Genomic DNA, 144,179 nt, shown 5'->3' with positions numbered 1-144,179 from the left:
ATAAATTCATAAGAATATTCTTTGAAAATAAATCACGGTTCACCGGTCTCTTCTATGTGATGAATTATGTCCTCTTCAAAGTCAGTAGTGTGGTATTACTGTGGAGCACCACAGTCAATACTCCTAGTTGTGGACATTCTAGTTTCTCAAATTCATTGTTACTCAGGAAAAGAAGGGTATGTGATGTCATAATTACAACAGGAACTGATGATGGCAGCCTCTTCTCAATTTGTGTGCAAACAGTGAAGATTTGAAAGTGATCTAATCTTCAAACATGCTCAAAATAGTACCTTTGCAGGCATGGGACCTTTATCAAAACTTTAACTATTACATCCCCTCCACAGCCCCAACAAGCCTGTAACAGGAACTGTGGAACACCTTGTATAATCTATCTGAAACCTTTTGGTTTCCCAGATCTATCCCATAAATACAACTCTCTTTCATATTCCTTAAACCATATGTTTGCACTGTGTAATTTGTGTTGCATAAAAGAATTCTGCTAGGTAGCTTCCCCTTGTAATACTTTCCACTAGTTCATGGTCTCCTAATTTTACTTGACACCTTGTTTCTATGAGCTCCCTTAACAAACTGAACAATTCATTTTATTTCGCTATACATTCTTTCAATTTCTTCAACTTTTATCATAACTACTGGATTTTTTTTTATTTAACAGGTTTTGTGGTGGGCATTACGTCCTCTTGTGTATTGACAATCATATTCGTGATACTGAAGTTACTGGGAATGATGTATTCTGTGGCAGCATTTATTGAACCAGACAATGCCATGTTTTCAGTAACAGATATCAAAAAGCTTGTTAAAATGTTTTGCAACAGTGCATGCACTGGTTACCAATGTATATTTTTACTCTTAAAGCTTTCTGCTATGCCTGACTTCTTGTTCTGTCAGTCTACTCTGTCACTATATGCACATTGTCTTTACTTTGTTTCCATATGTGGCTATCTTCTCCTCATAAGGCAACTGCTTTGATCCCCAGATTTTTTCTTCAATATTTTACTGTAGGTTATGCCTTGTAATGAGGTACAGCTTCAACATCAGAGGTGTTTGTCTGACAGTTTCCTTTTTGTTCTACAAAAAACCTTTACTCCGTTCATGGTTTATGGTATACTTTAGTCTCATATGACATGTTTAGAGGCAAACACATTCCAAATATGTATAATATTTTATTAATATATTTGTCATACTTCTCATTAATACCATGCCTGCTGTAAGCTTCACTCCAGTTGTTGTCTTTGAGTAACATCCTAAAACAATCAGTTTTCGGCTTATTGATTGTTTTCCTGAACTCAGATTTCATAGATTTTGTATCCTTATTAGTATTTACACTTTATACGAGGGTGAGACAAATAAAACATTGAATTTGTAATAACAGGTCGAAATTTCGCACCATTATCCTGTAAGTTGGTAAGCGTGCTACAAACATTGTGCAGAATGGTCTGTAGGTGGCAGCATAGTGCACATGCACACATACCGTCACAATATCAGTATGAAGATGGCTGGCCCACTTGCGACTTGCACCAGGGAAGACAGTGTTCTGTTAGTCGGTTTTTGAGTAGTGAAGGTGTGAAACTTATTGAAATTCATCAATGAATGAAGTTTCAGTACAGTGATGCATGTTTGTCACAGTAGCAAGTCTATAAATGGAGTAGGAAGTTCACAAATGGTGTGACTTCAGTGGAAGATGCTCCTCGTCCAGGTCAGGCACAATGAGTTGTGACTCCACAGAACATTGCAGCAGTTGAAGCCATAGTGAAGGAAAACCACCGAGTGACAGTGAATGACATTGCAGCATGTTTACAGATTAGTCATGGGTCAGCACACCACATTGTGTATGATGTGCTCCAGTTTCACAAAGCGTCTGCAAAATGGGTGCCATGGCAGCTGACTCCTGAAATGAGAGAATGATGTGTTGATGCTTGTGAAGAACTTCTTCGGCACTTTTAACGAAAAGATGATGGCTTCCTTGCAAGAATCGTTACTGGGGACGAAACCTGGGTTCACTTCCACCAACCGGAAACGAAAAGAGTGAGCAAGGAATGGCGCCATTCCTCATCACCAAAACCAAAGAAGTTTTGAACAGAACCATCAGCAGGGAAGGTTATGCTGACTCTCCTTTGGAACGAAAAAGGCGTAATTTTGGAGCATTACATGCCTAGATGGACCACTGTCACTAGTGCATCATACACAGACCTCTTAAAAAATCATCTGTGGCCTCCAATCAAATCAAAGCTACGTGGATTTCTGTCAGCAGGTGTCCTTTTGCAACATGACAATGCAAGGCCCCGCACTGCCCATACAACAGTTGCAACAATCACAGACCTGCATTTTGAGTGTCTTCCTCATCCACCACTCACCAAACCTTGCCTCACATGATTTCCGTATGTTTGGACCACTCAAAGACGCAATGGGAGGAAAGAAGTTCCGTTCTGATGAAGAGGTACACCACGCGGTGCATGGGTAGTTGCGCGGACTACCAAAAGAATTTTTTTCTAAAGGAATTTATGCACTTGTAAACGCTGGAGGACTTAAATTGAGCGTGGGAGAGATTATGTTGAAAAGTGATACAGCTTTGTACCCCTTATGCACAATAAATAATATTTAAAAAAATATTTATGGCTTTCATTTGACTCACCCTCATATAATGAGCTATGTTCCACAGTCTGAGAGGTTAGTGACTACTGGTTTTATAATAAATTTTTTTATAAGACCTATCTATAAAGATATCATAAATGGCTGTTTTTGACTCGTTAGCTGCCCTAGTTGAAAAGTTCATGGTAAGGATAAAGTTTAATGATGACAGTACTGACTGTAATGAGTTATTAGAGAAAGAATTTTTGTTATTTTATCTTTGCATCTCATAGTGTATGGATGTGTAACATAGGGTGAGCATAAAATCTTTTATGATTACAAAAACTTACTTCTAAGGAACTATGTTAGGTAGTTACATGGTCTGTTGCAAATGGTGACTTAACTCTGAAACTTTTTACCTATAAAAGTTGAGACTTCACAATGTTCCTCACTTATAGGAATTTTGACCAAGGACAGTGTTTCAACAAGGTGGTGCACTGCTATGCCAGAGGTTATTTGTTCCCAGGTTCTTGGATGAAACCTTTCCAAACAGATGGATTGATAGAGATGGTCCAACATCATGGCCACACATTCACCAGATGCAACCTCTCTTGATTTTTTGTGGGGTTACATTACGTATAAAGTTCCAGTTCCTGTTATCCAAACTCTCATATCATGCATACAAGACACTTTAGAGATGATGATGGAAAAGACGTTGGCAAAATCATACAGAGAAATCAGTATTACGTAGACATTCTATGGGCTATTAATGGAGACATGTGGAAATATATTCATAAAAAACTTCATAGTTAACCCACCATTTGCAACGAACTGCACAGTTCTTTAGAAACAAATTTTTGTAATCAGGGAAAGATTTTATGCTGACCCTGTATACAGGACAGTTAGAAAATTTATGGTTAAAACAATATACAAAAATGTAAAGAAATTATATGTGTAGTTGACTACTGTGTACTTATTACTTCCAGAACATACATATTTTAGGAATTAAAATTTTGTTCGGTATAAGGTGAGCTCATATAGTGAATGCACCGTTGCCTTCAGCTGCATGTTCACTGGCATTTCCTTTGCATTATTCCTACAAGTACTGGTTGTATTTCTGATGGGTAGGAGTAATTTGCAGAACACCATCACAACATCTTTTCAGTCTTTGCCTCCATGGATGAATGTTTTCCTTGGTTTGTGTGTCATTATCAAGCATTTCTTCATTTGTTGCAAACAAGTTTATTTTTTCTTTCTTTTTTTGCAAGAGAGATTGTTTCTAGAATGCTAATGCAGGGGACTAACAATATATTAAGTTCTCTGAATATTGGTTGGTGGCTGACCACACTGGTACTCCCCGTTTATTATTTTCATTAGCCTTTCTGGTATAACCAAAATTTTTCTGTGAGTTACATCTTAGAATGGAGTGTTGTAGTGCAACACATCTACCAGTGTTGTGTGGTATTGGAGAGTATGATACAAATGATAAAATAAAGACCATGACACACATGGGTGTTTTAAATCCATAATTTAACTTTCGATCTTTATTTCGCTTTTTGGTTTTTCATTGGTAATTTTCAATTTTGATATTTTCTTGGCAATTTTTCTTTCATTTATACTAATTGTTCAATAAATTTAGAAATTAATTATGTAAATCAATAACAAGTATGTTTCACACAATGTATCATTAAGTTCATATAGTTTTCATAAAAAGACAAGAGTTTTGTAAAAGTTGTATTTATTGTAAGGAGGAATAACTATTAACTATTCTCACTCTTGTGGATAAATGTTACAGCCTTTAGTAAGAAAAAAATTATTAATTGGAAAGAAATGAGAGATTAGAGTAGGATATTTTGTAATTTGATGAGAATAAATCAATGGTACCCAAAAACTTTTATTGTAATTATGTACTCCTAAAAATGTACAGCAACTTGTAATAATAAATCTTTTGCAAAATTAATGCAGACTGAGCTCAGTCATTATGGAAAATTATGAATTTGTTTGTCACACCTGGAAAGAATAAATGGAAAGTTTTGTGAACTATGAGTCTGACTATTTCTTTGGGTCGAGGATCCTTGATCTCTTTACTCAACATATTCTTTACAGTTGTTCTAAAGACCTTCATTTCATCACTAGCATGGGATGATATGTAGTGGAATCTTTTGTCAGTAAAATTACCCTCCAAATGAAATTTGTCATTATATTTTATAGTCCAGTAATTAGACAGTGAAACAATTGGATATTTACATCATAATGTCATATGCTATTATTGAATGTACAAGTTCATGATACCCCATTTTCAGAATATTTATATATTTAAATCATTAGCAACAACTAATTCTTCATTTATGGACTAATAAAGCTTCAAGACGATTTATGAACAGATTGAAATTTCCTACAGGTGTTCAGTACAAATTTACTATCATAAAGGGTTGCACATGCTTCCAATGCTGCTCTAAGCAAATTGTGTTAATATCTATGTTTTTCAGTGGTAGTAATTCCTAATAAATATGACATTTCCTCCTTCCTCTATAGCAAAAGTGAGGTAGAATTTGCAGTTTCTTAAATAGTGGCTTGCATGACAATCTTAATGCTGAATTTGTATGGTCTTTTAATTTCTTTTTCGACTATAAAGCAACTTTTGCTGGCAGGTTAATTTCCAAAAAAAAGATCTCAACAGTGAGTCAACCATTTCACAGTATATATATTTTTGTAACTGTCATGCATCCAATAATAATTGTCATGCATTATAGTTTGGTGATTAATGTTTTGTTTGCCAGTGAAGCTCATATGTTTGTCCAACTATAGATTCTTCTCTTTCCACAATCCAAGAAATTTAGTGCTATATTCAGTTTCTAATTGTTTACGAGATAGAATTATGGCAAGAGTTAAAGGGTGATTCTATGTGCAGATACATAGCAGCTGTCTTTTCTGCATTTATGATAACACTGTTTCTGGAGAACCATTCTGTGATGTAGGATATGCATAGTTTAATTTCAAATAATAATAACAATAACAATAATAATAATAATAATAGAGAACCATACATTTTATAATTGATCAACAGCCTTTTGTCTACTAACATAAATATGACAAGAAATGTATTTCATACAATTTACCTTGAAGTTTTGTTGCCCTTATATAAAATACATGAAGATTTGCAAACACCCTTGCCATTTCTGAAGCGTATGTCTGTTCGATTAAATCCATCTACTGGGCATTATTATCCTGCCACAGTGTTGGAAGCCAAAAAAACTGTTTTTGTGTCATCTGAAACACTGGAGCAGTGTATTTTACATTACACTTTGTGAATTTTTAGCAATTGTATGCAACTACTTCAGCTCTTTTAGTGGACAAGTTGCATATTGCAGCAAGAGTGAACTTCCTTCTTGAAAGTGTGTTTCTTGAAAATTCATATGGATTGTTCTAGTAAATACAGACAGCCTTATAGCTCCAGCAACATTTCTCTAGATTATTGGTCTCTGCACTGGTAGTTAAAACACTGTTTCACTGCTGAGAAATGTGTCATACTCTTACATCTGTCTTCTTGAATACATACGGAGTGGAGGTTCTTTTAAGCATAAAAAACTGAAGCACAAGTTTGAAACAAACAATGGAAAGTCCAGGACGGAATAACAAAAATATAGACAGAAGAGATAGTTACTCACCTTGAAGAGGTGGCCCTGAGGTAAAGGCAGGCACAATGAAGAAGTATGGTAGAAATATTTCAGCTTTCGTGCAAAGTCCTTCTCCCAAGTACCTTACACACACACACACACACACACACACACACACACACACACACACACCATTCAAATTCCTCCTACAAACACCAAGGTTTCCTGATTTTCAAAGTTGATGGCTCTCCCTACAACATATCCTTGTTCCCGCAACGCCACTGGACTCAACCTTCATTAGTCCCTGTCCCCCACCTGTCTGTTGCCTTCTCTACTCTCACTCTAGCCCTGCACACACCTTCTATCCCGCAAGCAAATTTGTGTATTCCTCTCCCCTTCTCTACTTCTCTCCTCCCACCTTTGCCCCCTTCCCTTTCCCAGTATAACCTACAGACGCTGCAACTGTCAGCCCTATCCAGTCCCTATCTTGTCTCTGCATGCTCCCACTGGCAGCACTATTGTCTTCTCCCATCATTACCCAACTATCTCTCCCCTTCCCCACCCTATGCCTCCTCTTTCCCCACATTATCCAACCCAGTTAGATTGCAGTTCACATCAGACACAGTGGGTCCAGACACAGTGGGGCCTTAGCTCCCAGAGACAGTGGCTGTGTATGTGTGTGTGTGTGTGTGTGTGTGTGTGTGTGTGTGTGTGTAGGGGGACTTAGTATCCAGAGACAGTGGCTGCATGTGGGTGGGGAGGGGAGGGGGAATTGGTGGGGGGGGGGTTGAACAAGGAGAGTTTTTTACTTCTGAAGAAGGACTTTGTCCAAAGGTTAAAATATTTCGAGAATTCCTCCTCATTGTGCCTGTCTCTTATTCAACGTCTCCCCTATGTGGTAGATATGTTTGTATACTAACAATTGTGTCAATTTATTCTGAGCAGTAATTTACTTTGAATTTAAAAGTTTTATAGTTGATAGATTCTCAGTACACCAACCCTTCATTCAAGTCATGGGCAGTGGGCAACACTGCAAAGTAGGGGACAGCCTACACGGGTGAAGTATAGTGGGGACTTCAAGTGCCCCAGGACCAATGGCCTAGCTATGGAGGCTCTGTAGAAACTCTGACACGTGGCAGCTAATGAGGCTCTGGTGAAGTTTTGATTGGCCTAGCTAGCCAACAGTGGCTCAACAACCCGTTTTCAACAAGTGAACTAGCCTTGGAAAAGATATACACAAAAGACAACAAACCAACAAGGCAAACAGACTACAAATTGGAACTTTGAACACTGGAACACTGACAGGAAAGTAGAGAAAATAGAGGATATAATGGAAAGCAGAAAGCTAGATTTTTAGGCATGGGAGAAACAAGATGGAAGTGAGAAGAAAGTACGGAACTGGAGGAAGGTTACAGATTGTATTGGAGTGGAAATGCAGAAGGAAGATGGTCTAAAAGAAGAAGTGTGGAGGATAAGCAACAGGATAATCCCTCAAGTGAGCTGCACATCTCAAGAGGAGGAGGATTTTGAGGAAGAACCACAAAAGCAGTTGAATGGAAAAAGGATAGTAGGCATGGGAGACATTAATGCACATGTAGGGAGTGAAAGACAAAGGCATGAAAATGTACTGAGAGTAGAAGACGAGGCAGTAGAAATGAAGAAGGCAAGAGATTGCTGAAATTCTGCGAGAGAAATTGTTTAGTGATAAGTAACTCCTTGTTTCAGAAAAAAGAGAGCCACAAAGTAATAAGGTACAGTAGGAATCTAGCAAAGAAATCTTTGATGAATTACATGCTCTATGATTGGGGAATGAAGAGGACTGTAATGGATATACAGGTACTACCATCTGAGGCATTCGATACTGACCGCTGGCTACTGATGACGAACAGGAGAACCATGAGGAATGGAAGAAGACAGAAATCCAGCAAAGAAGAATTAGAGTATGGAAACTGAAGGAAAAGTAAGTCAAGGAAGAATATGAGGAGACTATAAGGGAAAGGTTACCAAAGGAGAACCAAAAACAGGAGAAGAGGAGTGGGGACACTTTAAAAGTGCTATTGTAGAAGCTGTAGTCGTTGTAAGCATAAGGACAAGCAGCAGAAAACGGTGGAAAGAGACACCACAGTGAAATGAAAATGTCAAGGACATAGTGGGAAGGAAAAACAAGGCAACCAGACTGTGGTTATAAGAAAGGACTGAATTACCAAAAAGGGAGTATAAGAAAATGAATAAATAAATAAATAAGACAGGTTGACAAGAGAAGAGAGTTGATTGAAGAATGGAAAAAAGATGATGGAGGAAGATAGCAGATGAAGTAAGAAGGTACAGTGTAGTAGCAATAAAGGGCAGCCTGGGTGGCTGAGTAGTGCAAATAACGGTATCAAGTAGAACAAAGTGGGAACCATATCAAAATGTTACAAGTAGTCACAAACAAGTTACAGTAGCCCATTACAAACAATATTGTCAGGTGCTTAAAAATGTTATTAGGAAGGCGAAGAGTATGAGGTATGCAAATAGAACAGCTAAGTCACAAGACAAAATTAAAACCTTAAGGTCAGTTGTGAAGGAAGTGTCTGGTCAGTAGCACAAGGTCGATGATATAAAGTCAGTTCGTAGTAAAGATACTTCTGTTACAGATAAGTCAGATATATGTACAATATTTAACATTCATTTCCTGAGCACTGCTGGTGAATTAAATAAAAACTAGCAGAATATTGAAGTACTGTGCTGTGTGTTTTAGCCCTGTACTTAGCCATATTTGTAATTTTTCCTTTAAGAGTCATCAGTTTATTGAATGATTTAAGTACTCAGTATTAAAGTTGCTGTATAAAAAGGGATAACATACACAAATAGACAATTTTAGACCTATTTCTACACCATCAGTGTTTAGTAAAGTTACTGAAAAGGCTGTGTATGTAAGGATAATTGATAATTTTATTTCACATTATTTGCTATCAAATGTACAGTTCAGCTTCAGAAGTGGTTTAACAACTGAAAATGCTACATTCTTTTCTCTGTGAGATACTGCATGGATTAAACAAAAGGTGTTTAATGCTAGGCATCTTTTTCGATTTTGCTAAGGTATTTGATTTGTTGATAAAATATTGTTCCAGAAGTTGGATCATTATGGAACACAGGGAGTAGTTCACAATTGGTTCACCTCTTACTTTAACAAAAGACAGAATTGCTGTGATATGGGGTCTGAGTGGGACATGGTCAAATGGGGGGGGGGGGGGGGGGGTGCCCCAGGGATCCGTGCAGGGGCCACTACTGTTCTGTATTTATAGTAATGGTATGCCCTATAGTAAAACAGGAAATTGTAAAATATTTATGTTTGCTGGTGACACTACTTTTGTAGTAAAGGATGTTGTGTGGAACATTGGCTCTGTTTTAACAGTGCAGTTCATGACATAAATTCATGGCTTGTAGAAAATAAACTAACACTAAATGACACAAAGACTCAGTTTTTACAGTTTCTAACACACATTTCAACAAAACCCAACATTTTGATTTCACAGAATGGGCATACAATTAACCTGAACAAATCAAATTTCTAGGTGTTCAGATGGCTAGTAAACTGTCGCGGAAAGCCCATGTTCAGGATCTTGTTCAAAGGCTTAATGTTGCCATTTTTACTATTCAAATTGTAGCTGAAGTAAGTGATACTTTGATATGAAAAGTAGTGTACTTACACTATGTGATCAAAAGTATCCAGACACTGCCAGAAACATGTTTTTCATATTAGATGCATTGTGCTCCCACCTACTGCCAGGTACTCCATATCAGCGACCTCAGTAGTCATCAGACATGATGAGAGAGCAGAATGGGGTGCCCTGCAGAACTCGTGGACTTTGAACATGGTCAGGTGATAGGGTGTCACTTGTGTCATACATCTGTACGTAAGATTTCCACACTCCTAAACATCCCTAGCCCCACTATTTCTACAGTGACAGTGATGTGGAAACATGAAGGGACACGTACAGCACAAAAGTGTACAGGCCGACCTCAAGTGTTGACTGACAGAGACCGCCAACTGCTGAAGAGGGTCATAATGCGTAACAGGCAGACATCTATCCAGACCATCACACAGGAATTCCAAACTGCATCAGGATCCACTGCAAGTATTATGACAGTTAGGCAGGAGGTGAGAAAACTTGGATTTCATGGTCCAGCACCTTCTCCTAAGGCACACATCACACTGGCAAATGCCAAACGATGCCTCATATGGTGTAAGGAGCATAAACGTTGGAAGATTGAACAGTGGAAAAATGTTGTATGGAGTGACGAATCACAGTACACAATGTGGCGATCTGACAGCAAGGTGTGGGTATGGCAAATGCCCGGTGAATGTCACCTGCCAGTTTGTGTAGTGCCAATAGTAAAATTCGGAGGCAGTGGTGTTATGGTGTGGTTGTGTTTTTCATAGAGCGGGCTTGACCCCTTGTTCTGTGTGGCACTATCACAGCACAGGCCTACATCAATGTTTTAAGCACCTTCTTGCTTCCCACTGTTGAAGAGCAATTTGGGGATGGCGACTGCATCTCTCAAGATGATCAAGCACCTGTTCATAATGCATGGCCTGTGGCAGAGTGATTACATGACAACAACATCCCTGTAATGAACTGGCCTGCACAGAGTCCAGACCTGAATCCTACAGAACACCTTTGGGATGTTTTGGAATGCTGACTTCGTGCCAGGCCTCACTGACCAACATCGATACCTCTCCTCAGTGCAGCACTCTGTTAAGAATGGGCTGCCATTCTCCAAGAAACCTTCCAGAACCTGACTGAATGCGTGCCTGCAAAAGTGGAAGCTGTCATCAAGGCTGAGGGTGGGCCCATACCATACTGAATTCCAGCATTACCAACTGAGGGTGCCACGAACTTGTAAGTCTTTTCAGCCAGGTATCCAGGTAGTTTTGGTCACATAGTGTATGTAATGTGGTATTATATTTGGGGGTAACTCCTCCAATTCTCAACAGATACTTTTGGCTCAGAAATGGGCAGTTCAACCTCTTGTCGACCTCTGTTCAGTAGTCTGGGTATTCTGACATTGGCCTCTCAATATGCATACTCTTTACTGTTGTTTCTTGTTGACAGTTATCAGATTATCCCCAAGAATTAGCAGCTTTCACTCAGTTAATACAAGGCAGAAATCCAATCTGCATTTGGATCGCACTTCCTTGACTCCTGTGCAGAAACATGTGTGGCATACTACTGCATCAACGAGAATTCAAAAATATTAGCAGTAATCCACACGCTTTCAAATTGAAACTGAAGAGTTTCCTCCTATTCTGTCAAGGAGTTCCTTGAAAAATTAAGCTGATTCCTGTGTTATATTGTTGATTGTGTTTATATTAACTTAAGGCTTGTCTTTTTTTGGGTTCATAAACATTTTATTTTATCTGTTATTACTTTTATGTTGTAATTTCATGCATTGACATGTTCCATGACCCTTGAGATTTGCTCCTCAATTTGGTCCTGTGGAACGATATGTGTAAAATAAAAAAAAGATCAAAAGTAAGAGGAGAGGAGTGAGAGAGGATGCAACAATGTTAGATAGAAATGGGAAAGAGCTTAATAACAGAGAGACACTGAAGATAGTGTGGAAAAGTACTCTGAGCTTGTGCTATATCCAAATGGACTTTGAGATGAGGATAACAGAGTAAAGGTGGTAGAAGTTAACTCTGCAGGGGAGGGGGGGGGGGGGGTGAAAAGACACTGATCAAGATGAAAGGAGGAAAAGCACCAGGTATGGACAAAGTAATTGTTGAAATGGTGAAGGCAGCAGTGGAAGTTGAGAACTGGCTGTATCGTATGATGAGATGGTGTGGAATGAGGAGAAGACCCCAGAAGATTGGAGGAGAGCAATTATTGTCCCTATAATCGAGAAAGGGAGTAGAAAGGACTGTAGAATCTACAGGGGAGTCACATTGGTACCACAATGTGAAAAGTTATATGAAAAGATCCTGGAGAATAGAATCTGAACAATGGTCAGGAACAAATTGAGGGAGGAACAGCGTGACTTCAGACATGGGAGGTCAACTGTTGACCTCATATTTGCAGTGAGGCAGCTCCAAGAGCACCACTATAAATTTGGAGAAGACCTTGTGATGGCCTTTCTTGATACGGAAAAGGCATTTGATAGCTTATGTAGAAGAAAGGTCTGGGAAGCAATAGAAAACAAGGGAGTGGAAAAAGAGACAAGCAGAGTGGGGAATACGTTCTGTGGAAGTCTGAGTTGTGTTAAAGTGGGAAATGAAAGGACATATTGGTCCAGCAAACATGTGGCATGGAACAGGGCAGTGCATTGTCATCTCTCCTCTTCATTATGGTCTTGGATGATATTATGACTAAGGTGGCAGAAAAACCTGGAGAAGACAAGATGAAAGCAATGGTGTTCGTGGATGACTTGATAATCTGAGGAAACAGGGAGGAAGAGATTCAGGAACAGCTGGATGATTGTGAAGAAATTGTAATACATTACAGAATGAAATTTAATGTAAACAAATGTCTGATCCTTGTTTTAACTAGAAAGAAAGATAGACCAACTAGTGGAATAAGGGCTGGAGGTGACCAACTGAAGAAGGTGACACTCATTCCTGTTAAAGTTTTAAGGTGTATACTGTAATATGATTGACCAAAAAACGCTAAGTCAAGCGATCGATGCCAAAACTGATATGTATATTCTGATCCAAAGGCAATGATGGGATAAAAGTTTTGAAATTACTGTTAACTTTGCCATTCTCAGTTTTAATAAGACAAGTCTACAAATATCATCATGCTTAAGAACGTATGCTGTCAGATGTCAAGTTATCATTATCTTATATAAAATTGCTTATGCAGAATGTTCTGGTAAATCAACGTAATATTGGTTCTGGTTTTCATACTGTATATTTTGAAAATAAGTGTTGTAAATTATTAACCACCTGAACAAGAATCTTTGAGAATGTTAGCAATAGAAGTTTTATCATGATTAAAATGTAAGTTAGAATCATTCTGGCTTGACTGATTCATTAATTTTTGTACAAAAAGGATTTTGCTTGCATAAAACACATTTAGAAAAGCTGAAATTTGTATATGAAATATTACAGAGTTGTAAGGCTAACTGTAAGTCTATTTCCTTAAACCATGGCATAAAAAAAATGGAATTTTTGTGTATCATATAACAGAGCACCAAAGCCTATGGAGTCTATGTTAATCAGCATTAGAGTAAGCATGTAGGCAATCACAGTTTAGTATTTAGTTTTATTTTTTTATGTCAGTTGATTGTGTACTGTGAAAACTTTGTTCCAGTACTGTGTCAAAATGTAACACATAAATACCCAGTCAACATCATCTGCAGCAAAGTAATTATCACCATCACTTTATGAGAAAGGAGTCAAAAGTTAATTATGAATGTCACAACATTCCACAACTGTTATTAGTAACTGTAAAAAGTTTCATGTTTCATTTTAAGAAAAATTAAAAGTTAATTTTAACATCATTTTTATACTGTTTGTAGCACATTGTTACCATAGCGTAGAGGTTAGTGGGATTTCTGAAAATGTAGAATCAGCACTCTAATCATTTCATTTTAAATTACAGGTAGTAGTTAACTGCACTCTTTGGCTATTTGATTTACAGATAGAAATAAAACCAAGAATGAACAAAATTATGCCAAAATATCAAATAATACATTGCATGTCATAAAGACAAGAGGACAAATAATCAAACTGGAACAAAGTGGTTCATTGCAGACTGGATTGGGACTTTAACAATGTATAAAATAAAAGTACTATACTTATTACTTCATAGCGTTCCTTGTGTAGTGATTGTGGGACTTTGTGTGTGAAATTACTTTTTGTATTACTAAACTGAAAAATAAGGGAGATGCAAAAATTACTGGCATAATCAAACACTGAAGTAAAGAATGAACTGAGTAATAAAATTGATGTTTCAAAGTAATCAGTTAGGCACCTGAGTGACTGAAACAAATAATAAAATCAAAAACTCAAATAGTGAAATGAAATGTGAGTTAAATAAGAAAATCAAATATTCAAAAAATGAGCTGGGCAGTCAAGTTGATGAAAACAATGTCTAAAATGATGAGAGGCTTTCACAAGTGGTGAGTTAAAAACTGAACTGTTAAATAACAGAGTTCAGGTTGCAGAATTAAAAGATGAACTTTACAAATTACAACTTCCTGTAGAATTCGGACAAAAACAGCTTAATGCTCGAGGAGATCTAGTTGAATCTAAAATTGTAAATGCAGAGTCATATACTGAAAATGACATTGAAAATAACTGCCAAGAGTTTTGAAATATTCATGCAGTGGAAAAATCAAATTTCAAAATCAGGAATAACTCAGACTAAACAAAACCTTGAAGAGAAAATTGAAACTTTGAACTACAAAACAAATAATCATATTTCTGCAATTACATTCTAAGAGAAAAAAATGCACTATGAAGGAATTATCCAAATGGGACAGCAATAGGTAGATGTGATGTGCAAGTACAGGCAAATGATCACAATTTCAGAAAAATTGGATGATTTACTCAACAGAAAAAGCTTCACAAATTTAGAAAGTCAATAACATGATGGTTCACCTCTGACCATTATGCAAGCAGGTATCCAGCTTGGTGCTGACAGAGTTATTGGGTGTCTTCCTGAGGAATATTGTGCCAAATTCTGTCCAATTGGCATGCTAGATCACCAAAATCATGAGAGGTTGGAGGCCCTGCACATAATACTCGACACATTCGCAACAGGAGAGCGATCTGGAACTCTTGCTGGTGAAGCAAGTGCTGGTGTAGCAAACCTGAAGACAAGCAGTAGAAACTCTCGCTGTATGTGAGCGGGCATTATCTTGCTGAAATGTAAGTCAGGATGCCGTTCCATGAAGGGCAACAATATGAGGTATAGAATATCATTGATGCACTGCTGTGTGTAACGGTGCCACATATGACAACCAAAGGGGTCTTGCTACGAAAAGAAGTGCACCCCAGACCATCACTCCTGAGTGTTGAGCTGTATTAGAATTGAAATGAATTTTATTTGATCCTGTAGGCTCACATGGTGTACAGTGACACATTAAAAATAGAAAGCATTCATTATCACATACTTCCTAACCATTTTTCTTACATTCTAACATCACTGATTACAAATTTAATGTGATTAGTACTCTTCAACACTGTAAAATTCCTTTTCCACCAGATAGTATTCAAAGTTCTTTGAAAACTTAGTGTCAAGTACATTGCCACACAGTTTTTTAAGCAGACTTCTTAGTAATTTGATACCTGAGTATTGGAGTCCTTTTCCAAGCACTGTCAGTCAGTTGGGTATGCTTATGCCAATCTTCCTCCATGTGTTGTGGGTGTGTACACTAGAATTTTTAGTCCATGCTGCACTATCTTTTGTGGCACATATTATAGTATTATATGTGTACAAGAATGTAGAAGTTAAGATAGCTAGTTTTTTGAAGCAGTTTCTGCTTGTTTCAGAAATCTTTCTTCTTAATATGATCATGATTGATTTTTAACTCCCTTTCTACTTTTCAAATGTTTGAGTTTCCCCACACTATCACTCCATCCTGCAGGTACGCATCAAAGACTCCATGGTATAATACGTTGTTTCCATTTCAGCTTATTATCCACAGTAATCCCCAAGAATCTAGTGGATTCTACTTCTTCCAGCTGTACAGCAGGTGGCAAGTTAAGTTGGTATCCCACTGCTGTCCATAGTGTCTCTAGACGCATCTTCGGCCTGGAATCTCATTTGTTGCAGCAGAACCGTCTTTTGTGATGAGTCGTGCTCTGAACTGAACCCCAGTGACCAGCAATCAAAAGTTAATTTTTGAACAGGCCAAAAAAAGAAGAAAATGTGGACATTGAAAGAATTTTGTGAGATTTCAGTCAGGGAGGATTTTGTAGCTATCATGTCATCTGCATTTAGGGGTGGGGATCAAAAATTGTGGAGATCATGTGAGAATATATGCAGGTTATTACAATGAATATCAGGGAGATAGAATCAGAAGAGATTCTCATTGGAATGAAAAGGATAGTAGCAGGAACAGATAATTTCAAAACAGAGATACTCGATGGAAGGGAAATAAATAATAGTTGATCACGAGATAACAGAAGGCCAGATAACAGGGGAAATGCGTAGCAAACATGATGATGGTTATCTCATTTGGAACCTATCAGTTTGGGTAACCAGGTGAGGGGTTCAGATTCATTGATGAGATCTTTTCAATATGGATCAAGGGTGAGGACACCCTATCCATATTTCTCCAGAACCTCAACAACTTCTTCCCCATTTGCTTCACCTGGTCCTACTCAACCCAACAAGCCTCCATCCTAGATGTTGACCCCCACTTCAAAGATGGCTACATCAGTACCCCCATCCATATCAAACCTACTAAACACCAGCAATACCTACACTTCAGCAGCTGCCACCTTTTCCATACCAAGAAGTCCTTCCGTACAGCCTAGCCACCTGTAGTCATCGCACTTGCAGTGATGAGTGGTTCCTCTCGAAATATACTGAAGGTCTCACTGACACCTCCACAGACCTTAATTATCCTCCCAACCTTGTACAAAAACAAATCTCCTATGCCTTATCTTTCCAGTCTTCCACCACCTCCCAAACTCCCACCGTCCGGCCATAGAGGAGCATTCCCTTTGCAGCTTAGTACCACCCAGGACCGGAGCAACTGAATTACATTTTCCGTGACGGTTTTGGCTATCTTTCATCATGCCCTGAAATAAGAAATGCCCTGCCCACTATCCTTCCCACAGCAGTATTCCGCTGTCCACCGAACCTACACAATATCTTGTCCGGCTTCGTACAACTCCTGCTCCCAACCCCTTACCTCATGGTTCATACCATTGTAATAGACCTAGGTGCAAGACCTGTCCCATACATCCTCCCACCACCACCTACCCCAGTCCGGTCACAAATGTCACCTATCCCACATCACCCTACATGTGAAACCAGTCATGTGACCTACAAGCTAAACTGCAACCACTGTGCTGTATTCTGTGTGGGTCACAACCAACAAGCTGTCTCTCTGGGCGAATGGCCATTGACAAACTGTGGCCAAGAAACAAGTGCTGAACACCCCACCAAACATGACATCCTTCGTTTCATTGACTGCTTCACAGCCTGTGGCATATGGATCCTTCTCACCAACACCAGCTTTTCTGATTTGCACAGGTGGTAACTTTTCCTGCGATACATTCCCGTAACCTCAGCCCCTTCCCTGTTCCCATTGCAGCACTACACAGCCATCATACCACCATCACACTCAGTCTTTTCACTTATCTACTTTTCTGCTACTTCCCCCCCCCCCCCCTCCTCCCTACCTCTCCGCTGCCCACCATCTAACCTGCAGCACTTCACTGTCCACCACCCCCACCATACTGTCTATCCCCCTCCCCACCCCAGCCTCCTCCTTACCCCCACCCAGTCACCACTCTCATCATGCACTAGTGCTGCCGCTTGCAGTGTGGTTTCAGTTGCCTGACACGACACTGCAGTTATGTGTATAAGTTGCACTTGTGTGTGTGTGTGTGTGTGTGTGTGTGTGTGTGTGTGTGTGTGCTGTTGACTAAGGCCTTAATGGCCAACAGCTTTATTTGTGAGTGTCTTTTTGTTGTGCCTATCTGTGACTCAGCATCTCTGCTATATGGTGAGCAGCAACTTTCCTTTTCATGATATTATTACATTCCATGCTGGATTTTCCATTGTTTGAAATTCCAGCATAGCCATTTTTCAAAGTATTATGTTGGTTTCAAAACAACAGTGTGTTTTTAGGCTCTTTTACAAGTAGTTGGAGGTCACCCAAAATTGCCTTTCTGCAGTTTGATATCTAAGGAGTTACATCATTGTTGAGTGTGCTCTCCTTATTTGACTCATGCCACAGTTATGTATATTCTGTACATGAAAATAGGAGAATCTGAAACTGCAAAACTCCTGAACTTCAATGTTTAATTACTTTTGAATGAATTTAGTACGTAAAATAAATGAATATTCTCCTACAACTATGATGTGATTATCACCAATGTATAAGGTTATTGCCATCATTGTGATTGATTGTTTGACCCAGAGATGTTAATTATGGACCGACTTAAATGAACTATTGCAGTGTAATTATATTTTATGAATCTACTGTAGGGCACTATTAATTGTAATCTGTGACGATTTTATGCAAAAATGGACCAATTATTTTGTTGCCACTATTGAACCTTAAGCTCGCCACTGTGATTGTGCATCATGGTCTGCTTGTTTGTAGTGTAAAAACTGGTCACCATATTTAGTAACTGATCTTTGAAGGGAATAAAATTGTGTGTTCATATCACCTTAAAATAAAGTATCATGTAAATCGTTGAGCAAATATCTTCCCACATTCATTTAAACTTTCAGCTTTGAGGTTTGGTGTTACTGAGGAAGAGACTACAAAAATCAAGTCAGTTACATTGCAACCCCCATACAGTTTACAACGGAGGTGGAACAGGATGACACCCTCCATTTTCCTTGACATCCTAATGAAACAGGAACAAGATGGTAAACTAGGACACAGTATGTACATAAAACCTACAAATTGTGATCTGTATCTGCTTGTCTCCAGTAGGCATTACAACTCCCAGGATGAAGGCATTTTACACACGCTTGTTCACAGGGCACAATTCATCTTCAACCAAGTAGCCTTTCAACTGATCTGAAGCACCTGAAGACAACATTCTGAAGAAATGGCTACAGCAGCTAACAGATAAAGCATACACTTAAGACAGGCTGTACCTAGACGACAGCAAGAAGAAAAAGAAGAGCACAAATAATTAATGTGCGTCCCGTCTCTATAGAAAAATCAGTAGGATCTTGGAACACAGTAATGTTAAATTGACATTATTAGGCTCAGTGAATGATGATCTAAGCCTAGTAATCCAAGAGACTACTGCCATTGTGGCAATGCATACATTGGAGACACTGTACGCATGGTAGAAAAGAGAGATGCCATAAACATAGCCTGACACAATGAATTACGCCAGACTATCTTATCAGTCTTGGTTGACAGTAGTATAAAAACTGACCATACTACGGATTACAACAATGCCAAAATACTTAAGACAATCTCCCTTCTCCTGGGATTGTGTGATTAAAGAGGTCACTGAATTTAGGGTCTAAGATGGTCTAATTAATAGAGGTAATGGCCTACAAGTGAGTCAGGCATGAAATCCTGCACTGAGTGTAGAAAAAGAAAAGTGTTCCCGTCAGTGACGTCCACACCTAACAGCGACACTGGAGTTCAGTGCCAGGCACCACAACTGCCACCATCCACCATAGCACCTAATGTGAAGTAATGGAGAAGGTAACAGCCAACATATACAGGGTGTGATTCAAAAGTTTCAAGACTTAACTCAGTACTATAAATTTACTGGACATTTAAGTACAGCAAACTAAAATTCTTCAAAATATGATCCTTCAGCATCATCACAACGCTACCAGCGCATCTTCCACCATTCGAAGCCCTTCTGGAATGCCACGGGCGTCATGCTGTCAAGGGCTCTCGTCAAAACATGCTGGATGGCGTCAATGGAGCCAAATCAGTTCCCTTTTAGGCCTGTCTTGAGTCGGGGGAAGAGGAAAAAGTCACTTGAAGCCAAATCGGGGCTGTAAGGTGGATGCGGCAGTGCTGTCACGTTGAACGTGACCAAAACTTCGGTGGCGGCGTGCGATGTGTGAATGGGTGCGTTGCCATGGTGGAGAATCCAATAGCCCTCGATCACCATGTGGACGCGGCAAACTCGATGCCTCAAGCGGCGGAGCACTCCAGGGTAAAAGTCACCTGTGACAGTCTGTCCACGAGCAACAAACGCCTTGTGAATCACTCTTTACCATAATAAAAAACAATCAGCATACACAACTTGCTCATGCGAGCTTTCTTGGGCTTCAGTGAGGAAGCAGTGTGCCATTCTGAGCTTTGACGTTTCGACTCAGGATCGTACTTGTAGACCCAGGTCTCATCACCTGTAACCACTTTCTCCAGAAGGTTCGGATCAACATTCAACCGTTGGAGCATTTCCTGGCAAACAGTCACGCGCCATTTCTTCAGATCCACCGACAAAACTTTTGGCACCAGTGTGGCACACACATTTGCATCATCAAATTCTCCGTCACAATCCTCCACACCTTACTCTGACTGAGTCCCAGTTCATCGGCAGTTAATCTAGTACTAAGACGATGGTCATTGTTTAAAAGTTCCCACGCTCTTTCCACATTTTGATCCGTTCGGCTTGATGATGGCCTCCCAGAGCGGTTGTTGTCTTCAACATTCCCGTGGTCATCTTTGAAACATTTGTGCCACATGAAAACCATTGCATGAGCCATGGCCTCTTGAATCACACAGAGTGTCTCCATGGCGGTTTTGTTCAATCGCATGCAAAACTTAATTGCATAACACTGCTCCAAGTGCTGCTCCATTTTCACCTATCCCACTTTTCAACTGAGGTCAATGACACGCACTCACGCTGCAAGCAATACACACTCTCCAGTGTTTCGGAGGCAACTGCCAGAGCGTCAGTTCGTTCCCTGAGACACCCCACTACTCCTCCCACCAGGTGGAACTGGTCTGCATGCTATCCGCTACCCAGAAATGAATCAGTCTTGAAACTTCTAAATAACATATTGTATATATAACGCTGACAGAAGTGGAGCAGTTGTCATTGGGGGCCACCTGAATATTACAAGAAGTCTGTTTGCACCTTTAGAAACATATGAGAAACTGGTGGAATCAGGACAAAAACATAGCATTGTTAGGTGCAACAGCCACAAGACATGCTTTGTTGGTGCTGCACATTTTTCTAAATTTTCACGGAGAAAATCTCATGCTGGAGTATTTCTCTTCGACTTGTCAATGTAGAAGTTGGCAGAGAAAATGCTAAGCAAAAAATTGATGTGATTCACACGTTTATTTATATGTAAAAGCCAACTTTGGAATTTTTCTTTCTGCAGGACTGCTTGTGCAAAATTCATAAGTGAATTGAAATTCTAGATTCATATAGGCCTATTTTACTGTTCGTGTCACTTCTGCATAATTTTTCACTGACTGTATCAATACACATTTGTGTTGGGATACACATTGTGAAATTTCAAACATCTGTGAGTGCCATGATATTGTCAATTGTACGCTTAAACTTACTTGTGCTCTTTTAAAATTTTTAGAATGGTAGGCCTATCCTCATTCAAAACAATCATTCCCTACTTTCATTGCATAATTGTTTGAGAAATACGTTATTTAACACTGTCACATACATGGGACATATTTGTCCCGCTTATAAATCATCTTAACCCTTTGTCACTATTTTTTCTCTGCCAATGAAAGAATTCATTTTTGCATTTTTCTTGATCAAATGATTTATCTCAACATGTTTCCTGACAAAAAGAGATTTCAAAAGTGGTTTTTGAAAAATATAATGTTGTCATTTAACACCATTGGATCACTACAGGTACATATAACTAAAGATGTGGTCAACAACTTCTTGGTACAGAAATAATTAACACACCATTCAAGTGACAAAATTTATTGCAAAAAATTATTTAATATGAAATTTAATACAAGTTATTATTTTTGTTCAAGCAAAGTGTTACATGGCATTTGGAACATTGAACTTGGCTTCTGCCAGTGCATTTTTCTAATTTGCATCTTTGCTCCCTCCCTTCAATGTAATGTGGTCAATAAGAAAACCCATCGTATCTGACATCTGAAACTGACCTCAGCTCTCTCTGCAATGTTTTTACCGTATCTGATCTGGGTTCCTCATCTTCAAACTCATCCTCAGTCGATCACCGACGTCCTCCTCCTTGAATTGGAGCTGTTTTCCTTCTCCATTAGAATTAAAGCTTCAGCTACCTGATTTCTGAACTTCAGCAGATCATTTTCTCTTTACGTCCTTTTCCTTTGGCATCCAGGTCTCTCACGTATTGTAGCCATTAGTTGCATATGGAGAGATCAACCATGTGAAAAGTAACTTTTACAGGCCACTTTTTAGTTTCCACGCATATTCTGTACAGAGAGATCAAAAAATCAATTTTGTCAATGCCACCCATAAATGCACAGTAATCCTTTATGATGGCTGGTCTTGTGACCTCCAGATGTTGCATCTGTGCTGCACTCCACTTCTTTACTTTATCAATAATTTCTGCACCCAGGTATGAGGAAGTGAGTGTGACAGCACTATTACCGAGCCAATGAACGACACAGAGATCTTCTTCTGTGGTCACACAGACATTGACAGATCCTCTTCCTTCCTTCTTCAGTTCAAACTCAGATTTTAGTGGGCACTTTTGTAACCAGTTAGCTATGGTGGTCTCTATGGAAAAGCTCTTCTTTTTCAACCATTCAAGCACCAGTGACATAGATGTAAAATAATTATAGAAATATAGTTTATACCTACAGACTTGTGGAATGTGTTCACTCAGTCGCATCACAATGGAACCACCTGAGCCCCGGTGCCCGTGCTCACTTCAAATTCCCGTACTTTTGCCCTGATATATTTCAAAATCATATATAATTCTGGAAACTCCACAACAAACAAGGTTTGGTTTACCCAAACAAATTGCTTCATTACAGTGCTTCCATTGAAGGCATCATTTGCTTGTCAATACTCTGCCTTTCTCCTTTTTTCAGACTGAGAAGTTTCCCTGATTCTATTTAGCAGTGGTCTCATCTGCCAAATTTTTTCTGGAGAGCCATCATCCATATTGTTGACTAAATGAAGATGATTCCTCAGTTTGAATATTATATTTACAGAAAATGTGTCTGCAATCAAAGTTATTCCTGTGTGAGGCTCCCAATACATAAACAAATCTGGGAAATCCTAATGCACCCATCAAAATATGTACTCCAATCAGTTTTCATATTTCAGAGCTAGTACATTTCACTGGCCACCGTTTTTCTGCACTAAATACAAATTTGTTTGTTCTGAAAGTAATTCCAGAAAACCACTGGTGAAGTATTCTGAAAAATATTCAGCAAGACTTCTTATTTCTCCATCAGCTGTAATATCTGGAGCACTGAAAGTACTGTCAAGGCATTTGAAATGTATTTTTTTCTATCTGAAGTTACCTTGTGGCTATTCATTTTCTACTTGTAGAACTTCTTTTTCAGGTACTAGAGTGTCTCTTTCATGCTGTGACGTCTGGGACTCCCATTGTGCTTCTTCACTCCTCATATCTGCTGTATCTCCAACATTTTCAGGTCCAGACTCTTCACTGTCTAAGAGTTCTGAAAGCTCACTGTCATTGAGCTCTAGCAGAACCTTCTCAATTTCATTGCCAAAAAGTTAAAATATTTACTGAAGTCAGATATGTGATGTATGAACATAATCAAAATATCCATCAAATATATTATGAATGATTAGCTTTCAAAATTATTTCAACTGAACATCAAAAATATTAGCCACAAAAACGAGAATGTCCATGCAACACGAATGCATGTCATCACAAAGGTGGCAAGTGACAACAACCAGATTTGAAAAAAATGTAGCTAATAATTTAACAAAAGAACATTCACCAAAATAACACATACACAATAACCTTACCTTTAAGAAACTTGTAACACCTTTGTCTTCTACAAATCTTCGACAGGCTTGAAGCAGAAAAGAAAAAATTTGAAGCATGTTTCACACACTACAGCATGCATAACACAGCATGATAAACATTCGACTGTTGATTTCCCTATTCAAAGGAGACGAAAGTCCTACATGTGGCACAAACCTGTACTAGATTGATATCTGCCACCAGCGTGACAAAATGCAGACATTATGTGTTTCCACTCTGCAGATGGTGAAACAAATGGTCCAAAGTAAGAGAGAAACTTACATGAATATAGTTTCCAGCTTTGACAGTAAGGTAGAGGTCATAAAACAAACAATAATTGAATAAATATGTACATAACTTCCTGGCAGATTAAAACTGTGTGCCGGACCGAGACTCGAACTTGGGACCTTTGCCTTTCGCGGGCAAGTGCTCTACCGACTGAGCTACCCAAGCACGACTCACGCCCCGTCCTCACAGCTTTAATTCCATCAGTACCTTGTCTCCTACCTTCCAAACTTCACAGAAGCTCTCCTGCGAACCTTGCAGAACTAGTACTCCTGGAAGAAAGGATATTGCGGAGACATGGCTTAGCCACAGCCTGGGGGATGTTTCTAGAATGAAATTTTCATTTTGGAAGGTAGGAGATGAGGTACTGGCGGAATTCAAACTGTGAGGACGGGGCGTGAGTCGTGCTTGGGTAGCGCAGTCGGTAGAGCACTTGCCTGCGAAAGGCAAAGGTCCCGAGTTTGAGTCTCGGTCAGGCACACAGTTTTAATCTGCCAGGAAGTTTCATATCAGCGCACACTCCGCTGTAGAGTGAAAATTTCATTCTAGAAACATCCCCCAGGCTGTGGTTAAGCCATGTCTCTGCAATATCCTTTCTTCCAGGAGTACTAGTTCTGAAAGGTTCGCAGGAGAGCTTCTGTGAAGTTTGGAAGGTAGGAGACGAGGTACTGGCAGAATTAAAGCTGTGAGGACTGGGCCTGAGTCGTGCTTTCGTAGCTCAGTCGGTAGAGCACTTGCCCGCGAAAGGCAAAGGTCCCGAGTTCGAGTCTCGGTCCGGCGCACAGTTTTAATCTGCCAGGAAGTTACGTACATATTTATTCAATTATTGTTTGTTTTATGACCTCTGCCTTACTGTCAAAGCTGGAAACTATATTCATGTAAGTTTCTCTCTTACTTTGGACCATTTGTTTAGAAAATAACAGCAACTCATCAGTGGAAATATTTCTTTCCATTCTGTGGGACATAGTTGTCCCAGTGTACCACAATGGTGTACTTGCATTTGAATATTCATGTTATGTTATGAAATCATTACTATTACATAAAAACAGGTGGAATTATATTTTAACTCAGTTGTAAATGTATTATCTTTCTTTTTACTAAATAAGTGAAAAAAATACTTGTACTACTACAGTTTCAAATCTGCATTTAGGTCTTGTGCTCCAGAAAAAGAGAATTTTTCATCATTGACGAAACTGTTATGCAGGTTTTTGGAGGCTTTCAATAGTGACGACAAAGATGTCTGTTACTAGATGAAGAGGATAAAATGTATCTACAAGGAGATTGGGAAAATTAAAGAGAACATGTTATTATAAAAGATACTGTAAAAGAAATACATAGTCCACTTAGAAAAAGAAGGCAGATAGAAGAAATCACATCAGAGCCAAATGCTAAGCCACCTGAATGCCTTACAGATTTACCAGAATTTTAATGGACCAGAACTTACCAACAAAGACATTTCAATGATAAATGAATCACGAATTGGGAAAGTGCTGTTGTTTAGTGTCAGTGACATTTGACAGTTTTTCTTCCACTATGGGCCTAAGAGTTTTGTTGCATGCTATATTAATTCCTGAAAGTACTCAGTATGCAGAACTATTTGGCAATACTTTCAGCACAAATGAAGACGTAATTGAGGCATTTCTTAGTATGAATCTGGCAATGGGGCACCACATTTTACCTACATTTAGAAGCTACTAGGCAACTGAACCTGATTTAGGTGTTCCTTATATAGCTCAGATTATGAAACTACACCAATTTGAAGAGATTCAAAAGTACTTACAGTTTTCCAACAATGGAGACCAGTCAGTAAAGAAAGATCATGCATACAAAGTAAGACATGTGACTGTACATTTGAACAAAACCATTCAGGAATCTCTTAGTGCAACTAGCACTCAATTTGTAGATGAGTATACGATCAGGTTCAAAGGACATATTATATGACAGCATGTCAAAAATAAGACAAACAAGTGGTATTTCAAAATGTGGTGCAGGTGTGATTCAGAAACTGGTTATCTATTTGAGTTTGATCTATACACTGACAGAAAAAACTCAGGTCCTGAAATAGGACTCGGTGAGTCAGTAGTTCTGCAACTGACAAAATCTGTATCTGGAGTGGGATGTGAAATTTACATAAATAACTTTTTTAACTCTCCAGCTTTGCAGTATTACTTTGGTTTAGAAAACATCAGATCCTGTGGAACAGTATGCACCAACCGTAAAAATATCCCAAAGACATTCCCTCCAGGCAAAGAAATAAAAAAAGGTGATTCGTAAGCCTTAATAGCAATGGACTGACAATTCTCAAATGGATGGATAACAAGCCAGTTTATCTACTGACTAATTTTATTTCTCCAACACCATGTACAGCCACGAAGAAGCATCAGTCTGATTCTTCTGAGATGATGATAGGAAAATACAACAAGTGGATAGCAGGGGTGGACCTTATGTACAAAAAAAGAAAGTGACTTATGAGATTGACAGAAAGGCAAAGATTAAGTATTACCTGAGAATTTTCTTTCATCTTCTTGACATTGGTGTGAATAATGCACATATAATATATTCAAAATCTGCAGCAGAAGAAGGATTGAAATCAATATTATCATCTCTAGAATTCAGACAGTGCATTGCAAGAAATGCAATTGGCAATTATTACAGTCGACAAAGGAATTTATCGACAGCTGTAAAAACCTCAAGAAGGTTGCAGACATGTTGTAATAAAAAGAGTCCAGAGCACAAAATGATAAAGCTGACGTGAGACAAAGATGAGGCCATTGTGTTTCAAACATGTTGAAAATCACACTTACACTATCTGTGAGCAGTGTGGTGTTAATTTGTGCTTTACTTCAAGCAGAAACTGTTTTGCAGAATTTCACATCAAATAGACAACAGATATACAGCCTTTGTGGTTCTTCGACATACAAAGTGTAATGTGTTCTATAAATGTCCTTCAGGGTACATAGGGAAAATATGTCCCAGCATTTTTTAGGAGTACAAATGAAATGAAATGATCGTGTGGCATTGTTGGTTGGGAGGCCCCATCCAGCAAATTTCTGCCACAAAGTTGCAAGTCTTATTACTGGTGACGCCACACTGGGTGACCTGTGTGTCAGTGACGATGGAATAATGATGACAACACAACATCCAGTTCACAAGAGGAGAAAATCTCCAACCCGGCCGGGCATCACACCCAGGCCCTTTGCATGGTAGGTAAGCACATTACACTCAGCTAAGCAGGCTGACTTTAGCAGCACAAATAAAAATGCTTGAAATAACAACATATTTTGTATAATACTTCCAATTACCACATAGATACATAAATTTCAGTCATTAGCCCTTTACTTTTCTTATGTACCTGAAAGGGTTAAAAGGATTTTTGGTCACTTATAAAACTATTTTTTTGTAAGTTAGCAGTACGAGTGCTTTTGGATAACTTATTTCATAGCAAATCAGAGTTTGTGATTCAGATTTACTGACAAAGAACAGATTACTCCAAATTTCATTGTATGAGGGTAGTCCCAAAAGTAAGATCTCCTATTTTTATAAGTACATAGACCTGTTTATTTCTACAATGGTTTACATCAGTTTACAGCTTTAACATTTAGCTATTTTTCAACATAATCACCATTTCTATCGATGCATTTTTGTAGACGCTGTGGCAGTTTTTGTATGCCCATGTCATACCCGCTTGCTGCCATGCTGTCCAGAAAGTTATGAACCTCCTCTTTCACCTCATCGTCAGAGCTGAATCACTTTCCGGCCAAATGTTCTTTTAACCTACGGAACAGGTGATAGTCACTGGGCACCAGGTCAGGACTATAGGGTGGGTTCCACTGAAACTATTGCAGGAGAGCAACGGTTTGCCAAGCGATCTGTAGGTGAGCGTTGTCATGGAGAATGTGTACACCCTTGCTCAACATTCCTCTTCTCTGGTTCTGAATTGCCCGTTTGAGTTTTCTCAGAGTCTCACAGTACCTGTCAGTGTTAACTGTGGTCCCAGTGATTCAGCTCCGACGACGAGGTGAAAGAAGAGGTTCATAAATTTCTGAACAGCATGGCGACGAGCTGGTATGACATGGGCATACAAAAACTGCCACAGCGTCTACAAAAATGCATCAATAGAAATGGTGATTATGTCGAAAAATAGCGAAATGTTCAAGCTGTAAACTGATGTAAACCATTGTAGAAATAAACAGGTCTATGTACTTATAAAAAAATAGGAGACCTTACTTTTGGGATTCCCCTCGTATATTAATGCAAACAGATGCGCATTTTTGAGAATTACCATTGTTCTGTGAATAAACTAATTTGTAGTACATCCGGCGTTTATGACTTAGTTACTGAATCAGATATTCTAACATATTGTGTTACTTCTAGTTTACCTTTAAAGAAGTATATATTATCTACACTTATTGCAAATTAACTTTGTTTTCGAGTTTGCCAATAACTATAATTAACCTAAACATGATGTAAAAAATTATTAATTTTTTCCCCAGGTTTTTCTGTTGCTATAATAGAAATCTCATTTTGTATAGTGGCTTCAATTCTTGTATGGAATTAGTAATTTTTTAGTTCAACAGATATACAAGGTAATCAGCAGCCTTAGTTTAATGTTATTTGTTCACTGTTGTGTAATACATTGCACTAGCCAAAATACAGCTCCACTGTGAATGCTGTTTTTGAACACGGAATGAGTTGGTTGACGTTTGTAAGCAGCTGAAAATCATCCCGACTACTGTCAAATTATTGGCACCTACTGTGAATCAGTGTGTTGGAAGACCTCTAGAGAGTCATGTACCTGTGGTACCAGTATCAAAGGTACCTTACATACTATCCTTTCCTGTGGTTCCTGTCCGCTCTGCAGGAAGTACAGGATCTGTCATTATTCGTCCACTTCACAGCAAGTGGTGTTTCAGTGGTAGACTACGGAGGATTCAGGATGTTATACCCAGTGGGATTTACTTCTGTTTTGGGGAATCTAGTTTTGTTTGGTATCAAGAGAAGTCAAACACAAAAGGGTAGGAGTCTATTAATCATTGGCAGTTTAAACATACAGCGTCTGATGGCACCCCAAGGGAAATGGCAGCAAGGGACAGGGAAAAGGTTCATGTTGGAACAGATGACACCTGCTGTCTGCCATATTTCAATAATGGATTCGCGGAACAAATATCTAGTTATGATCATGTTAGTTAGTTACTTTTTTTTATCAAAATGATGCAGAAAGTACCAGTTTACAAGCTACATATACATGATTAGTGTTAACATTAATGAACACATTAGTTATTAGTTCTACTCAAGCAGCTACACTAAATAATTAATTTAAAAAAATAGTTGACCAAGCACTTGATAGCTACGCATCCAATAGTGGGAAGGACCCTCAATGGTACACAGTCACTGTAAAGAATGTTCCAAACAAACATAGTAGGTGCAAAATAAAGCATAGTCCTACAGACAGAAGCTGAATGAAACACATTTGTCTGTGAGGAGGGGAATGCTTGCAGCTTTCAATGACTACTGTAGCAGAATATTACTGATAGTTCTCTGACAAAGCCCAAAAAATTCTGGCCACATGTAAAGGCTGTTAGTAGTAGCAAAGATAGTGCCCAGACACTAAGAACTAGAGCAGAGCTGAAACTGAGGGTAGCAAAGCAAAAGCACAAATACTGAACTCCTTTATAAAGGAAAATCCCGAAGCACTGCACAAATTTAGTTCTCACACCACTGCAAAGATGAGTAATGTAGATATTACTACTAGTGGTGTTGAGAAACAGTTGAAACTGAACACCTCTAGTGCCTAATGGAATCCCCATCAGGTTTTATACCGACTTTGCACTTGTGTTAGCACCCCGTTTAACCATAAATTAATATAAATTCCTCAAACAAAAAAAAACCATGTCCAGTAGTTGGATTACAGCAGAGTCACACACATCAGAAAGGGTGGCAGTAGTGATGCCTACAACTACTGTCCAACCTCCATGACATCCATCTGTTGTAGAAGGTTAGGATTTATTCCGAGCTCAAACTTAATGAAGTATCTCGAACAGAATGACTTTTTCGATGCCAGCCAGCATCAATTCCGGAAACATCAATCATGAGAAACCCAACTTGCATGTTTCTCATAAGACATCCTGAAAGCCATGGATCAAAAGGCAGTCAGGTAAGTGCAGTATTTGGTGAGTTCCAAAAAGCATTCGACTCAGCAGCACATCTACATTTATTATTGAAAGTGCAACTTTAGGATATCCAGCAAAATTTGTGACTGGATTGAGGATTTCTTGGTAGTTACCTTTGATGGGAAGTCATGAATAGATGTAGAAGTAACTTCACGTGTGTCCGAAAGAACTGTGTTGGCACCCTTCCTGTTCATCTTGTATATGTACTAATGAGCAGGCAGACAATACAAATAGTATCCTCAGACTTCTTGCAGATGATGCAGTTATGTAAAATAAAGTACTATCTGAAAAAAGCTGGGCTAGAATGTGACATTCAGCCTTCCTGAACTCTTGCTTGTGGTGTCAGATTGCTCTGCAGCATAGCTGGAGGTCTAGACTACATCAAAATATGATAAGTTGTTTATGAGTAGAAGCCAAGGTTGTGGCAACATATTGCCCTGTAGTGCGGTCTAATGTTTACTGTCGTGCCATATTTAAATGCACTTTGATATATTTAATACACTTTTTATCATAAAAACCAAAAGTGCAATGTAAATTCAGAAAACTCATTTCAGACAACAAACAAGTCTCTGCCAATATTTTAATGCATATTATGCACATATATCTTATATAAACTACGAAAAATGCAAGAGAGATTGACTACATAACTTTTACAAAAGCTGCACAAACATTCAGTCAAATCTTGACAAGATATAGCCAAGGGGGGGGGGGGGGGGGGGGGGGGTCCAGGGGGTCCGGACAACACGACCCCCCCCCCCCCCCAAAAAATCACCTAATTAAAATTATGCAAGATTATTTATTTTTATTTATTTACACGTCAAGTTCCATAGGACCAAATTGAGGAGCAAATCTCCAAGGTCATGGAATGTGTCAGTACATGAAATTACAACATAAAAGTTGTTCATGAACCTGAAGTCAGTCCATAAGTTTAAGTAAACACTATCAGCAATACAATAAGAATCAGCTTAATTTTTCAAGGAACTTACCGACAGAATAGAAGGAGTGACCCATGAGGAAACTCTTCAGTTTCGATTTGAAAGTGCGTGGATTACTGCTAAGATTTTTGAATTCGAGTGGTAGCTTATTGAAAATGGATGCAGCAGTATACTGCACACCTTTTTGCACAAGAGTTACGGAAGTCCAATCCAAATGCAGGTTTGATTTCTGCGGAGTATTAACCGAGTGAAAGCTGCTTATTCTTCGGAATAAACTAAAATTGGTAACAAGAAATGACAATAAGGAATATACATATTGAGAGGCCAATGTCAAAATACCCAGACTCATGAACAGAGGTCGACAAGAGGTTCGTGAACTCACACCACTTGTTGCCCGAACCACCCGTTTCTGAGCCAAAAATATCCTTGTAGAATGGGAGGAGTTACCACACAATATAATACCACATGACACAAGTCAATGAAAATAAGCAAAGTAGACTAATTTTTGTGTTGAAGTATCACTCACTTTTGATACCGTTTGAATAGTAAAAATGGCAGTATTAAGTCTTTGAACAAGATCCTGAACGTGGGCTTTCCATGACAGCTTACTATCTATCTGAACACCTAGAAATTTGAACTGTTCAGTTTCACTAATCATACGCTCATTCTGTGAAAATAAAATGTCAGGTTTTGTTGAATTGTGTGTTAGAAACTGTAAAAAATGAGTCTTGCTGCAATTTAATGTTAGTTTATTTTTTACAAGCCATGAACTGAGGTCATGTACTGCACTATTTGAAGCCGAGTCAATGTGGCACACAACATCCTTTACCACCAAGCGAGTGTCATCAGCAAACAGAAATATTTTAGAGTTACCCGTAATACTATAGGGCGTATCATTTATATAAATAAGGAACAGGAGTGGCCCCAACACTGATCCCTGGGGCACCCTCCACTTGACAGTACCCCCCTCAGATCACACATCACAGCCGTTATCAACATTGTGAATAATGACCTTTCTGTATTGGTAAAGTAAGAGATGAACCAGTTGTGAGCTGTTCCCGTACTCCGTAATGGGTCCAGCTTCTGGAGCAATATTTTGTGATCAACACAATCAAATGCCTTAGTTAAATCAAAAAATACGCCAAGCGTTCGAAACTTTTTGTTTAGCCCATCCAGTACCTCACAGAGAAAACAGAATATAGCATTTTCAGTTGTTAAACAACTTCTAAAGCTGAACTGTACATTTGATAGCAAATCCTATGACATAAAATGATCAATTATCCTTACATGCACAGCCTTTCCAATAATTTTTGCAAACACTGATGGCATAGAAATAGGTCTAAAATTATCTACATTATCCCTTTCTCCCTTTTTATAAAGCAGCTTTACTACTGAGTACTTTAATCGCTCAGGAAACTGACCATTCCTAAAGGAAAAATTACAAATATGGCTAAATACAGGGCTAACATGTGCAGCACAGTACTTTAATATTCTGCTAGATACCCCATCATAACCATGAGAGTCCTTAGTCTTCAGTGATTTAATTATTGACTCAATCTCCCTCTTGTCTGTATCACAGAGGAGTATTTCAGACATGAATCTCAGAAAGGCATTTGCCAAGAAAGTTATATGATTTCCTACAGAAACTAAATTTTTATTTAATTCACCAGAAATGCTCAGAAAATGATTGTTAAATACTGTACATATACCTGATTTATCAGTAACAGAAATATTTTTACTGCGAACTTGTGCTGCTGACCAGACACTTCCTTCACAACTGACCATATGGTTTTAATTTTATCCCGTAAATTAGCTATTCTATTTGCATACCACATACTCTTTGCCTTCCTAATAACATTTTTAAGCACCTCACAATACTGTTTGTAATGGGCTACTGTAGCTTGATTGTGACTACGTCTAACATTTTGATATTGTAGTAACCACAACCCACAGCGGGAACGCCTTGGGCCGCGAATCGGAGTCGCCAGGTGGGGAAGCCGCCGGCAGTGGAGCACGCACCACCAGGTAAACACAGGACGAGTCGGACGACAGACCAACGACAACTGACAACAACCGACCACGACCAACTATGAGCGACACAACAAGGAAGAGATAAACAACGAAGGCTTGTGGAAACCACAACACCAAACGTAAATCCACTCGGAACCAGAGCCAGGCAAATGTCAGCAACGAGCCACGACCAGAACACAGTACCGCCGAGATAGAAACGAAATCCAGAGCGAGTACCAGACTGGCTGGACTAGGGCAGAGCGCGTCCCTATATACGAAACCAGAGGGAGCGGCTATTGGCTGCTGTCTGCACTTGGCTTAGCAGTGGCGCCCTCGCTGCGCGAGAGCCGCTGCGCGAGAGCCACTGCGCGGAATAGCCACCGTGGAGGCGGAACCCTCTATGGGCTGACCACGTCCATTTGTTCTGCCGCGTGTTCGACTTCCGCGGCGGAAAGTACTAGATTTCCCCCCCCCCCCCCCCCCCACAAAATTGGTGCATAGAGGCGGAAATGCCCCGGACGATGCCGAGGGGGGCGGAACGAGGGCACGGGTTGTGTGACGTCCGGAGGGACCACTGGGGGAGGGGAGGGCAGACTGTCTGCGGCATCCATCAAGGTGTCACCAGAGGGCAGGGGGTCAGTGGGCGTCTCTAGACCCCGTCGAGGCGGAAGCGGTGCCTGCAGAGTCGGCGAGGAGATGGAGGTTGAAGGGAAGGGCTCCACTTCGAGGGACATGTCCACACCAGGAAGCAGGGAAGGCGGTGGGGGAGGAATCAAGGCAGGGGCCCGAGGTCGGAGTTGGTTATGGTGGCGACGCTCGAGCCCTCTGTGTGTCTGTACGGTCGTCACTCACCGCCCATGAGCCACTGTCACTGTAGCGGGCGTCCATGCAGGTGTGCTGCCATAGGAGTGGGCCCACACAGCCATGCCCGGGGCGTAGCGCCGGGAGGGGCGAGAGCGGGGCCCAGAAGGGGATGGTGTCAGCAGGTGGAGGACGGTCTGCGGTTGTCGCCCGTGTACGAGTTCAGCAGGACTATGACCGGCCACCGGTGTAGTGCGGTAGGTGCTTAGAAACAAGGTGAGGGCCAAGGTAGTGGCCGACGGCACCATTGATTTCATCAGCTGCTGTTTGAAAGTGCAGACCAGGCGTTCTGCCACGCCATTGGATGAAAGATGGAAGGGGGGAGAGCGAATGTGTTTGATACCGTTAGCAGAGCAGAAGGCCTGGAACGAGGACTACGTGAATTGGGGCCTGTTATCTGTGACCAACGTCTGAGGAAGGCCTTCAATGGCCAACACCTGGGCCAAGGCGGTGAGGGTGGCGTCAGTGGTGGTGGACGCCATGCGAACCACATATGGGTATTTGGAATAGGCATCAATGATGAGGAGCCACATGGAGCCTAAGAAGGGGCCTGAAAAATCGAGATGGATCCTGTCCCAGGGTTGGCTGGGTGTTGGCCAGGGCGCGAAAGATTGTGGAGGACTAGCCTGATGATGCACGCACACTGTGCAACCACAGACCAGGTGCTCAATGTCTCCATCGATCCCTGGCCAATAGACATGTCGTCGAGCCAACACCTTCATGCGAGACGTCCCCCAGTGTCCGCGGTGTAATAAGCGCAGGACGCAGTGGCATAAGTCCGGAGGGATGATCACCCGATGGGCGTCCGAGTCCATGGACAACAGGAGGACGTCCTCCATCACCGAAAGTCTGTGTGAGACGTGACGACACGGGCTGAAGTCAGTTTTCAAATGTCGGGTAAGGTAGGGAGGCCAACCATGGGTCACATAGTGGAGGACTTGCCGCAGAATGGGGTCCCTGCGCGTGGAAGCGACGATTTGTGTGGCTGTCAGAGGAAATCCATCGAGAGTCTCGCGGCGGGCAGAGTCGATGTGGAAGCACAGGACTTCCTGCTGGTCGAACGCCGGATCGGGTCCTGCTGGGAGACGTGACAAGGCATCTGCATTAGTGTGTTGACTGGTGGGCTTATAGCAGATGGTGTAAGTGTAATTACGCAAAAACAACGCCCAGCACTCAGCCGTCCGTTCTGGGAGGTGCGAATGTGCCCGAAAAGCGACACTAAGGGCTTGTGATCCGTGAGGATGGTGAACCGCACCCCAAACAGGTAAATGTGAAATTTCTGAACTGGAAAAATAATGGCAAGAGCCTCCTTTTCGATCTGAGAGTAATTCCTTTGCACAGGGGTTAACGTCTTGGATGCATATGCCACAGGTTGTTCCGACCCATCCTCATTCCTGTGTGCCAGGACTGCCCCAATCCCGTATGCTGAGGCATCGGCCACCGATCCGGAGAGAAAGGTGTCAGGCAAGGGGCAGATTTCAGCATCGTCTTCAGGCGGGTGAAAGCCTGATCGCAGGCAGAAGTCTATGTGTAAGGTACCCCTTTGCGACGTTGGCGATTTAGGGGATGGGCAACGTGAGCGGCTTGGGGTAAGAACTTTAAGTAATAATTGACTTTCCCCAAAAATATCTGGAGTTCGGATAAGTTTTGTGGATGGGGAAGGGCATCGATGGCTGCGACATTGCGGTCCGAAGGGCGAATGCCATCTTTACTGAGCCAATGTCCTAAGTACTCCACTTCCGGTTGAAAAAAACTGCACTTCTCAAGTCGACAACGTAAACCCGCAGCCTGCAGGGCGTGAAATAAGGTACTGAGGTTGCCGAGATGTTCCTGGCGCGTGCGCCCCGCGACTAAGATATCATCGAGGTAATTGACACAAGCCGGTATTGGTTGCGTAAGTTGCTCAAGACACTGCTGGAAAATCGCAGGGGCAGAGGAAATGCCAAACGGAAGACGCTTGTATTTATAGAGGCCAAAAGGCGTGTTGATGACGACGATGGCCTGTGATTCCTCATCCAACGGCAATTGGTGATAGGCTTCTGCCAGATCAATCTTAGAAAAGTACTCGCCACCTGTCAGTTTAGCGAGAAGGTCTTCCTGTTGAGGAATGGGATAAGTTTTCACCAAAGACTAAGCGTTGACCGTAGCCCCAAAATCCCCACAAAGATGAAGCGATCCATTGGGTTTCTTGATGACCACTAAGGGCGTTGCCCAGGCACTCAATTGTACTGGCTCAATAACCCCCCCGCAGCCTGGAGCTGATCGAGTTCCTGCTTGACGGCCGCACGCAAAGCTACCGAAAGAGGCCGAGCCCAACAAAAGCGAGGCCGTGCGTTCGGCAGTAAAGTGATGTGTGCCTGGAAATCGGAAGCGCAGCCCCGGACTGCCGAAAACAGGGAGGAAAAGGACGCCCACAGATTGTCTAGGTCCTGAAATGGAACTGTAGTTGAAATAAACTGCACTTCGTCTTGAATGGAAAAGCCAAACCGTGTAAACGCATCTAGTCCAAAAATGCCCGAAGCCGACGGGCGGTCCACCACAAATAGGGTAAGGGGCCGGGGAACGTTTTTGTAGATGGCCATAACAGAAAACTGCCCACGGAGAGGGATGGAACCGTCGCCGTAGGCGACCAACCTCCGAGAGGGTGGGTACAATTCTGGAGACCTGAGACGTGCATACATCATCAGATTGACCAAAGAAACTGTGGCCCATGTATTGACCTGGAAACGGACGTCCTTGTTAAAGATGCGTAGGGTGAGGAATAACTTTTGAGCCAATGTGTCGGTCTGAGGGGCGACTGCGTGTAAAGCATGGACGACCTCCTGTTGGCCTGCAGGGGCGGGACGGGGTGGGTCGAGCGGCTACGACAGACAGATCGAAGGTGGCCCTCTTTCTCACAGAGCGAACAGGTCTTCCTGCGATGGGGACAGTTAGCTCGAGTGTGGGCCGAGAAGCATTGGGGGCATGATGGGAGGGGGCCACGCGGCCAATGTTGAGGGGCGACCGGCGGTTCGGACGCCATAGAGACGTCAGACAGCGAGGGATCTCGATGGTGGGCCCTCTGGAGACTGCGCCCCAGAACGCAGTACCACCGAGATAGAAACGAAATCCAGAGCGAGTACCAGACTGGCTGGACTAGGGCAGAGCAGATCCCTATATACGAAACCGGAGGGAGCGGCTATTGGCTGCTGTCTGCACGTGGCTTAGCGGTGGCGCCCTCACTGCACGAGAGCCGTGGAATAGCCGCCGCGGAGGCAGAGCCCTCTATGGGCTGACCACGTCCATTTGTTCTGCCGCGTGTTCGACTTCCAAGGCGGAAGGTACTAGAGATATAATTCCCACTTTGTTCTTTGTCTTTTAGTGAAATTGAAAGGTATAAGGGGTGATCAAAAAGTTTCAATTTGAGGGCATTGCTGCAGTGCATATGCAATGAAGCATGAGTATGATGGAAGAGTATCAGCACCAACATATGGACAAGGGATTAATATGACACTTGTCTCTTTCCGATGACCATATGTTAAATGTAGAAATGTGAATTATGGCGACATTATTACCAAATGCATCTAAACAGGATTAATGTGCTGTTATTCTTTTCTTGGCTGCTGAAGGACAAATACCAGTAGACATCCATCGGAGAATGGAGAATGTGTTTGGAGCAGCATATTCGTTGAAAAGCACCTTTGGGGAATTATACAACAAGGGGTGCTGCTGCTTCATGATAAAGCAGCCACCATAGTTCAAATGTTGTAATTCCCAAGTTACAGCAATAAAAGTTCGAGAACCTCAACCAACTGCCCCATAATCCTGATATCTTTCCATGCGATTATCGCACTTTTGTCGCTTAAAAAAAAGGCCTTGAAGGGTTGATGATTCCTGTCGGACAAGGATGTGCGGCAAACAGTTACAGACTTCTCTGCGCAGCAGGACACACTGTTTTATCAAGTGGCTATTTTCAACCTTGTGCAGCAATGGGATGATTGCCTCAATGGCCTCGACAATTTCGCACCGGGGGGCAATTGGGCATCAGAATAATTTGATGGTGAAAGTTGAAAATTTTTCAGGACTGAGACGCTAACCCAGATCTCCTGCATAATGCAAGCGCTTGCCTTAACATCCTCAGCCATTCAGACACACTTCCTGCCCAACTCAAATTCTCAACATGTCAAAAGCTAGTAGCATCCACTGTCTATTCACGTACTTGCTCGACAGACAGAACAGACACCATACATATACATGCACTGATCAGCCAGAACATTATGACCACCTACTTAATAGCCGGTATGTCCACCTTTGGCATGAATAACAGTGAAGACACATCATCACATGGAAACAATGAGGCCTTGGTAGAGCACTGGAGGGAGTTGGCACCTCATCTGTACACACAAGTCAGCTAATTCCCATAAATTCTGGGCGGGAGGCGATGAGCTCTTGAAGCCACTTTCAGTCATATTCCAGATATGTTGGATGGAGTTCAAATCTGGCAAGTTAGGGAGCGAGCACATCAACTGGAACTCGCCACTGTGTTCCTTGAACCACTCCATCATATCTCTGGCCTTGTGACATGGCGCATTACCCGGCAGGAAATGTGATCATCATGAAGGGGGTGTATGTGGTCTGCAATCAGTGTATGATACTCCCTGGCCATCATGGCGTCTTTCATGAGCTCCTCTGAACCTATGAATGCCCACGTGAATGTTCCCCAAAGCATAATGGAGCTGCTATCAGCTTGTCTCCATCCCTTAGTACAGGTGTCAAGGAGCTGTTCACATTGAAGACAAGAGATTTGTGATGTGATTCATCTTGACAATGCTTGGAGACCGCTTATTTCACACCTTCGTTCGGAAAGAATTACTGCATCTTCACTTTCGACAGATGTTACCACTTTTAAAGATTAATTATTTATTTACAAGCACGGTGGATTCGCAGCAGCACTATTTTGTTTGCACTCTGCGCTTATATGTTTATCTTTGCTATACACATCTTACTTATGACTAGCGCAGTAGTGGCGACTTTGATATCTTTGATGCATGCGCTTTCAATCCTCAGCAGCTTTGTATCATGTGATTCTCCGTATAAATAGGCACACGCAAACGCTATGAACTCAGTCTCTGACTCGCCTTGAAGTTGGCTGGGAGGTTTCTAGCCAAAATATCGCAAGAAGAATTGTCGCTGTCCCGAGTGCACGCCCAAAAGATGATGGAACAACAACGAGATTTGTGGCCTTCTATCGGCATGATGAAGAAGGTACTGGGATTCATCAGACCTTGCAATGTTCTGCCACTGTGCCAACATCTAGTGCTGATGGCCACATGCCCATTTCAGTCATAATTGCCAATGTCGTGGTCTTAACAGCTGCAGACACCCAGTATTATGAATGTTCAGCGCACTATGTATTCAGACACACTTGTACTCTGTCCAACATTAAATTCTGATGTTAGTTCCGCCAGTTTACCACCTGTTCTATTTTACCAGACTATGATTGACCTCTGTAATGAGAGATGGCTGCTCAACCCCATGACATCAGGACATTTTCACCTTAGTTTAGCCACATGTTGAAGACACCACAGCAATATGCAAACACCCGACCAATCGCGCAGTTTCCAAAATGCTCATATCAAGCCTCCAGGCCATCACAATCTGGTCTCGGTCAAAGTCAGACAGATTTTGCACCTTCCCCATTCTACACGCAGACACCATGCTCACAGATACTATATGCATCATGTATCTGTCTGGTCCAGTATTGATTTAAGTGTCAGGAAGTCATTTCTGAAAGTATTCGTATGGAGTGTAGCCATGTATGGAAGTGAAACATGGACGATAAATAGTTTGGACAAGAAGAGAATAGAAGCTTTTGAAATGTGGTGCTACAGAAGAATGCTGAAGATTAGATGGGTAGATCACATAACTAATGAGGAAGTATTGAATAGGATTGGGGAGAAGAGAAGTTTGTGGCACAACTTGACCAGAAGAAGGGATCGGTTGGTAGGACATGTTCTGAGGCATCAAGGGATCACCAATTTAGTATTGGAGGGCAGCGTGGAGGGTAAAAATCGTAGAGGGAGACCAAGAGGTGAATACACTAAGCAGATTCAGAAGGATGTAGGTTGCAGTACGTACTGGGAGATGAAGAAGCTTGCACAGGATAGAGTAGCATGGAGAGCTGCATCAAACCAGTCTCAGGACTGAAGACCACAACAACAACAACATCTGTCTGACTTGCAGTCATTCGTCACCAGGTGACACTGCTATCACCTGGACGGGTATATATCGACAGTAGGTCGGTTGCCGTAATGTTCTGGCTGATCAGTGTATAGCATATCTGCAGGTGTGACTGCCTACAGCATCCGATCCTCTTGCAGGAATACAGAGCTCAGCGCAAACAAGTAGGTGAATGAACAGTGTAGCTACTAGCGTGTGACAAGTTGAGAATATGGGTCAGCCAGTAAGCATGTCTGGATGGCGAAGTTGGTTAAGTCAACCGCTTGCATTAAGTGCGAAATCTGAGCTTGCATCCTGATCTGACAGAAAAAATAAACTTTTGCCATCAAATTATTTTGATGCTCGACAGCGGCTAGCACCATTTCTTCCTTCAAAATTATTGTAGATATCATTAAACAGTGTGTAAAAGTAGACTTTGATTAGCCTGTCACCCAAAAATTGTGTTGATCAATAAAATTATCACCCAAAACGTGATGGTTGCTTCTCTTTTAAGAAATTTGCTCACAATTCTTTAATTGTCATCTTAAAATATGCATTTGCTCATGCACTATCGAACAATGAAACACATACAATTAAAGGAAAAACATGCATTATTTGAATTCCATCTTTTGTTGTGACGCATTTTATTTTATTTTAAAACGATGTAGAATAGGTTTTTCCAATTCTTTGCTGACCGGTGTAGCTCTGCTCATTGAGGCACTGAGCTAGCAATCCCTGACTTTGGGAGGCAAGAGGTTTGAATCCATCTGCTGGCAACCTTGGAAATGATTTTCCCATTTATGATTTAGGCAGATGTCATGTCTGGTCCCTTACTACAGGTCACAGTAAATTTATTTATTTTCTGACAGATTCCAGTTCTCTTACAGGTACAGCCTCTCTGCTTAAATGAAAAGAGCTGCATTGAAGGTGAGCAAAAAAAAGCTTCAAAGACTCCCAGACCCTAGCACTAAAGGCCATACATTGAAATGCGCCTACCAGTCATCATTTTGTATTATGTCTCATATCTGTACACAAAGATGGCTCATTCATGGAACAGAAATAATCATGTCTTCAAGTTTTACTGCAAAAATGATGTTCTATTGTGAAATGCCTCATTTGTAATATACTTGGGAAGTGACTCAAACCGTATAACTCTTAAAGTATTTGGAAATAAACGTAACGTAAATGACAACATATGTTGTACATTCCTGAGGAGTTTATTAGCAACAAAGCCTGTATAACCAAGTACGTTTTACATTGCTGAGGAGTTTATTAGCTTCAAAGCCCGTATAACCATATCACCATGGATAAGTCAAAACTTATTTATGAGGTTGCATGCTTCAGAAGTCTAGTTGAAACTAATACTTTAATTAATTTTAAGGCCCCAAAATTGCATCGAACAGTATTTGTATACTCAGCTTTACTATAGGCCTATAATTTATTCAATCGAACATTAAGATTCTTGTGCTTTGTGATAGTTGACCTTATATTAGAAGACTGAGGTGTATTTTGTTAGCAAACACACAATACAGCATATTCAAATTTTAATTTGATACTGTTGAGAATATACATTGTATTTTTTTAAGAAAAGCTTTTCTTGCTTAATTCTATAAGCGAGATACTATATGAAAGCAGATTGTGTACATACAGTTAGTATACAAAGAAATGTGGTTTCAGAATAAAATAAAAAATGAGCCCCCCCCCCCCCTTTTTTTTTTTTAAGGACGTCCTCTTAACAAATCAGACCTCCCCTCCCCCCTTCTTGACAAAATGTTCCGAAAGAAATGGACACTTCACAAACCGGAAAAACCTAGTATCCTATTACTACAATATTACATCTACATGGGTAATTTGCAATATAAAATATGCTGCTCTTCTTTGAACTTTCTCGAGGTACTCTGTTCATCCTATCTGGAAAGCGTCCCAGACCATGCAGCAGTACTTCATAAATGGACAGACAGCGCAGTGTACACAGTCTCTCTAGTTGATCTGTTTTATTTTCCAAGTGTTCTGCAAATAAAACACAGTCTTTGGTTTGCTTTGCTACAAAATTTTCTATTTATTCTTTCCAATTTCAGTTGTCCGTAATAGTAATTCCTAAGTACTTAGCTGAATATACAGCCTTTAGGTTTGACTGATTTACCATGTAACTTAAGTTTAACGGATTCATTTCAGCACTCGTGTGGATGACATCACACTTTTCATTATTGAGGGACAAATACCAATTTTTGCACCACACAGATATCTTTTTAAATCACTTTGCAATTTGTTTTGATCTTCTGATGACTCTTGAAGTCATTCTTGGGATAGTTTGCATATATTTTCAAGTGTCTGCCAGTTCAACAGTCTTAGTAACAACTGGAGCTGGTCATACATGATACAAATACGCACCTGGGAGTAAAAATTAGTACAGATTTAAAATGTGGTGATCATATAGCCGCAGTCATGGGTAATTCAAGTGATAGAATTTGACTCATTGGTCTATGATTGAGACTACTTCCAAAAACACTCTTGCAAACCCATCCTAGAATTTTGCTCAACTGTATGGGAGCTGTATCAAATAGGAGTAATACTATACTGAGTATATACAGAGAACATAAGCAAGAATGGTTATGGTTTGCTCACCCACAGGAGAGTGTCACAGAGATGTTGAAGAAAATGAACTGGCAGAAACTTTAAAATTTATGCAAATTGTCCCAAAAATGCCTTGAAGGGACAGCTTTAAAAGATGAATCTAGGAACATACAACAACCCGATGCATATACTTCCCAAAGGTATCACAAGTACATGATTATGTCAATTACACTGTGCAAAGAGGCATTTTGTTTTCTTACCGCCATCCATACAAGACAGGAATGGGAAGAAGCACTGAAACCTGTTACAATGGACAGTACACGTTGCCATGCACTTTCCAGTGGTTTGCAGTATGTATGTGTAGACTGTAAAATAAAATTACATAGTCCAGAAAAAAATGAGCAGAAAATACGGGAAAAAACTAATAACTGCAACATCTACAAATATCAAGCAGTAATGAATGGGGAATCAAAAATGCATGCTGCAGTTAGACTGCAGTTTATTGACACTTTCATTGCATTGCATGTCACAGAAAAAGAAGTGAAGAGACAATTTCAGAATGCTAGCAAAATTAAGCTTACAAGGGAAATAGAAATGAATGCTATGGTTCAGAGTTATTGTCTGAAATTAAAAAACAAGCATCTGATTGGAATTTACTTCACATGGAATTTGTATTAAAGTACATAGCAAAGAAAAATGTCATTCAAAGTAGTAATCATCTAGGCAGTAAGATCCTGCTTAAACTAAGAGGCACATCGGGACCAAATTGCTGGAAACAAAGAAAACTTTCTCCAATAAAATATCCTTAGTAGTTTCAAACCAAGGAAAAAGAGTGTGACATCTACATCTGTAGAACAGAACCGTATGGATGTAAAACACAGCGAAACTGGAGAAGAGGAAATAGGTAGCATTTCACATGTGGTGCTGCGGGTAATGTTAAGCTAAAAGTATAAAATGAAAAATACTAAAGAGCACAATTAAAACGTTGCATATATGGGAAACAATATACAAGCACTTTTTTGGTGGAGATTCGAAACGAATAATCCACAATAAAGGTAGCAGCAGCAGAAACAAGGCAGAACAGGCAAATATTAGAATATGTATGATTGTGGGCATTGCATGCAGCAGGCATTAACGTCTGGTTCCATGCAGAAGACAATTCTGAGTAGTATTTGATCATCTGGTTCTTCCACTCGCAAAATCTTTGATTTCATCTACACCTATGTTGACCTATCTGATATATTCTCTCAGTACCTGACTTCAATTTTACCCCGACAACCCATATTTTCTTTCCCTTATTTTAGTGTTCAATGATAGCTGACTTACGGGTCCCTGGATTAATGCATCCGTAGCTAGTGTTCAGTAATCTGCTACGTATGTTCACGTGTCCAACAATACTGACTATAGTTCCCACTTCCATGTCAACGTTAAAATAAGTTCTAGAACACAAGTCTGAGAATATGAAGGCCAGAATACTACTGAAGCAATCTTTGATGTATGATGGTTAAGAGCTGCTTTATGTATTTTAAAAAAGTGGTTGTCATTTTCAGGTTCGGCTACTAGAGCTAACAATAGGCTGCTACTCATCAGCTACAGCACGGAATAATTTATTGGTGAACACGACTGCTTCATTTCCATTAGATAATAAATAGTGTGTGTATGTGCGTTGTTGGTTTGTGAACTTCGAAATTTACTGGCCTACATGTTCACTTTTCCTAAAATGACTGTACTGGCTGCCAATGGAAGAGCTGAAAACTTATTTGCGGGCTCACCACTGAAAATTTCGCACATTTCGTACGATGTCATTATTTAAGACATATCAAGAAATAACTGTAACTCATACAGTAATTGTGACATTATACATTACTCTCGTCCTAGATTTCTCATAGGCAGATAAGTATTTTTGTGCGGAATATATCATCACAAACAATGCGAATTACACACTCCTTCGTACTGTCTTAATTTCGAATTGCCCCAACTTCTTCGTGTACAGATCGATCATCACGCGCTTGCGCTCAACTATCGAACAGAGTCAAGGAGGCTATTCGATATATCAATCAGCTGTTCCTTATACGGGAGGGAACAGTTCAAAAGACATCTTTACGCTCCATTTCCGAAGACAATTCACCTGTTGCCATGGTAACAAGACGCAACTGGTCATCGTAACACACTGGCTTGAATCACCTTCCAAATATTAAGATTGGGTTCGGGTAAGTAAACGAAATAATTTTCTAATCGAAGAGTGCGGAAGAGACATCGAAGTTTGTCTGTAGTCAACCCAAGCCTTGCTTTTTTTTTAATCAGGAGAAAAAAAGTAACATTTGCGTATGGTGTTTGGCAGTGTTTTACGTGAAGTAAATATGTGAGATAGCACAATTAACAGAAAAAAATGCAGTTTTCAAACGATATTCGATAGCAAATGAGTATTTTACATTCGCCAGTGGAAAAAACTGCTGGACTTCCTCATCCCCACTACTTTTGATGAGCGTGATTGACTTTTGGTCAAACCTGAATAAGATGTATGACATTAAAATTTAAGTTGTTATTTTATTAAAGTGTATAAAGTTTTCGGTGGTCAAAACGATTTAAAAATGCCATGTAAATGGTATTTTGCATAGTTTTCGCCATAAGGCAACAAATAGACATAAATTACTGTGGTAATGTGATTGTTACTTTTATATTCCATTATAGGTTACTGAGTTTCAATATCTTATTTATTCCGACTTACGCCTTTTTTGAACAAATTGCTAAAGATATCTTAGTTCTTAATTAATTTTTGTTGCTTTGAAACAGCTGCCAGAATTAATAAATGTTTTTTTGTTATGCAGACTTCCAGGGGAAATTCCCAAAAGTCCGATGGATCTTGCTGAAACTATGAAGAATATAGTTGCAAAGGGAATACAAACTGAGATGGGCCCTCCATTTGCTGGTGCTGGTTATGTGACAGAAAAGTTGTACATGCTGCTTCAATTATATTTGCAAAATAAAGGATGGAATCCATCAGTGGAATTGTTACAGTGCTTCAGCGAATTAAAGGAAGCATCAATGCTACCAAGTGCTGCCTACTTACAGTAAGAACTGCCTTATTTATAATAAATATTTTCCTGAGTTTGTTTTACATTTCAGAATTGAATTTTCATAAATCTTTCATCACAAATTTGATTTCTTAAAATATTCTTTTTTTAATGGATGATGATGTAAGGAGAAGAGGACGATTGCTCCACCTCACACTGACTGCTGGGGGAGGGGAGCAGTATTGCGGAGCACCATCTATCTTTGTCAAGCAGTCCAGCAAAATAAATGCATACTTGTGTATTATGCTTATTATTGAGCATCTACCAAAGTAATGACATACAACATGAATTTTCAGACTAGTTTATACCAACAGGGTGAGATGAACATTTACAAGGAAGGGCAACATGAGTAATCATGGGAGAGCATCATGGAAATGCTGAAAAATGGGAATTGACATGTACAAAAATACATGCTGACTATCACATTCCATATGCAGCTGAAATGAGAATAGAGGATATCTGCTATGCGCAGGACAATGGTTTGCAGATTGTGAATGGATATGTAGAGGTTATCTTGTAATACTGTTCCACTAATACCCTGTGGAAAGTATATTATGAAGGAATATGGACTAGTCAGTGTCTGTTTGATGACCTCAGCCAGCAGTTGAGAAAACACTGATCATGAAACGAACATGTGTAGATCTGGGTCCTGGACTTGCACTCAGTCTCTTTTATTGTGCAATACTGTTGATGTGTCAGTTTAATTCTAGTTTAAAGTACAGCATATTTTGTGTTCACATAGTTTGCAATTTATGTGGCTCATTAGTATACTGATGAAAAATGATATAAATGTGTTGCTATTTCTTGCCATGCTGGCTTGTCCACTCCTTGTTTCTTTTAAATTGTGAAACCCAGCATCTGGATCATTCCGTGTCAAATACACACACGCAGTGTACCTTACCATTCTAGATTTTCTTAAATGTAATACGCTCATTGTGGGTACTGAGATTAAGAAAATGCCAAATTTCAATTTTTTTATTTCAAACCATTTCTTAAATATGGCTATGTAAAATTTCCAAAAACTGTCCAAAAAAATTACTCTAGAAGATGTCCTAATTGAGCCATAGACCTGGGAAAGGCGTTATTTTGCATCATTTTTTATGCTCTTTCCAGTGGTATACAACACAAAAAAGGCTATAATTAATAATTTTTTTTTTCAAAATACAGATTGAAATTTTGATTTTTATTTTTATTTTTTTTTTTTTTTTTTTTTTTCCCAGAAAGTACATAATCTGAAATTTTGATAATATTTCCATAAATACTTAGTTCCGTTGTAAATCACGTGACAAAATATGAATATGGGATGGTGACGGATTCATTGTTAAATAAATGTTTCTGACTTGGTTTTCACTAAAAAAGTTGAACCTTGACTATCCATTACATCTGGGACCATGAGATGGTTGGAAAGCTTTAAAGGTCAGATAATCAGAGGGGAATGAAATGAGTCATTTACAGAGCTCAAAACAATGTCATAAATCAAAATTAAGTAAGAAAATTACATACTTATGGAGGAGGTGGGAGGGGGGGGGGGGCAAAAACATAGCTTTCATGTTGCCTTGTTCAAGTTAACACACAGGGGAGTGGCATGGGGCTTTATCTAGCACTACAGTTGCACGGGGTGGTAGTAGGTTCTTGGAATTTGAGTATTTTTTGACAGCCAGGACAAATGCACCAAAAACAATTCTTTAACAAAATTGCTTGTAATTGTTTAAGTTGCCATTTGTTACTGTTTTTAGTTTTTCATTTTCAGTTATTTATTTTTTTGTGTTGTTGAGTTGTGCGTACGTGGATGTAGTGTGCGCCACTCCGTCCAACTAATATGCAGTGTTTTGGTCTCAACCCAGCAGTTTTAGAAAAACCTGTTGTTATGGTAGGAAACTTGTCTTTAAAATGCCTGTGAGCTTCTTTAAGGTTTCACAGAATTTTTTTTTTTAATTTCCATTTGGTTCTGTAACCATCAAACAGTGTTTAATACCTGGCTATCTTCATATTTTTCATAAAATGAATGTACAGGTTTGACAGTTTCTATTGGTAAACATTTCCTTGCTTTTGGGTTTGGACATGCCATAAACTTAACTTTTTTTGCTGAACCATGTAAAATTCGCACAGTATCCTCCTGATACTCCACTTTTCAGTTAAAATTGTGTGACTCATTGGTTTTTTCCTAAACATTTAGAATTAAAAAGGTTAGTTGTGAGATTTTGGAGAGCAAATTTGTCAATTTCAGTATCATTATCTGATAAAGAAGCTTCAGCAGCAACAAAAAGTTTTTTTTTCCGTTTAACAGGATGTGGTTTTTTTCCCTCCTATTTTTCCACTTTTGATTTGACAGAGTGCTTTGATGTTTTCTTTTTTTTTTTCAGTTGGGATCTAGTGTAGTTCTTGAAGTGATGTGTTAAGTGTTCAAACAACCATTGAAATTTTGCTGAAGTCTGGGTCTTCGTCTGGAATGATTATCTTATATCCAGAAGAAACTTCATCTTCAACATCTTTATCACTGATTGGCTCTGTATTTTTCAATATTGTTTCTTCTTCCCTACATTTATCACAGATTTTCAATTAATAGGATATTAATTTATATTGTATAACCGAGCGAGGTGGCGCAGTGGTTAGACACTGGACTCGCATTCGGGAGGACGACGGTTCAATCCCGCGTCCGGCCATCCTGATTTAGGTTTTCCGTGATTTCCCTAAAGCACTCCAGGCAAATGCCGGGATGGTTCCTCTGAAAGGGCACGGCCGACTTCCTTCCCCATCCTTCCCTAATCCGATGAGACCGATGACCACGCTGTCTGGTCTCCTTCCCCAAAACCAACCAACCAACCAACCTATATTGTATAAAATTAAAGTAAGCAATCGACTGAATCTAATTATACAGTATGCTGATTGGTTTTGTTTTGAGATGATGATATTTTGATATTTCTCTCTCTCTCTCTCTCTCTCTCTCTCTCTCTCTCTCTCTCTCTCTTCTTCTTGTCTGTATATTTTAATTAAATTCATAGTGATTGAAGATAAGATAGGTTTGGCCAGAAGGAACTACTAGTGAAAAACAAGTCAGGATAATTTTTTTGTTGATAATGTACCCATCATCATCCCATATTTATATTTTGCCATGTGATTTTTTATTGACGTATTTTGAAAATTTTGAATTATGGACTTTTTTGGAAAGAAATACAATTTTAAAATTATATTTTGAAAATTTTTTTAAATTAGAACCTACACCATGTTGCATGTCACGGGAAAGAGCATGAAAATGCTGCAAAATGACGCCTTTCCCAGCTTTATAGTGCAATTAGGGCAGCTCGTAGAATGATTTAAAAAAGTCTGTTCCTGCTGTTTTGGTCAGTTTTTGTAAAATTTTACATAGCCATATTTCAGAAACAGCCTGAAATAAAAAAACTGAGATCTGTTATTTTTCTTAGCCTCAGCACCCACTATGAATATACAAAATTTTGCAAAATCTGAAATGGCGAGGTAATAATTTTATTTAAAGTGTGTTGATCTGACATGGATTGGCTCATCCCCTTAGCTACATCCGATAGTTGTACAACCGCACCCACACAGAATTCCTAGCCTGATAATATGAGGAAAAATCAGAAAGTCTTTGCCCTTTTCCCAGCACTGGGCCTTTCCTGGTTTGTGCTAGCCTTATATACTGGTAGGTCCGCCACATGACACTGCTGTCAGTTGTTAAAGATGGCGGTTGTGCTTCACTCGTCCACAGCATTAGAGCAACGAAATGTGATTTGTTTTCTATGGAGCCAGGGATAAACCCCCATCAACATCTACATGGAAGTGCAGCCCAAATATGAGGAAAACTGTCTCATTTTGACAACTTTAAGGTGGTGGTGTGAATCCGACAAAGGCTGTGAAGCCATGCATGACAGTGATCGATCAGGGAGGATGTGTTCTTCATTGACTGATAACATTTCCCACATGGATGCAATGGTGAAAGCAGATTGGATTGTTCTCATCACAGCAATTTTCCAGGAGCTTGGCATATTGCATGGGAGTGCTTACAACTTCGTTCATGGGTCATTGAGGTGGGTGCCTAAGCAGTTGGATGACAAGATGAAAGCCAAGTGCATGATGTCTTCACTGAAACATGTGGAACGGTAATCCAAGGAGGGTATGGGTTTCCTGGACCCCATTGTTACTGGTGATGAAACATGGATAGCTATGGAAATGTCCTGGTTTGCCTATGACCAAAAGTTCCATTCAGCACCATCTGTTGGGAAAGTGATGTTAATGGCATTCTGGGATAGCCATGGGCCACTCCTGCTGGATTTCATGCCACAAGGAGCAACCATCAGTGCCGACAATTGTTGTTCCACACTGTCTAATCTGAGAGCTGCCATCAGACAAAGGTCTATGTCTACATCTACATTTATACTCCGCAAGCCACCCAACGGTGTGTGGCGGAGGGCACTTTACGTGCCTCTGTCATTACCTCCCTTTCCTGTTCCAGTCGCGTGTGGTTCGCGGGAAGAACGACTGTCTGAAAGCCTCCGTGCGCGCTCTAATCTCTCTAATTTTACATTCGTGATCTCCTCGGGAGGTATAAGTAGGGGGAAGCAATATATTCGATACCTCATCCAGAAACGCACCCTCTCGAAACCTGGCGAGCAATCTACACCGCGATGCAGAGCGCCTCTCTTGCAGAGTCTGCCACTTGAGTTTATTAAACATCTCCGTAACGCTATCACGGTTACCAAAAAACCCTGTGACGAAATGCACCGCTCTTCTTTGGATCTTCTCTATCTCCTCCGTCAAACCGATTTGGTACGGATCCCACACTGATGAGCAATACTCAAGTATAGGTCGAACAAGTGTTTTGTAAGCCACCTCCTTTGTTGATGGACTACATTTTCTAAGCACTCTCCCAACGAATCTCAACCTGGTACCCGCCTTACCAACAATTAATTTTATATGATCATTCCACTTCAAATCGTTCCGCAAGCATACTCCCAGATATTTTACAGAAGTAACTGCTACCAGTGTTTGTTCCGCTATCATATAATCATACAATAAAGGATCCTTCTTTCTATGTATTCGCAATACATTACATTTGTCTATGTTAAGGGACAGTTGCCACTCCCTGCACCAAGTGCCTATCCGCTGCAGATCTTCCTGCATTTCGCTACAATTTTCTAATGCTGCAACTTCTCTGTATACTACAGCATCATCCGCGAAAAGCCGCATGGAACTTCCGACACTATCTACTAGGTCATTTATATATATTGTGAAAAGCAATGGTCCCATAACACTCCCCTGTGACACGCCAGAGGTTACTTTAACGTCTGTAGACATCTCTCCATTGATAACCAAGGGATACTCGACGTGGCCAGAGTGATTCTGCTCCACAACAATGTGACACCACATATGGCAACCAGAACTGCCGAGAAGCTCTCGGTATTTCACTGGGAGATTCTGGACCACCCACCATACAGTCCAGACCTCGCCTGCAGTGATGTCCACGTTTTCAGATCGCTGAAGAAGTTCCTGGCATGATTCACAAGTAACGATGAAGCTAAGACAGCCATCCGCCAGTGGTTCCATAGTCAGTCGGATGAATTCTGCCACAGAGGCATCTCAAATTTAGTGCTGTGGTGGGGCAAAAGTGTGAACCGGTGTGGAGACTATGTTGAAAAATAATGTAAAGCACATAAAATGGGATGCATATTTGTCATTACCTGTATGTATTTTTTTTATTATCCAGAGTGTCTGAGGCCAAAGTTAGAAGAGGTCTCTTGTAAGATCCTAAGCTTGTATTTCCTTTGGTTTATTTGAATTTTCTAGAAGTTTCATTAATTTGCCATAGTATGTATGTGCTATATATACTGCTGGTGAATACTGTCATGGCTGCTGCAGTAACTGCAAGAATGTGCTGTTCCAAAACCCAGTACACCTACTTGTCACTCCTTGAAGGCCAATAAAATGTTTCCTGGGCCATTTGAGTACATAAAGCTTATTAAAGCATCCTTCTGCTTATTAGAAGCCTCTCAGACATTTCCAATCAATCACTCTGTTTTTTCATAAATTTGATTTCATTTAAAAAAAGAAGAAATTGAATGAAATTAAGCATTACAAGAAGAGAGATTTTTAACATGGGTGTACTGTAACAGGAACTACAGAAAATAATCTTGTATTTTTTGCCAACTGATGAAACAATAATTCAGGTCGGCACTATTTCAAATGCTGCATCACCTTTCCTGACCAAAATGAGAGACGAGTGAAGGAGATATATTAGCATTCGACCTCCAGCCAGGACAATATGCTGCATGCATTTATGAAAAAGAGTGATGAATTGGAAATGACTGTGGGACTTTTTCTGAGCAGAAGGATGCTTTAATATGCTTTATACACTCACAGGGCCCAACAAATTCATGTTACTAGCCATCAAGGAATAACAAGTACTGGGTTCTGAAACAGCACATTATTACAGTTATTCCAGCATCCTCAGTGACATTGTTGGCCGACAGTGTATATAGTATTTATATTCTATAACAAATTAATGAAATGTGTAAAAAAATTCAAGTGGCTTGAAGGAAACATAAGCCTAGGATCTTGAAAGAGACCCCTTCTAGCTTTGGTCTCTGACACTTAATGAAATGTACCATAAGTATTGGGATCTTGCATAAAGGAACCCTTATCAGGTTTGAGAACATATGGTAAACAAACCAAGCCATGGATGCTACTGCACAGCTGTCAGGTGTGGCCTCGATGGCTATGGGAAAGTTGCACAAGTCACACCAACTCCCAAGAAAGGAAATAATCTGCTTAACCCATATCACCAGTTCTGATTTGCAGTAGGATTTTGGAACATATACTGTGTTTGAATGTATTGACAAATAGCCGACACGGATTCCGAAAATATCATTCTTGTGAAACACACCTAGCTCTGTATTCTCTTGAAGTAGTGAGTGCTATTGACAGAGGAAGTCAAATTGATTTTTAGATTTCCAGGAGGTTTTAACACTGCTCCTTGTAAGTGACTTCTAATCAAAATGCATGTCTGTGGAGTGTAACTGGATTCATGAGTTCCTGTCAGAAAGTTCACAGTTCATAGTAACGGGCTGAAAGTCATAGAGTAAAACAGAAGTAATAACTATAATTCCCCAAGGAAGTGTTTTAGACCCTCTTCTGTTCCTGATCTACATAAACAGTTCAGGTTACAATCTGAGCATCCCTATTACAAGGGGCATTCAGTAGGTAGTGCAACACCTTATTTTTCATTTTTTCCTGGCCAATTTCAACTGGAAAAAATGCAGATTTTTTTTGCAGATTTTGTTGTAGGACTTTGTAGAATATTCCCACTTCGCCCCTATATTTTCATGGCATTCCAGTAGATGGTGGCGCTATACATAGCCTTCAGGATGGCGTTTTTAAATTGAGATGCATTCCAAGTATAGAGCTATCATTGAGTTTCTTTTGACAGAAAACCTGAACATTGCAGATATTCATAGATACCTGCAGAATGTTTACGAGACCTAGCTGTGAACAGAAGCACGGTGAGTCATTGGGCAAGGCATCTGTCATCATCACAACAAGGTCGTGCAAACCGGTCTGATCTCCTGCATGCCAACCGGCTGCACACAACTGTAACTCATGCAATGGTGCACCACGTGGACACTTCATTCGAGGTGATTGACACATCATAAAGAAACACCTCGCTGCTCACTTGGATGTCTCTGTTCATAGTGGTGACACACATGTCCACTTGTTGGAATACTCAAAGATGTGTGCCTGCTGGGTTCCTCGCCACGGTAAAGTGGCATAAGACCATCACATTGAACTGAGATTATGTTGAAAAGCAGGGTTTTGTAGACAAAAAAATGGAGAATGATATTGTACATTGGAATCTTGAATAATACCGACCTGCTTTCAGGGGAAAAAATGTGTTTTATTGCTATTTGAATGCCCCTCATAGATTATTTGCAGATGATGGTGTCACTTACCATCTTGTAAAGTCATTACATGATAAAGACCAGTTGCAGAATGATTTGAGCTTTTAGCCTACAAGGCCCTCGTCGAAAAAATGGGTACACACACACACACACACACACACACACACACACGCCAAATTATCTCTCACACACATGACCACATTGGCTGTGTGTGTGTGTGTGTGTGTGGGGGGGGGGGGGGGGGGGGGAGATCTACTTTCAACAAAAGCCTTGTTGGCCGAAAGGTCACTTTCTGACAGTCTTTTTGTTATGCTTATCTGTGACTCAGCATCTCCACTCTATGGAGAGTAGCAACTTTCCTTTTCATAATATTGTTACAGTTCATTCTTGATTTTCCATTGTTTAGTCTCGATTTTCCATTGGTTAATCCTTAAAACAAAGGCATTATTCATTATGGAAGCATCTCCTCATGAAATTTCAATTACCAACGTGATCATTAAGGTGTCAAAATATTTGGTTGGTGCCCACCTGTTTAGGGAGAAATGATCATCAAAATAAAAAGAGAAATCAGAGCTGACACGGAAAGATTTAAGAGTTCATTTTTCCCACGCGCTATTAGAGAATGGAATGGAAGAGAAATAGCTTGAAGGAGGTTTGATTTACCCTCTTCCAGACACTTAACTGTGAATTGCAAAATACTCATGTAGATGTATGAGGATACTGGTTTTCTGACTTTACAAGAAACGAGAAGTGGACAAGCCACCAAGGACAATAGCAACACATTTATACAATCGGTCATCTTTACACTCTTGTTCCACATGTGGGTAGGTTATTATGTGAAAAGTTTCAAGTTTACCCCCACATAGTCCCAGAGTCATTAAAGATAAAATTTACCTTTTATTTTTTTTAAACATCAATTCTTTTGGCTGACTTGGCTTCAAATTATCAATATGAAAATTGCTCAAGAAATCTTTTATTCATTTTTACTCTTAAGAGAGTGCAAAAAATTGTACAAGAAGGCTTAGTTTTCTCTTTTAAGAAAAAATTGCGGAAATATTATACATCAAAGTTGGTGAAACTTCGGGGGTTCACTTTGGATAGCTGCGCTGTGGTATCAACCAAATGACTGTACCTCTGCAAATATTATATTGGCAAAAGTAAAACTTTACCAGTGTTCATAGGGAATGTGCAGATGTTTGCACAAAATTTTATGAAAATCCTTTTTGGTCATGCAGGAACTTTTTTTCAAAATTAAACCACTTGGCATGGAATGGCCCAGTGGTGGATTCTTGATTGGTAGTAATGTCTAAGCAGAAAACTGCGCAGTAGTTTCAACAGAGCTTATATATAAAATAGGTGCTTTCACAGGTGATTCTACCTCAGTTGTGGTGTGATACATCAGTGACAAAATTGGAATAGAATGAACTGGATGGATGCGTGGGTCTCTCAAACAAGTATGACCCATATGACAAAGGGTTGGGAGCAGAAAAGCACGAGGTGAACCTCCTTTACCAAGGCTTTAATTGCCTTTTATTGTTCCCTTCCTCAAAATTCTTCCCACTTCTACCACACTTTGTATTAAACCACTCACTGACCTTACAACATGCTTTTGTTGAACTCTTACTCTCAACTCCCTATTATATACATCATATCCATATGAAAAAGTGCAAAACATTTTGCACATTGTATTCTGTGCTGTGTTCCTATACAAAGGGTTTGTACTTCCAAATGTTAATTACAGCGATGTTATCCTCCAAGCTTTTTCTCAGGAAAACTCAAGGGACTAGTAGCTGGTATTGAAAGCGTACATATGATGTGCGTGACACATTTGACTATTAGATGTTATTTCGCCATTTTATACACAAATATTCTGGCTGTGTGCAAATAAATTCATCTGAAAGATTTCCCACAGGTTGTGTTCTTTCCCTCCTAGCTCTTTTCAACCTTTGTGCTTTTGTCTGAATAACGCAGACGTAGTACTCCTACCCATCAAAACGAGATCCTTCCTTTCCCATTCAATCACATGTCTGCTTTTTTTAGGTTGTTGCGTAGTAGACAGCATTACCAAGGCATTTACACTTTACACTGTGCTGTTTTTATTAGTCATGATTTCGTACATGAAATGGGTAGTACTATGTCCTACTCTTAATTTTATTTGCATAATCTGTTACATATGCTATGATGTACTATTCGTGCGTGTGCTGGAAGAGAGAGCTGTGATAAAAAGATGTACAGTTTGAAAGATGTTAAGAATGTTTGTATTAGAGAGAATGCGTGACACTGTAAAACAGACTACTCAAGTGTGTGTAGTTTTGATTGTTGCTGAAAATGATCTGTATTTTTGAAAATGGTTCAAAGTGTGTGTTATTCAGAGGATTATGGAACATGTACTGTGTTCAATCATTATGCAATGCCTCGAAGCAAACAATTTGTTGACATACAACCAGCACGTACTCAAAAAATATCATTTTTGTGAAACACAAGTGGCTCTTTGTTCACCTGAAGTAATAAGTGCAACCAGTATGGGATTTCAAGTTGGTTACATATATCTAGATTTCCAGAGTGCTTTTGACACAGTTCCTCACAAGCAATCCTATGGTGTTTCATTTCAGTTGGGCAACTGGATTCTCAATTTCCTGTCAGATAGGTCACTGTTCATAGTAATTGACACCAAACCATAAAGTGAAACAGGACTGATATCTGGGGTTCCTCAAGGAAGTGTTATAAGCCACCAGCTTTTCCTAATTTATATAAATGATTAGAAGACAATCTGAGCAGCTCTCAGATTGTTTGCAGATGACACTGTCATTTTCTGCCTAGTAAAGTTATTAGAAGATCAAAACAAATTGCAAAATGTTTCAGACAAGAAATCTTTATTGTGAAAAAATGGCAGTTGACCCTAAACAATAAATAGTGTGAGGACCTCCATATGAGTACTTAAAAAGTCCTTTAATTTTCAGTCACACGATAAATCACAAACAATTTAAAAGATGTTGATTCAATGAGGTACCTAGGGATTACAATTGTGAACAACTTGTTTGTCCTCTTCTGGAATATTGCTGTGCAGTGTGGGGTCCTTAACATATAGGATAGATAGCACATGAAGAACAAGATCAAAGGTCAGCTCATTTTGTATTATCATGAAATAGTGGAGAGAGTATCACAAATATAATATGTGAGTTTTAGTGGCACTCATTAAAACCAAAGCATATTCTGTTTTGGTGAGATCTTTTCATAAAATTTCAAGCACCAGCTTTCTCCTCTGAAAGCCAAATTATTTTGTTGATTCCTCCCAAACAGGGAGAACGGCAGTTCCAATAAAATAATACAAATCCGAGCATGTGCAGAAATATTTCTGTTTTCATATTTCCCACATGTTGTTTGAGAGTGGAATGGTCTAGAATAGTCTGAAAGTGGTTCTCTGAACCCTCTCCCAAACACTTAAACGACATAGTAGTAATTTAGATGTAAAGGAAATAATTATGTGCAGTATTTTGCTTGGGGGGACATTGTCTAGATGCCTGCCAGTTTTATGTAAATGTCACATATCCAATATTCAGTCCATAAGTCCTTCCATCATTTTTCATGCTCTAACTTTATTTCCCTTATACAGCTTTGTTGTGAGTGGTTCCTATTTTGACAGCTGGTTGTAAGCTGTGGCATTTTAAAACATGAAACAAACTTTTTGTTAGATCGTAAACATTGTGATTTAAATATAATAAAGTGTTTTTGATGTTACCAGTATGTTATTCAATTTTAGGATGATGGCATCTCGTGTGGCACTAGATGCTCAAGGTCGTTTGATATTGAGAGAGAATGGCAAGATAATCCTGCCTTATGAACATTTCGCTAATGCTGTAATGTTGAAGCATATGAATGGGCCACACGGGCTTCATCTTGGATTGGAAGGAACCATCAGAGCTGTAAGTGTTTTAAATAATTTTCAGTGATACACAGTATCATTGCTTTTGGTTTATATTGGACTTTAATGTCCTGTTTATGGCTTATTGTCTACCTACCTAATCATGTGAAGAATATTTATGTTCCATGATTGAATAAAAATATAAAAAATTATTCGCAAAAATTGAACTTCAGTTGTGTCAAGTTTTATTCTTAGCCCATTTTAATAGCCAGTTAATACAAATGGAAAAAATCATAAAATAATGATCAAACCTGGATGTTCAGATTGCATTACAGAACTGCTGGAAAATCTTCGCTGCAATACAGTCAGTTGAGTGAATAAAGATAATAGAAATGACTTCATTCAGTTTGCAGCGCACTTTTACTAATTATCTTTGTGGTTGCTGTGAAGAAGAATGAAAGTCTCGTAAGTGGAGCTATAATGTTCTATTTACTGTCAATGCCACCTCCCTCTACACTTCCATCCTCAATGCCTATGACCTTGCCACTATGGAACACTACCTTTTTGAACATCCAACTGACTTCAAACCTACAACCTACTTCCAGGTCACTATGACCAGCTGTATCCTCACCTGCAATTGTTTCTCATTTGAAGGCTTCACCTACAAACAAATCTATGGTACAGAACCCCCAAACCCCTCACTTGGTTCAGATTCACTGGTGACACCTTTGTGATGTGGATCGAAGGTGAGGACACCCTATCCACATTCCTCCAGAGCCTCAACACCTTCTCCTCGATTCATTTTACCTGATAATCCTCAACCTAACAAGCCCCTTCCTCAATTTTGACCTCCACATCAAACATACCAACCACCAACAATAACTCCACTTCCGAAAGTAGCTGCCCATTGCATACCAAGGTGTCTCTTCCATGCAGCCTAGCTACCCATGGTTGTGACATCTGTAGCGACAAGCAGTCTCTCTCCAAATATCTGAATGGTGACACTTAGGCCTTCACAGACCAAAGCTACCCTCCCAATCTTGTCCAGAAATAGATGTCTCATGTCTTATCATTCCACTCATCTCCCACGTCCCACATACACACTGTCTGGTCACAAAGGAGCACTCCTCTCATGACTCAGTACCACCCAGGACTGGAGCAACTGAATCACATTTCCCGCCAAAGTTTCAGTTACCTCTCACTATGTCCTGAAATGAGGAATATCCTCTCCAGTATCCTCCCCACCCCTCCCACAGTGGTATTCCACTGGCCCCTGCTCAACCCCTGCTCACAACCACTTGACTCATGTCTCACATCCCTGCAACAGACTTAGATGCAAATCCTTCCTACACATCATCCCACTTCCACCTACCCAACTGCAGTACTCCACGGACCTGTCTCATTGAGCGGCGTCCTCAGTGATGTATCAATCATCTTTACTTATGAAGCATTGACAGTGGCTTTCGTTTTTCCTCTGACAAACCGTTTGTATGAATTTCTGGTGGCACAATAGGTTTCTCCCCCACATCTTGGACCTGTTGCTCTTCCATTCATTTGAACTATGAAATTTCTGGGGATCATCCTCAATAGGAAACTTCCTTGGTCCTCTCATGCGTCATACCTGGCAGACCGCTGTATGCGATCCCTCAGTGTTCTATGTGTCCTCATTGGTACGTTGTGGGGTGCAGATTGGCCCTCCTCCATTTGTACTGGTCCCTTGTCCATTCGAAACTTAAGATTATGGGTGCTTCTTTTATTCATCTGCATGTCTGTCCGTCTTACACCGTCTCAAGACTATCCATCATCATGGCATCCCCTTGGTACCTTTCACGCTAGCCCAATTGAGAGTCTGTATGCAGAAGTTGCCGAATTACTGGTGTCCTACCACCATGACTTTCTCCTCAGTAGAAATGCATGCCGTTTGTCTGCCATGCTTGGCCACCCATCCTATGCCTCCTTCTTCGATTGCTTGTTTGATCACCAGTGTGGGACATATTCCTCTTCTCTATTACTGCCTGGAGTTCGCTCTCGGCTCTCGCTCCTGCAGCTTAACTTCAAGGTACCTGCAATTTTCCCAGTGGGTGTGAACTTTTCACCACCTTGCTTCATGTGGCAGCTTGTGTTCACCTTGGCCTTCATTCGGTTTCTAAGGACACTACTCCAGCCTTGCTCTATCGCCTTCATGCTTCGCATGGAATTTCACAATAGTACTGTTGTGCACACTGATGGCTCTCGGACTGACCGTGGTGTTGGGTGTGTCTTTGTTATTGGCACCAACGTTTTTTGGTATTCGCTTCTGGAACACTGATCTCAGTATTTATAGCATAGCTCTTCACCCTGTATTAGGCCACACAGTCCATCTGGCAACACCGGCTTTTCAATTGCATCATCTCTCAATGCCCTCCAAGGCCTCTTTGTGCTGCACACCGTCCATCCCGTAGTGCAAAGGTCCAAGAAAGCTATCACTGCTCACTCTTGATGGAACCACTATGGTGTTCATGTGGGTTCCTGGTCACTTTGGTTTGACAAGAAACGAGGCCACTGACACTGCTGCCAAGGCTGCAGTTCTTGTACCTCAGCCTGCTAGTTCTTACATTCCCTCCGATGATCTCCGTGTTGCTGTCTGTTAGCAGGTGGTGTCACTTTGGCATCACCACTGGTCCCCCCTTCATAGGAATAAGCTCCGAGCTATTAAGCCTCTCCCAGCGGTTTGGACAACCTCCTCTCAGCCCTCTCACTGCAAGATCATTTTAATTAGGTTGCGTATTGGGCACTGTCTTTTTAGCCATTACCATGTGTTAAGTGGTGCTCCCCACCACTTTGTGATCATTGCACCCAGTTTTTTTGAGTGTCAGCCATTTCCTTACGGAATGCTCTTTTTTTAACCACTTATGTTCCCTTTTGTGTTTGCCATTTGAGTTGTTGGACGTTTTAGTGAACGACACATGGTTTGCCGACTGTGTTTTACTTTTTATAAATCATAGCAATATGGCAAAGGTCATTTAATTTTTAGTTCTTGACATCCGTTTCTCTATGACGTATTTTATAAACCTTTCTCCGTGTCCCTGTTTTTAGCTGTCTTGTCTTTCGTTGTTTGGGATTGATGTGTAGTCATTTTGAACTCATCTCTTTGTCTTCGTGTTCTACAGTTTTTCCTTGGGCATGTATGACCCTAGTTGTTTTTGTGCCCTAAAACAAAACAAACGAACCTACTCCAGTCCTGTCGCAGGCATCTCCTACTCCAGTAAAGGCAGGGGTACTTGTGAAAGCAGCCGTGTGATCTACAAATTAAGTTGCAATCACTTTGCCGCATTCTGTGCAGGCATGGCAACTAACAAGCTGTCTGTCCACATGAATGGCCTCCACAAACTATAGCCAACAAACAGCTGAACCACCCAATTGCTGAACATGCTGCCCAATATGGCATACTTCACTTTGGGAACTCTCCCTACAACATATCCTTCATTTCTGTAACCTCCTCGGCCTGAACGTTCTCCACTTCTCTCCTCTTCCTCTTCCCCTTCACCAGCCTCTCTCCACAGCACAAGTCTCCTGACACTGCACCTAGCAGCCCTATCCTGTCCCTACCACATCCCTGCACACTCCCACAGGCAGCACAGTATCTTCTCATACCCGTACGGTGCTGTCCCTCCCCCTTCCAACACAATGCCTCCCCCTAATGCCCACCACCCACCCTAGTAGATTGCTGCTCATGTCAGACGGAGTCACAGTCAGGCTCCAGCACCCAGAGACAGTGGTTACATATGTGTGAGTTGTGCTTTGTGTGTGTGTGTGTGTGTGTGTGTGTGTGTGTGTGTGTTTTCTATTTTGGAAGAAGAACTTTGTCTGAAAGCTAAATATTTTAGCAGTCTTTTTATTGTGTCTTTCTGTTACTCAACACCACCTCTATGTGGTGAGCAGCAGTCTGTCCTTCCCATTTTGTTGTTAATGTTCTATTTCTTTTTGATAAGCCAGTTCATTTCTCAATATCTCCAGTATATGATGATTGATTATCTTAACTCCTGTTATTTCTAAACCACATCAGATCCAGCTAAAAGAACACTGCTTGTCAAAAATCACATAGCCCTTTGGCATGTCTAACTGTATACCCTACTGTATGCAGGTAATCAAAGAACACAGTGTTCTGAGGTTGTAGAATTGTCCTGGAGCTGTGCAAACCCAGGATGTAAGAGAAAGGTATAAATAAGTAGATAACAACAACACATACAAGAAAAACTCACCGATACTTCAAAGTCATGGTAAAGATTTTACAGCCTGAAACAGAAATTGGATATTGCAGATCTGTGCATGAAATTCAGCTTTTCAGAAGTTAATATAGAGAGATGGTGGTTGGAGGTCTAGAGAAAGAGATATGTTAGAAGATAGTGTACTGACTGGAGTGGGTTGCAATAGAATAAAAAATATAGGTAGATTTGATGGAAAAACTGTAGTGATTTATGTTACAGAAATCAAGTGAAGAAAGTGGCAAGAATAATGAAGAGGAAAAGCCAAATAACAGTAAAGACCAGAAAAGAAAAGTTGTAGCACCAAAGAATGGTATCAAATTAGTTGATATGATTGAAAGAAAATCAGTATAGACATAATGTGTACTTAAATGAACCATCATATCATACCAAAATTGTCTACAGCTCAGAAATCTTTTTTCACCAACATTGTTTTACCACCCCAGATATCTGAGCATACTTCACGAACAGTCTTTTACTTATCAGAATTCAGGAGTGACTTTCTTGCGCGTCTCTGTTGGACCAAAACCCAGTTAGAAAGGACAAGGGCCGTTTAGCCTTAGCATAACATTATATTCTGCTAACATATCACTCTGGATCAAGTTATGCAGTGAAATGAAATTTTATGACAAATTAAAATTTTCTGCCAGTTCTAAACTTGAACTTGGAACGTTTTTCTTTAGTGGTCATTGCTGTGTAAGCAGGGCTGTCAAGGAACATCTCTGGAGCAATTCAAAGCTTCAGTCAGCCACTACAACCCCCTTCTCCCACCCACCCCCTTCCATCTTAACTCTTCAGATGTCTCAGATATCATCCAACTAATTAATTTCAATGAGCCATTTGACATTTCTCCCCTTTTTAAAGAATGGCCTAACCATAGGGTTAAGTTTGTTTTCCAGTAAAACCAACACAAGAAGTAAATGTGGACATAGTGAAATACACAAGTGACAGAATGATGAAGATTTGGCTGAGGACGAGTAGTGTGTTGTTGTTGTGGTCTTCAGTCCTGAGACTGGTTTGATGCAGCTCTCCATGCTACTCTATCCTGTGCAAGCCTCTTCATCTCCCAGTACCTACTGCAACCTACATCCTTCTGAATCTGCTTAGTGTGTTCATCTCTTGGTCTCCCTCTACGATTTTTACCCTCCACGCTGCCCTCCAATACTAAATTGGTGATCCCTTGATGCCTCAGAATATGCCCTACCAACCGATCCCTTCTTCTGGTCAAGTTGTGCCACAAACTTCTCTTCTCCCCAATCCTATTCAATACTTCCTCATTAGTTAAGTGATCTACCCATCTAATCTTCAGCATTCTTCTGTAGCACCACATTTCGAAAGCTTCTATTCTCTTCTTGTCCAAACTATTTATCGTCCATGTTTCACTTCCATACATGGCTACACTCCATACAAATACTTTCAGAAATGACTTCCTGACACTTAAATCTATACTCGATGTTAACAAATTTCTCTTCTTCAGAAACGCTTTCCTTGCCATTGCCAGTCTACATTTTATATCCTCTCTACTTCGACCATCATCAGTTATTTTGCTCCCCAAATAGCAAAACTCCTTTACTACTTTAAGTGTCTCATTTCCTAATCTAATTCCCTCAGCATCACCCGACTTAATTCGCCTACATTCCATTATCCTCGTTTTGCTTTTGTTGATGTTCATCTTATATCCTCCTTTCAAGACACTGTCCATTCCATTCAACTGCTCTTCCAAGTCCTTTGCTGTCTCTGACAGAATTACAATGTCATCGGCGAACCTCAAAGTTTTTATCTCTTCTCCATGAATTTTAATACCTACTCCGAATTTTTCTTTTGTTTCCTTTACTGCTTGCTCAATATACAGATTGAATAACATCGGGGAGAGGCTACAACCCTGTCTTACTCCCTTCTCAACCACTGCTTCCCTTTCATGTCCTTCGACTCTTATAACTGCCATCTGGTTTCTGTACAAATTGTAAATAGCCTTTCGCTGCCTGTATTTTACCCCTGCCACCTTTAGAATTTGAAAGAGAGTATTCCAGTCAACATTGTCAAAAGCTTTCTCTGAGTCTACAAATGCTAGAAACGTAGGTTTGCCTTTCCTTAATCTTTCTTCTAAGATAAGTCGTAAGGTCAGTATTGCCTCACGTGTTCCAGTGTTTGTACGGAATCCAAACTGATCTTCCCCAAGGTCGGCTTCTACTAGTTTTTCCATTCGTCTGTAAAAATTTCGCGTTAGTATTTTGCAGCTGTGGCTTATTAAACTGATTGTTCGGTAATTTTCACATCTGTCAACACCTGCTTTCTTTGGGATTGGAATTATTATATTCTTCTTGAAGTCTGAGGGTATTTCGGCTGTTTCATACATGTTGCTCACCAGATGGTAGAGTTTTGTCAGGACTGGCTCTCCCAAGGCCGTCAGTAGTTCCAATGGAATGTTGTCTACTCCCGGCGCCTTGTTTCGACTGAGGTCTTTCAGTGCTCTGTCAAACTCTTCACGCAGTATCGTATCTCCCATTTCATCTTCATCTACATCCTCTTCCATTTCCATAATATTGTCCTCAAGTACATCGCCCTTGTATAAACCCTCTATATACTCCTTCCACCTTTCTGCCTTCCCTTCTTTGCTTAGAACTGGGTTTCCATCTGAGCTCTTGATATTCATACAAGTGGTTCTCTTCTCTCCAAAGGTCTCTTTAATTTTCCTGTAGGCAGTATCTATCTTACCCCTAGTGAGATAAGCCTCTACATCCTTACATTTGTCCTCTAGCCATCCCTGCTTAGCCATTTTGCACTTCCTGTCGATATCATTTTTGAGACGTTTGTATTCCTTTTTGCCTGCTTCATTTACTGCATTTTTATATTTTCTCCTTTCATCAATTAAATTCAATATTTCTTCTGTTACCCAAGGATTTCTACTAGCCCTCGTCCTTTTACCTACTTGATCCTCTGCTGCCTTCACTACTTCATCCCTGAAAGCTACCCATTCTTCTTCTACTGTATTTCTTTCCCCCATTCCTGTCAATTGTTCCCTTATGCTCTCCCTGAAACTCTCTACACCCTCTGATTCTTTCAGTTTATCCAGGTCCCATCTCCTTAAATTCCCACCTATTTGCAGTTTCTTCAGTTTTAATCTACAGGTCATAACCAATAGATTGTGGTCAGAGTCCACGTCTGCCCCTGGAAATGTCTTACAATTTAAAACCTGGTTCCTAAATCTCTGTCTTACCATTATATAATCTATCTGAAACCTTTTGGTATCTCCAGGGTTCTTCCATGTATACAACCTTCTTTTATGATTCTTAAACCAAGTGTTAGTTATGATTATGTTGTGCTCTGTGCAAAATTCGACCAGGCGGCTTCCTCTTTCATTTCTGTCCCCCAATCCATATTCACCTACTATGTTTCCTTCTCTCCCTTTTCCTACACTCGAATTCCAGTCACCCATGACTATTAAATTTTCGTCTCCCTTCACTATCTGAATAATTTCTTTTATTTCATCATACATTTCTTCAATTTCTTCGTCATCTGCAGAGCCAGTTGGCATATAAACTTGTACTACTGTAGTAGGCGTGGGCTTCGTATCTATCTTGGCCACAAAAATGCGTTCACTATGCTGTTTGTAGTAGCTTACCCGCATTCCTATTTTCCTATTCATTATTAAACCTACTCCTGCATTACCCCTATTTGATTTGGTGTTTATAACCCTGTAGTCACCTGACCAGAAGTCTTGTTCCTCCTGCCACCGAACTTCACTAATTCCCACTATATCTAACTTTAACCTCTCCATTTCCCTTTTTAAATTTTCTAACCTACCTGCTCGATTAAGGGATCTGACATTCCACTCTCCGATCCGTAGAACGTCAGTTTTTTTTTCTCCGGATAACGACATCCTCTTGAGTAGTCCCCGCCCGGAGATCCGAATGGGGGACTATTTTACCTCCGGAATATTTTACCCAAGAGGACGCCATCATCATTTAATCATACAGTAAAGCTGCATGTCCTCGGAAAAAATTACAGCTGTAGTTTCCCCTTGCTTTCAGCCGTTCGCAGTACCAGCACAGGAAGGCTGTTTTGGTTATTGTTACAAGGCCAGATCAGTCAATCATCGAGACTGTTGCCCTTGCAACTACTGAAAAGGCTGCTGCCCCTCTTCAGGAACCACACATTTGTCTGGCCTCTCAACAGATACCCCTCCGTTGTGGTTGCACCTACGGTACGGCTATCTGTATCGCTGAGGCACGCAAGCCTCCCCACCAACGGCAAGGTCCATGTCTCATGGGGGGGGACGAGTAGTGGATTGAAGGATTTCATCTAAATATGTGCATCACAGACAGGAAATAAAGAGGAGTACATAGAAGACTGCTGAGAGAAATTTGAGAATGAAATTATGGATGTGGGTGTTGATAGTGATGGATGATTTAATGTCTAGGTGGGAAATGAACAGCTAGGGAATGAAGAGATAATTGGTTGTATGAAAATGGGAGAAACAATATAGTGGAGATGCTGAGTAGCAGATAGGTGCAACAAAAAGACTCACAGCTTTCGGTCATTAAGGCCTTTGTCGACAATAGACACACATACGCACCCAAACAACATCGCAGTGTGTGGTTTCAGTTATCTGAGACTGCAGTCATGTGGGCGAGTTCCATTTGCATGAGTGTGTGTGTGTGTGTGTGTGTGTGTGTGTGTGTGTGTGTGTGTCTATTGTTGATGAAGGCCTTAATGGCCGAAAGCTATAAGTGTAAGTGTGTTTTGTTGTGCCTGTCTGTGACTCAACATCTCCGCTATATGGTGAGTAGCAACTTTCCTTCTCATAATATTGTTACATTCCTGGATTTGAAAATGGGAGAAAGAATGATGAAAAACTGTAGTGAATTATGTTACAGAAATTATGTGAGTTTTGTAAAATAAATGTATGAATTATTGGCTTATGTGAGTCAGTAAGAAAAATAGCCAAATGGTTGGGGAGAAAGAAGGACAAGGACTACTTCCTGGTGCAAAAGCAAAATCTTTGGCAGTCGATGGGTGTAACTGCATTTCCAGGAGAAGCTTTTCGTGGAGACCATGGAGCAAAGGTGGCAAAGATGAGGATGGGTAAAATGGAAAGAATACAGGCAATAAAGTAGAAGAAAATAAAAGTGTAAAAGCAAGAAGATAGAAAGGTACAGAAAAAGTTTGGTGAGTTGCTTAAGCTTTAAGTCCCAAGTGCTGACTATTGAAATGTGGAAGAGGAATGGGGTAAGTTTGAAGAGACATTTGTAAACAATGTGGAGAACACCTGTGGCAGGATGTCTGGAAGGATGAAGGATAAGGAGACACCATCAGAGAAATAGCAGGTGAAGGAAGCAGTTAAGGAAAAGAATAACTCATGACAAGAATAGAACAGAGACAAAATTGAAGAAAGCAAATGGAAATACCAGGAAAGCAGAAAGAATTTTAAGGAAATGGTAGCAGAAGAAATGAGGAAAAGTTGGTGGAATTCATACAAGAGATGGAAAAGGGTGTTAATTAGGATAAGAATAAGTCGTGGAATTAAAAGAAGTAAGAGGAATGAAAGAATTTACACAAAGCTGATGAAAGGGGCTGGTGGTGAACTAATACCACAACCAAAGGAGATAAGACAAAGGTGGAAAGAGTACTTTGACAAACTACTAATTGTAAAAATAATTATGAAAAGAGAAGTACAGCGGGAGGATCTGGGTGTGAAAAAAAAGAGGAAGATGATACAGTACTAGATGCTTAACTAGCAGTCAGAAGAATGAAAACAGGAAAGACAGCTTGAATAGATGAAATAAATGTGAAGATGATAAAGGCAACTCTAGGTACTGGGTTGCAATGTTATGTAGATTGCTAAGGTGCATATGCAACAGAACTGTGTGCTCACAGAATGGGAAAAGTGAACAGTAATTCCAATCTTCAGGAAAGGATACAGAAATGTGTGTGGTAACTGTCGAGGGATTACACTTGTATCAAAAGCAGTAAAATAATGAAGAGGATACTGGAAAGAGGATTGAGGGAAAAAGTGGAAGATCAGTTAGAAGAGGAGCAGTGTGGTTTTTGACATGGTAAATCGGTGGTGGATCCAGTCTTTAGCAAGAGATAGTTGATTGAAAGCGACTGGGAGTATGTGAGAGACATGGAGATGTCTGAACTTAGTAAAGCCATATGTTAGTGTCCCAGAGGAAAGCTTCAGCTGTGTTCAGACCCTAGTTGGAAGAAGTAATTGGTTTTGGAAGCAAATGTGCTTTCACAATTACCCATACTAATGTAAGGAGTCCATAAAAGAAGGTCCTAGTTGTAAATTTTAGTAGTGTCAGCTTTAAGCATCGTACAGTGTTGGGAATTCAGGGTCACAATTAAAGAGTTACTCACAATTTTCAATAAGCTTATATGCTGGTACTGCTTTGTTGGTTTCCACTTGCAGTGCCACATACACAAAGTGTCATCTCCTGAACATGGCATTTTGTGTTGCGCAGCTTGCTAAGAGTGACTCTTTAATTTCAGTTCAGTGTGTGTTCCATCTAAAGTTTGTCACCCCCCATGTGATGTAGACATCTTCTCATGGTGTAGTCAATTGAAAATGACTGGATGTATGTGTGCAGGGAAAAGCACGTGATGACCAAAACTGTTTGAAGATGATGGTGATGACTGTGTCATGGCATCTTAACTGCATAGTCGTAAGATATCTGTTCAGAAACCAAGTCTTGAGCTTCAGTTGCCAAAGACGACCATGTGGGAGGTTTTAAGAGATGTTTACACATGTGTCTATACTAGTTACAGTTGGTACTTGCTTTAGAGATGACTTTCTTGATCATGTGTTGTTCAGTGACAAGGCAACTTCTCATCGAAGTGGGAAGGTAAATACCCATAATGTTCTAATCAGGGGTTCAGAACATCTTCATGAACTTGTATGATATCAAAGCGATTCCCCAAAATTAAACATTTCCTGTGTTGTGTCCCATTGTCAAGTATACAACCTCCCCCTCTCTGTGATTTTGCACTTAAGCTACCGTAACACAGGTGGCTTATTTGAATATGTTGCAAGAATGGCTCTTTCCCCAAGTAGAAGATGACTTAAACTTTGACAGCAAGATGGAGCCCCTCCCCATTGGCATCTTCTTTTGTGGGAGTGGTTGAATGTCGGAAGTCCCTGGCTGTTGGATTGCTTGTAATGGTCAGTACGATGGAGCTCTTTGCTGCTGACCTAATTCACCTGACCTCAAGCCATGCAATTTTTTCCATTTGGGCTTTATAAAAGACAGTGTCTACATTCTGCCACTACCTAATAATTTGCCAAGGTTGAGACACAGAATTGAAAAGACTGTTGCTTCCTTTGCTCCAGACTTGTTAACCAAATTGTGGGGACAGTTGGATTTTATGTTGGATGTGTACAGTATGACTAAAGGTGCACATACTGAATATTTGTAGGAAAACTGGGCTAGTTTACTTTCACTTTGATGTGCAATTTGTTGTAAATAGTCTAAATTAAACTGTTTTAATATACCATTGAAACTGGGACATTCTGTTGTAGACATCCCATATTATAAATGCAAAAGTAACTCAGCCCATTACTTTTGCACAACTAAACTGCAAAATCAGTTTAGATGAAATTTTGTATGGAGATAGCTTGAACCCTGAAAAAGAACATAGGCTACTTTAGAAAATTAAAAAAAAAAGTCACTGAACTTAAAAATTGTTAAAAAAATTTAAATTTATTTGATACTTATTGTATAATGTACAAGGTAAGTCCATAAAATAAGATCTCCAAGGCACTGGAGCTGTGAGGAATGCTTTCATGCAAGATCTGGAAACACTGACATGTAGCTTGGTTCTCTCCCTTCAAATCCCCTCCAACCCGAGTCTACTGCGACACTCAGTCTTGACTGGGCAGCCGTTCGCGATGGAGCTACCCCTCACTTCTCCTAGCTGCCCTGCGGTGGATTCTTAATCTCCCTGATTTGCTACCCCCGGTGTTAAGAGACAATGCCTCAGTGGCTGACTTAGTATTAAGTTTTATTCATGACTGGGACTTTTACCACTTTCTATAAGGGAGGGCCACTTAACTGTATCGGGCCATTGAGGTGTTCGAAGAACACTGTGTTGCCTCCTCTGCTCAGACCAGGCTGTGACTATCTGGGCTTTGTGATCCATCCCAGCCCTTTTATTCTTCCTCCCCCATCTTGTGTGATGTGTTTGACTTCTTCATATTTTGTCTGTCTGTGCTTCTCTTGCCCTGTCAGTGTTGCTAGTCTTTTGTTGGCAGTTTCTGAGTGGGGTACCTCTGGTAAGTGGTGAGGGATGTATGTCCCCCTCATTGCTCGCTGCTTTTGGGGGCTCCCAGCTGCCCCCTGGATGGGGCACATCGCCTGCCTTTATTCCTATATCTCCCTTCCTTCTGTTTTGTCCCTTATCTGGCCTTTGTTGACCTTTGATAGACCTCCGGATTTTCTTCCTCTGGATTTTGTGCGGTAGGTTGTCTCTGATGTACAGTCATGTAGAGCTATCTGTTCAAGGAAAAGGATGATGATGTGCTACCTTGGTCCCTTTAATCATCCACACTTACTTCTCCTGCCAGGTGTGAGTTGCATGCAGTGATTTGTGATTGGAATTTGAAATGTAATTTCAGAGGTTTTCTGCTTTTGCTTATGACTTGTCACCTTCTGCCAGTTCCCATTTTCTATTTTGCGCTTCAACCTGTCTAATTCAAGATATACTATTTCTAATTCTGCCTGAAGGGTACAAATCTTTTTTCCCTGTTCTGTGAGTCTCTTGTCTCGACTGCAGAATCTACAGGTCCATGGGAGAGCCCTCATTCACTGGCTTCCCTGCTTTAGTCAACACAATGAAACACCAACCCGCAACCCTGACATGTTTCTCCCATACTAACGAACCTATGGCAACATCCACATTTATCACATGGCATTACTTTTCTGTTTAACAGTAATGGAAATTCCTGGATGGAAGAAACTTAAAATAAAGGAAAGGCAACCACTCACCTAGAGAAGATCAATGCAGGGAGCACAGTAATACATAACAGAAAACAAGCTTTCAAGCACTGCTCTTTTTGCCAGCAATAGCACATACATTCACATACACAACACAGACACCAAAATGCACACTCCCATAGCCACTGCAACCAGCTTGGTTGAGTTGGTTGGTTAGTTAGTTACCTTCCGATGAGTTGCACAGCTAACTTCTAGGCAGCAGGCAGACGTGAAACATAAGTTTGTAGATGCCACACAGATATTCGCTGAGTGTAAGTTTTGTGTACCAGAAGACACGAAATGAATGAAAACTAGAAGCCCGATATTTTTTAAGAACAATCTTAAACAGACACTGTCAGGAAGTCATGAAAAGCAGTGCAATTTATCCAAACCGGCACATTGTGTTCATCAACTGCTGTTGATAATGTCAGAGTACTTGGCGTGTGCGACCGTCAGCCATGACTGCAAACTGCCAACATAACATATGTAAATGATATTACACTTTCAGTTTCACATTAGGCATGTTTTTACTTTTTGTGGATGATACAAATATGGGAATAAAAAATAACACAAGTCCTCTTACTGAAAAGGCAACTAATGAGAGATTTGAAAACATCAACAGATGGTAGAAAGCAGATGGGTTATCATTTAATTTTGACAAGACTTAGGAAATAGATTTCAATACTTCTCACAAAACTCCACAGGCTGCTAAAATAAGTTTCTCAAACAATGAAATATAAGAAGTAGAACATTGACAGATCATAACCTTCATAGGAAACCCACTGCCTAGAATTAATGAAGCACCTGGGTCAACTATGTGTGCAACAAACATTATTACTCATATAGGAGATGATGCATATTTCCATTCACTAATGAGTTATGGAATCATTTTTTGGGGAAATTCGAATTTCAGGGATGGCATTCCATTATACAGAAGTGTGGTACAGGAATCATTTCTGTGTTTGTTTAAGAGCATCCTGCACAGACCTCTTCCAAAAACTGGGTATTTTGACAAATAGGATGCTTCACAATACACACATTCATTAATGTCCTTTGTCATCACAAATATTTCATTTTTCATAAGAAATAGTGAAAGGCTTGAATATAATGAAAGAGCCAAAAATAACCCTTGCAAGGTTTCAGTGGGTTTCTTTAGTACAGAAAGGGGTCAGATACACATGTACACACATTTTTCAACAACCTACCAGAGCATATCAAATGTCTTGTAAACAAAGTAGTGAAGTTTAAGACTGAATTCAGGAAATTACTGTCGGGAAAGTCCCTCAATTCCATTGAAGAGTATTTTCAAGAAACTCTAAAATTTAATGTAATATGTTAACATAGAATTAGCACCACAATACAGTAATTCAATGTTATTTCATTGTTTTACATTTGAATTAAATGTGCATCCTTGACTTCTTTCTGCATCGGAGAGACAACTGTCTGTAGGGTCCATGGAATATGACTATTGTCATGTAGCGTTTAAGATATTATACGAAAATTACAATATATACCAGTTATGTGGTAACCTTGATGCTTACAAAGCAAAGAAGAAAGAATGCAATAGACTGATAAAATAATCATCTCTAGCTTTTATTTAGATGAAGTCACTACTTTGAATAATATGTCTTAATACTGCTTGATAATGTGTCTTAATACTGTGTGGTCCCCCATAAACAAAAATAGGAAAGGTTCAAATAGGGCAGCCCAGAGATAAAATAACACTGTAGAAGGATGCAAAGCAATACACAGATCCATATCATCACATGAAATCAATAACACTTGTAACTAGTGTTATGGTGAGGTAGTAGACAAACTCAAGAATTGCTGAAATCCTGTAGCAAAAAGCTCAGATAAGATCCCCAGACCTAGATGGTATATTTACTATGATAATCAAGCATTGCAGTCATTGGTTGATGCAACAGTTGACTCTTCTTGTAAATTCAGTCTTAGAAAAAGAATATTTTGTTGTTGCCTTGGGGGTGGGGGATGTAGTGCCTGTATATAAAAAGGGAGATGGAAAGATCCCTGGAATTATCACCCTAGTATTATTTACTATACCATGTCTGAAATAGTAGAGACTGCCTTCAGAAGAAGAATAGTAAATTTCATAAAGAAAAATATCATATTATATGAGATACATCATGATTTTAAGAATGCAGATCTATGGAAACAACAGTAGCAAACAATTTAGCTTGTGTAGCTGAAGCATTAAATGAACAGAAGAATATGTCTGTTGTAGTCATTGATCTTTGTGAGGCATTGATTGTGTAAGCAAAACAAAAGTAATTAAAACAAAAACTTAGTAATTACGGCATAACTATTATTCATAATATGGGTAAACAATGTAATCGTATGCAGATGACACAGCTCTCATTGAAAGGCACTTAGGATTAAGGGTTTAGTTTTTGATCAAGTGAAACCAACCCTAGAAGAATATGCTGAAGCAGTAATTTCATTCTCTAATTTCTCTAGGAATTTCTCAGTGCTCTCTTCTTTCTTTCCTGTCTGTGGTGCTTATACTTGGATATAATCATTCGCTACATTACTTGTCCTCAGCTAAATCGTCATCATCCTGTCATTTGTGTATTCCATTGTGTCCACATATTCTTGTAGAGTTGGTTTTAGTATTGCAGCCCCTCCATTTTTGGCTTCTTGTCTACAGCTTCCATAAAGTGTGCATTCTTTCCTCAGTCTCCTCCTTCTTCTTCCCTTCCACTTGATTTTACTAAGCCCCACCAGTCATGGTCATCACATTAATAATAACCACCAATGTCTAGCCATCCACTTCCCATGGTTCACCCAGAACCCCAAGAACTGTGGGTCACTGCAGGGTATGCCATAACCTTTCATGAGGCTCGGTTTGAAGTATTCCATATGTAGGCTATTATTGCAATGAGCTCACTACTCCCAAAGGCATAGTAGAGCTATTGCCAGCATATATTTAGGCTACCCTACCCCTAACATGGAGAGCAAACACCTTTTATAGCTGCTCCTGTGGAGTGCATGCACTGTAGGTAATGTGATACAGAGATAGTTGTTCTGCTTTTTACAAATTGAGACTGCTGTATTCTCTTCAGTGTCTAAAAATTCTGACTATGTTCACCTGTATCCTTGGCAAAGGGCCCTTACAGGCCCAGTCTTTTTTTTTTTACATGGGTGGTACTCCTCCTCCTCCTCCTCCTCCTCCTCCTCCTCCTCCTCCTGCCTCATTACTTGTAAGGTGAGACCCTAGGCTTGGGAGGGCGGAGGTAATTCCTCATTAGATTAAAATCAGATGACATACATCTTGAAACTGATTGTAGTTTTGGATTCATACACTTCATCTGCGCATTGTATCAGAGCAGCTGACCATACATTAATTTTACTACTCCACATTACACTTCCTCCTTTGGCTGAAAGTTGTTCCCCCTTTACATTTTTCTGATTAAATCTCCCAAAGCAGATTGAGTAGTCTAATTCCAAGATAATAGTGAAGCAGTTTCTTATCTTGTAGTTTTCCTTTAACAAATATGTTCACGCACCTGATTCTTTGATGCACATAAGGGAGAAAAGGCTTATTATTTTAGTTACGTTGGAATAAAACTTCTAAGACTGTAGAGACCTTTTTCTGCTCGCATATTATATTATTATTATTATTATTACTATTGTTGTTATATCACAAATTTGAGGCAGTAGGATTTTCTGGTTTCGTTGCATAGGTGTGTAGAATCACAGGTATTGAAAACTAAAATTTGTTGTTGATAAAGTGCACTCTGGTTACAGGTAATGGAGTCCTATACAATTGGAAGAGAATGTTTTGGAATGGAGAAAGAATTTATCGTGGATGTGGTCCAGAATTGCCCAAATGCTGCTTGTCGTTATTACAAGAACCAACTTGAACTAACACAGAAGGGCATGCACCTTAGTGCGCCTACATACATCCCTGATTCAGCAGGAGGTTTGTATTAGCAGGCTGATATGTGTGCCATTGTCTGCAATGTGTGACAAATGGAACAATTTAGTTGGCTACACCAATATCTGTGGTGTATACTGCAGCTGTAACACATCTCTTCTCATCCTATACTAATCATAAATAATGTATCTTCATTATCCATTTTCCATGAGTAGCTGACAATAGTGTTCTTAACTTTTGATTTAACTGATTGATATACCACCTTTTGTTCACTTTACTTCAAAGATATGTAGAATACTTCCTGACAGATTAAAAATATTGAGGACTGTGACTCATAACTGGACCCTTTGCCTTTCATGGGCAAGTGCTGTATGACTGACTATCCAAGCACGATTCATGAATCTCTTCCACAGCTTTACTTTCGTCAGTACCTCTCTCCTACCTTCCAAACTTCACAGAAGTTATCCTGCATGCCATGGGATGAGCACTCCTGGAAGAAGGATATTGCGTAGACATGGCTTAGTCACAGCCTGTGGGAGTGTTTCCAAAATGAATTTTTACCCAGCAGGAGATGAGGTATTGGTGGAAGTAAAGCTGTGAGAGTGGCAACTCAGTTGGTAGAGTGCTTGTCCGCAAAAGGCAAAGGTCCCATTTTCAAGTATTCCAGCACACAGCTTTAATCTGCCAGGAAGTTTGAATAGCACAGTCTCTACTGCATAGTGAACATTCATCCCAATATGTATAATAGTTTGTCAGTTTTTAATATTGTCTTAACATAAATAGCCTCTTGGATATAAGACATATGTTATGTGGCTGCAGTACAGTATTTGGGAATTAAATCTTCAATCTTGAGGAGGTAGTCAACATTGAACTTTCATCTTTGGGATTGCAAATTATGAGTAGAAATGGATCAAGTTCAGTAGTATTATGCACAAGCCGTAGACAGGTATGTGCAGAGCAAAGTTGTGAGGATGGGAAAGAGCCACTTTGGTTTGACAGCCATGTTTGATAAACTACTCCAAAAGCAAAGGAAACCTCACAAATCGTCATTGGTTTCATTCTTTACTGAGTGTCTTTAGCTCCATCATAGTTCAAGAGCAACCAGTTGGTTTCACGTGTTGTACATATTCCTCATAAGTCAGCATGTTGTACCCAACATTTGAAATTGACTGGTTGCTCTGCAATTGCATTGAATCTGAAGATGTTCAGTAAGGAATGAAACTAGAGATTGATAAGTCTGAGAATAGACTGCATTAAAAAAGTTATAAAAATTGATCTATTTCTGTTCCATATCATTGATCTTTGAATTGTCATTTATTTTCATAAGTAAAACATTGACTTTAGGTAATACCATGCGTATCACTTCAGAGTCTTGTTGCTGCCTTCTCTCTCCTTCCTTGGAGTGCAGCCTTGTATGGAAGTCAAACATGGGCAATGAGCAGTTCAGACAAAAAGAGAATTGAAGCTTTTGAAATGTGGTGCTACAGAAGAATGTTGAAGATTACATGGCTAGGTTGTGTAGCTAATGAGAAAGCACTGGAAGGAATTGGGCAGAAAAGAAATTTGTGGCATAATGTGACTAAAAGAAATGAGACATCAAGGAATTTTCAATTTATTGTTGGAAGGTCATGTGGGGGATTAAAATTGCAGGAGGAGACCAAGAGCTGGGTATACTGAGCAGGCTCAAATGGGTGCAGTAGTTATTTGGAGATGAAAAGATTTGCAGAGGATGGAGTAGTGTAGAGAGCTGCATCAAACTGTCTTTGGACTGGGTTTACACAGGTTAGAATGCTACAACAATGGCCCCAATCATGAGAGAAACAATGAGCTGCCACAATCCTTTAAAAACCCAAGTTTTTTTGTATTAGAGAAAATTCTTAGTCAGATTGTTGGGATGCCAACTCCTTGTCGCTCATCACCAGCCTTGGGTAACCTCTTGCAAGTCTGTATTTCTCACTTGGAGTGCATTTCTCAAAGTTAAAACTTCGCAGTGGTGCCAGTGATTGTTATTTCTGTTAGCTCTCACCCCACAGACTCGGACAATGTCAGTTGTGTACTTCGCTTTTTTCTAAAGTTCAGACTTAGCTTTCAGTGCATTAGTTAGTCAGATTGCAAATAAACAGTGTCAATCAGACATTTGAGTATCCTTTAGCCTTCTGCTGCAAGCATCCTGTGGAACCTCAAAATCCGCACCTCCCATAGATGCCATGTGACTCTGTGTGGTGCCGATCCAAGCAATCAGCCTGCCTTGGCAGGAAGTTTGTCTTCTGGAATTTGCTCCTAACGACTCTGAAACTGCAGACTGACCTGTAACCACCCGTTTTCCCACAACATATTTACTGTAGTAAAGATTTTTATTGGACAGTACTCACATTTTTGTAAGTTACAGTCGTTTTTGAACATAGGGAAAATGCATGACTGTAGATTATATTCATTATTTAAACATGTGCTGTTTACAAAGTGTCTAAAGCTAAGGTACAGATGACTTTTATTTTATATTAATTGGAATTGAAATTACACTCAGCAGGTTTATTCTTAAGATTTATTTTCTGTATCCCTTCAGGTACAAGCCAGTTAAATCCTTCAGTTCAAGAGGCTGCTGCAAATTTATTGAGAAGTGCTGCATATCCAAGTTCAGCAGCAGGAGCAGAATTTGGTGTACCATTACCACTGCATCACCCAGTGGAAATGGGAGCAGATGCTGCAAATAAAAAGGCTCACCACAAGCAGCAAAAAACCTATGAGCAAGTTGATTCAAAATTAGCAGACTTTTTAAGGGCTAATCTTGAAAATCTTGAAGGTTTCTCCAGTGCTAATAAGGTAGGGAAATATCTCTTTCACACACATACTGGTCATTTGATAAATTTCAAAATGTCAGTCAGTTACCATCCAAAAGTGTAAGTATAGAAGGATGAAGTGTGCCATGCTGTTATGTAACACAAGTTTTCTCAAGAACTTACCGTGCAGCAATGCTTTTAGGATATATTTTCATTGCTTTAAAAATAACATCCACTCCATTTTACTGTAGTCAGAGAATTTCAGCATCAAAGAAATCCCTCTCTGATAGCATATTTTCACAGGTTCCATGGTACCATCAGGCTCAAAACTATTCTGTCTCAGAATGAGTCTCTTCGTAAACAGTTCACAGAATGCCAGTTTAAAACAAATATGAGAAATGAGAGATTTATGATAGAATATACAGTGGTGGGTTAATACATCTAGTGTATACCTATTAAACTTTAGAAAGCTGGGTTAAGCAACAGAACTGTGTATGGACATAATTCTTAATGGTCTGCCCCCTCCCCCCAAACAGTTGCAATGTTGAGTAGTTCCTTGGAAGCAGTTGTACGTGACTGATGTCACCTACAAATGAATAAATTTTTATTATTTAAAAGAAAAACATTTGGAAAACTTCACAGAGACTTTAGAATGATTATTGTTGATAAATAAATTTACATGTACTGGTGTGAGCCCTGAAAATTTTAAGTTTTTCAGATGTAAATAATAGATTTCAGCTATCAGTTGTCCTTTTTAAATTTTATTGGCAGATCTAGATTTCAGCTAGAAAAACTAGCCATTCTCAATACACTGTCATTTTTTATCAATGCGTGTAATGCCTGTTGGTCGGGCTTCATCCACTGTTCATTGAATAGTATTGAGTAGTATTCAATGAACTGTAGATGAAGCCCGACCAACAGGCATTACATGCATTGATCAAAAAAGATAGTGCATTGAGAATGGCTAGTTTCTAGCTGAAATCTAGATATGCCAATAAAATTTAAATAGGACGACAGATAGGTGAAATCTATTATTTACAAGTCAATATAACAGTTGCTGCATGCAACAGCCTTCTGAATGGAAGGTAGCCTGATTTTTCAGATGGATACTACAGGTTTCACCCAAAATTAAGGTTGACAAAATTCATAGTATCGTGATGAAAGATTGAGATTATTGAGTTAGTTGAAAGTTCAATAGAAAAGGTCGAGCAGTTCTTAATATCCTGTGAGGTGGGTGCCATGTTTGTTGACTCAAGATCATATACAGGGTGGTCCACTGATAGTGACCGGGCCAAATATCTCACGAAATTAGCACCAAATGAAAAAATAAGAAGAATAAATCTGTTTGAGCGTGATGGGGAAAACAGATGGTGCTATGGATGGCCCACTAGATGGTGCTGCCATAGGTCAAATTGATAGAAACTGCATTTTTTTTTAAGAGGTACCCCCATTTTTTATTACATATTCGCATAGTATGTAAATAAATTTGAAATTTTGATTTGGAACATTTGTTTTGCTTTGTGATGGGTGGTGCTGTAATTTTCCAACAACTATAATATGCCTCATCCATCTAGATGAGCAGTTGGTAACAATGTGGTTTTTTAAATTAAAACACAAAAAGTAGTTACATTTGGACTTTATTTGTGTTGTTCCAATGTGATACATTTACTTTAGTAATCTTATTATAAATCATGGGAACACATGCTGTTACTGCGTGAGTGACTGTAATAACCTCATTAATGTAATAAATGCTCAAAGTGATTTCCTTCAACTTCATTGCATTTGACAATACGCATAACGAAATTCCTCTCAACAGCAAGTAGATCTCCTTCAGTAATTGTCTCATGTGCATTGACAATGCACTGACCCATACTTACAATGCACTGACCCATACTTTTTAAGTGTTGCCGGTGGATCATCATAACAAATATCTTTCAATTTTCCCCAAAGAAATAAGTCCAGAGATGTAAAGTCCGGTGAACGTGCAGGCCATTGTATGGTGCTTCTACGAGCAATCGACCTGTTTTTAAATATTCTATTTAATACCACTTCAGCTGCATGCATGCTATGTGCCGGACATCCGTCATGTTGAAAGTACATTGCCATTGTGTCATGAAGTGAAACATATTGTATTAGAATTGGTAAAACACTAATTAATAAATTGGCATACATTGCACCATTTAGATTGCCATCAATAAAATAAGGGCCTATTAGATGTCCTCCCATAATTCCACACCATACATTAACACACCAGGGTCACTGATGTTCCACTTGTCACAGCCATCGTGGGTTTTTCATTGCCCAGTAGTGCGTATTATGCCGGTTTATGTTAACTCTGTTTGTGAATGACACTTCATCGCTAAATAGAACTCTTGAAAAAACCTGTTACTGTCTTTTAATTTATTTTGTGCCCAGTGGCAAAAACTTACACGATATTCAAAATCGCCACCATGCAATTCCTGGTGCATAGAAATATGGTAAGGGTGAAATGTATGATGATGTAGAGTTTTCAAAACCAACGTTTTTGAAATTCCCAATTCCCGCTCAGTTTGTCTGCTACAGATGTGCGGATTAGCTCAAACTGTGGCTAAAACACTTATTTAGGTATCTTCATTTGTTGTAGTTCTTGGTTGCGCCTTCTTCCTTGGCTGAACACTTCTGGTTTCTTTAAATACATTAACTATCTGATGAAAGGTCCAGGCACTTGGATGCTGTCAGTCAGGGGATAACGATCAACATACATAACACAAGTGTGTTGGGCAGTTTGATCACAATAGCTATAAACAAACACCATCTACCTTTTCTGTGACTGTTAAACATTCCATTTTAAAAAGATTATGTATACGCTTAATTATTATGACTAGACAAGCGTATTATCGTACCTAATGTAAGTAATGGATTGCGCACAGTGCTATCAGATGTGTTGCTATATTTGTGAGAAGCGCCACACATCGCAAAGCGAAACAAATGTTCCAACTCAAACATTTCTATTTATTTACATACTAGAGAAGGAAAGTTGCTACTCACCATATAGCGGAGATGCTGAGCCGCGACAGGCACAATAAAAAGATTCACACAGTCATAGCTTTCGGCCATTAAGGCCTTTGTCAGCAGTAGACACACACATACACTCATTCAAGTGCAACTTGCACACACATTTGCAGTCTCAGAGAGCTGAAACTACACTGCAAGCAGCAGCACCAGTGCATGATGGGAGTGGTGACTGAGTGGGGGTAAGGAGGAGGAGGCTGGGGCGGGGAGGGGTAGGGATAGTATGGTGGGAGTGGCGGACAGTGAAGTGTTGCAGTTTAGTACCTCCATCCATATCAAACCTACTAACCACCAGCAATACCTCCACTTCGACAGCTGCCACCCATTTCATACCAAGAAGTCCCTTCCGTACAGCCTAGCCACCCACCTATGGTCGTCGCATCTGCAGTGACGAGCAGTCCCTCTCTAAATATACCGAGGGTCTCACTGAAGCCTTCACTGACTATAATTATCCTCCCATCCTTGTACAAAAACATATCTCCTGTGCCTTATCTTTCCAGTCTCTCACCACCTCCCAAAGTCCCACAGTCTGGCCACAGAGGAGCATCCCCCTCGTAAGTCAGTACCATCCGGGACTGGAGCAACTGAATTACATTCTCCGCCAGGGTTTCGATTACCTCTCGTCGTGCCCTGCAATGAGAAATGTCCTACCCACCCCTCCTACTGTGGTATTCCGCCTTCCACCAAACCTACACTGTATACTCGTCCATCCTTACACAACCCCTGCTTCCAATCCCTTACCTCATGGCTCATACCCTTGTAATAGACCTAGATGCAAGACCTGTCCCATACATCCTCCTACCACCAACTACTCCAGTCTGATCACTAACATTACCTATCACATCAGAGGCAGGGCTACCTGTGAAACCAGTCATGTGATCTACAAGCTAAGCTGCAACCACTGTGGTGCATTCTGTGTAGGCATGACAACCAACAAGCTGTTTGTCCGCATGAACAGCCACAGACAAACTGTGGCCAAAAAACAAGAGGACCACCCTGTAGCTGAACACACTGCCAAACATGATACCCCTCTTCTCAATGACTGCTTCACAGCCTGTGCCATATGGATCCTTCCCACCAACACCAGCTTTTCTGAATTGCGCAGGTGGGAACTTTCCCTACAATACATGCTACGTTCCCATAACCCTCTTGGCCTCAACCTTCATTAGTCACTATCCTCACCCATCCAGCCCCCTCCCTGTTCCCATTCCAGCACTACACAGCCGTCATTTCACCGCCACACCCAGTCTTTTAATTTCTTTTATTTTTATTTCTCTCCTTTCCGCTACTTACCCTCTCCCCCCTCAACACCTTCTCTCCTACCCTCCATCTAAACTGCAACACTTCACTGTCCGCCACTCCCACCATACTATCCCTCCCCCTCCCCACCCCAGCCCCCTCCTCCTTACCCCCACTCAGTTGCCACTCCCATCATGCACTGGTGCTGCTGCTTGCAGTGTAGTTTCAGCTCTCTGAGACTGCAGATGTGTGTGCAATTTGCGCTTGCGTGCGTGCGTGTGTGTGTGTGTGTGTGTGTGTGTGTGTGTGTGTGTGTACTGCTGACAAAGGCCTTAATGGCCGAAAGCTATGATTGCGTGAATCTTTTTATTGTGCCTATCACGGCTCAGCATCTCCGCTATATGGTAAGTAGCAACTTTGCTTCTCTCATATTATTTACATACTACATGAATATGTAATAAAAATGGGGGTACCTATTTTAAAAAAATGTAGTTTCTATCAGTTTGACCTATGACAGCACCATCTAGTGTTCCATCCATAGCCCTATCACGCTCAGAACAGATTTGTTCTTCTTATTTTTTCATTTGATGCTAATTTCGTGAGATATTTGGCCTGGCCACTGCCATTGGACCACCCTGTATATTCCAGGAAAAACATTTGAAAATTATTTTGGAGGAAGTTGAAGCATAATCTGAAAACTTTCTGGTGTTTTTATATGGCTGTAGCTGATACATGAATTCTTGATTACATCCCTCAGATGGAACTCCAGTAAAAAATTGGGGTGGGGAAGATGGAAGGACATTGAAAAAACTGAAATCCATTTTTAACTGGGAAAAGACTAAGGTATTGTAGTGATTGACTGTTTGGGAAAGAGTAAAACATTGAGAGTATTTTATTATGCAGCATTATTAGATCATTGCATAGTGTGTTGGAGCCAAAACAAAGCAGAAGAGAGGTACTTGTGGAAGTAAAGCTGTAATGGTGGGTTGTTAATTGTGCCACGATAGTTTAGTCAGTAAGATCATTACTCATGAAAGTTGAGATTCCAGGTTGGAGTCTCAGTCTGGCACACCGTTTTAATCTGCTTGAAAGTTTCAAAGCGCTCACTCTCCAGTGCAGAGTAATAGATTCAATCTGCAAACAGCCCCCCTGGGCTGTGGCTAAGCCGTTTCTGGGCAGTATCGTTTCATCCAGGAGTGCAAGGTATGCTGAAGAACTTTGAAGTTTTGAAAGTAGGAAGTGGTACTAGTGGTGTAAAGCTGTGAGGGTCACCTACATAGTAAGAGCATTGACAGTAAAATGCGTGGTTCTGGATCTGAGTCCCAGTCTGCACACAGTTTTAATTGCCCAGAAAGTTTCAAAAGTGACGAGATTAGCTTGTAAAAACATTGCTGTTTCACCCAATCAGCGAACGTGCCTACATGCTGGCCATTACGAAACCAAAAGTGCCGAGCTGACTCCAAACTGTTTTCCATAAGCCATATTACACTGATTTGGTGCCATATGTTTGCCTGTTTCCTTGGTGTCCAGCTTTGATCCATACATAGTAGATGGTTATGTCATTCTTTTCTATATTACTGGGTCTATTTTACTGTTTGTAGATCATGGAGCGCCTCTTTTATCTTACTGTTCTTGTGATCTTCTAATTTGTGTGCTACCAAAAGTCTCATTTCCCCACTGTAATTCTCAGTAGTTGTTTCATCATTTAAGTTCATACTTCAGATCCATTGACGGTAAAGGTATGGTTATAATATTATAAAATTATTATTGTCTTTTTCCAGGGTTTATTCAGGAGCATTCTCTTAATTGTGCCTGACATGACTTTTATAGTTTCTTTCCAGGATCATTATCATAAGTATATGAGATATCACAGCCAAATATGTCTTTTATTTTCCATGTTCTACTGTTATCAAGTTTTCTAGGATGCCCAAAAGTGGCAGCTCCACCACTTAGCCACGCTGGCTACAGGTCAGTTACTTGTAACTGGGGAAATAAATCATTTACCATTCACAGTCAAGGAAATAAAAGCCAGACAGACTTATTAGGCTTCAAGTATATGGTTAGTGAATATGCCCAACATTCTTTTTGCAGGTGTATCCTCTTTTCAGTATTTTTTTATTTAATAGGTTTCCTTAAACTTGTAACAGTGGATTCATTAATCAGCACGCGTGTATGTAAACAAGAGAATGAACACAGTGTCACAGCTTAAAAACACACAAACACACACACATCCTGACAGAGGCATGTTGTCTGACAATATTGCTCTGTGGGTATCCTTGTCAAGGGAAAAAAATGTGTGTGTGTGTGTGTGTGTGTGTGTGTGTGTGTTCTGTTTTATGTTTCTATCCTTTACCCGTTACTTAAATAATTAATGTAAGTGATGTTTGTATTCCATCCAAGAGTTTCCATGCAGCTTTCATCATCTTTGTTGACATTACTCTACCATATGTTTAGCTAATTGTATATGAACTAAAACTACATAATTAACACTTTGAATACAGGCCACTAAAAAGCATGTTGGGTCTAGAAAACTGGCCATTTATGCCATTGTTTAAAGTATCACTGCCATATATGTAATTGATATATCTTCAGTAGTAATACATACTAAAAACAGACCAGGCATCAAGATTTATTTTTCATTTTTACTTTAGTTCTTTGATAGATAACTAATTTTGAAATAATGATGACAGAAAATATAATTATCCTTCCAAAAACAGTGTTTGAGATGAGTTATTGAGCAATTTCTTCCTCTTGAGTTTCTGTAATTTCTTGCTCACTCAACATATTGCACGGTAAATGTGACATCATAGGAAGGGGAGGGGGGGGGGGAATAATGCAAGACCTATTGAGTCAATGCACGAAACTGCAACACAAATTGGCTCAGTCATTCGTAACAGCAGCTGTTATTTGCATCTAATGTTCTTTTCAAAATAATTCTAGAAATTGACAGCAGAAGGCAGCACCCATCAAGGGGCAGGTGGTGAGACAACTGTACTTTGTTCCCATATGGGTCTCAAATGAGTCCAGTTTTTGAAAGATAGGTGGTTCATGCATCAAGAAAATCGCTATACTCAGGTGCAGACTTTTGAACAAAGTGTTTGTGGCCTGAGCCATCCTCAGGCTTAGTATCCAAAGTGTAAAATGTGACAAATCATATGGTGCTTTTGCCTCCTTCTTTTTTCACCAGGCATCATAGTGATTTTACACAAGTCAGCTTCAAGCTCCAGTGTTGTATATGTAAATAGTATTCTCAAAATAAAGTTTTGGATGTTCCTAAATGATATGGTCGCACGCATTAATCCATATGTCTATAAGCTGATACATTATTGTTGCACCAAATGTTATCTTTTCAGCAAACCTGTGAGTATGATTTTAAATTCTTTGAACGGTGTGTTCCATGATTAAATTTTAAATGACTGTTTAGTTATGCTCATATTCCGTAAACTGTCAGCAATATTTTAGCAAACTGTGGATACTGAAATTACTCAATTGTGGCTAACCACTGTTAAAACATCACAATGTTTGCTTGTTTCACTCGGCAGTGCCATATCCTTACTACCATCAACTTTCTCCTAGAGATGTTGTGCAGGGTGATTTGTTCAGTGCTGACTTCATTCGTATTACTGTATCACTCTGGCTTTAGTTCTTATGTGCCAACAGCCTTGCCACGGTGGTTAGCATCAGATCGCTGAAGTTGAACACTGTCGGGTTGTGCTAGTACTTAGATGGGTAATTGTTCGTTCTACTGAGCGCTGTTGGCAAGCGGGATGCACTCAGCTCTTGTGAGGCCAATTGAGGAGCTACTTATCTTAGAAGTAGCAGTTCCAGTCATGAAAACTGAAAAAGGCCAGGAGAGCGATGTGCTGACCACATGTCTATCCGCATCCACTGACGCCTCTTGGCAGAGGATGACAGGGTGGTTGGCAGTACTGTTGGACCTGTTCAGGCAGAGATTTAGTTTTTACATGTTTGTAGTTCTTCTGTATTATATTGTCGTCATTTGCAGCCAAGCTGTTGTTCCTTAACCATCTTTCTGCTTACTCTGTTGTTGCATAAATTTTCTGTTGCATCTCAGTCCATTGTAACATTTAAAAAAAAAAAGAGTCTGTTATTTACCTGCAACATAGGCTCTTCTTCAGTTAAATGGTTTTGTAAATCATTTGTAAATATGAAGAATAGCATATGAGACAGTGGAAATGCCAGGTAGGATTATCAACAATGTTGGACCCAGCCCGAGATGCTGGTGTTGGCAGTCGTGTATGCATGAGGTGTGCTTGCTTGTGTGTATTATCAATGGTGTGTGTTTCTCTTTTGCTGATGAAGGCTGTGGCTGAAACTTTTATGTACATGTCTTTTAATTATGCCTGTCTGCAACTTAATGTGTCTTCTTACCCACATTGAAGAATAGCTTATGCCTTAATACAGAACTTTGATGTACTCTGTACCTTGCAAAGCATTCTGTGTTTTCATAGCTCATTTCTGCTTTACACCAACCAATGTAGTGGCACAGTGATAAGATACTAGACTTGTAATCAGTAAGAGAGTGGTTGAAACCCCAAGCCATCCAGATTTAGATTTTCTGCAGCTTGCCTAAATCATTTAAGAGTGTGGTAAATGTTGGCATGATTCGTTTGAAAGGACCCAGCCTTTTCCAATCTAGGTTTGTGCTCCATATTTTATGACCATTCTTTGATGTTACATTAATCTTCCTTCTTTTTACCTTACAGTGCAACCTAAAAGAGACATACTTAAAATAGTTGTAAGTGTCTCCCTGAAAACATACAAACACAATTTTTTAAATCAGTAAACCATTGTTCGTAACACCAAAAACTTAAAATGATGTTATGACTAATCTTCAAAAACAGCAAACAGCTGTTCCACTTCACCTGTTGGTTCTGAAATGATTTTGTACATAATAAATAATTTAGTCTGATTCAGAAAACTTTGAGATCAGAGAGATTTTTCTGCCAGCAATATTAACCAGCTGGTAACTGTAGTAACAATGTTCATGTTTACGTCGCACTTCACTTGGCGTAGACTGGGACTGTGTCCTAGGCATGCCCGATGTTAACTGACTGGGCACGGCCCGTGCTGCCGGAGTTGTTGCTGTTGTTATGCCGGCAGAGGTCGCGTCCGAATTCTCGCGTGCCCTCTGGTGGACGGGACTCTACTTGCGGCAACTACCGTCCGGGACGTGCCGTGCCAATGTGCGCCTCCTGCGATCTTTCTGGTGGCTACTGCACTCATCCTCCTTCGGGGAGTGAAGCCACTGTGATCCACTGCGTCGGAAGGTGGAGCGTCGGGCAGGAGCGATGACCTCCACATCCATTGGATGGCCTGAGTCGAGGGGATCTGCCAACCCTCGAGGCGGAACCTTCGAATACGGCTGGAAGTGACCCACACGAAGAGGCCCCCGTTGCCCCACAACCGGAGCCCGGGACAGAACGGGCGACAAGCTGTCGAACTCCGGATCCTGTTCCACCCCGGGAGGGGCAAGACCCCATGGTGGGGACGAAGGGGAAGGGACGACCACAGGGGAACCAGCCTCCTGAGAAACCGGGCCTGCTAGGGGGGCCGGCTCTCGCTGGGGCATCTCGAACGATGGCGATGCCGGTGCTGGAGCTACTGGAGGCTGCCACGGCTGCTGAGAACCATCGCAATGCGGCAGAGGCACAGCGGGGAGAGGAGGTAACGTCCTCTGTGAAACCAACACAGGTGCCGGCAATGGGGAAGCCGGTGTCCGAGAGGTCGGAGGGTGGGTGCCCGAACGTGGACGTAGCTGATTTTGGTGACGACGTACCACCCGGTCCCCCGCCTGCAAGGTATAGAGCCGGCGGCCATTTCGGCGCAGGACCACCACTGGTATCCAACGTGGATTGCGACCAAACCCACGGACCCAGACCGACATACCCAGCGGAAAGCCAGGTACTCCGTTTTGTGAAGACTGGCGAGGACCAGGCCGGAGGAGGTGCAGCAGAGTCCTAGGTTGACGCCCATGGAGGAGCTCTGCGGGGCTGCGTTCTCCCATTGGTGTGGTCCGGTATGCCGTCAAGAAAAACGTCAATGCTTCCTCCGCAGGAAATTCGTGCACATACTTTTTCATCTGCGTCTTAAATGTGCGCACCATGCGCTCGGCTTCCCCATTAGATTGTGGATGGAAGGGGGGAGAGCAAACATGCCGAATACCGAAGCGCCTACAAAAATCCTGGAAGGTCTGCGAAATAAACTGCGGTCCATTGTCCGAGACCAGGGTGATTGGCAGACCTTCCACAGAAAAGATTTTTGCTAGTGCCTGGATTGCAACTGCTGAAGTGGTTGAGGAGCAGCGAACCACATATGGGAATCGGGAGTAAGCATCAATGACAATGAGCCAAAAACCATTGAGAAACGGGCCCACAAAAATCAATGTGAACACGTTCCCATGCTTGGGTTGCCGGCGGCCATGAAGAGAACGCTGCCCTGGGAGATGCTTGTTGGCTCGCACACTGGGAACAGGCGGCCACCAAGTGCTCAATTTCTCTGTCAATACCGGGCCAGTACACATGTCTGCGAGCCAAGGTTTTAGTACGGGAAACACCCCAGTGCCCCTCATGTAATAACGTGAGGACTTCCCTACGTAAACTTGCAGGAACAACCACGCGTGGAGCTGTATCATCGGTAGCCAGAAGGAGAACTCCTTCCAAGACCGAGAGGCGGTCTCGTAGAAGAAAATAATTATGAAGAGGGTCCGAGACCCGGCCCGGAGGGCGCTACGACCACCCCTGCTGAATGAGGTGAACTACTTGCCGGAGAACCGGGTCAGCTGCCGTTTCCCTGGCGACTCGAGAACTAGTGATCGGGAAGCCATCAACCGCTTGGCGGGATGCCACATCCAAATGAAAACACATAATCTCCTCTCGGTCGAACGTAGGATCCAGGCCCACTGGAAGACGGGAAAGAGCGTCGCCGTTGGCATGCTGTCCTGTAGGGCGAAAATGAATGGCATAATGGTACTTAGAGAGGAACAAGGCCCAGCGCTGTAGTCTGTGGGCCGCCCTATCCGGAATCTGAGAGGCGGGGCCAAATAACGATATTAACGGCTTATGGTCAGTGATTAACTGAAACTTCGTGCCATACAAGAAAGGGTGAAACTTGGTAACAGCGTAGACAATGGCCAAAGCCTCTTTTTCCACCTGGGTGTAATGAGCCTGCGCGGGACTAAGCGTTTTAGACGCAAACGCCAGTGGTTGCTCGGAACCATCTGCGTTGTGATGGGCCAGGACCGCCCCCACCCCATACTGCGAAGCATCTGTAGCCAGGACCAACGGCTTATGGGGATCAAAAGTTGCCAAACAAGGGGCTGACGTGAGGAGGCCCTTCAACGAGGTGAACGCTCGCTCGCATGCAGGCGACCAATCAAAAGGAACACCCTTGTGCAAAAGGCAGTACAGGGGGTGGGCTATAGTGGAAGCCCTGGGAATGAACCGGTGGTAATAGGCTATCTTGCCTAAAAAGGCTTGTAACTCTTTCAGCGAAGCGGGCCGAGGAAGGTTGACGATACCTTGGACCAAACTTCCTAGTGGCTGGATACCATGCCGAGAGATGGTGTAGCCCACATACTCAATGGATGGTTGGATGAAGGTTGACTTATGCAGGTTGCAACGCAAGCCCACAGACCTGAATTTGAGAAAGAGGGTGCGAAGGTTGTGCAAGTGTTCCTTCGTGCTGCGGCCTGTGACAATTATGTCATCCAGGTAATTAATACAATGAGGGATTGTCGACGTGACATGCTCAAGATAACGCTGGAATATCGCCGGGGCACTGGATATTCCAAAGGCCAACCGCTGGTATTGGTAAAGGCCAAACGGGGTGTTGACGACCGCCAACCGTTTGGAGTCCTCATCAAGTGGTATCTGATGATAAGCCTCCAACAGATCGATTTTCGAAAAATATTGGCCTCCCGCCACGGCAGAGAACAATTCATTAGCACGAGGCAAAGGATAGGTGTCCACCACCAATTGGGAATTAATGGTGGCCTTGAAATCGCCACAAAGACGTAATTTTCCCGAGGGCTTCCTTACAATAACGAGGGGCGAAGCCCACTCACTGGAAGAAATGGGAAGAACGACCCCTAGGGCTGTCAGCCGGTCTAGCTCTTCCTTTACCTGAGGGTGGGGAGCCAAGGGGATCTGCCTCGCGTGTAGAAAACGCGGGCGAGTCGACGCCTTCAACGTTAAGTGAGCTGCAAAATCTGAAACACGCCCCAGGCCCTCCTCAAAAATATCTGGAAAGTCTGAGATCAAAGATTCCAATGATTGATAGGGAACGTCTTTGGAGACCAACTGTATGGTGTCAGCGATAGAAAAACTGAAAGCTTGAAAGGCATCCAGGCCAAAAAGGTTAGCGGAGCTCGCATCACTGACAACAATAAAAGTAATAGGCCGAGTGACTGATTTGTAAGTCATGTCGGTAGTGAATTGACCCAGTAGGGGAATGAACTGTTTACCATAACCGCGTAGACGCCAGTAAACTGGCGCCAACGGGGGCGATCCAAGGTCGGGATAAGTTTGTGCATTCAACAACGAAACTGCCGCGCCCATATCTACTTGCAGTTGTAACCGGCGCGACCGAACCGACACCTCGATAAAGAGTTTGCGTGCCGATGCGTCGGAAGCCTGGCCCGATGAAACTTCCTGAATGTCAACGTCCATGTCCTCTGTACCTGCTTCCTTCGATTCTTTTGAGGCTGAGCGGCAAACTTTAGCAACGTGACCTTTTTTATTACATTTGCGACAAACGGCCCAACGCTGGGGGCACTCTGACCGATCATGATGTATATAGCACGACGCACAGGACGGCAACAGGGGCCGGCGGCCGGAATTCTGTTTACGCGCCGTGCGGGAGCGGCCATAACGGCCGGATTGTACCGCTCGCACGTCGTCCACCCCGGACACAGTGGACGCAGCCGCGCTGCCTGAACCTCCGCGACGTCGCACCACGCTTCCAGCTGTTGACCTGCTGCATGAGAGACTTCATACGATTGAGCAATGGACAGGACTTCCTCGAGGGAAGGGTCTTCTAACTGCAGGGCCCGTTGCCGGACCTCCCTTTCAGGGGCCGAACGAACAATGACGTCGCGTACCATAACGTGGGCATACGACTCTCGCGACTGCTCCGTGACAAAACGACACTTGCGACTAAGACCGTGCAGGGTAGCGGCCCACGCCCGGTAAGACTGATGGGGCTGTTTCTTGCATTGATAGAACTCGACCCTAGCCGCCACAACATGCGTGCGGCGGCGATAATACGAAGACAGCAATGAACACAATGCGTCAAAAGACAAGGACGAGGGTTCCTGCAACGGCGCTAGCTGCCGCAAAACTTGATACAGTGAGGGAGATACCCAAGACAAGAAGAGAGCACGACATACCTCCGCATCGGCAACATGAAACGCCTGGAAATGCTGCCAAAGGCAATGTTCATATGCGTCCCAATCCTCCGCCGTCTCATCATACGGGGGAAAGGGAGGAGGGAACTGCGCCGGAGCAGACGGCGTGGAGAGCAACGCCGGAAGCACTCGTTTCATGGTGGCCATGAGCTCCGTCTGCTGCGCAACCAAAACCCGCACCAAATCCTCCATGCCGTGGAGAAGCTGCGAAACCGGAACGACGTCGCAACACGCGAATGAACGACCCTACTCGTTGCCAATTGTGTAGTAACACTGTTCACGTTTACGTCGCACTTCACTTGGCGTAGACTGGGACTGTGTCCTAGGCATGCCCGATGTTAACTGACTGGGCACGGCCCGTGCTGCCGGAGTTGTTGTTGTTGTTATGCCGGCAGAGGTCGCGTCCGAATTCTCGCGTGCCCTCTGGTGGACAGGACTCTACTTGCGGTAACTACCATCCGTGACGCGCCGTGCCAATGTGCGCCTCCCACGATCTTTCTGGTGGCTACTGCAGTAACCTTTTTCCCCCCACTCAGTTTTGTCATGGAAGTATCCATGAAGAAGGAATGTTTGATATGTTCAGAGGTAAAATTCACAAGCTTAAGAGGTTTGAGGAAATTAATTTCTGTTGTGTCCTTGCATATGCAACTAATGTTGCTGTGTATCTGAACATCATTGGCAAGCATATCCAACACCAGGAAAAAAAATGTAGCACCTTTAAGGACCATGTTCAGTGGCACAAGGGTATAAGATGTGCACCCTGAGAGGTTATAGTGCTGGTGATTTCTTTGTTACTGTCATTGGTGATGAGATGGTGCCCTGGAGGTCTGCCTGTGCACCCTTTTTTTGAATCTGCAAGGAATAACAGTGCTGAATTTACGGTTAAAAGAGTGTGCAACATTCATTCTAGGGTACAACCACACTTCGCCAACTAGTTTGTACTCCGGTTGAATAATTTCAGGCATTTTAACAGGGCTGCATTATGGGCCTGCTGGAAGCTGGATGGACGTATCAGTGGGTTGCTGCACATGTTGGGCACACCGTATCGGTGGTGTGTTGCTGCTTTCTGCAGTGGTCTGTTGCACATTCTCACATTTGTAGACCAGATTCTGGACATCCAGACAGAACAGACGCTTCCTAAGATTCTCACATTGTGAGTTCAGCAGTGACTGCCCAAACATCATCCATGGAAAAAATTAGGGCACATGTTGCACATGATTTGTCACCAAGGACCATTGGGAACTGTGTGCTTGTAGCAAGACTAAGATCGCATGTGCCACTGGCCGGCCACCACTGACACCACGACACTACCGAGCATGGCTACTCTGGTGTCATGAAAGCATTGACTGGAGAGAGGAATCTTGCTTGGTTGTCTTCAGTGATGAGAATAGGTTCAGTCTATTTGTGATAGATGTTCACGTGTACGATGTAGACCAGGCTTCTTGGAGTGTGTAGGGGGGAGGGGGCATCAGGCGCAACTTGCAGTCACAATGTGTCTGCCGGCTAAAATAGCCAGTGCCTGCTACTTTGCACAGGTTGTGCAGTTGTTATCCCTGTGCTACTGCCATTTCTTCAAGTGGAAAGTGATCTGCTTTTTCAACAGGACAGTGCCCCTCTACATTTGGCTGCTGAATGCAATGTGCCTTTCACAGTGTACAACAGCTGCCCTGACTGGAAAGATCACCACGTCTGTTGCCAATTGAACGTGTATGGATCATATGGATGTGGGAACTTACTTGTTCTCCAGAGTCTACTGGAACCATTGCCAAATTGCAGCAGAAGATGTAAGGTGCTTGGGACAGTCTATCACATGATGCCATTAGACACATTTATGATTGTTTGCATGCAAGAATACACATGCCTGCATTGCCATCACAGGAGCGGGTGATGAGGGGGGCGGGAGGTGGGTTACTCTGTATATGGATGCAACTGTTTGGTTTGGGCACCGTTTGCTGTGATGTGTGTTTCATTTGGTCTGTATTTGTTACGATATATTACTACAATGATGAATTTACTTTCACATCACTTCAATAAAATGGCCTTTCCTTGACAGTGTAGCCTTTTTTTGTCTATCAGTGTCCTATGATTTATTGCTGATTACACAAGCAATTATTACATCTCCCCTGCAATATGTCTTGCGTGCTCCTAAACACTTCACATGATCTTTCATTGAACAGAGTTTTCTCAGATTTGTTTTTAAAATTCTTCTTGTTAAGCTTTTAAATAAAGTCCTGAGCTACCTCTTTATTATTATTTTAACAGAAACTTAGAATCCATAATTTACTTGGGCAACTTAAGAACAAATATATGAAAAATAAAAATCTTGATTATATCACTTTAGTGCTGGCAATTGAGTGTAAAGTCACTAGAGAAAATTGAGTCCAGTATTTATATCCTGACAGTTTTAGTTTTGGTTCAGATGTTTTCTACTAGATATTGTTTTGAGTTTTTGCACATTTAGATATTCAAAAACAAAATTTATGCCTCTGTCTTGTATTGTTGTTTATGCAGTACATTCAAAAATGGATAGCAATAGCTATCCTGAGTCTGACATTGAGTTTAGCAGCCCCAAAAATGATGAAAAATGTTTTATTGGAGACTGTAAGTTTGCCTGTTTGGTGAGTGATACATAATAAATACATCTTCTATGCTCCAACTAACTCCTCCAAGATTTCCAAGTGCAAGAAGCCCTGCTATTCCATTAATGAAAAACTGTACAGAGGATGTCATACCATATGTGATCAATTCATTGACAATGATTGATCAACATCATTGTCACAAGAGACAAGCAGGCACAGTAAAGAGCAACATATTTTCGGTGGAAGGACATATCAGCAATGAAATGTGAGTGTTAATGCTTTTGTAGTACCTCAAAGTACTGTGATAAATCCCAACAATCGAGTGTATTTGACAAATTGGACAAAACACCCAATACTTGCTACACTGATGTTCTGACAAGTGCTGGGTTTTTCTCATTTATGGATGCTGAAAAAAATGCCTCATTCTTTTTCACAGCTCTGCATATGATCCTGTGAACCATCCACCAGCAATGCTAAATAAAATTTGACCTTTACTGGAATACCTCAATAACAAATTCAAAAGTTTGTGCCTGCCAGATAGATATGTAGAGATTAATGTGAGTTTGATGTTGTACAAGACAGATTTCAATCTTCCACTGAAAAGGGTAAGGTTTGTAATTGAGACATTCTTGGCATGAGAGTCCCATAGCGAGTATGTGTGGTCTTGCATTATATGTACAAGAAAAGGTATAAAATGTTATGTAATGTATAAAGCCATAACAGATTGTTGTGATATTGATAAAACCTCTTCTGAATAAAGGTCATTGCCTTGCATAACTACTTCACATCTCCTAAATTCATCGACTTGTTTGTTCAGAGAACTGATATGTATGGATTTGGACTGCAATCCAGAAGAGACATGTCTCCATCATTTTGCTGTTAGAAAATTAAGGAGGAGGAAATTATGGGTTTTCAGGAGGTAAAAGTGACAGCAGTTTGTCGGAAGGACAAGAAAAAAGTGTCTATCTTGACCAGTATTCACAATGCTGAAGTAAAAGCTGTAAACAAAAGACACAAAGAGGGGCTGAAGCCAGCAGGAGCCATGGCATTTGACAACACAATAGATGGAGTAGACAAAGTAGATCAGCTCTTAGTTATCAACCCACCAATGTGTAAAAGAGGAAAGAGATGTTACAAGAAAAAATTTTACATCATATCGAACCAACTTTGTGGAACACACAAGTGCCGTTAAGAAAATGAGGTGGCAAGAAAAATTCTCTCGAGTTCCATGTTCTTATTGAGAATATTATCTCAAAACACCAGAAAGAGTTCACTTCACAAGCAGCAGGTCACCTGTCTTCAATCAACAGTGCCAGGCAACTGATTCTCCAACCTTGGCCATCATTAATTCCACCCACTGTGAACAAAAAACCTGTGACATGGATTTGAGTGATAAAAAGCTGAGTTTGCGATGGTGATTTGAAGAAGGCAAGAAGGGAATCAAGATACTTTTGTGAAGTATGTGATGTCACACTATACATTGTTTCCTTCTTTCGTACTCACCAGACAGCTACAAATATTTAGAGCCATTGACAAAACTAATGATTAGACTTCATATCTGTACAGAAAGTAAAAAAAGAGCTTTTAAATTCTAGAAAACTCTGCTCAGTGTATAGTGCATTAGTGTAACTGGGATCTTACTTATGGTGTCCTTAAAAAATTTGCAACTTGTTATTTTAGGCTGTGAAGGGTACCTGTACATTCTATATGCGAGATCATTCATTAAATTATGTTTTTTATTAATAAAAAAATACAGTTCCTTGGAACACACTTTGTAAGCAAAATCTGTATGTTAACAGACTGATAGTATTAAATCAAGAAGTCCATTGCAACTTTCTGACATTTCATCTTCTAATTAGCATTTGTTGAAGGCATAGTGTCAAACTTCAGCCTGACAAATGAATGTAGAATTGCCTTTTAAATTTTTTGAATATGAAATGTAATTATGTTATTCATGATTAAGCACTGCATCAACACATACCACCTATTCTTCAGTCTCTCTCGATGGTAACCAGTTTGGTCCTTCTTTGTAAAGATTCACACATCCTAAACCAAACATTTATTTCCTTATCTCTGTAAGTTGCTTGGATTTGATGATGAACAGTCAGTCGCTGTCATACCTCACAATACTAAAACCAAATCGCTGCTCAAATGCAATGTTTGAGCACACTTTCAATTATGTTCAACTTTATAAACATCTGCCACCATTTTATTCACATATTTAAAGCTTTATTTAGTACAGTTATGTGTTTTGTTCAGAGCACAGGTATAGTGGTAAACACTGCAAAGTTTGCACCTTCTGTGCTGCCTTAGACCATTTATTTTTTATCTTTTCCTTCCATGGTTAATTGCCTAAACAGCTCTGTTTTCATAGAATGCCTTCCCTTGGGTTGTCAAAAAAACTTTTGTATCTTAATCTGATTGATAATATAGCTTGAAGGTACGTATTTTCCTAGGAATACTTGCAACCATTAAAACACACACAACCAAATTCCCTACAGTGGGAGGTGAATAAATAACGCACTTTCATCTGACATCGTGTAAAAGAGCATTTATTCATCAATAAAACTCTGTTTATGGATAATCTATCTTTGTATTCCCTTAACCTCAAGGTAGGTAGGCCCCTCTCAATCTGGGCTCCTAGTGACCTCTCTCTCTCTCTCTCTCTCTCTCTCTCTCTCTCTATCTATCTCTATCTCTCTCTATCTATCTCTATCTCCCCCTCTCTCTCCCTTTTCCATTCTTCCCAATTTCTATTTCCATCCTGAGGAACGAACTTGAAGTTTCAAAAGTTGGGTATAGTTTTTCGTACTTTCGAATGTGTCTTCTGAAGCCATTCTGTCTCCTTGAAATTTTACAGCTTTCTTATTTGAATTTTTCTTTTGGTATAATTAGAGAAAATGCACTTTATTTACCTCCATGCATAAGAAAGAAACTCTTAACTCCAGTAGTTCATATTGGTGTTAATTTTTTCATCTTCACTTTGTCATTTAACATGAAAAGCCATTTTATCTCATCCTTGTCAATGTGAGACAGGTGTTTATATTTTACTTTTACAGAAATAAAGATTTAGTAACTACCTGTGCTGTTAAGAAATGTATACCAGTTAAATACCATATTTTAAAGACTATAAGACACATCTTAATTTTTATCAGTTTGTAAATAAATTTTGCAATTTTTTTATTAGATTGCAAAGCTAGACTAAAAAAAAAAAAAAAAAAAAAAAAAAAACAACTCTTAGTTTATAAAACCTAACTGACACTTAAAATCTCTGAACATCGTCACCTGAACTTTCTTCTCCCTCTTCGTCGTCATCATTCTCCTCTTCATATATAAGATGGTCTCCACTGCCATTGAGAGCATTACTTATGTTGAACTTCTTGAAAGATTTAAAAGTAATACCTTCTCTCATTCTAGACCACAACTGTTTCATCCACTGACACATTTGTTTGATTGTAGCTCGTTTTAAAGCTCCCTTCAACATGAATTCATGTTGAGTTTCATCCATCATCCATTTGGTTCATTCCTCTCTCATATACACTTTTAATAGTTTGTTTATCGAGATATCAAGATGTTGCAATTGTGAAGTAAGTCCTCCCAGAATGACAGCAAGCCTTGTATTTCCTTTTCTCAATTTCTCTTTCACAAAATTATTCAAATGACTACGAAACTGATTTAGCACAAGAAGAGAACTCTTCTTCAATAAAGCACCTTTCCTTCCACTCTCTGCTCATCTCTAATTTCATAGCAGCCTTCTCCATCCCACTCTTGTCAAGTACATGAACACCACCACCTGGCAGTATTTCAGAAGATTTTGGCATTGTTTCACACTTGAAAATGATCATTGGATTAAGATGAGCATCATCAGCTTAACATGAAAGGGCAACACTGTAGTGCATTTTTTCATGTTCACTTGTTTTTGTAGTTACAGTTTTAGTACCTTTCATGGCAACAGTTCTGTTACTTGATACATCAAATGTCAGAGGAGTGTCGATCATAATCGCTACATGGTTTAGTTCCACACTGGTTTTCTTTCAGTGTTGAATAATAAAGCGATAGAAAGATATATTCTCTTTTCATACTCTTGTAGCATTTTCTGAGATATTTTGGTTTTGATTCACATGCTAAGTCAATGGCGCTTCAAATCTGTAACACCAACCAAGAACACCCTTAAAGTCTGTTAAGTTCCACTGTAGTGCTAGCTTATGAGCGTGTATCTGAATCATTTTTGTATGAATTACAGTGCCATTTTGACAGTGTCCTTGAGTCTATTTCAGTATGTCATCTTCTAGTTTTGGCCATTTTGCACTCAGTCCTCTATTTGCACATCTCAGTCCTCTATTTGCACATAGTCTTCCTCATTCTTTTCAGTTCTTACTAGCCTGCGAATCACGAATGGTGTTTTTCTTTCTGTTGGTGGAGGGCCGAAATGCCGCTCTGCGGCACGTTTCCATGTTCTTTTACATATGCTATTACTTTTCAATTTATAGCCCACATCATATGAATACCTTTTATTTTTTTCCATTACAAAATTTGCTATTAACAAAAATATTGAACTGTTACTGATAACGTAAAGCACTTTCAGTTCAAGTTCACTGGCACCGTAGATTGCAATAGCCGTGCGAATATATGGCCATTTTTAAGACTGGTGGGAATTTTAAATCAGACACTGGATATTTGTATTAATTTTGAGTACAAGATGCACCTGAATTTTGGAGGCAATTTTTCGAAGAAAAAAGTGCGCCTTATAGTCCATAGAATATGGTAATGTCTCAGTGCTTCTTCATTTGGTCATTTGTGCTTCAATACTTCTCTGAATTTTTACATTGTGAGAGAAATTTTTGCATTTAGTATGTTGTCTAATTTTCATAAGTAAATTTGGAAGTGGTTTATTAAAATGACATTAAGCTTCATTCTTCCTGCAGAGCGGAATACATGAATTATACAGTGTCAGATACTTTAGAAGAAATAATTTTGCTTTGTTTTCAGGATCTTCTAGCCCTTCATAATGGAGCTTGGCCCAACAGTGATATGGATAAAAGAACATCCTCTGGTTCTGAAGGTAAAATTAAGTATTTCGAATTTTTGTTTACAATTGTGGTAAAGTTAAATGAAATTTAGTACCCATCAAATGTAACAAAATGTAGCCAAAATTTGAAAAGATTGCTATATTATATATCTGGATGGTAAATAGTATATTATCATGGAAGTGTTGTCAGCAAAGATAGCCCAACTAATTTTAAAATGGCTAAAGAAAGAATATTACTTGTAATTTTAAATGAAATCAGGTACAATTGACAAAAAACATCACCAACTTAACCTCATATTTTAAGAAGAAAAAAGTACATATGCAAGATATCATCCCCAGCATTGGATCCTGAGTGAAAATTTAGGCCATGATTTTGAAAATATGCAGTTATGGCCTGAAAGTACAGCTTTTAATCATTTGCAGGCACTGATTGTTTGTCACTCACTCTGCCCCACTACAGCTGCATAATGCCTGAGTGCAAAGTGCTGTTTAGTGGAGTGAGTAAGAAGTTTGTGTTCATAATGTGGGTGAACCAACAAGCGACAGTGCTTTGTTCATTGTGCCCAAGTGCACAGTTCCTAATCTGTGGCTGATGCAAGAGATCTTTTGGATTTGAACACTTTGTCATGATACTCAAATGCACTGTAAATTAACAAAATGAATGAATGCATCATTAAAGAATTAGCTTAGTGCTACTTAATTTTTAACATCACTGTTGTGCATTATTTTCTTTGTATTCAAAAGCTGACGCTGCATTTGTGGGATTTGTGCTACTCTTCAACAAGAATGGCATGATTAAATTGTAAATCGAAAATCAGTACATGGAAAAGATAGATCGCTACTTACCTTAAAGACGACACATTGAGATGCAGACAGGCACTACGAAAAGCTTTTGACCAAAAAAATGCATTCTGGCCCAAGCTGCTGGAGTGTTGGTCATGTGTGCATGAGGTACGCTTGTTTGTGTGAATAAATGTGTGTAGTGCTTTCTCAAGAAGATTTGGCCAAAAGCTACTGCGTAAATGTTCTTTTGTTTTGCCTGTTACGATTCAATGTCTTATCTTTACAGTGAGTAGCAATCTATCTTTTTCTTATATTTTTGATATTCCAACATGGAATTCCCATCATTTGTATAATTAATAATAATTATTCTCTTGATTAGATATATTCATTTTGATTTTCGAGTATTATGGAAGTACTGGTGCAGAATACCAGTATGAGAATATTGTGAAAATTATATTGGACACATATTATGTGTTTCATGTTGATATATTACGTACTCATTTGACTTGCCTCTTTTTTGTGTAAAATAACATGTTCTCTGACAAGATTTCAAAAAGCATTGGACACACGGCAACCTCCCCCCTTCTCTACCCTCGCCTTCAACATCCTGTGAGTAGGAAGGCTCTGATCATCACTCTGCCGTACAATACTTAGTACTGGGGCATTAGGCAGCAGCAGTGGGACCAGAGCAAGTGACAAACAACAGTGTGTGCAAATGTTTAAAAGCTGCAATTTCAGAAGGCCGTAACTGTGTACTATCAGAATTATGGCCCAAATGGTGCTGATATCTTGCAGGTGTGCCTTTTTTTATAAAATTGTAAATTGACAAAAATGTGATGTGAAGTAAGGTAAGAAATTAAAACAGTGATGATGATTAGGTGATCAGCCATATTGAGTGTAATAAATAGAAGGGTTTTGAACAGAGTGACACATACTGTTATTTACGCAGGAATATCCTTTGCTAGTTTGACACACAGTAGCATTGCATTTCTGACCAGTGGGGTAGATGAATGTAGCTATGTTGACAGAACTGTACTGACGTAAATATGAGGGCATGTTGGCCTTGCCGCAGTGACACTGGTTCCCGCCAGATCACCGAAGTTAAGCACTGCCGGGCTGGGTTAGCACTTGGATGGTTGACCATCTGGTCTGCTGAGCGCTGTTGGCAAGCAGGGTGCACTCAGCCCTTGTGAGGCAAACTGAGGAGCTACTTGATTGAGACGTAGCAGCTCTGGTCTCGTAAATTGACATAAGGCCAGGAGAGTAGTGTGCTGACCACATGCCCCTCCATATCTGCATCCAGTGATGCCTGTTAGCTGACGATGATATGGCGGCTGGTCGGTACTGTTGGGCCTTCATGGCCTGTTTGGGCGGAGTTTGTTTTATGTTTGAGCTCCTAGTAGAGGTAGCAAGAAGGGTATTATTCCTCTTTCTACCAAGTATTAGCTCAGAATGTGACAACTGCAAGTTGTCTTTTATCTCTCTGTAACATTGGAACGTAATAATGGCAATAGAAATCATTACATGGAGTCACCATTAACCACATGAGACCTACAATTCACAGGCATTGATATTACTGAAATTTAGGAAATATCACAAACACAAGAACAATAAGAAACAGGGTTTTGTAGTAGTGCAGGCTGTGATGCTTTAAAGCTTTCCATCATGCAGCTTCCTGTAGCATACTGTCATACATTTCATCACTGCAATTAAGGCCTAGCTCATACATCATATTAACCATTAACTGTAATTGAAGCAGACCTTGTCCTAGCACATCCTAAATGAATCAGTTATTAACAAATCTGCTATCTTAAAAAGGAACATTGTCAACATACGAATATAGTAAACTGTGTGGTCATGTGCATTGGCCTTGCTGTACAGGAATGACTGGTGGTGTTGCCTACAAAACCTAATATACATATTGCTGGGCCACCTTTACATTCATAAAAGTCTTACATATGAATAGGATTTATCAGCGCTCTTCTTCCTCAAATCACAATGGGTGTTTCTCTCACCTTACCAAAATGTATTGCCTTCCACTCGTCATTAGTGTTCACATATTAGTGCTGGTTTTATTTGCTGTCTATATGGCTTCAAAAACTGCAACATATATTATCATTAACATTAGAACAATATTTTTCACACGAGAAAGTTTATGACAATTCCAGTTGCAACATTCTATACACCAATCAATATGCAATATTGCCATGTGTGGAGCCCATATTTGCAAAAGTGCTGAGTGATTCTTGCCGAGACCAGCAAAGGTTGAGAGTCCCATGACCTGCTAGGTAGCCCTGGATTTGTCTCCATTGTTATCTGTTTGTATCAATGGTTTTGATGATTTACTTTCTCTGTAGTTCTTTTGGGGATTCTGATATGTGTTGTGCATAATACACAATATTCCTTTATCTGTACACACAGGTGTCAAATTACTGTTGTGGCTGCAGGTCCTGCTGAAATTTCTTGTTACGAACCAGCCATCCACCTTGGGGTACAGTGATTTAAAGGAGGAACCACAGTACAGTCTCCCTTGGTGAAACAGTTTTGGAAAAAGAGGTTTAGTATTTGGCTTTCTCCCAGTCATTGCAAAACAAATGAATAAATATCTCCATCACCGTGTTGGACAGTAAGAACAAAATAATGTGTGTATTATATTAATGAAAATTGTTGAGGGTTGCTTTCCAAAGCTTGTTTATTGTTACTCTGAGACAGATGGACCATTGGCAGATGTATTATGATGGCAGTGTTTAGTGTGTGTGTGTCATTACCTGGCAATATATACAATGTGCTGGCAATGAGGCCTTCTGGAGGCACATGCTTAGGGCGAGAGAACATTGGCATGCGTAATAGACAAAGATGATGGAGGTGGTGGTGGCTCTGTGGAATTGCTGGCTCTGAATCACTGACACTCCTTGCCTCCAGTAGCAAAATCCTGAGGAATCTTTGAGCTGTAGTGAAGGGTCTTTCGCAAAGGATATCACTAACGCCACCCATTTTAGGAGGATCTCTCCTGTACCATTCTGCAAAATTTTCTCATCAGTCAAATTATTTAACAGCAAGTTTCATAGCTTTTCATGCTAAAAATACATATGCACTTACCAGACAAGTTTTTCTTGGAAAGCATTCCATTGTTATTGTTTTAGTTTCTCTGGCACCTGCAAGCCCTGTGTCAGCTCTTTCGTTGAAAAATTGTCTGTATTCTGCAAATTATGAGCGTTCTTTTAGGTAGGCAAAACAGTCTGTGTGTGTGTGTGTGTGTGTGTGTGATGATCGCATCTGGTCAGACAATGTGATGACTTTCACGGTCCAGCTCCAGTCTCGCTTGTGGCTCAGGGCCTCCTGTCTTGCATTTGGTGCCCTTTCTGGCCAAAACATTACAAATTTTGGGTCTTCATAGTAGAACTTCTTCTATTTCTTCACTGTATTACTGAAATGTTCTTACTTGATAGTCCTAATAAATCATTGGTTACCTCAATATACAATACATAGTGATGCCTGTTTGTTCACTATTAGAATGGCAATTTTTAATGTTGATTCAGCTTCTAAACTGATTAGTAGTAATAGCTCATGTACTTTTCATTAAATAACCATCAGTGGAAATTGATGCAAGAGATCAAATGTAGTCCAGTCAAAAGTATCATATTCAGAAAAGACACTCAGTGCTTAATAAATGAAGTTTAGGTGATAGTGGTTTTCATGTATCTTGTGTGCTGTGTAGAACTGAAACTGCTTACACATTACCAAATGAACAATCACAATCTTTTCATATTTGAGTGTTGTTCTCATTTTTGTATTTCTATTTTGTTTTGTTTTTAGGGGGACAGGAAAAAATAGTCAGGGCATTCACTGAAATAATGAAAAATATGTCTCGAATGAAGACCTGTATTCGACCAGCAATGTGCAAACCATATGGGAAACAGTCTGAAGCACTACAAAAAAGTAAGTATATTTTGGCATGTAGTTAGTAAAATCTGAGTTACAAGCTATCATAACGTACAGAAAAGAAATAATGCACATACTTTCTAATCACTGAAACTAGAACAGCACAGGTTTTAAAGAAAAGACAAAGTATTTTTAAATTTTTAGAACATCTTCAGAATTAAAGGATAGGTTGAAAAATATATCTGAATAAGATTGTGCCATTCTAAGAACAGATACCAATTAATTTTCATTTCCTTGCTGACTGTAGACAGTGTGTCTGTGGAAGAATCTCTATAGACTGGGTGTTATGAAAAGAAGGTCTCATTTGATGAACTGAATGAATTTTTCTCAGCACCAACAAACCTCTGTGCTGTAGTGAATTATCGCCTACTATAATCCTCAGACTACGTAACTAACCAAGACACTTTCCACATAAAATGCATTATGATGATAAGTACCACAAGAAAAGCCATAATGAGAATAGCTTCTAAGGTGGTACGCAACAGGGATATCAAAGTAGCCCTTATCAGGAATTTTGCAGATAGCCTAGTGCCTGTCTCAAAAGACCTGTTTAATTCTCCTCTCATGAATGGAACATGTCCCACATCACAAGAAATCATAGTCCAGTCTATCACTGAGACTGAAAACCGAGAGTCATTTTACGATTACCAACCAATGAGCATAGTACCTAGGATATATCATTCATGATCGATTAGTGAACACTAACACAAAAACTATCGCTCCATCTTTTGTAAACACCATAGCACAAACACTGCATTAATTAAGGTAATTAGAGACCTCACACAATGATGACCATGACATACATTAATGGTGATGGGGATTGGTAACAATTGACATATAGCGTTAGTCTTTGACTATCAATACATAATAATACATAATACACAATAATAATCAATAATGAGAACCATTCACTACAGGGGGTAACAGTTCAATTAGGTAGGGGGTGGGTTGGTGCAAAATGCTTGCTCACTTCGCAAGCGTGCCAGCTAGCTTTTTAAACACCCAATTGTTTTGTGAACATCACATCCCAAAAATACAGTCTTGATTAATTTGGCTTCTTCCATACCACATTTGAGCTGGAGCCATATCAACAACTGTAATAGGACTTCTGTTCATGAAATAAACTGCAGTTTAAACTGCACAGCCCCACATTTTGTTTCCAACTTTGGAACCGAACAACATGGATGTTACATTATTTGTAATAGTGAGATTTATTCTTTCTGCCTTACCATGCAGTTGAGGAAACTCTTTAGTTAATCACTGTACTTTTGTTTTTACACTATTCCTTAAAGTCAGATTTTTCCTGTCTTCATATTGAAATGAGCTTCACTTTCACTTACAAATTTCTTGATGTGGTCATCTGTTTCACCATTTCTATGTAAAAGATACACTTTTAAGACATCAGGGCATGTTAGAAAATATTCTTCATTGAAGTAATTTGGTGGACATGCCTTCACCTTATGTCATGTGAATAATCTCAAGGGGTCTCATTGCTGTATGCCTCGCAGTATTGAATGGTTTTCTAGCTTCCTTTGCCATGATACATGTTTCACAACAAGGCATTTCATCTTGTGACACAATTTTGTCCACTCCACCACACAGTTCTGGCATTTTTCCCCCAGGTAATTGAAATTAAAATATCTTGCGACACATTTGGCAACAACACCTGTTGTGATTCAGCTTCACCAACAAGGTTAGAACACATGGAATTTCACTTTGGAACCTTAATTTTTATATCTTCTTGGCTCTTCACATGTGACATAATTTTCCTTTCATGTTGCATGTGTTCATTACTACCACTGTCTACAACAAACTTGATATCTAAATCAAACAATGGAGAGTCCAGGACAGAACAACATCAATATGGAAAGGATAAGGGAGGTGATGTGTTGAGTCATAGAAAGATAAAATGATAAAGACAGCTAAAATATTTAAGCTTTCATGCAAAATTCCTGTTCCAAAGTAGAAAGCACACACATTTACACAAGTAAAACTCTCACACACATGGCCACTGTCTGGGGGCACTGAACCCTGTCTGCAACTGCATCTGATGTGAGCAGCAGGCTACTAGGATGGTTGGTGGGGGTAAGGTGGCAGCATGGAGTGGGGAGGGGGAGGGATAGCAGGGAAGGGAGGCAGAAGTGTTAGTGATACCTGAGGGAATGTGCAGGGTTGATTTGGAGACAGGATAGGGCTGCTAGGTGAAGCAACAGTAGGCTGTGGTGAGGGAGGGGAGAGGGAAAGAAAAAACCAGAGTATGGGAATGGACTTTTAGGTGCTTTGGCAGAGTATAAGGCAGGCATAGTACTGGGGAGGGAGCAGGGAAGAGGACAGATAGATGAAGAACAAGGACTAGCAAAGGTAGAGGCTAGAGGGGTTGTGGATACGAAGAATACATTGTAGGCAGTGCTCCAATTAGTGCAGCTCAGAAAATTTTGTATTTGTAGGAAGAATCCAGATGACATAGACTATGACAGCAGTCGTTAAGGTGAATTACATCATATTGGACAGTGTATCGGCAACTGAGTTGTCAGACTGCCTCTGCACAGTGGTTGCAGCTTAGTTTGTAGGTCAAATGGCTATTCTCACATGTGGCCCTGCCTTTGGTGGGGTAGGAAATACCCTTCACAGGGCTGAAGTAGGTGGCAGTGAGAGGATGTATGGGACAGGTCTTGCATTTAGTACTGTTGCAGGGATCTGAGTCATGAGGCAAGGTATTGGGAGCAAGAAATGGACAGTGATATTGCATAGGGTTGATTGGTGACGGAATACCTCTGTCGGAGGTGTGGGGATGACATGCCTCTTTTAGGTCACAGTGAAAGTTAGTCAAAACACTGGTGGAGATTGTGATTCAGTTGCTCCAGTCCTGGGTGGTACTTAGTCACGAGAGGAGTGCTCCTTCATGTTCGGTCAATGGATATGGTGGGGGGGGGGGGGGGGGGGGTAGTAGGTGACTTGAGAGACAAGGCTTAGGACATTGTTTCTGGGTGAGATTGGGAGGGGTAATTTTGGTTTGTGAAGGCCTTAGTGAGATCCTTGGCACATTTGGAGAGGGCTGCTCATCACTACAGATGCAACAACTAGTGTTGACTAGATTGTATGGAAGGGACCTCTTATCATGGAATGGAAGGGAGCTACCAAAGTGGAGGTATTGTTGGTAGTTGGTAGGTTTGATGTGGGCAGAGGAACTGATGTACCCATCCTTGAGATGGAGATCGACATCAAGGAAGGCAGCATGTTGGATTGAGGAGGACCAGGTGAAGCAAATGGAGGAGAAGGTGTTGTGTTTCTAGGGGTATGCAGAAAGGATGTCATTGCCCTCAGCACTTGTCATGAAGACATCAGTGAATCTGAACCATGTTAGGGGTTGGGGTTAAGGGCAGTAAGGAAGGATTCCTCTATATTGCCCATGAATTGGTTGGTGTAAAATGGTGCCTTGTGGGTGCCCATTGCTGTGCCACATATTTGTTTGTAGGTGTTGCCTTCAGAGGAGAAGTAATTGTGGGTGGGGATATAGTTGGTTATTGTGACTAGAGATGATGGTTGTAGGCCTGAGTCAACTGGATGTTGGGAAATGTAGTGTTCAGTGGTGGCAATGTAGAGGGAGATGGCATAAATAGTGACAAGCAGGGTGCCAGGTGGTAAAGGAACAGGACACTTGGAGAGGCAGTAGAGGAATGGTTGGTGTGTCTTATCCAGGGGACTGGGTTACAAGTAATAGGATAGGAGGAAGGTGTTGGTCCATGAAAGCTCAGATTCCCTCTGTGGGGGACAGTAACCAGCCACATTGGAACATCCTGGATGGTTGAATTTATGTACTTTTAAGATGTGTGTAGTAGGTAGAAGTGTGGAGAGCAGTGGGGAGAGAAGAGACTAAGGTGACAGGTTAAGGGATGGACATAGGGATTTGAGGAGGGACTGGAAATTCTGTTGGATTTCAGAAATGGGATCACTGTGGCAGGATTTATAGGTGAATGTGTCTGATAGCTGACGGAGTCCTTCCTGCAGTTCATTACCACAGTGATGGAGCCTTTGTTTGCATGTAAGATTATATGGTTGGGATCCTTTTTTAAGTGGTGGATTGCGGTTCTTTCTGTGGGTGTAAGGTTGGTTTCCATATTGAGAGATTTGGGGAATGATAGTGAGGCAAGATTTCGCGTTAGGAAATTTCTGGAAAGTTAACAGGTATGTTTTGGGGGCAGTGGGGATGGACCACAGTTGGATGGAGGAGTAAATTGAATCTGGAAAGTTTCAGTATTGGTTTTGGATTGAGTCTGACTGATGGGATCGATAGCATGAAAGTGTTTCTGCTGTAGGGTCTGGGATAAGGAGAGAAGACCATTAACTAGTCCAGTATTATTTAATTGAGGAGTGGGGCTAAGGGAAAGGCCTTAAGAAAGGACTGATACTTCCACTTTTGGAGGATGGGTCCAGGTCTGTGTTGTGGGTCTGAAGTCTTAGTGGAAGGAGGGATTGCTGTCAGAGATGAGTAATTTGCTGATCATTCCATTTTAGGGAATTCCGTGAGTCAACAACAATGCGGAAATGGTATGTGGGACTGCATTCTAGCTCAGGGATATGGAAGTTTTTTCTGTATTGGCACAGATAGAAGAAGCAAGGATCCCTCATAGTAAATAGAAAACACACAAAAATATGTGGGAAAAATCACAAAAAGGATTAAACAGATGAAGTACAGTGGGAAAAATGAAACCTAATTGAGTAAGGCCTATAGTGAAAGACAAAATGAACTCAGATCAATGTATAAACAAAACAAGGTCAAAGAGAAAAATAAATAAGAAGACAATAATGGTAGGATGCAGGTAGGTAGGTAGGTGGTTATGTGTGATGAGAGGGGCAGCAGGTTTAATTGGATTAGGTGAGGCCAGTTTGTGTGAACTTGAATAAGGGAAGAGAATGAGGGAGGGGAGGAATGGGGTGGTTAGGTGCAGGGTGCACCAATGTCTGTGTGGCACAGTAAGGTACAGAAAAACTCACAAGGGTGAAGGGAGATAATGATCAATTTGTAAGGTCCAGGAATATTTATATGAGCAGGAAGAATGTGGATCACAAGATGCTGCAGATACAAATAATAGTAACAAAGGAAAACAGCACTGGATTGTGTGATGGAAGGAAAGCATTAGGCAACATCAACAGTGGAAATTTCAGGATGGAAGAGCAACAATATGGAAAGGAAAATTGGTATGTCCATGTTGAGGTGGTGTTGAGTCACGGGCAGGCACAATGAAAAAAAACTGCTAAAATATTTAAGCTTCTGGGCACATTCCTTCTTCTGAAGTAGAAAACGCCATTCCCCCCCCCCCCCCCCCCCCCCCCCCCCCCGCCACACACACACACACACACACACCACACACACACACACACACACACACACACACACTAGGCTACTGTCTCCAGGGACTGATGCTGAGGCCCGACTGCGTGAGGACAGAACGGCACGGTACAGCACAGCTAGAGAAGGAGAAAGGACTTGGCAACATAGAAAGTGTGTGTAGTGCTGGAGCGGAAGTAGGGAAAAGGAGCAGGCAGGTATCATGGTATCTATTTTTATCAATTTTCTTTACTTGCTTTTCTGTTGTAAATACTCCTTGGGGGGGGGGGGGGGGAGACTGCCTTTGCTGATTTCTTCATTTTCTCATGTTCCTCTTTGTAATATTTTGCAGCTGGATGATTTGTGTTTTGCAGTACTGACATAGAGGCAGTCCTTTTATTACCCGACCCCCTCCCAGATGACATTTGCACAGGTAGAGCATTGTGTTTTGTTCTTGTTACTGCTAAGTATCATTTTACTTTCACTGACATAGTGATCTAAACATCCATATTCAAAACACCTCCTAATTTCCCATTGTTTTTATTCTGATGTTTATTCTTGTTGGCTGCAGCTTTGAATGCAATACATATTTCATATTTATGTTTCTTCATTTTATCTTCTTTTAGTGACGTGTTGAATAAAGGTTTTCAATGTTTCCTCGTCCTTAGCAGTAAAGTCCCAAGCTCTTCCAAATTGTTTATATTCATCTGGTAACATTGTTATTATCCATGCATCAATGCTATTTTGTCAGTATTCTGCCCCAGGTTATTCAGTCTTGAATGCTAGGGCTTACACTTTAGCAATAAAGGACATTGTAATTAGATTTATACCACATTCAGAGTTGTAGAACTTTGTAGGTGTATCATACAGTTCCGTGGATATTTCATGGGTAACAAGTGTTTTTTAACATGATACCTATGGCCCTCAAAATGTAGTATTTTGCAAGCGTCTCTTTCTGTTCCCACATAGATATTGCTGGTAAAATATCCAAGTCTCTTTGCCATGAACATCACATTTATTCTCCATAATGGAAAACTTGTAGAGTCTTTTAAATTGAGAACTCTGTTTAATGCTGTTCCTTCTGCTGATGAAGCCAAAATGTACAGACCATCTTACTGGGAAAGCCAGTCTTTTTACACTCACAAATTCTCACGTTTCTTACTTTCCCAGATTTCCAGCTGAACAGTGCCCATAACTTGTCAAGGTATCTGATTGTAAAAATCTGGTGATTTTCTTTAATTGTTTCTGACACTACACAGGATTTCTTTTTTTAAAGAACACATAGAAGCACTTAGCTACAAAAAAAGACTGGTTTCGTTTTTTATTAAAAAACAACCAACTCATGTTACCAACTTATTAGAGAAACAGTGCTCTTATACCAACTGTGGTCTTACATTAACAGGTACTTATTTTTTTGTTGGCCGTGATCTTTGTAAATCTCTGCAGTTGATTGGTGTATAAGGCCGGAAGTTGATAAATGATGGTTAAGTCAGTTTGTTCTAGAGATGTTACTGGAAGTTAACTCCAAGATTTTCTGGAATAGTATGAATAATGAATAAATAAACAAATAATATACAGATTCTGTAAATCATGCAATACCAGGGAATTTCAAACATTTCAGGAAAATTTGGAAAAAAAAAGAAAAACACTGGGAAATCTTGTTTTCGTCTCAGTAGATGAAATGGTTTGTTTACTGAGATGTCATGCATCGTCGCTGGGTGACACAGCTGAGTACATGCGCCACTTCCTACTCCCTCATTCTTGCTGCTTCTCCCCTTCCTACCACTCCCCTCAGCTTGCAGTCAGTGCTGCCACCACTTCTGGCCACTAGCCTAGCAGCTGCCGACAAGAGGCAGGGAGGTGTGAGGAATGGTTTATTTGGATCTGATTCTCAGAGATTGTCGAAACAGCTGCTGGAGATGGTGGTCATATGTGTGCATGAGTTGTGTTTGAGTGATTATGTGAATATATGTTTGTGTGTGTGTGTGTGTGTGTGTGTGTGTGTGTGAGAGAGAGAGAGAGAGTGAGTGTGCGCGTGCTCTCGTTTTCTGGCAAAAGCTAAGGCTCACAATTTAGTTGTGAAAGTGTGATTGTCTTTTCTGTGCCTGTTTGTGGCTCAGTGACCATCTGTACAGTGGGTTGCTACCTATCCTCATTAGCATAGATTCTCAGAGTATTTGCGCAAGTTATCTGTTGCATGGATTAATCACCACAGTCTCATTTCACCAACATGGTGTCTGCGACACATGAATAGCTGGTCACATGAGTGGACTTCCATGATGGGACAAACCCACAGGCCATTTCTGTGGGTATGTTTAACAAATCAGGCCTGCCGATCTCAAGCCCACTTAGCACTTAGCTTTCCCACTAATGTGAAAGCCCTGCAAGCCTAACCGATCTGCCCACAGTCCGGGTCTGTTTGTGTGTGGCATAATGCAGCTAATTTTCCTGGTTTATCCAAGGTCCCAGGACTGTGGTGCTCCTTGACAGGCCAGAGGCCACGAGCGATGGATTTCAGGAATTGCGAGTGTCTCACCACAAGTACATTGTTCAGTGCGGTGTGTTATAGACATTTTATTTGTTCTGGTACATTTTGGCACTTCGAAAATAACTTATATATTAGAAAGTATGGACAGTAAAAAGAAGAAAATTGTGGCAGTCACTGGCTGTTTGTATGCTATGTACTCATTTATTTATCAAAAGAAAAATCAGACAATATCTGTACAATTATAGACGCAGCGCCATGGGTAATAACCGACAATAACTGAACATAGTAGAACCAACATTTTATTTGTGGTCACCTGTAGTACTGATTTACATAACTCTTCCCTGCCTTATATACTTCTTTCAAGGGGCCTACTGTTTTCTGAAGTTCTTTTTGAAATCAGTGAAGGTATTTTAAATCTGTATTGTAGCTCCAACGAAATGTGTATTTGTGTCACCAAATGTGTTTCCTGTTATTGAAGTAACAATAGTGGTCTTAATGAAACACATGTACCATTTGGCTTGCTTTCTCCATCTAAAAACAGTTCATTACAAAAGATGTTGATCGTAGTACTCAAGATTTTTGCTCATATGGGGGAGAAATACAGAAGTATTTCCATTTTTTGTCAACTTACGTCTTCACTTATACTTGAGATCTCAAAATTTGTCTGATATAAATGCAGAAACTTGTCAATCAGGGAAATACCATGGAATTTCACATGGGGAAATTTGTGGCAACCCTGAGTACAATTCACTAATGACCTATCTTAACAGATTGAACTAAAATAAGCATATCCTTTCACTTGTTACTGTTTAATAGATAAATGGCTGATACAGCTCATTACTTTTCATGATTGGTGAACATTTTATGCCACCGTCTTTCAGTGATGCATCATTGGTTTGAGTTATAACCACACAGTTAATTGTCCCTTTAACCACACACACACACACACACACACACACACACACATATTTCAGTACACTTGAAGCTCTTTGGTCACTATCAAAAATGTAGACGTGTGTGTGTGTGTGTGTGTGTTTGTGTGTTTGTGCTATCTTTTATCATTTAATAAATCGAGATAATTAGTGATATATGTAGTTCATATTGAAAGTTACAATCTGGTTAACTGCATTACTCCTAGCATAGTGTGTGCACAATTTTTGCATTACACCAGGAAAGTCATATGCTGTTTTTTAGATAATATGTCATGCTGAGTATAATCACATTGGTTAATTGTATGCCTAGAAGAATGTGAAATCTTATGTAACGACCATTAAAAATGTACAGTAAAACCATGTATATTTTCTGGATTTACAGCATTGGTAGATACAATTCAACTTGTTCAGTCTCTTCGCTCTTTTCTACCACCTCCACATATTGCTGTTAGCAGCTGGAAAAATGAAGACAAACACAGGTAGGCAGTACCTAACTTGCTTAATTGAGTTGCATCCTGTCACTGACAAGGTTCCTAATGAGTGTGGCTTTTCTGTAAAATAAAAATTGGCAGCTGCCATCTTCTTTTAGGTTGTGGGCTAACACTGTTCAATGTAGAATGCAGGACCATATTTAAACATGATCTTTTTCAAAACGAAAATGAAGATATCCTAGTTTGTTGTCCAAATAAGTACTAGGTGATGAACTTGTAAATGAATGAAATATGGCATCCCTTTGCAGTTTAAGTGGTACACTGCATTACAGGTATCTCCACAAGTCAGTTTTAGTATGGTTCATTATGATAAAGTATCAGGAAATGTGATGTTGGTGGCTAAACATCCTTTTGCATTGCTCCCTTGCTTGGTTTTGTTCGTGATTTATGTTTAAATCTGGTATATGTGCACCAAGTTCCTTCACTTCCAATGTAAACTATTTTCAAATGTTGCCCAATAAACTTACACTGAATTCATATTCTACTGTTTGCCAGCTAGCAGTATGCTACAGTTATTTACAAGACCTCGACCAAAATACACTCACAAAAAGGATATTGCTAGTAAAACACTTCTTCCCAAAAACACTATCACCAAGTAAGGAAATTCTTAACAACTGAATATAATGGAACATGTTTTCGTGCACTTCTTTCTTCTAACCATTTATGAAACTGTCACTAGGTGCTGCCACTTATGTTACTCTACTGTAATCCACTCTAGTAAGACATTTATAAACTTAGTGTGCCCTTTCTACAGTGGATGGAATTGTCAATGACAAAGAAAAAAAGATTTTCAGCACTATCAAGACATTAATATTAAATGTTGATCAATGGCGTATCAAAATATAATACAGAGACAGGGATTTGATAGAAAAGGCGCAGCAGCTCTGATTATGCACTTTAATTGTGCGTAGCAGAACATGAAAATTGAGTGGAGGATGGTTGATGACCCTTAGGCTCAAAGAACAGAGGCTTCAGGAGGCTACATTTAGCTAACCAAAATTTCAAGATGCAGCTGTAAGCACTCCCTAGATGTTCAATAATACTGCATAATTTTTCCTGATTTGCAATAATATTAAACATCTAGGGGTGTGCAACTGAGACCATCAAGAACTTCCAAAATATTTTGCGCTTCCTGAAAATGCTGTGCTGTCTGTGGACAATATTGATAATATCCCTGCCAGTCTCCCGCATGGTACAAACTGTGGATATCATTGTGTGTTCACTGTTTGTTGTTGTTATGATGTACAAAATAAGTTCAAAACAAGATGAAAAAGTATTGTGATTAGTGTGTATCAAAGTGTATGAATAACTGCTAGCATTGTCGGATGTTAGGGTAGACGAGTACAAAAACGAAATTTTAAGAATTGATCACATGATTTGTTGGGAAAAAAAATTGCAAAAAAGCTACGAAGGACAATGTGTGTGTGGTTTTTTTTTTTTTTTTTTTTTTTTAATTGGTGCAAAATTACGAATAAATGTCTATATAGACATTTATGTGTGTGTTTACATTACCCACCCGGATATAATAGTTTAGCACACATATTACTGCATGACATGTTTCCACAACTGTGTACCAAATACTGTCAAGTGAAACTGCACGTGTAAATTTTAAGTTTTTGAAAGAATTGCTAGTAGCAAGGTATTCAAGTGCAATAGAAAAGCACTGACTTGGTGGAGTTACATCTCCCATTGAAATATTTTGACCATGGAAATTTAACCGGTAGGAGGAAGCGGGTGAAGTTTATTTTTTATGTAAATGAGTTGGTCAGGTTTGAGGCGCATCATGCCTCAGGAACTAAATTTTATAGGCTACACAAAAAGCAATTATACCCCAGAGAACTGATGATTATCCACTCAGTATTTGTTACATATACATTACTTCGATACTGTACTTAAAACAACAAACATAAGAATATACAGCAGTTGCTAAAACCATAGTATTGTCTTACTGTGATCAACCACTTAGTGCTACATCATACTCCAGATTCCAAATGTTTGGGGGGGGGGGGGGGGGGGACAAAGTGCCGAAGTGCACTCATTTTCAGTAATGTATCAAGCGTTTTACCATAATCAGACAAATAGTGTTATCATAATCTTTTTGTTTTGTTCAGCCTCAGTTCTCAATAAATTTTCGTGAGTGATCATTGACGCTCCTTGACCCAATTTCTCATCCCCCCTTTTTTTCTGCTTGCAACATAGTAGAGCAATTATCGCAGCAGCAGTGTCTTTGTAATCATCACTCCAATCCACACTATCACTGAAGAGTGTGGGGAGAATGTTAATAATATTGCACAATGTTTTATACAGTATAAGTGACTATCTAGGGCCACTTTAAGGCTGACTACTGCCTGTTCGAAAAACATCATTTGATAACAACAGTCCCACAAATGTTTACTGATGTTTTTTAAATCCATGTGGGAAATATTCGAAATTCATCCTGATAATTTAAATTCTGAATCCATTATTGAGACATATATTAGAGTATATCTTTTGGTGCAGCTCCACCTCAGAACCTTCAACTACGAGCTGCATCTGAATACTGGTAAAGGCAGAAGGGGCCAGCAGAAATCATGAAACTAAAGTTTATCATTGCCATTGATAATTGATGCTGATGCTGACAGAGTGCATAAGATATACAGCTATTACTTATTTGCCTAAAAGTCTGTGAAGTGCTAGAAGAAACTTTTTCCTATTTGTTGTGTTCATGGTCAAATAGCTTTATTTTCTGTAAAGGGACTGGAGGCAGAGAAGTGTCATTGATTTTAGGTTTTATGCTCATAGGATATGTAAGAAAAAGAATGAGGAATGGCTGAAAGCAAAATTCCAAGAGACAGAAGAACTAAAGAAACAGAATTAGACAAGGAAATTCTGTCATGAAATAGGAAAGATGAGGAAAAATTTCCAACCAACACAAAATGCCTTTGAAAAAATATATGGTAAGATAATCAGAGACCAAAAAATATTGCAGAGTTGAGCAGAATATTTTGAAGATATGCTCAGTGCCAACTCAGACCAGGTTCAAGACGTCTACAAGAACAGGAGGAGGATATAGAGGGAGAAAAGGGAAGTAGCGAATAGATCAACTACGCAAGAAATGGAGTCAATGATATATCTATATATATAAAACAAAGTCGGGTTTGTTATAACACTTATAACTCGAGATCTGCTGGACCAATTTTCATGATTTTTGATTTGTTGGATTTGTCTCCGCCCCGAATAGCAGAATACATCTTTAAAAAAAATGAAAAAAAAAAAAAAAAATGAAATCTCGCACGTACAGTGGCCAAAATTGATTTTGGCCACTGTACGTGCGAGATCCGAAATTGCGGTAGCAATTGCTTCTTCTGGAATAGCGGCCACATTGTTAGACAGATGCCGTACAGCTCACTCAGTGTTAAAATTGCCATTAAACCTTCAAACTACCGAACAACCGACATGTAACATTTCGAAACACTCCGCAATGGCCAAAGTTTTAGTAGCATCAAAAATCATCATATGGGACGAATGCACAATGGCGCACAAACGCGCATTGGAAGCACTAGACCGAACATTAAAAGATCTGCGCAATGACTCGAGATGTTTTGGTGGTTCAATGATTTTATTATCTGGCGATTTCCGACAAACACTACCAGTAATTCCAAGATCTACTGCTGCCGACGAAATAAACGCTTGCCTCAAAGCATCAAATCTGTGGCGATATGTAAACAAACTTCAACTGTCTGTAAATATGAGAGTTGCATTGTTGAACGATCTATCTGCTGATGATTTCTCGAAGCAATTGCTGACTATCGGTAATGGCCGCGTTCCTGTTGACGAATCGAGCAGTTTGATTTCATTTCCTCCAAATTTTTGCAATTTCGTCTCATCAAAAGACGAGCTTATGAACAAAGTATTTCCGGATATCATTGCTAACCACAAAAATACAAAATGGTTAAGTGAGTGAGCAATTTTGGCGGCTAAAAATAAAGATGTAGATGACCTCAATTTTATAATTCAAAATCAAATCGTAGGTACTCTGTATTCATTCACATCTATCGACTGTGTAACAAACGAAGAAGAAGCCACTAATTATCCAATTGAATTTTTGAACTCCTTGGATGTGCCTGGTTTACCACCGCACAATTTACAACTGAAGGTTGGCTCGGTAGTCATCATGCTTAGAAATTTAAACCAACCAAAACTGTGCAATGGAACGCGTTTGGTGATAAGAAAACTGATGAGCAATGTGATTCACGCGTCGATACTTAAAGGAAAATTTAAAGATGAGGAAGTTCTTATTCCAAGGATTCCGATGATCCCAACAGATATGCCCTTTGAGTTTAAACGAATTCAATTCCCGATTCGTCTTGCCTTCGCCATGACGATCAACAAATCACAGGGCCAATCCTTGACTATTTGTGGCCTCAATCTAGAAAATGCGTGTTTTTCTCAGGGTCAATTGTACGTAGCATGCTCACGTGTCGGCAAACCATCCGCATTATTTGTTCTTGCGCCTGACCAAAAAACCAAGAATGTCGTTTACCACAAGGTGCTTGAATGAAAATCCGATTAATGAATTAATCAGAGTGTATCCCAACCTGCACAACATAGTTTTCAATGATTTTTTTCTGACATGTGTATGAAATACTTAATTATTATTATTTTTTTAATTTTTATTCTCATTCTGTATGTATTCATCATCATTCATCAAAATAAAATACTTTTATATTTCTATCTATATTAATATTATTTTGTATCATTGTATTACGTTCATCAATGCCTAAATTAGTTCAGCTAAAAGGTAACACGACATTCATTGACTGTTAGGCGGTATGAAGTTCGCCGGGTCAGCTAGTAAATTGATAAATAACTGTGCACTTGGCGAAGATGGGATAGTGTCAGAAGTTATAAAAATACATGAATACGTGCGCTAGTAAATAATGTATGGGAAAATGAAAGGATACCAGAAAACTGGAGTAATATACACTTTATATTAGAAAGGAGAAGAATTAGCACTGTAGTGAATATAGCGTGCAAGATATTTTCAGGTGTGCTGAACGAAAGGATAACAATGTGCACTGAAAGTATCCACACACAACACAAGTGTAATTTAAAATTTTCCCAGTGAACTAAATATTCAAAAAGATTTCGGGCTTGCAGCCGGTCGTCGTTTGCTTCCATCCACGATATTTTGACTGGAGAACTGCCAGCCATCCTCAGGTGAGCCATCGAAGACTGACGAAGACGCCCTCCGTTCCACAATATATAGCATGCGTCAAAATCATATTAACAGACAAACCACACCGCCTGCCAGCAGCGCCCTTGCTGGTGGTACTGCAGAACTCAGCTGTCTTCAGCGTTGTCAATTGCCGCACCCATCGGAGTACTCTGACGTCTTTGTCTGGAGCAGATCTTAGAGATGATGGGGTTCCACGCATTATCTAGCTGATAGCCATTGTCACGGTTCATAAGATTGTCTGTCATGCGAATTTCCACTGATTCTTTTATGACAGAGTCCCAAAAGGATGTTGCTGTGGCCAAAATTGTTGTCTTATCATACTCCATTGAGTGTCCAGTGGAAATGCAATGCTCAGCAATTGCAGACTTGCTAGGTTGCAAAAGGCGAGTACAGCGTTGATGTTCAGTGCAACGTTCTTCTACTGTTCGCATTGTTTGTCCTATATATGACATGCCACACTGACAAGGTATATTATAAATGCCCGCCTTCCGCAATACCAGATCATCTTTCACTGATCCCAGCAGGTCGGAAATCTTCGATGGTGGACGGAAAATCACTTTCACTTCGAAACCGTGGAGGATTCTTGCAATTTTGAAGGAAATGTTGCCAACAAAGGGAAGAAAAGCTAAAGATTTAGTAGGTGTGCTCTCTTCTTTCTCCACTCCCTGTTTCTTTGGCTTAATTGCAAGTGCCTTGCTAATTTGCCTTGTAGAATATCCATTCTCTTTGAAAACCCTCTTCAGGTGGGCAAGCTCTTCAGGCAAACTATCTGCATCTGACACTACATGAGCTCTGTGTGCCAGTGTTTTAAGTACACTCATTGTTTGCAATGGGTGATGGCAGCTGGACGAATTTAAATACAAATCAGTATGTGTGGCCTTTCAATAAACTGAATGCCCCAGAGAGCCATCAGTCTTCCGTCTAACTAGCACATCCAAGAAAGGGAGGCAACCATTTTTCTCTAATTTCATGGTAAACCAAATGTTCTCATGAATGGAGTTGAGGTGATCTAAAAACTCCATTAATTTTTCTTCTCCATGAGGCCACACTACGAAAGTGTCATCCACGTACCTCCAAAAAACAGTTGGTTTGAGGGCTGCTGATTCAAGTGCTCTCTCCTCAAAATCCTCCATAAAAAGGTTGTCCACCAAGGGAGACAAGTGGCTACCCATGGTGACGCCGTCAGTCTGTTCAAAATATTCTTGGTTGAACATAGAACATGTTGGGGAGAGAGTGTGGTGAAACAGAGCAGTGATTCCCACCTGAAACTTATTGCCAATCAGTGCCAAGGAGTCTGCGAGGGGTACCCTTGTAAAAAGAGACACCACGTCAAAACTAACTAAAAGTTCAGAAGTACTTAGGCGTGGAGCCCCCAGTCGGTTGATAAAATTGGCAGAGTTTCGTACGTGGTGTGGACATTTGCCTACAAATGGCCTCAGCAAGGATGCAAGATGTTTGGCTAAATCGTAAGTGGGGGCACCACAACGTCCTCCGCAGAAAGGGTTGCACTGCGAAATCTCCGAGAAGATCCTGACGTTGTGGTACTGAAGGCCGATAAAGGCAAGTTAACTGTACTGTTACCTCGCAGTTTGTATGTGAATAAGATGTACGGTCTACATTCTGGCTACAGGAAGATTGATAACGATCCTACAGGATGTGTGCAACGGAAGACAGCTACACTCCTGAATTCTTCCTCGTTGCCTCCAGAAACAATCAAATGTTTAAGACCTCATGGCAGCATACCTCCAAGACTCTATGGCCTTCCGAAGGTACATAAAGACAGACTACCCTTATGGCCAATAGTGAGCAATATTGGTGCCCCCACTTACGATTTAGCCAAACATATTGCATCCTTGCTGAGGCCATTTGTAGGCTAATGTCCACACCACATACGAAACTTGGCCGATTTGCATTTGCACTTGATGTAGTGGGTGCTACGTTTTGTAACTTGAACCACTCCTGGGACAATGTGCAGATGATTTTGCTGTTGAATATCAGACATGTGAGTGGTTTCTCGGATGAAGATAGATTTTCTTTATAAAGAATGTAAGCATTCAGGAACATCCTGCCAATTATGCTGAAAACCACTTTCTTCCATCATTTCACCATCTTCCTCTCATCCAGATAACAGTTTGTCATCATATCTGAGGAATCAATCTTGTTGTTGTTGTGGTCTTCAGTCCTGAGACTGGTTTGATGCAGCTCTCCATGCTACTCTATCCTGTGCAAGCTTCTTCATCTCCCAGTACCTACTGCAACCTACATCCTTCTGAGTCTGCTTAGTGTATTGATCTCTTGGTTTCCCTCTACGATTTTTACCCTCCACGCTGCCCTCCAATGCTAAATTTGTGATCCCTTGATGCCTCAAAACATGTCCTACCAACCGATCCCTTCTTCTGGTCAAGTTGTGCCACAAACTTCTCTTCTCCCCAATCCTATTCAATACCTCCTCATTAGTTACGTGATCTACCCACCTTATCTTCAGCATTCTTCTGTAGCACCACATTTCGAAAGCTTCTATTCTCTTCCTGTCCAAACTGGTTATCGTCCATGTTTCACTTCCATACATGGCTACACTCCATACAAATACTTTCAGACACGACTTCCTGACACTTTAATCTATACTCGATGTTAACAAATTTCTCTTCTTCAGAAACGATTTCCTTGCCATTGCCAGTCTACATTTTATATCCTCTCTACTTCGACCATCATCAGTTATTTTACTCCGTAAATAGAAAAACTCCTTTACTACTTTAAGTGTCTCATTTCCTAATCTAATCCCCTCAGCATCACCCGATTTAATTTGACTACATTCCATTATCCTCGTTTTGCTTTTGTTGATGTTCATCTTATATCCCCCTTTCAAGACACTGTCCATTCCATTCAACTGCTCTTCCAAGTCCTTTGCTGTCTCTGACAGAATTACAATGTCATCGGCGAACCTCAAAGTTTTTATTTCTTCTCCATGGATCATAATACCTACTCCAAATTTTTCTTTTGTTTCCTTTACTGCTTGCTGAATATACAGATTGAATAACATCGGGGAGAGGCTACAACCCTGTCTGACTCCTTTCCCAACCACTACTTCCCTTTCATGCCCCTCGACTCTTATAACTGCCATCTGGTTTCTGTACAAATTGTAAATAGCCTTTCGCTCCCTGTATTTTACCCCTGCCACCTTCAGAATTTGAAAGAGAGTATTCCAGTTAACGTTGTCAAAAGCTTTCTCTAAGTCTACAAATGCTAGAAACGTAGGTTTGCCTTTTCTTAATCTTTCTTCTAAGGTAAGTCGCAAGGTTAGTATTGCCTCACGTGTTCCAACATTTCTACGGAATCCAAACTGATCTTCCCCGAGGTCCGCTTCTACCAGTTTTTCCATTCGTCTGTAAAGAATTCGCGTTAATATTTTGCAGCTGTGACTTATTAAACTGATAGTTCGGTAATTTTCACATCTGTCAACACCCGCTTTCTTTGGGATTGGAATTATTATATTCTTCTTGAAGTCTGTGGGTATTTCGCCTGTCTCATACATCTTGCTCACCAGATGGTAGAGTTTTGGCATGACTGGCTCTCCCAAGGCCATCAGTAGTTCTAATGGAATGTTGTCTACTCCCGGGGCCTTGTTTCGACTCAGGTCTTTCAGTGCTCTGTCAAACTCTTCACGCAGTATCTTATCTCCCATTTCATCTTCATCTACATCCTCTTCCATTTCCATAATATTGTCCTCTAGTACATCGCCCTTGTATAAACCCTCTATATACTCCTTCCACCTTTCTGCCTTCCCTTCTTTGCTTAGAACTGGGTTTCCATCTGAGCTCTTGATATTCATGCAAGTGGTTCTCTTCTCTCCAAAGGTCTCTTTAATTTTCCTGTAGGCAGTATCTATCTTACCCCTAGTGAGACAAGCCTCTACATCCTTACATTTGTCCTCTAGCCATCCCTGCTTAGCCATTTTGCACTTCCTGTGGATCTCATTTTTGAGACGTTTGTATTCCTTTTTGCCTGCTTCATTTACTGCATTTTTATATTTTCTCCTTTCATCAATTAAATTCAATATTTCTTCTGTTACCCAAGGATTTCTACTAGCCCTCGTCCTTTTACCTACTTGATCCTCTGCTGCCTTCACTACTTCATCCCTGAAAGCTACCCATTCTTCTTCTACTGTATTTCTTTCCCCCATTCCTGTCAATTGTTCCCTTATGCTCTCCCTGAAACTCTCTACACCCTCTGATTCTTTCAGTTTATCCAGGTCCCATCTCCTTAAATTCCCGCCTTTTTGCAGTTCCTTCAGTTTCAATCTGCAGTTCATAACCAACATATTGTGGTCAGAATCCACATCTGCCCCTGGAAATGTCTTACAATTTAAAACCTGGTTCCTAAATCTCTGTCTTACCATTATATAATCTATCTGATACCTTTTACTATCTCCAGGATTCTTCCAGGTATACAACCTTCTTTCATGATTCTTGAACCAAGTGTTAGCTATGATTAAGTTATGCTCTGTGCAAAATTCTACAAGGCGGCTTCCTCTTTCATTTCTTCCCCCCAATCCATATTCACCTACTATGTTTCCTTCTCTCCCTTTTCCTACTGACGAATTCCAGTCACCCATGACTATTAAATTTTCGTCTCCCTTCACTACCTGAATAATTTCTTTTATCTCGTCATACATTTCATCTATTTCTTCATCATCTGCAAAGCTAGTTGGCATATAAACTTGTACTACTGTAGTAGGCAAGGGCTTTGTGTCTATCTTGACCACAATAATGCGTTCACTATGCTGTTTGTAGTAGCTAACCCGCACTCCTATTTTTTTATTCGTTATTAAACCTACTCCTGCATTACCCCTATTTGATTTTGTATTTATAACCCTGTAATCACCTGACCAAAGTCTTGTTCCTCCTGCCACCGAACTTCACTAATTCCCACTATATCTAACTGTAACCTATCCATTTCCCTTTTTAAATTTTCTAACCTACCTGCCCGATTAAGGGATCTGACATTCCATGCTCCGATCCGTAGAATGCCAGTTTTCTTTCTCCTGATAACGACGCCCTCTTGAGTAGTCCCCGCCCGGAGATCCGAATGGGGGACTATTTTACCTCCGGAATATTTTACCCAAGAGGACACCATCATCATTTAATCATACAGTAAAGCTGCATGTCCTCGGGAAAAATTACGGCTGTAGTTTCCCCTTGCTTTCAGCCGTTCGCAGTACCAGCACAGCAAGGCCGTTTTGGTTAATGTTACAAGGCCAGATCAGTCAATCATCCAGACTGTTGCCCCTGCAACTACTGAAAAGGCTCCTGCCCCTCTTCAGGAACCACAGTTTGTCTGGCGTCTCAACAGATACCCCTCCGTTGTGGTTGCACCTATGGTACGGCCATCTGTATCGCTGAGGCACGCAAGCCTCCCCACCAACGGCAAGGTCCATGGTTCATGGGGGGAGGGAATCAATTTTTTCCATGTATTTATTATACTGTTGTCATATTGAAATAGGACATCAGCTTTCTTCAAAGGTTGTCGTTTGCAACTACTTCTCTCTGACGCTGTTGCAGTAGAGGAGGAACTGAGCAACAGAACTGGATTTTTCTGTGACTTCTTTTTCCTGAAGCCACAGAGAAGCACAAAGGCCTTTCTAAAGAATTTGACGTGCCCAGTGTCAAATTTGGAAATTAGGTGGGAGAAATTTTCTCTTCCTCCATATTGTGCCAGTGAGGATGGTTCCCATGGAATACTGTTTTTCCACTACCGGAATTGACGTTAAGAAATTGTCACAGAAAATGTGGTACCCCTTGTTCATGTAATTACCAAGAGCAAGTAATTTTGTAATAACTACATAGCCTAATTCGTGCTCTTTTATCTCCACTATGTCAGCTTCACATCTTGCTCCATGGTACACATAAAATTCAAGGCAGTAGTTCACCACAGAATCACATAGCATCCAGAACTTTACACCCCATCTGTGATGATGTTTATTAGGGAGATACTGGATGAGTTGAGAATGAGTTTTAGAACCACCAAGACTTTCGTCAACACTCAGCTGTTGATGAGATGTATAATGGTGACGAAACACATTATTGGCAAAGTTCAGCATAATATCAAACTTTGCAGTGGGGTCATATGCTGGATGACCAGGAGGGTGCAATTTTGTATTGTCTGGCAAGTGGAAAAATTTTAGGAGCAACTGAAATCTGTTACGCGAAAACATTCGGGAAAACCATGGAGTTGCCATATTTTCATCTGTAGACCAGTAACTAAAAATTGTTGGTTTCTTTATGAGTCCCATATTTAGTATTACTGCCACAAAAGCCTTCATTTCTGGAACTGAGGTAGGATACCACTTTCTCACACGAGAGTTCACTGATAAATTGCTGAGCATATCAGTTTGTTTTGTTGCGATTATCGTAAACAGTTGCAATTGGCATAGCATTTATTGGTACCTGCTTGGGGCCTGGTAATTCCGAAAACATGAAGCGGTGTGGAGCAGGATTGTCCAACTCATCAGTTCCAGTTTCAGCAAACGTGTCGCTGTCTGCAGTCAATTCTTCAACATCGTCTTCATCGCTGCTGGGTGCAGATTCAGCTATTGATGACTCATATGATGAGATATCACCACTAGACCACTCATAGATTGATCCACAGTCTGAAAAACGTGCAAAATCGTTCTCACTTTCACTACTTTCCGTGGTATACATCGCACGCAAATGAAACTTCTTTCTTGGCAGCGCCGTAGTACCTTCGAAATGAATGAAAAACAACCTTGTTTTTGGAACTCGAAAATATCGATTATTGGCATCGACAATTGAAACAAAGTACTTGATGACTATCTTTTGACCTTTGTTTGTCTGGACGACATCAGTATACCACGATCTGTGCCTTAGTTTGAGAGAAAAGGGCATGTGAATGGCAGTACGATTAGATCGTACATGGCACTTTTCACACGTACGGCATGATCCGATTAGATCGTATTTGGCACTAAAAGGGTTAACTTCCATTTGTACAATTATATACTTAACATGGTGTCTGTTCTTTCAGACATGTCCAAAAGAACGGACACCATGTAAGTGTACAGGGTGGTCCATTGATAGTGACTGAGCCATATATCTCACAAAATAAGCATTAAACGAAAAAACTCGTCTAGCTTGAAGAGGGAAACCAGATGGCGCTATGGTTGGCCCGCTAGATGGCTCTGCCATAGGTCAAACAGATATCAACTGCGTTTTTTAAATAGGAACCCCCATTTTTTATTACAAATTCGTGTAGTACTTAAAGAAATATGAATGTTTTAGTTGGACTACTTTTTTCACGTTGTGATAGATGGCACTGTAATAGTCACAAACGTATAACTACGTGGTATCACGTAACATTCCGCCAGTGTGGACAATATTTGCTTCATGATACATTACCCGTGTTAAAATGGACCGTTTACCAATTGCGGAAAAGGTCGATATTGTGTTGCTGTATGGCTATTGTGATCAGAATGCCCAAAGGGCGTGTGCTATGTATGCTGCTCGGTACCCTGGACAAAATCATCCGAGTGTCTGGACTGCTCGCCAGACAGTTACGTTATTTAAGGAAACAGGAAGTGTTCAGCCACATGTGAAACGTTAACCACGGCATGCAACAAATGATGATGCCCAAGTAGGTGTTTTAGCTGCTGTCGCAGCTAATCCGCACATCAGTAGCAGACAAATTGTGTGAGAATCGGGAATCTCAAAAACGTCGGTGTTGAGAATGCTACAGCAACGTCGATTGCACCCTTACCACATTTCTATGCACCAGGAATTGCATGGCGACGACTTTGAACGTCGTGTACAGTTCTGCCACTGGGCACAAGAGAAATTACAGGACAATGACAGATTTTTTGCACGCATTCTATTTAGCGACAAAGTATCATTCGCCAACAGCTGTAACGTGAACCGGCATAATATGCACTAGTGGGCAACGGAAAATCCACGATGGCTGCGACAAGTGGAACATCAGCGACCTTGGCGTGTTAATGTATGGTGCGGCATTATGGGAGGAAGGATAATTGCCCCCATTTTATCAATGGCAATCTAAATGGTGCAATGTATGCTGATTTCCTATGTAATGTTCTACTGATGTTACTACAAGATGTTTCACTGCACGACAGAATGGCGATGTAATTCCAACATGATGGATGTCCGGCACATAGCTCGCTTGCGGTTGAAGCGGTATTGCATAGCATATTTCATGACAGGTGGATTGGTCGTCGAAGCACCATACCATGGCCCGCACGTTCACCGGATCTGATGTCCCCGGATTTCTTTCTGTGGGGAAAGTTGAAGGATATTTGCTATCATGATCCACCGACAATGCCTGACAACATGCGTCAGTGCACTGCCAACGCATGTGCGAACATTACGGAAGGCAAACTACTCACTGTTGAGAGGAATGTCGTCACACGTATTGCCAAATTCATTGAGGTTGATGGACATCATTTTGAGCATTTACTGCATTAATGTGGTATTTACAGGTAATCACACTGTAACAGCATGCATTGTCAGAAATGATAAGTTCACAAAGGTACATGTATCACATTGGAACAACCGAAATAAAATTTTCAAGCGTACCTACGTTCTGTATTTTAATTTAAAAAACCTGTTACCAACATCCAGACATCTTAGTACAGTTGACAGGTCCTATAGGTGTATTCTCTTAAAAGAAGAACAGACCGAGAATAGAGGTGCTTATGAATCCACGCCAGACAGTCACTTACAGTGACTGGTGACTGCAACGGCTCTTCATGCACAGTATTTGGTTTAACAGTATCCCGAAGTCTCAGTTCTGTGTATTCATTGCACCCTGTAGTGTAAAATGCGCCTTGTCATTCCATAACATTTTGTCCAGCCACATGTCATCAACTTCAATGAGTGTTGCTTGCAGCTCATGAGGTTTCAGTTACTGCAGTGTCCGGATCCTCTACAGGTGCTAGCATAAAATACACTGCAAAACTTTGCATACTGTTGACCATGAGACGGAAATTCTCATGACACTGTACAAGCACTAGCACTACCTGGGACACATGCTGCAGGGTCAAATACAGAAACAGCAACCTCACGAATAACAGGGCACTTTCCAGGTGCCACGTCAAGCTCACCTGTGCTTTCAAATTTCATTATCACCTGCTTTAAAACATTCAATGACATCTGGTCTCTCCTCGGATCTTTCAGTCGGCTCTCCTCAGAACTTTCAGTTGGCAGTACACTCTCAATGCAGCACTGAAATTGCTGTTATTTACGCTTTGATTTCACTATAATTACATTTAAAGGACATGTGCTGATCTTTTATTTACCAACATAAACTTGTTTTTACTGAATATGACTTGCTCCCATGATTATTTATTGATCTATTACAAGATGGTGATTTTACATCTGGCATTTCATGGGGAGCCAATATTTTTCTTAATTTATGGCCAACTTTGAGTTTGACAACATGTTAAGTGTCCTGCAATATATGTTAAAGACACAAAATCAAATACTTGAAAATGACTTAAAAGGCCGAACCCTGGGTTTTACCTAAATAAACAATAAAACAGTCAAATGGTGGTGTGTTCCTTTACAAAATATTGTATGACAGTTGCTCAGCAACATCAAAAACTGTTCACATAAAACAATGTGACTATGAACTCGTGGCCTATAGTCTTGATAGGTATAATGTTCACTCAGATTATGGCTTGTCAAATAACATTGTGGCTGTCATACCGTCGTACAAACAGTGTATGGTACCAGATTTGCACTAGTGTCCACAATTAGAACTCTCTTTTTCCAGTGTAAATCGGTTACGTATTAATGCAGTAGCATATCTACCAGCTTTCACAGCCACACGATAATTACAGCCCATATTGAACCTCCATGAGTAGCTGCACTTTAAGTGTAACCACGTGGTACAAGCATGAAATACAAGAGTTTATACAAGGGAACATACAGTAAATTTTATCAAATCTCAAAGAGTATGCTGATTAGGACATGTGGAGAGGATGGCAAATGTCAGGATAACCAAACGAATAATGGAAGGAAAAGTGTACTGCACCAGAAGGTAGGACCAACCCGGAGCTAGATGGCCGACCGTATATGGCCAGTCTTATCAAGACAGAGATCTGATGGTGGAAAAGAAAAGTGAAGAAGAGAGATATTTGGAGGCAGATTGTTAAGAAGACCAAGACCCGTCAGGACTGAAGTACCGAAGAAGAAGAAGATGAAGTTGACTTTATGCAGTGGTGAAGAAATTCTGTGATATCACTGTAAAATCTGTTATGATCAAGGGAAGAACGACTGATAAGAATATGACAGAAGGCAGTGTAGGGAACGCAACCTTGGTCCTTGTGTACCATGGTGTATCAAGAATGTCAGATAAAAATAAATATTATGTCAGTCTGAAATATTTATTTGTGTGTTTCTTTTTCGTGACTTAAGACTGAATAACAGTCCTTTGCCTGATTTGAAAAAAACAAAGCTTTTTCTATTTATAATTTTCGTTGTCACTTGTTATAATATTGCTAAATCTGTATTGTATCTATTTCTCCTCTTGTAAGTGCTACAACAAACAAATCCATATATCTTCTTTAATTTAGTAATACTGTTTAATACTCGCCACATATTAAACCAGATGTAGAGTTCAGCTCATTTTCCATCAACAAACTCTCATTTTAGAAATGTTGTTCAACCCTTAAAGAGCCCCTTTCCTCTTTCACCAAGTGCCTGCTCTGCCTCCCTGAGGCACCTGTTAAATACAGGGTGACAATTATTGAACTGTATGGGAAAAAAAGTAAATTAGTTACAAACTATGGTGTGCACACACTTTATTCAACATGTAAACTTCACTACAGATGTTTGGATTTAGGTTATGACATCTTCGATATACCTGCCATCATTGGCGATGATGTGGCACAGATGAATAGTGAAATTCTGCATTACCTGCTGAAGTGTCGGAACATCGATGCTGTTTTCGGCTCAGCAATGCCTTTGGTGTTATTGCTGTACATCTTGTCATTAATATAGCCCCACAAAAAGGGAGTGGTGTGTGTTCAGATCCAGAGAATATGGCGGCCAATCAAGGCCTATGCCAGTGGCCTCTGGATACCCCAGAGCCAGAACACAGCCCCCAAAGTGCTCCGGCAGAACACAGATTATTCCGTGAGTGAACATTGCACGCCACACAGTCACACATTGAAGGTGAAGATATTTCTTGATTGTGAAATGCAGATTCTCAGTCCCTCCCAAATGCGCTGATTTTGCTTATTGACAAAACCATCGAAATGAAAGTGAGTTTCGTCGCTAAACCGTACATGCATTCACATACTAATTCCCATCATGCCCCATGTCCAACCATGCGGTTTGAACATCCTAACACAAACCGTTCAGAAGTTATGATGATTTTATTCCATATAGTTCAATAAATGTCACCCTGTATATTTGGTGCTACCTCTTCATTTTACATCAATAATTTTCAAACCAGATGCTGAGGTCTGTGGAGTCTTTTTATATACAGCAATTAGGGGAAGAAAGGTAATTGACAAGAAGCAAGAGAAGTACACAAGGAGTAAAACTGCACTGAAGTGATTTAAATAAGCCAAGTGTGACTGCAGAACTAAGTTTTCAGTGTGTCTGAAAAAAACCTAATAAATGGTGTGTGTGACCAGATTTGACTTATGGCAATGCAGTATGTGATGGAAAAACAAAAACTATTTGAAAACTGTTGACTGCTCATAGGGCACTGGAGAGACGCATGTTGGGAATTGTTAGCATTGATGAGAAAATAAACAAATAGATCAGGGAAGAAACAGAAGTGGAAGATGCGATTGTTACTGAAATGAAAATGAAATGGAAGCGATCAAGACATGTAGCCAGGCAAATGGATTATAGCTGGATTCAGAACATTGTTTGCTGTATTCCAAGAGTTAAGGAAGAAAAGAGACGACAACATATTGGAAGATGTGTAGATGACATTAGGTAACATGCAGGAGCGGAATGAAGGTACATAGGTATAGACCATAATGCATGGGAAAGTTTAAATATTCAGTAGTGGATGTCAAATTGAGTGGAGGTGGCTGTGGTTGTGGTTGTGGTGGTCTGTGGATTTCACTAAGCATAGCTTATATTTCAATAGGACTGAGAAATGGTGGTTGCTTAAGTTCATAACTTTTGATACATCATAGTAGATGGACTCCCTCTTTGACAGACTTACTGTGGCAAAGAAGTAATTTAATATTGTGTAATGGACTGAGTGACCTGAAGAAGTGGATTCAGGTGCCTGATGAGACTTTTTCCGTGATGAAGTGTAGGTGTTGTGTATTAACTGTTACCATATTGTGAAGATTGTGTGTAAAATGTGCCATTGTGAATGGCAAAGGGAGGGACCATAATCTGCTTCAGACACATTGTCTTTTACTCCAAAAAACACTTGAGAGGCCCATTGGTCGTAACTTCAGTGTGATGTTCAGATCACTATCACTGCAGTGATATGGACTACAGATTTCCCCTACATATGTAGATATTTCTCTAGTAGCAGAGCTAGCCCATTTTAGGATGAAAGTATGAGGTGTCTCCGCTTCGTAGAGATTCCTCTGATCACAGTTGTCCAGTCTTGCCTGTTACCCTCCCCATTTCCTAAAGCTCACCAGTCCTTTTCCTTCATCCCTCTTCCTTTCCCCTCAACTCTTCTGCTTGAATAGGTAGCCACTGGCTCCAAAAGCTTGCACATTTCTGCATGTTTAAGATGTTTTTATATGCCTCTGCTTGGTGAGTAGACTTTTTATCTATCCATACTAAATATTCAGTAACTGCCTAGCTACAGATAAAGACAAAGCCTTTTAGATGGTGAGGACTAAATTGGAAAAGATAGGAGAGAGAGGAAGAAAAAGATTATGAAATGAGTTAATGAGTGCTATCAGCAGTTCTTTTAATCTAAGATGTACACGTGACAGGTAGGAGGATTTCAGGAAAAGTTGGAGAAATTCAACTGACTTCTGTATTGAGTGACACGCTCCTCTTGAGAATACCACAAGGAAAAGTGAGAGGATGGAGTAATGCTTTTACTGGATACCAATGGAGAGACAAGACTGGGACTTCTGCTTGTAGCACAAGTGGTGGTGAAAGTAGAACTTTATTTCAGTTCTGCCAGTGGTGTGTTTTACAACTGCCCATTCTGCATTGGATACTCTGTGTTACGTTATCTGCTATCCCCAATTCCATTCCAGAACTAGATATAAATCTGCAGAACATTTTCGGAACATACATTGTTTGCACAAACTAGGATACCAACATATTGTGTGGCTTAAGGCCGAACTATATAATGAAAATACATTTCTTGCTCTGCTTTTAAAAAAATTCTGTTTTTGGAGTAAGGTCCTGACCCATTCAGACCCTGCTCTTGAAACATTAAAAGCATCACTGGATGATAGTACAAAATGGAAAGCCCCAGAAATGCATGAGTACCAATCATATACTAAAAACAAGAAACCTAAGCCAGTTCTGTTCCAAATTGGAGAGACATCACATAATTTTTCATTCATCATAACAGTGATTCCATTACTTCCCCTTATGTATTGTAATAATTTCTTAGTAACTTTGATTAAGGTTCAAGAATCTAGCTATCATAAATTTAATGAGTGCACTAGCTACAGTCTGAAGATGTGTGGATATGAGCTTCTTTTGTAGTCTATCTCATCAACTTCAATTGGTGCTAAAGATTGTGGAGCAATGAGTGGAAAGAAAGCCACCTGTGTGTCTTTTCAAGTAGAATTTTTGAATTTCTAGTCTCTCACAATTACAAAACAGAAACATCATGCTCCATTTTGATGATTAACTGAAATGTGTACCATATCTGTAGGATCTTTAGGTTAGATATTGAAATACATAGAATAGGGGAATAGGGGAGGTGTGGGGGGGGGGGGGGCAGCAGTCAAGTCCCACATAGCATTATTGGACTTTATTTAGTTTCACTTAAATTAAGGTGTGGAATTTGTGTATGTAGATCAACACTATCATGATACCTCAAAATGTTAGGTGTATTACTGTCACGATATCATCATGTAAACTATTTGGATTTAACCGTCCCTGCCTTTGTGCAGAAAATGTGGTGCCATCACAAATTATTTGGTGTCCACTACTGTACCTGAAAGAATTTACATCTTCATTAAGGATAAGCCACATATTTACTTTCAATTATACAGCGTAAGAAAAGTCCTGCAGCCTACAGTCTTAAATGAAATTTTATTTTGTTCTAACCCTAAATACTATTTTTAAGGAAACAAGCATTGACTTTTGTAAGCAGGAAAACACAGGTGTCTACTTTATAATTTTTGCTGACTGTGTGCTCAGGATTTCATTTCTCAGTGAGTAAATCTTATTTAGATGAAAGAACACTCATTTACAGTGGATTGCTGGCACAAGCATACAGTGTTTGTGACATACTGCTTCACATTTTGTTTAGTATGTTTCATTTGTTCACAGGAGAATACTATTCTGTACAGCCACATCACATGCTGCTGCTGCTGCTGCTGCTACTACTACTACTACTACTACTACCACCACCACCACCACCACCACCATTACCACTACTGTAGTATTAGCAGTAGTAGTAGTAGTAGTAGTAGTAGTAGCAGCAGCATGTAATGTGACTGTTTGTAATAACATATTACTAATTTTGTTTTTTGATCTTCCAAAATTGTGTGTTACATTTAGTTCTTTCATTGTTGTAAAAGCTGGAGCCTGATGTTTCTGTTCATTCCAAGCACTGTAAAAGTGGCATTCACATTTTACAGTGACCAAATATTTCCAGTTTTTCACATACTTATGTCTCACTGATTTTATTTAGTACATAAATGAATTACCTACTTGGTTTTCAAATTATTAGATTTCTCAGTTACTACTACTACTAGTAGTAACTACAAAATCTAATTTGAAAACCAAATAGGTAATTCAATTATGGACTAAATAAAATCAGTGAGACAAAAGTATGTGAAAAACTGGAAATATTCTGCCACATTAAAATGTGAAAGTCATAAGACAAACTTAGAATAACTCAGAGAGATGTGCAAGTTAGGCCTGTAATGGTAATTGATGTGTCGACAGAAGTGCCGACACAGTGTGGTTTGAGGAGACCGATATGCACGCTATAAGCTCACACAGACTGGCGTGAGGTCTGAAACAGGATACGTAATGAATGCTATAAAGAAAAGTACGTAGCTTCTGGAATACTTAACTTTAATTCATCATTTGAATACATCGTTCTTGATGAGACATGCTTCATACGATAACTATCAATTGCTCTGGCGCCTTGCTAGGTCGTAGCCATTGACTTAGCTGAAGGCTATTCTATCTATCTTTTCTGCAAATAAACGAGGCTTCGTCAGTGTTGCATCGCTAGCTAAGTCGTCCGTACAACTAGGGGCGAGTGCTAGTAAGTCTCTCGAGACCTGCCGTGTGGTGGCGCTCGGTCTGCGATCACTGACAGTGGCTACACGCGGGTCCGACATGTACTAATGGACCGCGGCCAATTTAAAGCTACCACCTAGCAAGTGTGGTGTCTGGCGGTGACACCACAGTAATCAAAGAAATGAGTGAGAATTTTCATATGTGATATTTCTGTAGTATTTGACAGAAGCTCTGTAAGAAGACCACTATCCAGAATATATTTTGTTGAAGTTCTGTGAAATTAATTTTGAATAATTGTTTAATAAATGAGGAAAAGCATTGTTTGTCATTGCTTTTGCCTGTTAATGTTACATTCAATTTCTTAGTTTTGATTTTTAAAATTTCAGGAAAACTAGTATGGAGGATCTCTGTGATTCAACAGTTCGCAAGATTGACTGATATGATCTGTCATTGAGCCCAATGCGTGCTGAAGCCATAGATTCAGACAATATTCTAGTCAGACCAAAGACTATAGATGAATGAAGGAAATATCTGTGATAGTCAAAACCTTGAAAAGGCATGTAATGTGACTGTACGTAATAACATATTTCTAATTTTGTTTTTTGAACTTCCAGGATTGTGTGTTACATTTAGTTCTTTCATTGTTGTAAAAGCTACAGCCTGATGTTTCTGTTCATTCCAAGCACTTTAAAAGTGACAAAATCACATTATTAGTGAATCAGTTACTTTTTTGTTCTGTCACATGGCTGTGATAGTGGTCAGCTTTATGTTTGTGTTATTGTCATTTGAACTAAATTGAATCTGTTATATAGTTTATATTCAGAAGATGTTGTAGAGCTCAATGTATTTTTTTGTCAGATGTATATATATCATTATGTGATTTCCTTCTAATTTTTGTAAAATGATATGCACAAGATCATTTTTTTAACATTGTGTTATTAAGTAGCACTGAGAAAAAATCTTTCTTACAATGTTATTTGAGTTACATTTGAAGTATGAGAGTGAAATAGAAACAATGAATAATTGTCTGGCCATAAGAAGCATACATTTTCAAAACTCGTGTGTCACGTAAAGGTGTATTAAGATCGTCATTTGTGTTTGTGTACGTATATTACCTGAATTCTTTGTATCAAAAGGAGTGTGAGTTAAAGTGATAAAGAGTATCTGGGATACTGTTGATGCCTTTTGTAACTCTGCTGTAGAGTGAGGTGAATTAATGTGATTTTTTTTTTTAAAGAAAGAAATACTGTATTCATAAGTGTTTCATACAAATTCATATTGTACTTGTAGAGTATTTTCTTGCATTTAAGACATCTGTTAAGCAAAATAATATATTGTCAGTAAGTTAAATATACTTTTGTAGTTACACAGTTCGGTTTTTAAACAAGAAGCACACAACGAATGCCCATGGTACACTGCCAGTTCAATTTACAGATTTTGAATTCACATTTCCCCATGATTGTACACTTTGCCGAACATTCTCGTTGTTTCTAATTTCTCATCCCGATTGCAAACTGCACTGTTACTGCTTATGTCTCTAATGAAGTTGTGTAGAACAACAAATATTTTACCACATCTGACTGAATTTTTTTTAAAAAAAATGCATTCCTGCTTAGGTGATGTGTACTCATTTCACTCTTGAGTAACTGTAATTTCGTTAACTGAAGTTTTGTAGACAAAGATAGGCACATTATGTGAATGATCATACATGCCCAAAGAGATGTATTTATTATATTTTTCATGTGGCAGTTTATTTCTTGAAAACTGACAACAGCTATGTGTACAGATGTACACTCTCTGGAAGTTCAGTTTATATATATACCACTTAAAGTTGGCACCTTGTGTGTTGAAAAATGCCTGTTGTTTGTCTAAAAATGTCAAATGTGTACTAACTATTCTGTTTTCTAGATTTGGTGCGATTTTTAATTATTATTGGGTATATTACAATTGAAAAATGAGCTATAATATTTTTTATGAAGTGAAATGCATACTTCTTCCCATTTTCAAAATTACATTGAAGTATGACTTTACCTCTAGATATATTTTTATATGGCTTTGGTAGAAAATTAGGGCAAAAGCTTGTCTGTTTTTTCATTATCTGTGATTTTATATTGTTTTAGAATTCTTTTATATGGCATTGGACAATATGTGCAATGGGAAGACAGTTGTTTCTGTGGAAAAAGCTGCATAAAATGTTTAGAAATTGGCTGTTCATCAGTGTATAATGCAGATAGTTATGGAAAAGTTTCTCAGGGAAGTAATTTGATAGTAATTTTTTATGACCTGTATATGAGAATCACTTCCCGTACAGCTTTCAGTATGTAATTTAATCACAAAATGTATACATTACATTTTCTTTCGTGTTGTGCACTCACGTATCACATATTGATATTCTTACAACCACTTTTTCAGAAGGTTATCCAGCATCAAGCTATTGTCATTCAGAGTGTGAAAACTGCATATGTGTTCAGATTATGGATGTTTCTTGGATTGTTACATGATGTTGTTATGACAAGGTACTGACTGTTGAAAGCAGGAACTTTTTGAAACATTAACTAATTATTTAAATTTATTTTGGGAGTGTTGCAGCATGGACTATCCAAAGTTTTTCCTTACTTTGCTGAGCCTTTAATCAGAGATATTGTTTCAGCGTGTTGTTAAACACTCCAGCAATAGTAACCAAAAATATGTCAATTTATATCATAACATAATGTAAAAATGTGAGTTAATATTTAAAACAACTGCCAATGATAGTGAAATCTTGCACTTATGTGTCACATAAAGTCACCAATAACAACATTATCATCTCATAGTTAAGCTTTCAGTAATTGTACTCTCTCACTCTTTTCTTGAAAATTTTATTATTTTTAAATTTAACATTCCAGTCCTATAAATCTTGCTGATTCCTGTTACTTAAATGGATGTTTCTGCTAGCCAGATATGTTCTTATGTGTTTACTTAAGAAACAGAGAATACATTATCTGGTTGACTTCTTTTTTCCCCCTGTTTAAAAGACATGTGAGTCTCATCTTTATCTACAGTAATGATAGAAGCTGAAGAAATGTATTAAAATTTGTGCCATGGTCAAGACTTGAACCCAGGTCTCCTGCTTTCTAGGCAGATGTGTTTTTCACCACCATAGCAGAATAGGTAACACAGGTGCATGGGCCACACTAGTCCAGTGCCCTCCTTAACACAAACTTTAGTTAATGTCTTCAGCCTATTTTCCCCTTCTTAAATTGTCAGTATTACCGAGGCTCTCCAGTATTGGAATAGACTCCAGCTTTGTACATAATGGGGAAGTCCTGCCTGTGCTTCAGGCATAGGTGATCTGTAGATCTGATGTAATTAAATTTTCCTTGAGACATTCAAGTCTCAACTTCATCTACGATAGTGATAGAAACTGAAAAAATGAATTAAAATTTGTGCCACTTGCATTATAAACTGTGGTGCTATTCCAGTACTGGAGAGCCTTGGCAGTATTGATAATTTAAGAAGGGGAAAATAGGCTGAAGGGATGAATTGAAGTTTGTGTTAAGGAGAGCATTGGACTAGGGTAGTCCATGCACCTGTGTTACCTCTACTGGCTGGCATATCTGCTCAGTAAGCAGGAGACGAGGTTCAAGCCCTGGGTGTGGCACAAATTTTAATTCAGTTCCTGAGCTTCTATCATTATAGTATAGTTAATTTAATTACAGCTATTAGCCAAAAACCATAAAACATTATTTTATCCCTAAAAGTCACATAACTTGACTTGAAGTAAATTTGGTGTACTATATATTGAAGCTTTGTCAACGATCATGATGCCTAAGGATGTGTTTGAGCTCCTATAAATACTGAGTCAACAAACAGTGGCAAAATAAAGATTTTTGTTTAAACGTTACTGTATGAAGGATCTTGTTCAGTGTTTCCCAATCTTTCAAAGGTCGTCACCACTTAATGAGCTCAGTTGTCAATCAGTGTGCCAACTAAGTGAAGCACTAACTAAATTTGAAATAAACAAAACAGATTTTGATCATGATTACTGATGAATAATATTTTGTTTATGTTCAAACTATTATATTCCCATATTGTTGAACAGAAAACATGTGTGTCAGTGATGCCACTGGTATTACTTATTTCTCACCAGAAAACTTAGGTTTGCGCTGGGCCACTGCATATCCTGCAAGGCACAAAATTCTTTGGGTTACTCACTTTTGTTTTCATTGCTACCATAGTTGAAAGTCCACTTTCAGTAAATGGAATCAGAATTCTTATGGTTTTTTTATGGTAATGAGTACTGGCTATTAGATTTTTTCCAAAATGGTGTCATTTCCATCAAGACCTGCTTTCTGTGTGTTGTCTTTGTGGAATCCAAGAAATAGCACTTGTTTCATCTATAAATGAACAATGTTCATTGTTGAAATTATCATGATTGTCAGATCAAAGGACATCAAAATGCTCTCAAATTCAGATCTCTTGTTGCTAAATTGTCAGTTTGTGAAAAAAAGTGGAAAATCTATTTTGTGCTGTTAAAATATTTACCATATTTTTTGTAAGTTGAGGTTAGTCATAATAATTGTCCAAAGAATTCCACAAGGCACATTGTCTTATTTTGGCTCTGTTGGAGAGTGGAGAACTTACTAACAAAATAGTGATAACTCAGTCATGTAATTAGATGTGCCAAGTCAACAACTCACAAAATGCAGTAAGTTGTTGTCATCACTGTCTGTGGACAACATTCAAAAAGTGTTTTGCATGCAACAGTATATCCCATCCTGGATTTTCCATTGTTTCATTTTGCATACAACCATTGTATAAACTCTAGTTTCCACTTTGTGGGACAATAATTATCATATCAGAAATTTTTTGGGAAGTATTGGTTACTTATATACAGTGCTTGATTTGTGATGGTATGGGCCAATATGTCATACAGTTACGTCTAATGAAAAAACAGAATTGAAATAATGCTTCAAGGTGTCTAAATTAAAATAGCGGAACCTCTTTGTTTACAAATCAAGCACTGCTTATAAATATGAGATTCTTATGAAATAGTGATGAGAAAAAATGATTATTTAAAAATAACTTAGTTAAGTGACACAAACAAAATCAAACCTGTTTTGTTTTTACCTCTCACAAAAGTTTCATTTTACACCTTACCACCCAGGGGATAATTGCTATTACGTTGGGAATGACTGATCTAGAACATATATATTTCAGTTGGCTCTGTGTTCATATTTCTTATACTTACGGAGACAATATATTATGCAGAAATTTGTTATTGGTAAGATGTATTCAATTTTTCTTCACCAGATAGATTTCCATTGCCATTGACAATTCCCTTCTATCGCATTTTTGTCTTTGTCACTAGTACAAGTTGCTGTTATAAGTTTTCCTTTATCCCAATCTTTTTTTCATGGGTTTTATACAAAACAACTGCAATGAATAGGCCAGTGGACTTACATTAATACAGATAAAATAGTTAGAAAGCTCCAAATTGATTTTACAAACCTAAATTCAGGAAGTTGAAACTTCCTTCAAAAATATCTGACAAATAACAATTTTGAACAATCTGCTGTAGCTCTAGACTTGTCTTTTTTCCCCTCCCCCCAGAACAAATGTTCCATCAATTTCCATAAAAATTACAGTTTTAATTATGTACATCAATAAGCAAATGTAGTCATTGCTATTAAATTGGTAATCATTTTATTAGGAGGGTAAACAAATGTCAGAAGAGTGTTAATAATGCAAAGGGAAGTTTATATGAGTAGTTCTATATTTTGTCCAGTTAATCATTCAGATTGTGATTTTAACTCAGTTTTATACTAACTTATATACAGCTCTCTATTTCTGTAGCAAGCTGAGTGGTCCTTTTCTCCCCTATTGTACCTTGTAATTTCTGTCAGTGTCTATTTTGTATGAAAACTGTTAAATATATCCATATGATTGTTAGTTGATGAACAAGGATAAATGAATACAGCACAAAGTGTTAGCTGATGAAAGTAGTACCCTGATTTTATACCATTAAATAGTGTCTTTTTAAGTCTCATATCCCCTTGTCTGTTGTCATTTTTATGGAAGTGTGTGTGTGTGTGTGTGCGTGTGTGTGTGTGTGTGTGTGTGTGTGTGTGTGTGCTGACCTTGTGGAAAAAAAGGAGTTATGCACCAAAAGAAAAATTTAAATGTCTTTGATAACATGAAAACTTCTACAACTCTTTAACTCATAATGTCCTAAAACTTTCAAGCATTTCTGTAGTAATTTAGGGTAGAGAGTGTATAGGTTACACTGCAGTTCTTTTCTCAAAGAGTCTCCGGGTATCAGCCACAGACTGAATTACAGCCTTTTACTGTATTAACTAACATGTTGCAAATGGCACCATAAACTGCAAAAACATTTGGTTTTATTTGTTGCAGTCATTGCTGGAGAATTTGAGGAAAAAGGGCAATTATTTTACCACTAAATTCAAAGTTATTAGTAAACCATAATGATAAGTGTATCAGGAGATCATTTTATAATCTGCATACTCACACAATAATATTATAATACTGGATGGTCGCGTATGCTTTACATATATACTCGCAAAGTTTCAGCTGAAAACTTGTCACTTTCCATGACTCAACACAAGCACAGTTTTAAGAGAATATGTATGTTACTGCATTTAAAACAGTAGTATTAATGGTACTATGCCCTTTTCAAGGTTGGCCTAATGTCATCTAAAGAATTTTTAGAATTGGTAGGTTAATTTAAAGTGTTAGTTATAATTAATGACGTATTAAAAAAACTTAAGCTGTGGAAAATTTTTCCTTTCTTCCTCAAAATATGCAATAATGTCTGCTCTGTGTAATTTCAACCCAGAGCTTTTGAAGAAGCATTTAATTCTTCAGCATCACATGCAACCTTGTTACATCTTACTGTCCAGTTTGTTAAGTAGGGGATTATTGAACTTCCTACAGTTTTTATTTACTATTGTGGTTAACCAGCAGCTGTTATATGCCTCTCTGCATTTTGGGAATTGTCAGTGACTCAAATTAAAATGCTGACTTTAGACTCAAGTCTGAAGTGCTCACCACAAAAGGAAAGAAAACTAATTCTACCATTTTTACAGGCAGTGTTAATGCTAATGGGAAAGAAGAGATGACATGTTAAAAAGTTTTCATGGTTACAGTAAGCAATTAAAGACCCTAAGTCAAAAATTAGGCCTTGAGAAGAGAACATAATGGCTGAAATATTTCATGGTGATAGATATTTATCTGATAAATAAATTAATAACTAAATAATGTGAATGAAGCATTTGCCTTGTCAGAGACAAGCTCTCATCAACAAGACAAGATGTAGAAGATGAAACTAAAGAAATGCGAGGGGAAAAATGAGTGACACAAAGATGATAGATGACTCTGATCAAAATAAAAAATGGTAATAAAAGCAATGAGTGTCTTTGAAAATGTAGTATTTAAGTTCTTTTTTCTATCTTATTTACCTTTCCTTCTATTTGTCTTCTGAAATCTACAACATCCACGTATTATGATTTTCAGCCATTTTCATCCTAATACTATTAGATTTTATAGAATAATATTGCTTTTACATTCTTTTTTTTGTCAGACATTTGTCCAGGAGTAGTAGGGTTTCAAATACCTCTCTGGCAATCCAGATTTAGGTTTTCAAAACCAGTTAATATGAGACCAGAATGATTGTTTCAAAAAGGGCTTGTTCTTTTTCTCCCCATTTTGGGTGCTGAATTTATTGTTGTGTTAACTCTGTAATACTTAAATTTTCATAATATCCATAAAATCTAATATATGTTTTATTTGAATAATGTGCTGAAAAGTGATATATTTCAACTGTTAGTTAATCCCATGAGTACTAAATCCATTTGCTTATTACTATTTTAAACATAGTCATATTTTGAAACAATTATAACTAATAATGTGGAGAAAGGTAGCCATGATCAGAAAACACTGCTTCAGTAATAATGGTGCTATTCTTTGTCTTTTATGTTGGTTCTGACAAAAATTGTATCATGGTGTAATCAAAAAACTGAAATAACTTAACATTGAATTTATAAAATGAAACCAAAAAAAGCCAATTATGCATTACAACAAACTGTATCCTATTTGAATCAAATACTGTTTTAGCTACCTGTTGGCCCAATGAATAGAAAATGTGTGTGGATAAAATCCACATAAAGACTTGGACTGCTCAGACAGGCCTACCTTCATAGTCTTTCCTTCATAGTCTTTATAAGAGATTTCAGTGTAAATTATGTCATCTCATATTTTGTCTGTAGTTTCATAATGAATATAACTTTCAGTTTATACTTAACTAAATGTTAGTAGTTGTTATATAATACACTTTGTTTCAAATAATTAATAGCTTGAAGATTAATGGCATCAATAATACTCTTAAAATCATTCTGCCACTCTTAGTTTACAGTGTGCAATTTCTGAAATTGTCTCGTGCAAACATTAACAAAGAAGGACTTCTCCTGTGAACAACAATGGCATGACACAAACAATAACACAACATACAATACCCATAAAAATAAAATATATTTGTCAACTTAAAAATGATTTTTGTCATGATGTTACAAAGGACAGTAAGTTACAGAGGAAGGTGAGGAACTTTCTGCAATTAAGAATATTCTGCAGCTTACAGAATTTCATCTGTATAAAATTTATCACACTTTTATATCATTGATGTTAAAATGGTCTATAACAATTATACTCAATATCAAGCTATTTTAATAAACAACTTTTTCTGCAAATAAAAGGAAAAAAAACATGGTACAAGTTATACAAATATTGCACTGTGACTTTTCCCTGAAAATTGTTTCTTTAAGTTACTTTATTGTACAAATAATATTAATGTATGTGTAGAATTGAATATTTAGAAGCTATGGTAGTAACAATAAATTCTGAGTGTGGTGAAGTGAAGGAGGTCAAAGTTGTGAGCACACACCGCTCTCTCTCTCTCTCTCTCTCTCTCTCTCTCTCTCTCTCTCTCACACACACACACACACACACACACACACACACACACACACACACAGAGAGAGAGAGAGGGAGAGAGAGTATGGGAAGCAGTTCTATCATGATGCAGTGACTGACGCTTTGTCTTGGTGATTTGCAATCCTGCAAAATTAAATATTGCAATAAATATATATTTTAGACTAAGAGGAACCTGCCCATATTCACTACCAGTATTTCATTCTGTATCCAGTAGTGAAAGACACTCCACAAAATATATTGTTATTGATTCAGTTGTGACAGAAGACTTTCTAATATTACAGAGAAATTATAAGAAATTCAGTTAAATGATTTCCAGACTTCATTTTCACATCTTATGTGCTTCATTTTCATTCTGTCTTATTTTTGCCTATTGGGCTATTTATCTCTGCTATTACCAGCCCTGATTTCCACTGTAAGTTTCATTTAATCTGTAAGTTTTTGTTTTCTTTTCTAGGTTTGTATCAATCTGTTGCTCGTTATTTAAGCAATATTTCACATTAGTCCAGATGGCAAATTTTTGACTACTTTTCTGGTAACCCAATTTTATTATTTTATTGCTATAAGATCACTACTGGATTTAATTTGTTACTTAAATGTAGCAAATAACTTCAGAAATATTTACATTTATTTTTTCAAAGACTATATGCAACACACAGTTCTCAGGAGTCAGTATATCTCTGCGAGGTCATAACCTTCTTCACTTATCTACACATATACTTTTAAACTCAAATTTTGTAATTTTCTTATATGTCCTTGGAGAGTAGTTACACAAATTGATACTGTGTGTAGAAATGTTAAAAGTGGCCTGTAACTCATCTGAGGATAACAGCATTCTTTATATTTACCTTTGGATATGCAATTAATGTTAGCTTAAGGCCTATTGTTTTTAATGTTTACTCTGGTTGGTACAAACTAATGTGTATTAATTTTTGTGCATTGTTGATACATGTCTGTTTTCATTGTTCTTGTAGTCTCATTCAGATTATATATGTAGTCAATTAAATATTCAGATATTCAAAATATTTGTCTTTCTGAAATATTCAGGGCCTTTTTACTTGCCACAGTGTTTGCCAATTTAGTAGAAGGTAATGTGAGCTAAGTGACATAGCTTGTGCTCAGTTGTAGCTCAGAGGTTTGTGCATTATTTCATTATATTTATTGTTACTAGTGTGTGCAGTTATGGTACATTTAAAAGATAACTTTGCCAGGATTGTTGTCCAAAGAACTACTTCATCTTCTCTTTAGGTGTTTCTTCATTAAGATCTGTTGTTGTGAGTGCCAGTAAGGAGTTATTATTTATTATGAGAAGTGTTCACACAAACTCTCACTCTTAATGTTGTTAAACTTTAGTCTTATTGTTTCATTGTGAATTGTAAAGTAATGCAAGTGATGGTTTAACCAAATGCTTACAATGTTACCTGATAACATTTATTTTACCTCCCAGAGGTAAAAATTGAATACTGCTTATATGGAGTTATTTTGTACACCCAAATGTAAATATCAATTGCGAATTTGTAAGTGTGGTGCATTTTAAGAAATGATTGGATTGTAATCGTTATAATTGTCAACAATTACATTTGTTGTTATTTTAATGATGAAAATCCTGCAAACAGGGTTTAAGTGTGTTGCCTTGTACTAAAATCTCTTTATAAATAATTGAATAAATGCTCATTATTCTACTTGTCTATCTCGTCCATGAAATGAAGACTTTTCGGATGTATTGAGTGAATCAGTTCTGA

The 144,179-nt window shown here is 39.8% G+C and overlaps 1 protein-coding gene across 1 annotated transcript; it reads left to right on the top strand.

The window, feature by feature from the left end:
* The first annotated feature begins 45,139 nt into the window (after positions 1–45,139).
* On the top strand, positions 45,140–134,286 carry LOC126473373 (uncharacterized). The gene is made up of 9 exons (XM_050100380.1): positions 45,140–45,331; positions 45,641–45,883; positions 57,554–57,716; positions 74,640–74,814; positions 77,333–77,589; positions 98,832–98,904; positions 103,471–103,593; positions 112,728–112,824; positions 133,842–134,286. Exons 1-9 carry the CDS (start codon positions 45,294–45,296, stop codon positions 133,891–133,893), a joined length of 1,221 nt encoding a protein of 406 aa, XP_049956337.1. The 5' UTR covers positions 45,140–45,293; the 3' UTR covers positions 133,894–134,286.
* The last annotated feature ends 9,893 nt before the right edge of the window (positions 134,287–144,179 follow it).

Source organism: Schistocerca serialis, chromosome 4 (assembly GCF_023864345.2).
Source record: "Schistocerca serialis cubense isolate TAMUIC-IGC-003099 chromosome 4, iqSchSeri2.2, whole genome shotgun sequence".
Lineage (NCBI taxonomy): Eukaryota > Metazoa > Arthropoda > Insecta > Orthoptera > Acrididae > Schistocerca > Schistocerca serialis.
Note: the sequence above shows the minus strand (reverse complement) of the source record. Positions and strands in the feature narration are given on the sequence as shown.

What these genes read in the sequence shown, in the direction of transcription:
- LOC126473373 (XM_050100380.1), top strand. Translation starts at nt 45,294, where the DNA reads ATGAGCGTGATTGACTTTTGGTCAAACCTGAATAAGAT. An exon ending in GTTTCTCCAGTGCTAATAAG is followed by an intron (nt 77,590 to 98,831) that starts GTAGGGAAATAT and finishes CTTTGTTTTCAG; the next exon opens with GATCTTCTAGCCCTTCATAA. An exon ending in GTCTGAAGCACTACAAAAAA is followed by an intron (nt 103,594 to 112,727) that starts GTAAGTATATTT and finishes CTGGATTTACAG; the next exon opens with CATTGGTAGATACAATTCAA.